The sequence below is a fragment of the Argentina silus genome, assembly GCF_951799395.1.
Source record: "Argentina silus genome assembly, chromosome: 13".
Lineage (NCBI taxonomy): Eukaryota > Metazoa > Chordata > Actinopteri > Argentiniformes > Argentinidae > Argentina > Argentina silus.
The window spans coordinates 17,540,047-17,684,225 of record NC_139667.1 but is presented as its reverse complement, the minus strand read 5'-3'; the positions used below and the strand labels follow the sequence as shown (position 1 = coordinate 17,684,225).

Here is a 144,179-nt window from a genome sequence, read left to right as displayed (position 1 = left end):
TTGGCTAAGGAGTTGCATTCACTAGTAGGCTATTAGTTAGCTTGCCATCTCTCACAAGTACAAAGTCAACCTTAGGCCGTTGTGTAACAATGGAGAAATGGCCAGTAGTCTGAAGCCTTGCTCAGTGGAAGATAGGGTTGAGTTTTAGCTATTTGCTATAGCCTGTGTTTGCCACGATCCAGTCTTCTACTGCACTGTAGACGCACGCACACACATGCACACGGTGTGCGTGTGTGTACTTACTCCCTTGACATTCTTCTTCCCCTCTGCCCGCTCTTCTCTTTTCTTCCCCCTCTTTGTTCTCAAATTAGGACTTGGGGGAAGGGGGGGGGGAAGAGAGAGGGGTGACGGACGGAGAGAGAGAATGTGAGGATGGAAGAGAGTGAGAGAAAAAGAAGAGAGAGAGAGATGGGTGAGAGATTTCTCTCACTCATCTCTCCCTCTTTCTCTCTCTCTCTTCCCCCATATTCCTGTGCTGCCTAATTAGTAGCCTGGCTGTGATGAATGACATTGCAGTCAGAACCCAAGCGCTGGTCTGACCTTGTCATCCTTACTGATGGGGTGGCTTGACTGTACACACCCTCTCGGCCCCCCATCCTCCTCGTCCCGTGTGTACCTACCCCCTACTGGGGAAGCAGCTGTTGCCCCGGTGTGTCTGTGTGTTTGTGTGTCTGTGTCTGTGTATGTGTCTGTGCGCGCCACTGTCTCCTCACCTTGTCCCCCAGTGTTTTCCCAACCTTTGGCAGCCACACACACACACACACACACACACACACACACCACTCTCTTACTTGACAATGCCGCCAGCCCTTGATGTCTTACTTTGGGGACCTTTGAATCCTGCCAAGAAAACACTGCCACACGTTCCTGTGTGTCTATATCACCTAGTCACCTTGTCTGTCTCTGTTGCTCTAGTGTGTGTGCGTGCGTGCGTGTGCGCGTGTGCGTTGCTCTAACGTGTGTGTATGTGTCCTCTCCCTCCTAGAGCACTAAGAACTGGCGAGCCGCGGTGGACCTGACAGGCAGGCTACTGACGGCCCATGGACAGGGTTACGGCAAGAGTGGGCAGCCTACCAGCCACACCACTGACTCACTACAGGTGTGTGTGTGTGTGTGCGTGTGTGTGCGGAATAGAGTGTCTCTAGTTTTACATGGCCCTCTATCTGGCAGGGTGTGCATGTGTAAAGGGGAGGTGGGGGAGGAAGCCAGGAGCTGCCCGCATGTATTAGACTCAGGATGACGGGAGTCTGCTGACATATATATATATATATATATATATATATATATATACACACACACAGACAGACAGGCTGAATGGCGGAAGCACACACACACACACACACACACACACACACTGTGGATGACAGGCAGAGGGCAGTGCTGCCTATGGTGAGCAACAGCTGTACCCACTGGAGTGGAAGAGGCAGACAGGCAATTTCTTTCTAATGCTGCAAGCTGGATGGGCAGGGTTTTGGGACATTGATTCTGCTAAATAAAACAAAGTATTTGAAATGGACAAATATTTCAACCCAGGTATTATTTTATGTATATGTTACAGTTGTGGTTTGTACGTCTGGCCCTGCTCACCAAGCTGAGCCTGTTCCAGAATGCTGAGATGGAGATGGAGCCATTCGGCAACCTGGACCAACCTGACCTCTACTACGAATACCACCCCACTGTCTACCCTGGGAGACGAGGTACACACACACCTCTACTACAAGTACTATCCTACTGTCTACCCAGAGATGAGGTAGATAGAAGAAGAGGCAGAGAGAGAGAGAGAGATCATGGTCATGATAAATTCAACAGCTGTAGCTGTAATATTCCAACAGCTGTAGAAAACTAACTCTACACGTTGATTTCAACTCCACTGGTGTTGTTATTTTTATTCTCCCTCTAACTCTGCATGAATAGTTTTCTGATGTAGTGCCATTGCTTTAGTCTGCCGTGCCCATGGGGGTTTACTACAGTAAAAGCAATAGCAGAGTCATGGCTGTGAACGCACACACACACACACACACACACACACACACACACACGGCTGAGGTGAATGCTCGAAGCTACACAATGGAGTCCAAGGGGAGAGCAGATTGAATTTCCATTCCTCCATATTAAATGCTTTGTGGCGCCCCAGGTGCCTACAGACACTGGCAACAGTTTCTAACTTGGCATCAAAGTTTTAAATCTGTCGGTCGGCTGCACCCATCGAATATCTATTATCCATGAAGACCTCGCTCTAAGAATGCAGAAAGACTGGGAAAGGAAGTTTATCTTTCCGAAGTATCCGGACCTACTGCGAAATACGGTGTTGACAATTTTCTTTATTTTTTGGCCCACCTCCAAACCACGGACGATAACTTTATTTGTTATTTAAAAAGACAGTTAGAAGGAAAGTAACAGTAACAATCAATAAAGAACAATTTTCTTTGGCAAGTTATTCATTTGTTTACAAAGTAAGAGAGAAAGAAGTTGAGCCTTTGAACGCAACTTGAATCTATCACATTTATTTGTCTAGTGCTTTTTTCAAAGACAACTGTCTCAAAGTGCTTTACAACAAAAGGGGGGTGAGGACCAGGATATACAGCGGAGTAGACTCAGCCAGGAATATTTAAGAAACTGGAATCTAGTTTTGAGCGCTCAGAGACCCTCAGAGACCCTCAGTGAGATGAGCACAAGATCAGAGGCTGTGGAAAACTGGTAATCGGATATATTAAACAGTAAGAGAGAATCAGCATAAAAGAAGCAACATCTCATTTTAACATCAGCACTTGTAAGGTTAAATGGCATCCAAATTGTTCGGGTCATACTTTGATTTTGCTGTCTTTGAGACCAGGCCGACAGGGTCATATCATGTTTCTTTAACTCAGGATGAAACAGGTTTGACTCCTTTTTGATGGTTCTCTCTGTGATGTCACCAGGTGTCATTGCAGAGTCGTTGAGGGAGCAAGAGAGAGCACCCGTTGGTGCTTTCATGGGCGAGCTGAGGGCTGATTATCAAAGAACCTTCGCCCCTGTGGTTGGACGGATAGGCAGGCAGGCAGGCAGGCAGGCAGGCAGGCAGGCAGACAGACAGACAGACAGACACTCAGATGGAGACACAGATGGACAGACTGTGTTCTCTGTAGCTACCAGAGACAGTCTTGTATCAAAGAGCCAGAGATCAAAGACTGGGGGCTCAGGCACATGTCTCTCTGCTCAACTGGATGTACACTACAGTACAGTACTGCCTTTGAGAGAGAGAGAGAGAGAGAGAGAGAGAAAATATTGGTAGAGACTGTGCCATCAGTACATCTTGTGTGTGTGTACTATATGTGTGTGTATTTTGATTCTCTCTCTCTCTCTCTCTCTCTGTTAGGTTCCATGGTTCCGTTCTCAATGCGGGTGCTGCACGCGGAGCTGCCTCAGTACCTGGGCAAACCCCAGGAGTCTCTGGACCGCCTACACAGCATGAAGACCGTCTGCCAGACTGTGAGGACGGACACGCACACAAACACACACACACACACACAGATGCACACATGCATATGTAGCGGAGGTCATTTGGAATCACACTTGTGATGAGGTAGCCCTGCATGAGAGATGTCAACGCAAGTGTCGCCCTCATACCTTGAGGATGTCTTCTTGGTTGGGAGATCCTGGCTCAAACCCTGCCTGTCACACACACACACACACACACACACACACATATGCACATGGATGAACACATGCATACAGACACACACATACACATACTGTACATAGGCATGCCAAGGTTTTACTCATCTCAGTCTCATTCTCTCCCTCACCTTTGTTCATCCCACTGAAGTTTGTACGGCATTAAATTGTAATCCCCATTTATTTCTGTTTTTAATACCTCTTTTCTCCTCTCCCCTCCTCTCCCACTCCCCTCCTCCCTCTCTACTCTCCTCTCCCACTCCCCTCCTCCTCCTTTCCTCTCCTCTCCTCTCCCGTCCCCTCCTCTCCTCCCCCACTCCTCTCCTGCCCCACTCCCCTCCTCTCCCTTCCTCTCTTCTCCTCCCCCCACTCCCCTCCACTCCTCTCCTCCCCCACTCCACCCTAACCCTCCTCCCCTATCCTAACAGATTCTAGACCACCTGGAGCAGGGTTCGGCTGAGGACGGGAGCATGATCAACCAGACCCTGGAGAACAGACAGGGTACGTACCATACGGCTCAGCACAGCACCGTACTGCTCAGCACACTGAACAGGCAAGATGCTTGGACACAGCACACCTAATGTTCTCTGTGTTAAGTGCAGACAGTTTTTGAAATACTCATTTGAAATACTCTCATATACTTTGGAGCATTTTTTTTAGCCTGAGCTAAAGAGCCAGCTTGGCAGGGTTTTTTGCATTTTTGGGAGTATTCCATTGTTTTCCGTTGTGCCAGGCAAACTCAATCAAGCACAGATAATTATTTGAAATACGATTTGAATCCAGGCTAAGAATGCTATGTACGGTAGTGGGCCTGGTGGAGTCCTAAACTGACCCCTAACCCCTACCTCTTACTTTAACACCTTGACTAATGTATTTGCTCCAGTGGAGGCTGGTGGGGGTTGAAATCAGAGGACGGGGCTCATTGTAATGCATAGAATGGAATGAGGAATGGTATCAAACACGAGTGAGCCTGTCCTCGGATTTCTGCCTCCCCTGGACCAATGTATTTCCTCCATCTTGCCCTCCGAGACGCATACCGTTTCACCAAGAAGACTTCTTGAGGTTCGAGGGCTACATTTGGGCTTACAAGGCAGGGCTACTGTACTCATTACAAGAGTGTGATTCCAAATCACCTTGGCGACAATAGGCCTAGGGGGGAATAGGAGCAAAGGGTGTAAGTTGGACTTTGGGCATTAGCCCTGATCACATCCTCGTTCTGCTATCTCGCCCTGGCTTTTTAACAAGGTCTCAAAGCAGAGACCAAAGTTTTTTTTTTTAAACTCATGGTTGTCACCAGTATTCGCAATTACATCTGGCGGGGAGGCAACTAATTTGCTGTCAGACCTCTTTAGAGGCCAATGTTTTGTTCTGCATTACAGCAATGCAGTAAAGGGGTCTAGAAGAACACAGTTGATTTGGGGTTGGGAGAAAGAAATCGATTCCTAAAGCATAGCTAAGTGTATTAAAACTTTTAATGCTATAATTGGATAAACTTACCAGTTTGTGTGTGTGTGTGTGTGTGTGTCTCATTTGTCATCTCTCTCTCTCTCTCTAACCACGTACTCGATACCAAAGCCTTGCTCATCTCAGCGGACCCCCACTGAGCGATTAGCCCTTCTTTCCAACTGAACATACACACACACACGCATGCACACGCACGTACACATGCATTAAACAATACAGACAGACATGCGCACCACACACGATCAGGTACTTCACACATTCACACATCACACAGATAAGAACACACACACACCCCAAGCCCAGGGCGAATATGAATATGATTGCAAACAAGGAGAGAGGGAGGGAGGGAAAAGAGAGGGGGAGGGGAGAGAGAGAGAAAGGGTGTCGCACTGTGTCTCCTCTCCCTTTTATCATTCCCTCTCTCAGACATAATTGATGGTTTACGAGGGTGAGAGGAATGGAGTGATGAGGGGAGGGGGTGGTTGGATGGATGGAGGGATGGGAAAGGAGAGGGAGGACGGAGGGTTTGCTGTAATTAAGACAGCCATGTATGTGCGTGTGCGCACGTGTTCGACCAGTGTAGCCAGTAAATACACTGGGTGGGTGAGGGGCAAATGTACTTTGAAAAATTGAACGATGACCCCCAACAACAGGGTTTTAAACTTGCCCCAGTATCATTCAACATAGCAATGTTATGAGTTTCATATTTTGACTCTCCGCTGCCTTCTAATCCATGCTTGAATAATCTTCAGTGTGTTGACTGTAAACAATGCAATCTGCTGTATTTTCTGCAGTGTAAAAAAAAAAAAAAAGAGTAAATGATTGCCCTCAAAACATAACGAAATGACCCTGAAAATAAAAACAAAGCAAATGTTTTTTTTTCCGTGTTGCAGCCTCTCTTCAGCTGTGGAGGTCTCGTCTGAGCCGGGTCATGTACGCCATGGCCAACTGTCTACTGTTGATGAAGGTATGTGTGTTAGTGTGTGTTACAAACCGGTCCACAGTCAGTCCTAGAACTACCACAGCTTTGTTGTCCAGGGGAAACGTAGGCAAGCATTCGCAACCTGACTGCATGAATGCAGTATTAATGTGTAAGTGACATATGTCAGCATGTGTGTCTGTCAAGCCCCGGAGTTACATGTGTTCACCGATAAACAAAGGTGAAGTGAGTGAAAGTGAGTGTGTATCCCAAGGGATCAATCGGCCGTCTGGCGGGCACGCCGCAAAACCTAGTGGTCACATGTACCATTGTAGGTCTCACTTGTAGTTCTGCCCAAAAAAGACAATTCCTAATGTGATTCATTGAGACGTTATTGTTCCTGGCAAAATGAGGTTGTTTCCAGCGTGACTCATGTTCTACAATTACCTTAAAATATACAAATTCATGCCTTGGCCATCATATTTGTATTTATAGCCCAGATCGGACAACGGAAGCATTTCTCTTACCTCTATAAAGTGCCTACGCCAGCCATGGGCATGCGCAGAGAATATGTACGAAAAGTGTTAGAAACAGCTGCAACTAGTAGGTTACAGTACATTATATGAGTTTCTGAAGTTCTGAGCAGCCTGCTCAGGTAGAGATGCAGGTCGGGGGAGGGCCAGACGTTCAACACTGTGCAGTATTGGCCCACTACATGTAGCCTCATTATTTTGTATGTTCTCAACAATGGTTCTAACTTGCTACTGCAATATCATGCAAGATGGTAATGTAGCCTAATAGCAATTCTGTGATGATTAAGGACTGATTGTAATATCATGATGTTCTAAAATAACAGCTTTGTGAAGATGAACCGAGTTGTCCAGTTATAATAGAACATTCAATATTTCTAACAACATGCACAGCTTCAGAATAGAAAGTGATAGGCTATTATCAGATTCATAACCAATGCTCAGAACTAAGAGATGTTTTTTATGAGACGACATCGACTGATCTAATAATCTTGTCAATTGATGGCTGATGAAAGCAGGCCTTGCTTGACCCCATTTGCAAAATGAAGGATATTTGGACCATTGAACTGTGGATTACTTTGCATGCTTCATACTTCAGGCTTTACAATATTTATGCAACTTTCTACCTAACTGTAGCCTAACTTTTACTGTTCTCTCGAAATCGATGCGTTGGATATATCAAACACTGTAGGCAATCTGAAGATATAAGTACAGTGCATTTGGAAAGTATTCAGACCCCTTAACTTTTTCCACATTTTGTTATGTTACAGCCTTATTCTAAGATGGATTCAATCAATTTTTTTCCTCATCAATCTACACACAATACTCCATAATGACAAAGCCGAAACAGGTTTTTAGAAATGTTTGCTAATTTATAAAAAATAAAAAAATAAAATATCACATTTCCATAAGTATTCAGACCATTTACTCAGTACTTTGTTGAAGCACCTTTGGCAGCGATTACAGCCTCAAGTCTTCTTGGGTATGACGCTACAAGCTTGGCACACCTGTATTTGGGGAGTTTCTCCCATTCTTCTCTGCAGATCCTCTCAAGCTCTGTCAGGTTGGATGGGGAGCGTCGGTGCACTATTTAGCATATGCTACTTACAATGTAACTATTTGAATTCTCTCGCGATTGACATTGGATCCAACTAATGAACGCTATAGGCCTATTGTTAGATCAAATCATTAGGCTACAGACTCAATTTATAATTAGGCTTCTGTATCAAAAGGAGGCTATTACTTTACTTGGAAACTTGTGTTATTTAAGCAATTAATTTTTAGACATCACAGATTCAGAATAGAAAAATTTAAAGTGTTATATCTTATTCATAACAAGGCTTGATAGAACGTGGGATGCTGTCATGAACAGACATCATGAGTTGAGATCAACAATCTTGTCAATCGTGGCTAGTGATTGAAGATATTATAATAAGGCCTATTTGTCTATTTCGAAAATCAGTGATATTTGGACCAAGTTTTCTGTGGGATGGGATTGACAATAAAGTTGATGATGAAATAACATGAAATATTGTGGCCAAATTAAAACTAATCACTTGGTATATTTTCAACGGTTAGGCAGATAAGGAGCTTCTCATAAATAATAATAAAAAAGGATTTGCACAGAATCAGAATAAATGACACTACGGGTATCCATGGGGCAATGATTAAACGTCAGAACAAAATAAATACAATCATAATTATGATGTAGGTTACTCATTAAGGTTTATCTATATGTGCTTTAGTCTAGGTCAAAGAAAACTTGTAAACAGGCATTTTATCAGCTGAATAATGTGCTTTGTCTGTCTCTGTGGCTGGCATTGATGGTTGCTGGATGAAGGCTGAGGAGCGTTCTCGTGTGCTTCTTGTCTTGGTAACCCAGTGCGCATACTCGATCGGCAAAGGCCTGCCCAGGAGCTGTTTTTGGGTCACGCATTGTTCTCATGTTGTTCTAGACGAGAGCGAATACCGAGCACGTTGTGTGGGCGGACAGACCAAAATGGCGATGAGGAAGTATGCATTTCGTTGGCGGATTAGCAACACAAGCTACTACTGTTGAAATGAATCAGGTGACGTCAGTCGACGACTTCAATGTGTCCATTCTTTTGCAGCCATTGGTGTGTGTGTGTGTGTGTGTGTGTGTGTGTGTGTGTGTGTGTGTGTGTGTGTGTGTGTGTGTGTGTGTGTGTGTGTGTGTGTGTGTGTGTGTGTGTGTGTGTGTGTGTGTGTGTGTGTGTGTGTGTGTGTGTGTGAGAGAGAGAGAGAGAGAGAGTTAGGCCTGTGATGGTCATGGAATTTTGAGTCACGCAAGATAACAATGTTCCCCGCTGTAGTAAAAACTCTCTGGGGCTGTGCTCGTTGTATGTATTTTCTTGCAAGTTTCGCCATCAAAGGAAAAGTGACCCTGGTTGTCATGCAACCATGCCAGGGGATCATCAGTGGAGTCCAGCGGCTCTTGTAAATAGCGCATCATGTCAGTGACAGCACGCACTCTCATCGGTAGAGGGGCAGTGCTTTCAGGCCTCCCCCAGGCCTACCTCAGGCCTCCTCCCTTCCCCCGCCTACCTCCTCCCTTCCCCCGCCTCTACTGTGCTAGCTAGCGGGAGCTTCAAAGGGATAGCACATTTCTTGAGGGAGAGAGCGTGCGCAACTATTTCTCCCTCAAAATACGAAACAGTTTGATTGAGAGACGGATTATGAAAAAATCCACATTTCTAAAATCAATGTATTTCAACGGTTATGACGGTCCGGGTTTTTTTTTCACAGTTGTCCTTGTGTAACCGCGTACCTGTCACAGCCCTAGTGAGAATGTGTGTGTGAGGCCTGCCTGTTGTTACTGCCCATTGTTAATGCAGTAAAGGTCTAAAGATGTTTTGGACAGTTTGTGTGTGTTTGTGTGCGCGTGTGTTTGTGTGCGCGTGCGTGTGTGTGCGAAGACACCACCGGCAGATATTGATATCCCCTATATTCCTCATAATTGGTTTCTTTGTTAGTGAGAGAATGAGTTTTCTGGTATTGTGGATGGAAGAAAGAGCTAGAGTGCCATCTGCTGGAGGTAGGTGCACACACACACACACACACACACACACACCAACCAAAAGTGTCCAAAACATCTTTAGACCTTTACTGCATTAACGATGGGCAGTAACAATAGGCAGGCACACACACACTCACACACATACACTGCACAAAAACAGTGACCTCTCCCACACCCTACAGCAGGTACAGCCTGCTCCACTCAGCAGTTCAGTCAAGATGTGAGCGATGTGTGGTCACGGTGGCACAGTGCCATTAGTGTAGTGTATGGTGGTGTGACCAGGGACATGTCTGGCTTTAAGGCTGGGCACTCTACTGAGACTGCTCTCCTTGCTGTCACGGAGGCCCTCCACTCTGCTCAAGCTTCCTCCCTCTCCTCTGTTCTCATTCTTCTGGACCTGTCCGCTGCATTCGACACAGTAAACCACCCGATCTTTCTCTCCACACCTCTCAGAACTGGGCATCTCTGGCTCTGCACTCTCCTGGTTTGCATCCTACCTGGCCGATCGCTCTTACCAAGTGACATGGAGAGGATCGCTGTCCGCTCCACAAGCCCTCACCACCGGGGTCCTCTAGGGCCCTTACTGTTCTCCCTCTATACCAAATCTCTTGGCTCTGTAATTTCCTCACACGGTTTCTCCTACCACTGCCACACAGATGACACTCAACTCTATCTCGCCCCCCCCCCCCCCCCCCCTTCTGACTTACAGGTGGCAACACGTGTCTCTGCATGTATTGCAGACATTTCTGCTTGGATGTCAGCCCACCACCTCAAGCTCAACCTTAACAAGACGGAGCTGCTCTTCCTCCCAGGGAAAGCCTGCCCTCACCAAGACTTCTCCATCTGCTGACAGGTGATCCTTGGTGATCCTTGACAAACACTTATCCTGTGCGGCGAACATCACAGCAACAGAACGCTCCTCTAGATTCTTCGTCTTCAACATCAGAAGGATACGTCCGTTCCTCACCAGAGAAGCAGCACAACTCTTGGTTCAGATCTCTCACCTTGACTACTGCAACGCACTCTCATCCAGAATGCTGCCGCCTGTCAGCGTTCTGGTGTTCAATTCTCCCATGTCACCCCACTCCTTTGCACCCTTCACTGGCTCCCGGTAGCAGCTCGCATCAGATTGAAGAACCTGGTGCTCGCCCTACCAGGCAGCAAAGGGAACAGCCCCTCCCTACTTGCAAGCAAAGGTCAGCCCCCAAACCCCTGCCCGATCACTCTGCTCTTCCACCTCGGCTGGCCGCCTGGCTCCGCCACCTCTACGTGGATGCAGCAGTCGTGCTACTCGATCACGGCTTTTCGCTGTCCTGGCGCCCCCGCTGGTGGAACGAGCTTCCCACTGCTATCAGGACTGCAGAGTCACTACCTATCTTCCGCCGTAGATTGAAGACTCTTCAGGCTACATCTTAACTGTCCCTCGTAAAGACCTCTTCATCCCCAGTACCCCCCTGTACAGTTTCTCTACTGTAAATAAATGACTGCTGACGGTCCCTGGTCCTAGGCTAGATGACTTTTTCTTATGATGACTGATGGATAGATGATTCACTTACTTAGACAAATGTATTTGTTGTAAGTCGCTTTGGATAAAGGCGTCTGCTAAATGCCAAAAATGTAAATGTCATGTAAATGTACATGTCGCCCTACTAATGTTCAACATGCTTGATTTAATATTTTCTCTGTCTACTCTCTCTCACCCTCTCCCATTTTTTTTCTCTCTCTTTCTTCTCTCTCTCTCTCTCTAGGACTACGTGCTGGCTGTAGAGACATATCAATCCATCATTCAGTATGAGCCCCAGCAGAGAGTGCAGCTGTTGAGTGGGATAGGACGCATATTCCTGCAGGTGAACACACACACACACCTTTCTCATAACTACTTTACACTGACCCTCTCAAACACACTCATATTGATAGATTCATCACCAGGAGTATGACAAAAAATGTGTTGATATTGTTGGTTTGGCCAGATTGGAGACATTAAAACGGCAGAGAAGTACTTCCAAGATGTGGAGCAATCCTGCCAGACCAAGGGAAGTGACCCGAATCAAGACACATTCGTCTTGATGAACAGGTATGTGCGTATGGTCATACCTGCGTGTGTGTGATGTGTCCACAGCTCTCTTTTAGTGTCTGAAATGGCACAGGTCACACCTCTGTATTTCTCATTTGTCAGCTAATTGTGGAAAAATAGTGTGATTCACACTGATAGTGTTGATGTTTATTCAGAGTAGGTGATTCATTGTCACATTTTCTCAGTTACTTAGGCGACTTGAAAACAACATGATTCTTCTCAGCATGAACGTGTGTGTGTGTGTGTGGGCATGTGTGCGTGTTTTACAGGGCATTTGTCTACCTCAGTCAGAACAACTACGCCGAAGCGCACACCTCCTTCTCAAAGGTGCTGAAAATCGACCCCAAAAACCCAGTGGTAGGTGATAATGTTATTCACTACAGATTGTTAGGGCCCACTTTTTCCCTGGTTAGGTGACATATGATCTAGAAAAACTATGTTTATGGTTGTGAATAAAATAAGTTTTCCTATATAGATTGAATTTCTTTTTAATGAGTCTTTGTTGATCACATCTAAAATGACTCTAGTTTGTGACACTGAGCTATCATCATCATGGCTGCAGGGCATTTACATACTTTGCAGGCGAAAAACTGCATCTTTCTATCCTCCTTCCTCAAGCAAAAAGTGCCTCTCTCCCTCCTTCCTTCCTTGGGTGAAAAACTTGCCTTTCTACCGCTCTCCTCCCCATAAGACCCTTCTCTTCTCTCCACAGGCATATAACTCTTCTCTACCCTCTTGGGTAAGATGAATAACCAATAAGCCATCCTCCTCCTCTGTCTCTCTCCTCAGGCCAACAACAACGCGGCGGTGTGCCTGCTCTACCTGGGCCGCCTGAAGGAATCCCTGGGCCAGCTGGAGGGCCTGGTGCAGCAGGACCCGGCCCTGTACCTGCATGAGAGCGTGCTCTTCAACCTCACCACTATGTATGAACTAGAGTCCTCCCGCAGCACCCAGAAGAAACAGGCCCTGCTGGAGTCGGTGGCCTGCCGCGAGGGAGACAGCTTCAACACGCAGTGCCTCAAACTGGTGTAAAGGGGGGGGGGGGGGTTGTTAGCTACGTTTGAGTGGGTTGTTTGGTAAGATGTTTTGGCTGGAGCAGGAACAGCCTAGGAAGCAGTAACCAAGGAGTCCTGTGTTTTTTGTACGGCTGGAGGTTTGCTTTGCTGTCGAAATAGAAAATCTGCTTCACTTAGGCTGAGAATTAAGCTTCACCCAAGCTAGGAGAAACCCCTATGAATGTAGATTGTTGTTCCGATTCTCTCTCAAAAACAATATATACAGTTATAGAAAAATAGCAATAACAACAATGATTGATCTAATAGCCTACTCATTAGCAAATCAAGTGAACAGACAACACAAGATCGGACCAATAACCTGCATGCACAGGGGTCTGCTGGAGAGACATGAGTGTATTGGCAGTCCCAAATGTAACACTCCACATAACACCATGGGCATTATCATGAGTATGAAAGCATGGAGAGGTACTGTAACTGTCCACCCAGTTCAGGCTAGAGTGCAACACAAATATAGACTGATGGAAATGATGATGAATGTGCAAGACTCTAATACTACAAGCTAATACTGATAAGATCTGTCAATACTTATCTGTTACCTTTTTAGTATTTTTTGTATTCTGATGTTCTGATTAAATAAGACCAAATCAAACCAACCAGAAGTTACTTCCCCCACCCCTGATCTGTTACTCATGTTCATATACTTCAACATTGTAAGAAACCTCCAGAACAGTCGCTTACTAACTCAAAAACAGACAGAGGCAGTATCCTTGACCATAGGCTCAGGATACACCAATCTCCACTATACAAAAGGAATGTAATATATATGTAACCCAAAACTGTACATATTATAGTAGGGAAATCTATGACTTGTAAAAAATGACTTATTATTGTATTAAATGATTTCTTAAAAATGACTTTTATTGAATTATTCTCATGATATCTTTCTAAGTATCACTGTTTACACTTGTGTTGACCTGCATTCAAGTAATTGTACTGTATTGCTCCGGATATGAGAAAAGGAATCTTGTTGATCCAAATAAACTGATCTTGGTGCAATGGAAACTTCTTTTGAGTCCTTTACTTAGACAAGTAGACCACATGCGGCACAGAAAACTGAATGATTGAAAATATAAATTTTATTTAATGTGAACAAATGTCTTATACATTGCTGAGGTACATACTGTATATGCTATCAACAACATTGCATTGACAGCCTCTCTTATGACTGACACCGACAGTGATTGAATTCCTAAAATGTAATAGCTTACTGGAATTTCATTAGCTTTCTGGCATTTATGCTTGAGTTAGCTACAATGATCCACTAATGTGTTGCAAAAAGTCTAAAATATCACAAGACAAATCATATTGACATGGTATCTACAATGCAGTGGTGTTTGTTAATATACTTCATTTGTGACAAAAATAAAGGCACTGTTTGTGGGTTAGTACCTGATTGTACTAAAAAAAAGCCCTAAGTGTCTTAGCTGATTGCACCCCTGAGGCCTTTATTGTCATAGTATTCATATATTCAGTATAGAAATCAACTCATGATCCAGCGAACTAATTTCAAGAAGGCTGGATCACATGCATCTATTCAGTGCCCTTTGCTGCTCTGTTTTAAGCACATTGTAGAGTGCTCACATACTTCTGGCGAATGGCAAAGTCATCGGCAGGACGATTGTAAGCTTTCCACACAGGCTCCCCAACGAACAACCTCATAGCCTTTGTGTAGTTCTGCAAAACAAAACAACAATGATCAAAACATTTTCTCTGAAATGCCTGCTTAGGACAAGTCTAATTGCAGTTATTCAAGTTACTTTTCGAGTGCCATTTTGTGCCACTACTTTTTGGTGCACACATTAGGCTCAAGTTGCATCCCAATGGTCTTTCCTCTAGTCGTCACTGCGTTCTCAAAATGATTTGGAGGATAATTCGATTTTCTCCCCAAAGGTGTTTTGAGGATACAGGATGCAAGCAATAGAGGACAGACAATAGGGACACACACCCAGTGTATATAAATAAATGACTACAGGGTCGTACAGTTTCATCCATAGTGAATCTGTGGTAGATCCCAGCAGGCAGAGTGATCAAGTCTCCCTTGGTCATGGCGATCCGTATCCAGCGCTCCTCTTTGTCCCTCACGTCAAAGTAGGCCCTCCCGTCCAGGATGTAGCGGATCTCATCATCCAGGTGCAGGTGCTCCTCAAAAAACATCTTCAGCTGGGAACAGAGTGACAGAGTTTTACAAACGAGTTACCAAAATAGGTTACAGCCAGGACATTGCATTTCATTCGAAAGTTGCAGTGAAAATGCAACAACTGTTGTGGGTGTGTCAATCTGTTGCTCCAGGTAAGTGATGTGCAATGTTATGTATCAAACTATTTTCTAAAAGGTTTTTACTAGTGTCAAGTAAAAACAGCATGCGTATCTACTCAAAAAGGTCACCATCCATGCACTCTCAAGATGGCTATGATACCTTTTCCTCATAGTTGGGTAGTTTATCTTTGTGGACGGTTATGATGTCCATGTAAGAGTAGCCCTGGTCTTTACGGATCTTCTCCAGCTCAGGGTCTGTCTCATATATATCAGCATTTAACTGGAAGACAGGGCAGTATAGTATAGTCAGGGTTAAACAGCAAGGTGAATACAGTAGTGTTGCAAAATTACAGTGTCCATTTGCAGTCCTCTAGCTACAGTCATTGCAATGCATATTTGTTTATGCAACATATTTAGGTGGCTGCAAGGCATGCATATTGTCCTTGTATTTACAATACTCAGGCATTGAACACATTTGAGCCATGCAATACACAGTTTACAGTTTATCTACAGTCATTGCACTAGTTAATGCATGTTTGTTTATAACATATGTTGGCTCGCTGGGAATGCATTTAAGTGTCCTTGTATTTACAATAATCAGGCATTGAACAAATCCATAAACAATACAGCACAAAGCTAGCAAAAATACATTAGCTACTTGCTAGCTTGTTGTCAAAGTTGATGTTAGTAGTTATGCTAGCTAGCTAGCAGGGCAAGCTACCTTCCAGGAAAAAACACCAAGCTTTTGTAACTCCTCCACAGACACGGGTTCGTTTGGGTTTAGTTTGTGCGGCATTCTCTGATCTTCATCAGACATGTCCATGTACCATGCTTCTAGCGCCATGGCATAAAATATGAAATCTCGACGCGACAGTGGGGTGGTCTTTACTCCACAGACTGAGGGATGTGATATAAACGGTCTTTGGAAAGAACATGCAAGTGATTGCAACAAAACTTCCGGTAATAATGTCCACGTGTTGTGAGGCTGCTCAGGGGTAACGGCATACTACTCGGATTTCTGAAGGGATGTACCAAAATATTGAAAAGGCGCTATGGAGATGCCACCATACACAGATGCCTCTATTACAACATTTCACAGGTATGTCATGAGCACATTTTTGATATGATCAACATCTCACGTTTGTCAAACTATTTACTGACAGTGACAACTCACAACTCTACACTCTTTCCTAAACATCTTGCTGAGTTTTTGAGTTATGTCATAAAACGTTATTACATTCTCTCACAGGTTGTACATGTAGGCCTATTCCCTTTGTGGTTGTGTTAGTTTGCCACTTGGTGGCAGTAAAGCTGAGACACAGCCACCACTACTGCATTGCTGTAAAATTTAGATTAGTTTAGATTACATTCAACTTTATTGTCATTGTGCAGAGTACAAGTACAGAGACAACGAAATGCAGTTAGCGCCTAACCAGAAGTGCAAAAAAAGCAGAAAAGTGCAGTGTGAACAATATATACAGGTAGTGCAGTATAAGCAGTATATGAGCAGTATAAATAGTGCAGTATATGTAGTAACAGTAACAGCAGAATAAATATAGAATGCAGTATGAACAGTATAGGCAGCATATGAGCTGTATAAGCAGTGCAGTATAAGCAGTATATATGTATTAACAGTAACATTAAAGCAGTAAATAAGCAGAATAAATATGGAATGCAGTATGAACAGTATCGACAGATATGTACAGAAGAGCAGTAGTATATAATATAAGAGCAGTGTGTACAAGTGAAGATACAGTATGTACAGTTTATAGGAATACTATAGGGTAAGAGTAGTACAATTGTCCGGGGGGGTCATTGGGATGTTATTTAGTCAGTGTTTGACCTGTGAACCTCTTGGCTTTCTCACATCACTGATAATTAAATTCCTGAGGTGTCATTATTCCAGACATATTAAGTGATATATCATTCAGAAACTATGAAACAGAGAACTAGGACTAGGAAGAACTGGGAAAGAAAACTCCTGTGTATAGATATGGCAAACCCAAAGTTTCTCTGTCTTTTTTCTTCCATGTGCCACCATTTTATTTTTTAGCTGTCGCCTACAGTAAATATTCTCCTCTAAGATTTGTGGCAGATGCCCAAGAACAACAGGTTGCCTGTTGTCCGTTCCATTGTGCTGCTAAAAGCTTGTTCTTTGGTTTTGGCCCAGCACACTGATAGCTCATTAAGATCTCTCAGCACGCCCGCATCGGAGAGGAACCCAAGAGGTCTGGACAGAGAACAAGGAAGTGAGCTGAGTGTTGCTAACGGTGACAGTAATGTTTTGATGACAGGGTTGTTGAATGGGGCCTCACTGTGTATTATCCTCTGTGTTGCTGTACTGACTGGGAGCATCTTAGGAGTGGGTTAAAGAATGTGTGTGAACATGGTGAATGTTTATTCCTCTCTCTATTTGTGACTCAGTGACTACATGGATGAGTGTATTAACAAGGATGTGGTGTCTGTGTGCGTGTGCGTGTGTGTGTGTACGTGCGTGCGTGTGTTTGTGTTTTACTCAGTAACTTAGGTTAAATATGTCCAAAGCCAGCTTAAAAACCTCTCATTCATATTATGTAACACATGGTACTCTGTTCCCAAGGAGAATTACTTTATGAGTTATTATGTTTTCTTACTTTTCTAAAGCCACTCTCAGTTGGTGGCATAATAATGAGACATTGATACTTTTCGTAGAAATATTTGGTCTGCCATCTTGCGTTCATTTTATGTGATTATTATTCATTCTGATTATCTCAGACATCATGTTAGTGTGGGAAATATATAGTAGGGCTACTTCAACAGACCCACATTAACAAGTGAATAATAACAACCACATTTGTGATTGGCTGAAATACGACCACCGTCCCAGGGGTATAAATACAGACTGCAAACATAACAAACCTCTTCCTTACTGGATCTGACCACATGACCTCATCTGGGTGTGGGAATTATGACATTCAATCAAAATATATACTTCTGATGACCTCAGTTTTGGATAGATCTTCCTCCGTGATACCACATGTAAGGGATGACATAATTTGCCGGGGAGGAAAGAGACTGTCAAACAATTGTGCTTTGTGTTTTACAGTGATTCACATTGAGTGGCACAGGAAGACAAAGAGGCGATGTGTCCTTAAGGCTGCTGGGTGAATTAACCCTTTGGTTACCTGGCTTTTCAGGTGTCAAATGAAGCTAGGGAAAAATGGATGACGGAAAGAGCATGAGCTACAAAGCAAGAGAACAGTGCGTATGTGTGTGTGCGCGTGCGTGTGTGTGTGTGTGTGTGTGTGTGTGTGTGTGTGTGTGCACGTGTGTGTGTGTGTGTGTGTGTGTGTGTACACACCCTTCCATTGCACAGAACATTACATCAGCACTCCACACCCACAAAATCCTCTCGTGGTTATGTGTGAACAGAACTGTTTTTGAGGCGGCTCAGTCCAGTGACGCAACACAGGAAAAGAGGAGTGGGTGACTAGGCTATTCCTGTGAGATGATGAATGCTGCTGTGAGTATACTTGTTTTTGATTTGTTTTCCTTTTGTTCCTTACTTAGTGATCAGATGACTTCCACACAACACAACAGTAGTCTCTCATCAGAACAAACATTCATGGTCTCTTTTGTAAAAGAGGTCTTCGACCCCAGTGGGACCCCTTCCTACATGAATGTTAAATAAAACGTTGTTTTTTAATGACAGCCTTGATTTTTTCAATGTACTCATGACTTTCGAAAGGTACTCACCTTTCGCTAATGCTGCTTATTGGACTGTTCATATGCACTGCGTCAGATACCACAACCCCTTCTCACATGACATGCCAAACAACAGTAGAATACCCACAATAACCTCCCAGCCCTGCCAACCCTCCCTATTGAAACTGGACACAATATACTGTACTTCTGAGTTAGCTCACCAGGCTAATTTTACCAAAATTTAAATGCCAAAGTCCTGGAGAGTCTGGCAGCCCCAGCCCCCAGCCCCTGGCCCCTCACTAGCTCAGCAACTGGCCGTTTCTTGGACTGCCTTTAGGGTTGGGTTGGGTGGCTCGGCTGCCGGACTTTCCCAACATGGGAGAATGGCATGGCTCAGCTGTCATGGGGGAATGGAGAGGGGAGCAAAGGGTCCAGCCAACCAGTGAGCCAGCCAGCTAGCCTCCAAACAGCCTCAGCTGCTAACTGCTCTGAGCGACTGAGTAGAGGAGTTAAATATAGACCCATGCGTTAGCTTTGGTCCTTGTAGTCACTCAAATACCAAGGCTGGATGGGGACAAAGGAGGAGTAAAGTGAATAGAACCTAGACTGGTGACAAAGGACATGGCGCAGCACCTCTCTCTCAATCCCGCTGAGCAACGGCTCTTTTCAGACACGTGTGAGTGGGAGTAGAACTGTGCCTCCCTTGCTTGCCTGCCTTCCTCCTCCGTCAATGCTTTCGGTCTATTACTTTTTCTCTCTCTAGTTTTCAACCCCCCCCCCTCTCTCTCTCTCTCTCTCTCTCTCTCTCTATCTCGTATTCTGGCATTGTGTCACAAACACTCTCCCACTGACTCCTCATAGAGTGCATCTCTTTGGCTGACTTGCAGAGAGAGAGAGAGAGAGAGAGAGAGAGAGAGAGAGAGAGAGAGAGAGAGAGAGAGAGAGAGAGAGAGAGAGAGAGAGAGAGAGAGAGAGAGAGAGAGAGAGAGAGAGAGAGAGAGAGAGAGAGAGAGAGAGAGAGATTGCTTGTTCCTCCTTCCTGACCTGGACTCCTGAAGAAGGAGAAGTGAAAGAGCAGACCTCTTCCCTAGTGATGGCACTCACTCAGTAGGTGGGCAAAACAAGTGGACTACAGAGGAGAAGAAAGAAGTATTTAGGGGACATACTATTATAGTTCACCCTCATCTTTAGGATTATCCTGAGTTCCACCCTTCACTTTACCCTGGGGACCAGAGAGAGCAGGTAAGCCAGTTTTTTTTCCTAGACAGCATGCAATGCAAAGCAGTGCAACCATGTGCCCAAGACAATTAGGAGAGAAGCTTATCAGCTGCAATGCTCTGGTCCTGTGAATTTGAAATGCAGAAACGGATATAGCCGTTGCAATTCGTTGTAATTCGTTTCTATGCTGATAAAGGATAGGTGGTGGCAAAAAAGGTACCCAAGGGGGCAAGTAACTGATCTAAAATGAAAGGAGGGAATCCTTGCAAATGAAAACAAATACATAAATAAATCACAAAGAAAACTTGAAAACTCACTTAACATGGATTGTTTTAGCATGGAGTCACTTCATATATAAACAACACAGACACAAATAATTGACTACAGCGCATATGACATATGGCACCATATAAGCATTTATATTTGCTTTAGTTTTTTTTGATTATGCTGATAAGGGATGAATGATAATAAAAACAGATAGAGAATTTGTGATGAAATACAATACCTTTCTCAGTGGACTGTTGTTGCCTGCTTATGCCTACAGTATGAATGAGTTAAAAATCCAATCTATTCACATGCATTACAATGCATTGAGGTAATGGCATGCATTAAGACAAGAAGACTTTTAGTTGGGTTAGTCCCAGGAGATAGGAGTAGTCATCATGAGATTCATTACTAAGAAGCTAGACATTGGCATCGCTACTGCACACTCAGGAAATAGAATAAATCGTGAATCTAGCCTATCCAATAAATCACATCTTAGATATCACTGTCTCTGTTATGTAAGAGCTGTGAGAGAACTGTTCTCTGGTGTTTTATGAGTGAGAAACAGAGCCCACAATTGTGTAAAGATTTAGAGCTGACAGCGTAATCCAGACAAACGACGCTCTCCTGAGATTATTTAGACTGGGGAGATAAGGAACACCTAATCCGAAGATTCGTCACCTTACATTTTGCAATGGATCTCTCTTTCCCCAAACTGGTCTTTGGAGCTTCAACCCTGTTCTACTTTTCTTGGATATTTATGAATTTCTGTGATATCAACTGATTTCATTAATCACTATGATCATAAATCATCGACGTATATATATTATGTGCATTTGGTTTTCATTAGCTCCGACATATTTGTCAAGGCATACATCACATATAGTCTAGCTGAGCCAAGACGCAAATGTGCAACATACTGTATCTCACTCTTTGAAGGGGGTGGTTTAGAACAGGCATAGTTTTAAGAAACTGTCATCGATCTCCTCACTACCTATTTGTCTCTGTCGTGAACTTAATGCAGAACAGCTCTATGGTAGAGCCTCCTACAACCAGCTGATTTGGTCTCTTTGCACTTAATGATATCACACTGCAGTAGATACAGGGGAGTGGACAGATATTCCGTCATTAACATTTTTGCACTTGTTCCAGTTCAGGATAAGCAGATCCTTTCCAAATGTTAGGTGGGAGTGATTCCCACCTGGGAGCGTTTTGCTTCTAGGGTCACAGTAGTTCATTCACATACCTGGGAATAACAGATATAGTGCTGTAATGTAACCAGTCTTACTTGTCAATTCAGACTTGTTGATTCTGTCAGAAAGGGATAGGTAAGTCAGTGGCTCATGGGCAGTGACGTGTCTGAATGATTAGAAATCAATATTATTTAGAGGCTCATAAAGTACCAAATGGCTCATACAGAATCAATTGCGTATGCAGTATACAGTACAATTGGCACAGGTGCGTAGTGGAGAGGGTATTTGAATCGTTTGAATTGACTACTGTATATGGCCACTTTGTATGGCCATGCTACAAAGTGAAAATGATCTATCGAAATTGATAGATCGAATTGAAATTTGCTATTCAGTCCAAATTCAGGGTTTGGGTAGGCGTAAGGTTAGGAGTGAGGTTAGGGTTAGGGTTAGTAAGTGTTAGGGATAGTGTTTGAAATCATATTTTGCAGCATGGCTAGATATATGACGACTGTATGTGTTGTGTACGTGTGTTATCTGCTAAACAAGTCGTGGCCTTAGAGACCCTCATGTCATAACATTACTATGCTCTTACATCACTCATTCTAGATGAGGGAAAAGATAAGGACATTGCTAAACAGTGAGGCAATTGCTGCTCTCCCAGGCAGTGGAATACGATTGGGACAGAGATAACACTCTACTGTGACTCTTAGCAGGCCTGCTGCTGCTCCATTCACAACATGTGTGGCACGGTGTGAATGGGTACCAGGTAATTGTCAAATGGCTTTTTATACAACTGCCATAGCTGATAATTGTGGTGTGATGTTTGCATACTGTGACTGTCAATTAATGCCCTGCACTCCATCCACTCCGGCTTTTGAAAGTCTTGAAAATGGGATAGAGAGTACTGTATGCATAAGAGAGGGGTAAATCAATATACCGTGCCCTGCATAAGTAATGGGACAGTGAAGCATGTTTTCTTCTTTTGGCTCTGTGCTCCAAAAGTATGTGTGTGTGTGTGTGTGTGTGTGTGTGTGTGTGTGTGTGTGTGTGTGTGTGTGTGTGTGTGTGTGTGTGTGTGTGTGTGTGTGTGTGTGTGTGTGTGTGTGTGTGCGCGCGCATGCTTCTGTTTATGCATGCTTGTGTTCCTGTGTGTGTGTGTGTGTGTGTGTGTGTGTGTGTGTGTGTGTGCATGCTTCTGTAAATGCATGCTTGTGTTCCTGCATGTGTGTGTGTGACCAGGGTGGAGGTCAGTGTGGGTGTGACACTAGCTCTCTCCCCTGTTTGGGGCCAGAGGAGGAGGTCCCAGTGGTACAGCCTATAGGCTTGGTGGCGGTGAAACTCAGCAACAGCTGCTTGCTACCGCACACCACACGTGACCCCCATCATACCCCCTTAGTCATGAATGTCAAATATGTGCTTTGAACCCTTTTTGGTTTTACATAGTGGCGCTGCTTACATCTCTTTTCTTGTCTTCACTCTAGACTAGACTTCCTTTAGACATAATGGCAATCTAACATTGTCATTCAATTTAGCCATGTGTAAGTAATTTGTATGATACAGGTGAAATGAGATGTCTATCCTAAGTCTGACTAACAGTTACAGTAGACTTAAGTCAAAGTATATGTTTATGCAACTGGCCCCCACAGAATAACAGTAGTATGTAGTAGTATATTACAGTAGTATGCTTATGAATTGAAACATAAACTATCTCATACTGTATGACCATCCAGCTCTCTCTCTCTCTCTCTTATCAAATTAATCATTAAACAGCTCAACGTTCTCCAATATTGTGATTAGAGAGCTCCTCTGTTTTTGTATGATATCCAATATGAATGTTTGGAATGGCACTATATGTCACAACTTTATATAGGCCTATCTAGTTCATCAGTAGCTTGGGTAAGCAGTGCTTTCCATTGCAAATGGCTCTGGCCCTGTTCCAACCGATGACATATTCCAACCAACCTTTGCTCCCTGTCCTCCTTCCCTACGAGGAAACAACAAATCATCATATAAGGCAGCAAAGGAACTGACTTCTGAAGGGAAAGTCAACTTTTCTCAGGCTCAGGTAGAGAGACTCTTTGAAACACAAAGAGGAAAGACTCAGCATTCAGTGATCTCAACCGCACTCCCTCCCTTGCTCGCTCTCGTGGAGGGGGATGTGACATCATGCCTGTGTTCCACATTGCCGGAGAGTTCCATCTATTCTGTGATGTCATCGATTTGGATGGTTTGGCGCATATTTGCTGACCACACTGCGGCTTGAGGAATGCCTAGCTGTCACTCTGTTTGGTTCCCATGTTCTTGACTCACTGACTGGCTGACTGGTTGACTGGCTGACTGGTTGGGCTGTACTGTCACTACTGTCATACAGCTGCAGTAAAGGTGAGATGATGGAAGCACCACCCGACAGACAGCTGTCTGTCATGTTCCAGAAAATTACTGTCATGTTCCAGAAAATGTTTGTCCTGTATGTTTAGTTGTTTTTTTTGTTTAGTTTTTATTTGCACAAATAGAAAGGTTAGAAAAAACAACAACAGTATATGCAGGAGGGGGGAAAAAGCCCTTTGACTATCATTGCAATACCAAGCAGTTTGGCCTTGCTGCAATACTGTATACTAACACCGACTGGAGATGTCGGATTCCAGATTCTGGCTGGAGACATTCAGAGAATTGAGTGACCTCATGCCTTAGTGTATACTGTATTTGAGTGTACTTCATCCTTGTGTCGCTGTGCGGCCTCTATTTATGGAACATCCTAATCTTGACCCCAGCCTTGTTCTCCGCCCCTCAGAATCTCCTTTTAAAGGCCATAGCCAATCACGTTACCTGACTCCATTTGGTTCTTGATTGGTCGGTGTCAGTTTACACATACTTCCATCATCCTGCTCTCCCAATAGATCAAATTAATGTGGTGTTGCCATAGCAGCCCAGTAGATTTGGATCACTAAAAATATGTTGGCACTTATAGAGGCATGGTTTGATGCATAGTACAAACTGTACTCTAGTCTAGGGCTGCATGGTGATCAATGTATCTAGAGAGATTGGCTTGCAGTTGTATATTCTCCATTGATAGTCCTGCATTACACCTACAGCATCAGATGGTGACTGGCTGATATTCTAGCTGTACCATCTTCAGTTTGGTGACAGTGTGTGTGTGTGTGTGTGTGTGTGTGTGTGTGTGTGTGTGTGTGTGTGTGTGTGTGTGTGTGTGTGTGTGTGTGTGTGTGTGTGTGTGTGTGTGTGTGTGTGTGTGTGTGACTGAATGTAACATGTAACACTGAATGCCACATAACGTTAAGGTCAAGTGCGTGTGGTCTCCTTAGGAACCTATAGAAAAGTAGTCTGAATGTGCTTGTTGAAGGAAACATTAGCTGCTTAACCCTACTGTAACCTGCAATCAGGGGATCATATTTATGGGACATGAAGAGGATACTATGAGGTGAAACCCAGTACGAAAACTGACATTCTACCCTAGCGGGAGATGTCAGCGTAAGAAATATTGATGCAGGGTATTAATAGAAGGGCATCAGTATACAGTAAAATCAACTATGGTAGCCACAAAATTAATCCAGTGTAAAAACGGGAGAAACAATTTCAAATTGGCTGATTGGCTGTTTAAAGTGTGTCATTTAGTGATGTCATACCGATCAAGTAGAAATGTGGTTCGGCTAAGAGGTCTAAGTTGGGTGAGTTGTCATAATTATCATTATTTTTCCTAGAACATGTTGAGTTATGTAAGACTTGATCCTGAAAGGTCATTGTTTTTGTCTAGATTGAATGCACCACCAGAAAGCTCTGAAATACCAATTTGTACCATTACTGCACATGGGAGAGAAGGACTTGCTTGCAACAACATTAATATCAGATTGATTGACGTCCGGTTCAAAGATCTCCATCACAGCACCATTTGATTGAGACATCCATTTATTGAAATTCTAATATTTCGGCGAGATCGTGTTTTTCTTGTCAGGGATCGGAAGAGTCTTTCAAGCCTGCTGCATTTTATCAGTGTCTTCTGGTGCTCAGTGCTGCCAAACTCCTTCATGCTGAGGCACATTTCCTAGCCCTTATTTAGTCACGTTGGAATCATAGCATGGCTATACCCCCCCCCCCCCCCAATTAAACCATTATTTTTCTTTCTGAAGCTTCTGAGGTCCCCTGGGATCTCTACTCAGCTGCTGGCACAAGCCAGTGTCTCAGTGAGTAGGAGTTATCGGTAGTACCAGAGCTGACATCACACACATGCCAAATCAGGACCTCACAGCAATGTAGGCTGGGATTTCATGGAGGTGCACTGGCAGGGTGTAGGATGGTTTCTCATACAAACAACAACCACAACAACAACAACAACAACAACAACAACAACAACACGAGAGGAGACAGGAGAAGTGACCATACCTCATGGCTATTTCAGGCCGACCAACAGATTTTAATTTTTACAGCACTGCAAGTTGCAACCCAAGTGTGTAACCCAGTCTATCCACACACCAAGGGGCTGCATTTACAGTAAATGATGTGGGTGGTGCTAGAACATTTCCCCCAAATAGTTGTTTGTCCGTTGTCATTTTAATCCAAATCTATCCAATATTAACTGTATCCTAACCTAGGGTGGTGGAACTACCTAACTACCTAACTAACTAACTAACCCCCTGCACAGACCACGTACAAATTCTATGTATTGACCATGAATGACACCTGTTCACTGGCTGATCACAGCTGAAATTATATGGCTTCTTTTTCCCCAGCATGGATAGAAGCATGTGTATGGGGACCCTATAAATACTGACTGACAGCTGGACTTGATGTCCATGGACTGGCCTCGTCTATCCATAACCTAGTTTGGAGGGGTGGAAATGTAAATGTACTTTTGGCCCAGGTTTTATTCATAGGCCTCACAAAGCATTAGAACCACCTTATCAAAAGTTCACCATTTAATGGCAGAGAGTAATGTACTGCAGATGGCTTGGATTCCATAAATGTATGGGCATTCTAGCCAGTCAGAGGCACATTGTCTGCCAGCTATCCCTCTCTCTCTCCCATAAGTTGAGGTTGAAGCCAAAGGGAGCCAGACATTGGAGTTAAGGTGTTTATCCAACGTTTAATAGATGACGAAGCCCAGAGAAATCGGGGGAGAAGTGATACGACAAAGCTGTTGAAGTGACATTGGAATGATGATGCTTTTACTTCACTTAGAACGTGAGTGATACATGAAATGTCCTCAAGTTCATGTCCGCTGCGAAAGTTCAGAACATTATTAAGTGTGTTTTTTTTTGTTTTGTTTTTTTATCTCTGAGAGAGTGAGGTTAGGTACTTTCAGGATATGGCCAGCAGGATTTGTGTGCAATTGCTCTCTGACTGCCAAAAAGTGGATTGTGGATTGGTCACCTTGTTGATTTAAATCCAGTGGTTCACTTACTGTAGATACTCAGTAAAGCCTCTTTTGTATACGAATCCAGCGCTGGTTGTATCTTACCTTGTTTAGTCATGCAACTCATGACGCAAACTACAGTGCTTACATACACTTGCCACCCGCTATGTAAAAGTGAAGATGACATACAGTTGTATCCATCTCTGTGTTTGGCGTCAGCCCAAAGGTTATTTATACACTGGGGGGTGGTTTGGCGTCTACGATTTGGCCGGCGGGTATCTACCCCCCCTGCTCGAGTCACGTACTGTACTGTAGATGTTTCATCACCGTGGCATGGTGGAGAAAGACCTTGTGGTGCCCCTGGCTGCCCCTTTCCCATTCAAACTCTTTGTGATGGGCTGCAGGGTGGCAAAGGAGTGGCCGTGGGCAGAAACAAGTGTAACAATTTGACTCAATTTCAATTTAAAATATAAAGCAAAACCTGAACCTATTTGTGTTTGCCCTGTTTGGGAATTTCAACCAATGCTCTTTTCTTCCGGTCTTCCAACCCTTTCTTGCACCTGGGCCTTTTTCCGGGAAACAATTGAGATTAAAAAAGATTGGTTTCAAGCACCATTAAAAGTCACTCAGATCTGAGCTCCTCTGACCACTACTAAAGAGGAAGACAGATAAGTCCCTTGAGCAGTGAGTTGAAACCTTTCAAAGCACTGCTGTCAAAAACTTGTATGTCTCACATAGTCATCACTGTAGGCCAGCGAGCTCTCTCTGTCAAATAATAGGGCTCATATATGGAACATCTTGTTTTCATCGGTATAGTACAAGTCTGGCTGTGTTATTGATGTTCACAGTCCCAGAGTTGTGCTGTTATGGCTCCAGAATGCATCGTTTTAAAGATCCCAGGGAGATCGTTGAGAAGCGAGCCTGAAGACAGTGTTGAACCTCTGTCTGATCTCAGACCAGTATTAGGGAGAGAGAGAGAGAGACTGAGAATGCGAGAGAGAATGCATGACATTTTTGTGAGCTCACTCAGCTTGTCTCAGGGGTCAGGGGTCAGAGGTTTTATGACATCAGCGGGGAGGTGTAGGGGATTTGAGCCTTATCTGTAAATAATTAAAAGTCCTGATGTCATACTTGAACACGACCACAAAGGAACACTCACTCACTGTGAGTCCTGTAGTTGGTTCATTAGTCAATAGGCCCTCAGAGGTGGAAATAGAGGCTCTAAGCTCAAAACATTGTGAGATTTCACACACACACGCACACGCACGCACGCACACACACACACACACACACACACACACACACACACACACACACACACACACACACACACACACACACACACACTGATGTGCTGTGATGTAACCCCTGACTAGTCCCCTGGTTCAATTCACAGAGCATTATAGAACAGAATACAATGGTTTGTTTTGTTTAAATGTTCATAATACTTTGTGTACAACATGGATTTTGTCTTTGTTATGTGTCTAGCTGGATCACAGGTTTTCTACAGATGTTCATCTCAAACAGGACAAACACCAATACACCCACACGTGCCTGACTCCTTACAAAATACCTAGCATAAGATATAACCCATTTGAAATGACAGCACATCAGCAACAAACACACACAGACACACAGACACACACACACACACACACACACACACCTGGACATGGGGCATAGAAGTGTTCCTACAGTGAGTCTTACACCTAGCGATAATGTTGTATACTTCCGCTTGTACTCCAGCTAGCTCAGCCTGTGTGTCTGTTATCAAATAGGACTGGGTCAGAAAGAGAATGAGTTTTCAAGGCCAAGGCCTAAAACAACTAGCCAACCAGAAATTATGGGTCTACAATCTGAGAGCAGTGTCCAGAAGGTTTATTTGTATTCTCCCTCTCTCCCTTGACTACTCACTACATATGTTTCATTGACTAATTGACATGAGCCAACTCCGGTTGGTTGACATATTTAAAGTGGATTTAGTAGAGAGAGAGTTTACAGTTGATTTTGTTATCTATTCAGTCGATATGAATCCATCTTACTTGTGCTCAGATGATTTCCTTACTGTTCATTTCTTCCCCCTGTACAGGTAGACGATGAGGTCCAAAAGTAGCGGGGTGGAGAGCCCAGCCAATGGGGTGCTCGGGGTTCCCCAGGCGACGCACAACATCACCCAGGAAGAGGAAGGGAACCTACCCATAAAGAGCTTGAAGGTCAAAGTTCAACTAGATGACAAGGAGGAGGAGGAGACGGTGACCTCTGACAAGAAGGTGACGTCAGGACATCAGGACAGCTCAGGGACGAGAAGTGACCAAAGAGTGTGTATTATGGACCTGTCCAAAGAGGACCTACTGAAACTGCTATGGATCATGGAAGTTGAGGTGCAGGTGAGTCTGGCACATAACAATTCAAATCATATTTAACTTTATTTGTGTAGCACATTTCACACAGCAATGCAATACAAAGCGGTAAAAACAAAGGAAAATGTTGAAAACAAAACAAGAAAAAAATAGTACTGTACTCAGTGTAATCTTGCCTCTGTTTTGGTTGTGTTAAGATTCATGAAGAATAGACATGCTTCTCTACACTACAGCTCTATCTAGTGGTTCATGTACGTAATAACACACACATCAGACATTTTCCACTGACAACTGATCGTGTGTGTGTGTGTGTGTGTGTGTGTGTGTGTGTGTGTGTGCGTGACTGACCCCAGGCGAGGGAGGATGTCATCCGCATGCTGAAGTCAGGGCAGACACAACCTGAGGTTCTAGAGTCCCACTACGGTTCTGCAGTTCCCACCCCTGCTCTCCAAGCCCTACAGAGAGACAGTCTTCTCACCACACAAACACACAATGACAATGTCTACCAGAGGCCTATGGCTGAGGTGAGTCACGTACTGTGTACAGTGTAAGAATTTACATAAGCAGTCTAATATCAACCTTATGTATCAATGTATCCATACATGAACTTTCAACATGAGCCATGGCATTTTAATTTAACTTTTAGCTTTTTAAACTATACTAGCGAACATTCATTGAAATATGGAGGGATAGTATTTATAGTCTTTTTTCAGACATAACATTAACCACTTAAGTATGATAATTCATGTCTCATTTGGTAACACTTGTCCATAGACTGCTCTCAGGGTAAGGGAACAAGTAAGTTCAGTATTTGGGTGAGTTTGAATAGTTAACCCAGCAGTCAGAGATACAGCTTTTATTTGACATACGTTGTATGTATGTGTGTGTGTGTGTCTCTCTCTCTCTCTCTCTCTCTCTCTCTCAGCTGGACCGTCTTCAGGAGAAGCATAAGGACACGTACCGCCGCATGCTGGAACAGCTGCTTTTGGCCGAGAAGTGCCACCGCCGCACCGTGCAAGAGCTGGACGGCGAGAAACACAAACACGCTGACTACATGAACAAGAGCGACGACTTCACCAACCTCCTGGAGCAGGAGAGAGAGAGGTGAGAAGGAGAGGGGTAGAACTGAATGAGAGGGAGATAGGTGTCTAGAACGATGAGGGGCGAGAGAGAGAGGTGAGAGGAGGAGGGAAGATGCAAGTTAGCCTTCTGGCTAAATGTGGCGCATTAACAGAAATCTTGATCAATGTGCACTGTCCCTGTTAGAATGAAAAAATGGGTAGAGAAGGAGAGGAGGAGGAAAGTGGGGAGAGAGAGAGAGAGAGCGAGATCAATGATCACATCGAGTGTGTGTAGGGGCACTGAGAGAAGAGAGACCATCAAAGAGATCAAACATGAATCGCAGAGAGAGAGAGAGAGGCCCCAGCACTCTACTACTCACACAGGGATTAATAAGGTCAGCTGACCAGCCTGCTGGTGTAACCTGGCTGTGCCCTCTGTCTCCCGGGAATTTAGGCTCTATACAGAACCCCCGACCAACCCTCAGATAACCGGTTATGGATCCTCAGCCTGAGGGGTCTTACCCTGTCAGATATCTGGTTGGTGTCGATTAGATTCACTCCGCTGTTAACGGTCTACATCCCATAGTTCCTCCCATATCTTCCTCTACCCACCTCAGCTGAACTGAAAAATCTCCCCAAACCTAAAAACTGTTCACAGAAGTGGGTAGTCTCTATGGTTAACGACCGCTCTAATCTTATATGAGTGCCAGTTGGTGTGGTTGCGGATAAAGGGATTATCGGTAAGGATAATTTACCCAAAGGAGGTAATAAGGGGCCAGATATAACCCTTCAGATCCTAAGATGTATTATGCACAGCAATCTATAATATTTTATGTTACCAGGAGGAGGTAAAAGGCTTATGAGGGATGGAATGACTAAAAATATTTTTAAAAAATTAAAAATAAAAATAATAGTAAAAAATAAAATAAAATAAAAATTAAGAATTAAAATTGAGAAAACTATTCCTTTAAATGCAGGTTAAATTCTTTAATGATGGCTTAAAACATTGCAGCATTACAGGCAGAGTGATTAAATGGTAAAATGCTAGTATTCAGTCTGTTGCTACTCTGCCTGTGAAATTTAGAGAAGTCCCAGTTTCACTTGTCCAGAGCGAAGCCGGTTCCTCTATCCGCCAGAGCTGTTGTTATACAAACAAAGGTCCGCCAAGGTCCTCCGTTGTGCTAGTGTGGCGAGGCCGACAGTCAGAATTCAATCAGAGTGTGAGCTCCGGACAAGGAGAATCTGCTAGAGTATGAAGGCTCCAGTTTCCACTTCGGAGTGGTTTTCAACACACTCAGTCCTGCTCCGGTCCTTCTGGTGTTACGCTCCGCAGCGGGGAATGACCGTTGTACTGCTCCAGGGAGCTCTTTTTATCATTTTCAATGGGGCTTTCCTTTACCCCCATCCTCTCTTATCTAATTCATTTCGTCAGGCATTGAATTCGATCTAGTTCTCAGTCAAGCATAGAATTCTATCTAATTCATTACATCACCCTGAGTTCGCACCCATGCTTAGTCATGGGCCTAAGGGCACCTGTTGTTATGTCTACTAGACATACTTATCACTCTCCTGCTCAAACTGCACTCAAGGCCACTTCTTATTGTGGACTTCTGCAATCCTACTCTATTTTTGTCCCATACTAATCTATGCCTTTCTCAAAGTTAACATTTAGTACATATGGTATACAATTATCATTAGCACACATGATTAGCCTACTTCAGTAATCATCCCTGAGTAAGAATTATACAGTAAAACATTAGTATGGTGGCCTACTTCAGCAATCATTTCTGAGTAGGAATTATACAGTCAAACATTAATGCATTTGGTTGCCTACTTCAGCATCAGTTAAACCGTTATCACTACGAGATCCAACCAGATATGTTGACCCGGAGTCATACACTACCCTTATAATTTCTCTTATTCAGTTTTGCCTTTTGCACATATTTGAACTCATTTATCAGTTACACACATTTGAATCAACTTATCATTAATCAGTTACACACATTCGAATCAACTTATCGTTAATCAGTTACATACATTTGAATCAACTTATCAGTTACAAGCAGTTATGCAGTTGCACCTATTTGAAGGATAGATCAAAGATAAAATGTGTTTCAGGACATCCGCAGCCGCGGTGTCCCTCGTCAGGTTGGGCCCCCAGCTGCTAAGCTTTTTCTCTTTCTAGCAGTGTCATGGTGATTCACCAAGGTTGCTCTCAAATCTCGGGCCAATCCTGCTGTGCTTAACTGGGTAACGTTGGGAATGGTGTTTAGGCCGGGAAAAGGCCATACTAATCTCGCCCTCGGCGACACCTCGAGACAAAGTTCGACAGTTATCCAACAGGACGGTGGAGGTATGGGCTCATAGTAATGCATGGAATGGTATCCACCAGCCTCCATTGTAAACTCCATTTGCTCCTGTTGTTGTATAAAGGGCCATTGCACATGTTAACCATTCTTTCACGTGCTGAGGGGTTATGGTGCAGCAGTGGCGCACAACACAGGCATTTTGGTCAGGCTGAGTGTGTGTGTGTGTGTGTGTGTGTGTGTGTGTGTGTGTGTGTGTGTGTGAGTGTGCGTGTGAGTGTGCGTGTGCGTGTGTGTGTGTGTGTGTGCGTCCACATGCACCTGTGTGTGTGTGTTCATGCATGTGTGTGTATGTTACCCACACTCAGTCATCTGTAGACCAGAGGCCAGAGTGGAGTCCCAGCTGGGTTTCATAAGCCATAAAACTTCAAACAGCCCTACCCAGACAGGCTCAATGTACTCTCACTCCTCCAGAGCCCTTTCCCTTCATTTTTTATTGGACAACTCAGGAGACAGACCATGAAGGCTAAATCACTGTCAGAGGAGCTGTCATGAGATATGGACAGTGGGGAGGGAGGGAGGTAAGCAGGGAGGGGGATATACTGTACATTGGTTGTGTGCTCCTACAGAATCAACTTGAACTTTGCCCAGTAGAGTTTGTTTGACTGATGTGTCACTGAGGTTGACCCCAAACATCTCTAACCTCGGGGGCAGGTTTCACGCTCGGTCGGGTGTGCCGGTGGGAGAGAGATAAGAGCCAGTGTGATCTCTCTTTAATTAATTTTCAGACATGTCAGAGAAATGTTGTACACATTAACACAGGCAACCTGGTACCACAAACTAGACCACTATGCAGATGTAGCAGAGGTGATTTGGAATCATGTTCTTGTGATGAGGTAGCTGTTCCTGAGACATATAATAAGCTCAAGTGTCGCCCATCCGACCTTGAGGACGTGTGTTTGATACCATTGTTCATTCTGTTCCATGCGTTACAATGAGCCCGTCCTCCAATGTTTCTACCTCCACCAGCCTCCCCCCCATGCAACCATAGGGTGCCAAAGGTCACCTCCTGCCCCTTTGCCAGGGTGTTTCCAGTGCAGTGCCCTGGTTGGCCAGTGTTCAGGCTGCCCTCTACAACCCCTCACCGTGCACCAATAGGGGTGTGTTCTAGGAACTGTCCTGCTCTCTCAGCACCAGCTGAGCCCACATTTGTCCTCTGCTAGTGTCGCAAAAAGGCCAGCCAGATTCACACACACACTCACACACGCACATGCATGAAGACACACACACACGCATGCATCAAGACACACACACACACACACACACACACACACACACACACACACACACAAAAACACACACATGAGGACACACACACACACTCACTGAGCCTACATGTACTGCACTTATACACACACACAAAACACGCACAAACAAGCATATACATACATACAGTACACACGCATGCACACACACACATGCAACCCACACGCACACACACGCACACAAACACACACACATTCCTGTGCCAGGTACACCACTGTTTTGATGTTTCTGTCTGTTAATATGTGGTGGGAGAAATCTATCAATCCATCAATGTCTCTTCATCTCACACCCATTCATTCAGATAGCCTACTGACGTGTGTGAAAAGAGAAAAGTGAAAACGCCTCGGGTCTTGTATCCCAACCACCGAAGGAATTTGGAGAGTGGGGACTAAGAACTGCTCATGACTTAGCCAACAGCATTTTTCACTCACTCAAACGGAGGGGGTAATTTTAATGTCAAAAGGCGAAAATGCTTATGTGGCACAGAAAAGTATGTGTGCAATTAAAGGAACATTTCACCGATTGTCACCACGACTCAACAGCAAGTTATTAATGGTCTTTGTTGTCTAAATAGCCAGGACATGTGCATAAATAAGCGAGAAAATAGCCTTTTATCGGACCAGGAAGTAATAGTCAGAATGATGAACTTCCTACAACGTCCATAGCGTGTTGCGCCTCCCAGCCAGCAATGGAGGTGCATCCAAAGTAAGTTACATGTTAGTAAACTCAAGTGATAGATGTATGTGATAGTGTGGTGCTTATGGAAGTAAACAAACCAGGCAGTAGCTACCTCGGAAACATCACTTCTCCCTAAAGCTCCTTGTAGATTTCAAAACCATGTGATTACCCCCAAATACGTCACTTGGGGGGGTAAAATCCTCAAACTAGCGATACCTAGCTTTCTACAGAACGCATTTGGAAGCTGTTTTCACATGCCCACACGTTCGTAAGGTGGTCTAGATGTCAAACATTGGTGAAGTGTGCTGTTAATGGAAGAAATATTTCACATTTTAATGTACCATCGTAGGTATACACAGTGGACTAAAATCATTATTCATATTCATCATTACGCTGTATGGAGAAAAGAAAGACAGAAGCTTCTGATTTTATGGGATAGGGACAGTGAAGAGAGTGTGTTAGTAGGTCAATGGGCCAGATTCAAACCTATGCCTACACAGGCATATGTGTGCACTGAAGGGCATAGCACTTGACCACTGGATCACCCCAGGCCACAGGTATTAAATGCTTTTAGAACTATTAAACCTTTGCCTTGCTTCCTCTAATGGCACATAAATTATATGAACTCTATGGACTGTCCTGTATTGAGCATTTTATGTTTTTTCTATCCTCAAGAGCAGCAATTACAGTACAGCCCTTTGTTTTGACAGGCATTGACTCGTCATGTCAGCTTCAATCCACAGCCTCTTGACACATACGATCTGCAGCGCCTCCAACTAAATTCCTCAGAAAACACTGAATGAGTGAAATGTTGTTCCATGATGAAAATGTTTTTCAGGGACACACTGTTGATTGCACCTGAACATGTGCTCAAGAAACAAAGTTCAGTGCTTAGGACACTAAAAAGTACAAATACACCTATCCCCAAATTTACAAAGCCCACACACCAGTCTGTGGTTGGTAATTCACCACTGGTGGACAAAATCAATAATGGCAGCTGTCCAATGCCAATCTTGTTTGAGACTCTAACTTCACCCAATATTTGAGCGGGCCAAGGTCTTTAGTAGCTGTTTGACTGGTCCTTCCCTTCTGTCTCTAGCCATACAGAGTAGACCTACCTTCAGCCTTGAAGGTCAGGTGTGACTCCAGACTATGTGAGCTCGCTCTGGACACCAAATAACGGTGACATCATGCCTCTGACCTTTGCGTGAGGGTAATTTTAGAGTGCTATGGGTAACTTACTAGGGCAACTAACTGAGATAAGTATGAAGATCAAGTGCAACATTCTCGAAGTTGAATGATACTCTGCACAGTACCCAGCGATAGTAATACGACTTGGCCCTGGAACTTGGCAATGGGATTTGAATAATCATCACCACTCAGTATTACACTTAGGATCTGCACTTAGAATCTAGAATGAAACACATCCTACGTTTTGTGGGAGACATTGGAGCAGCATGTTTTTTTAAAAGGGATAGTTCACCCAAATTACAAAATATAGAGGTTCCTTTGTTTGACTGTACAGTTTACGGTACTAATGCACAGTATGTGTTCTTCTAGTCCATACTGTTACTATCACTCTGCACCTCATAAAACCATTGTCAGAATTCCTGTCTCCCACTTCACCTCCAGGGAGTGTGCTACTAGCTCATCCCTATCTGTTTTCCCCATTAAACTTCAGTTTTACACAGTTCCACACTGCTCCACTTTCCCCATGGTAAAACTACAGTAGACAAACTCACTGCCCCTGATCTTGTAGTATACCACTGGGCATATAGTTTCCTGTCTGAGGATGTCATTTCCTGTCTGAGAGAAGATTGAGGAGAAAAATAACTTTACATTGTTTTCCCGAAACAGAATTTCACTCAGTTAATCTAGTGCTGATTCTATGGAAAGCACTTTTTTAGTAGCATCCGAGGGGACTTTAAAAGAGCACACATGAGTAATTGATTAAATGGATAAAAGGTATACAGTATAATATCACTTTTGTACAAACAAAAAAAAGGCTATTGTGAAAACCATATTCCCCCAGCCCCCTGTCATATGTTCGTGAAAACATGAAAAAAGAGGGCAACAAATTGAGTTGGAGTGAGTAGAGAACGCCCTCCCCTGGCCAGGGTCCCACCCTCTCTCAGAGTCCAAACTAGAGCTGCACACACATCTCTGCCATATATGGGCGAGGTGACATCATCAACTAGAGGTCCAGTGCTCCACAGTATTTATTCACCTTTCATTGTCCTGATGACGTTTGGAATGTGACGGTAGAATCCCAGTGGAGAAGGGGGCCCCCATGCCAACTCTGATACTGTACTTTCAGTGGATCCTTTACAATAGCAAAAATGACTTGCTGGTAGTGCATCCAGAATAGTGGGTAAGTTTTGAATGGCTCCATAGTTTTGAGTGTATTGAGAGTTGCTGGCACATGTGCTGAAATTAGAAAATTGGTTTTATCCTATTTGAACTATTTCTGTAAAATTTGCAATTCAACAAAAAAATGTGGGTTCCCAGGGCAACTATGCATTAATTCTATTTTGCATGTAACTTGTTGGAAGCTCTGTTGAGAATTCTGATGTGTACATGAACAGCATAAAAAGAAGGAGGGAAAAAGAGACCACTTGGTGGGGGCTCAGACAAACTTTCACTTACATTTTGTAGTCTCTGTCTCAATGCCAGGAGCAAGAATGGAAACGGTTGGCAGTTTTTCATATTTCACTGTAGATCTTTGCCAATCCTAGTTTGTGAGGCATGGTTAGCTCAAACTGGCAAAGTTGAGTGTCTGCCCTGACCTTTCCTTGTTCCCTGCGACACTGTATCAACCGTTTCTCATTTATCCTGCCACATCTTGACAGCCACCATTCTGTCATAAAGGTTGGTTTGGGATACTGTATCTGACCCAAATACAGTGACCATCAGATCAATGGGACAGGGTCATTTCAAGAAATCAACATCAATGCCAAAATTATTTCTGTTGTATCAGGTAAATAAATTGCCAGACAACTTGTCTAAACAGTAGTAATTCAATTCGCTCTCATCCTGCAACATGTCATGTGGTATATTTAGTCACAAACAATACTCAGGATGTTAAAATAATGTCTAAATTAATAAATAATGAGGAGAAAATAAATGATTTAATGTATGAAATATCACACTATACAAATATATTACCCTGTAACCTCAAAAATATAACATAAAATATATAGCATTTCACACAAGTTCTGAATTGTGCTGTCTTTTGTTTTTGTCTCTCTTTCTTTCTCTTTTTCATCAGACTGAAGAGGTTGCTGGAGACTGAGAAAGCCTACCAGGTGCGGAAGGAGAAGGCACATGGAAAACGATTAGAAAAGGTGCAGGAGGAGCTGGTCAAGCTGAAGTCCTTTGCCCTCATGCTGGTGGATGAGCGTCAAATACATCTGGAGCAGATGGACCAGCAGAGTCAGCGGGCCCAGGAGCTCAGCCAGCAGCTGCAGGAGAGGGAGCAGGCACTGAGGCAGGCCAGTGGAAGAGCCCAGGAGGACAGCCAGAAAGCACTGACCCTGGAGACCGAACTGAAAGAGAAGTCGGCCAAGTTCACCCTGGAGCATGAACAGATGACCGCTAAGCTGGCAGGCCAGGAGTCTCAGAACAAGCAGCTGGATGCAAAATTGTGTGGACTTGTTCACAAAGTGGAGGAGCTGGAGGAGAACAATGGAGCCCTCCAGAGGTCTGAGGAGGAGCTGCAGGAGCTGAGGGAGAAGATCGGCAATGGGGAGTGTGCAAACTCCAATGTAATCACAGAGCTGGTGAATCTCCGGAAAAGGATTTTGGAAATGGAGGGAAAGGACGATGAGATCACCAAGACAGAGGCCCAGTGCAGGGAGCTGAGGAAGAGGCTGCAGGAGGAGGAGAGTAGAGGCAATGAGCTGAGGCTGCAGGTGGAGAAGCTCCAGAGTAGCATGAGGGAACTAGAGAGGCTAGAGGGGTCTTTCAACATTAGCAAGGATGAGTGCACCCAGTCACACACCGCTCTGGAGAGAGAGAGGGGCTTGTCCAAAGAGCTTAGCGATGAGTTGGTAGCTGTTAAGATACGTATGAAAGAGCTAGAGTCGTCTGAACTGAAGCTTGAAAAAGCTGAGTTGGGACTTAAAGATGACCTGACTAAACTGAAGTCATTAACTGTGGTCATGGTAGATGAGAGAAAGAGCATGATGGAGAGAATGAAGTTAGAGGAGAGAAAGAGGGAGGATTTGAGTAAGATGTTCAAAGCAGAGCAAGGCAAAGTTATGGAGGTGACTGAGAGATTGATAGAGGAGAGCAAAAGACTCCTGAAGTTGAAATCAGAGATGGAGGTCAATGTAGGGACTCTGAGCAGAGAGAAGGGAGAGCTGAGCACAAAGCTGGCCTACGAAATGGAAAAAAGTAAGGATCTGAACTCCAAGGTGAACCAGATGAAGAAGAGGATGGATGGACTGGAAGAGGCAGAAAATATATCCTTGAGGAACATCACAAAGACGGAATTGGGAAGAATATCAGACGTAGGAGGGAAAGATGACAACCGAGTGAAGGAGCTAACGTTTGAAATTGAGCGGTTGAAGAACCGTCTCAAGCAGCTGGAGGTCATTGAGGGGGATTTGATAAAGACAGAAGATCAGTATGATCTGCTGGAGAAAAAGTTCATGACAGAACAAGACAAGGCCAACATTCTCTCCCTGCAGGTGGAGGAGATGAGGAGTCAGATAGCTTGGAACAAAGCCTTTGAGAAAGGCGAGGCGGAGAGCCAGGAGGTAGATCTTAGACAGCGTTGCAAGATGGAGGAGGCCAAAACCAGAGACCTGCAAGCTGACGTCGTAGCCCTCAAAGAGAAGATCCACGAGCTGATGCACAAAGAAGACCAGCTCTCTCAGCTCCAGGTGGACTACTCAGTCCTCCAGCAGAGGTTCCTCGAGGAAGAGGAGAAGAAGAAGAACATGAGCATGGAGGTCCTCAATCTCACCAAAGAGCTTGAGGTGACCAAGCGCCACAGCCGTGCTCTACGACCCAGCCTGAATGGCAGGAGGATGGTGGACGTCGCCATGGCATCAACCGCAGTGCAGACTGATGCGCTGGCCAATGAGATGGCAGAGGAGGACACACCAGCTGTGTTTATCAGGAAGTCAGTCCAGGAGGAGAATCACATCATGAACAACCTCCGACAGAAAGGTCTCAAGAAGTCCACGGACAAGACAGGTGTTCCTGAACAATTTCCACCTCCTACCACTGAGCTGGGCATGAAGAAATCCTGGATTCCCTGGATGCGGAAAAAGGAAAACAGTACTCATGGGAGTGGTCTGGACAAGCCTGTGCTCAATGGGGAGTCAATGCATTCTGAGCTGACCATGTCTCAGAAGCAAGGGCAGCCCTTGCACATCAGAGTGACCCCCGATCATCAGAACAGCACGGCCACCTTGGAGATCAGCAGTCCCATAGCTGAGGACTTCTACTCAAGCTCCAGCCTCAGTCTCAGCCCCACCCCGGGCCACCAGAAACCCAGAATCACCATCATTCCCACCCACACCACTGCCGCCCAAAAGAGCAGATCCAATGCTGGCCCAGGAGGGCCAGGGAGGGCCAAGTCCCCAGTCACCATCACCACCATCTCCAGGGCCAAGTCCCCAGAGAGTACCAGGATCTCCTCCATCTCCTCTTCCTCCTCCTCCTCCTCCTCCTCCACTTCAGGCAGGCCAATGTCACCAATTTCCATCATGACAGTCAGTACTTCCACATCCGCCTCTCCAGAGCCCTATGAGATGACCATGGGCCGGGCAGTGTTCAAGGTAACCCCAGAGAAACAGATGGTTCCCACGCCCATCAGGAAGTACAACTCCAATGCTAACATTATCACCACCACCGAGGACAACAGGATCCACATTCATCTGGGCTCTCACTTCAAGAGTTCTTCCTCGGAGAGCAGCATCAACAACAATGTCCCCAAAGTGGTGGTCAGGCCAGTAGCTGCGGTTACGGAGAGCAAGGAGATGACCCTATCCACCGGCACTGTGCTACGCTCCCCTCGTCATAGCTCCGCAGCCATCAGAACCACACAGAGTAAAGTGATGAGCAGCATCACTATCACTCCTGTCACATCCACTCCTGCCAGACCAACACAAGCTATGGTGAGTTTCCTCTGTACATAAATGTCCAAATCATGTCATACCTTTGTTTATGGAAAGCTTTGGTCTGTCAGCTTTATTAACCATATGAACACAAATATCATGAAAATAGGAAAATGATGGGGCAAATAGTTATTCTATGGAGTTATTCCTTCCTAGTTATTCTATGGAGTTATTCCTGCCACCATGTTACCATCACTCAGTCACTTATAGCTGTTGCACACTGTTTACATTCACACACAGCCACACACTCCACAAACCCTCTCACTGACACTAAACAGCCCTACTCTGGTACAGTACACTGAAACATAAGTAAACATAACCTGCATAAAAACACTCCCCCATTGAATTTGTCTTGACTAAATATTTACAACTTTCCTCAAACATATCATACCATAAATGTTTTCTCTCCTCTTCCTCAACTTTCCTTCTCTTCTTTTATTCTGTTGTCGTACAGCCTGGGCATGAGGCTCACCAGCCCCGGGCAGGGCTCACCCGCATTCCCATGTCCAAGAGCCTTAAGTCGGGGAAAGCCATGCTGGGAGCACTGGGGATCACTGGAGGAGTGAGGGTGGAGTCACGAGCAGAGAGTCAGTCCATGAGAATAGAGCTGAAGAAATCCACAGTCAACAGCACTGCCTTTCAAAATGGAGGAAAAGACTGATGGACCCAGAATAACTGACAAAGGACAACACTAATATTGATGGCAGGCTTTCACAGGTCTGAGGTGCTCAGTATTAGTGCCAATGAAGTGCCCTGAGAGAGAGGGATAAATCCAGACAATGGATTGTTTGCTGGAGTTGTTCACTATGTTCAAATTTCCAACTAAACACAAAATACTTCTATACATACTTAATATTATACAGTGACATGTTGTTATACTTGAAATCAGGAATATATTATATATTTTTGGAAAAACAAAGTATATTATGTTGTAAGTGTATGTAATATGGATGAAATAAACTAAACTACTATCTTAGGTATCCACAGGCATGTGTATTTGTAAGGGGAACAGAGGCAATGTATTCTGTCAGGCTATGTTGCTACTAACTGCTTCATGTATTAGTTAGTGATCTGTCTCACCTAGTGAGCATATGTTGAGGCAATTTTGTATTGCATTTAATACAACTGAGGCCACATTGTTTGCTTTGCTGCAATTAGAAATGTGTCATTTGTATGTTGTTTTTTTTTACATAGGGCCTATAGTATGTGTATAGAGTATTATGAGATTACATGTATCAGTGCACAACATAGAAATAAGCCAAAATCAACATGAATGCACTTTCTGTTCATGGGTGTGGATTGGAGGAGACCCATTAAATTCTTTAATCTTACATTAATTTGCCAAAATTCTCAGTCATCTCTCGATTGTGGAGCACTCACTTGGCTTGCCCTTTCAGCAATTAAAAATCGACTCAGTTAACAAGCTGCCTGTGTCTACAATCACCGACCATGTCCTTTTTCAATGAAAGAATAATATTGTTCCCAATCGAGCAGATGAGTTCAATTTGGTCAATCGACCGAGGGGAGACAATCAGACCAGTGTCATCAGATGTGATTGTGGCAAAGCAAAGGGGAACTGAACATAGGGGAGTAATGATGCTATATTCAAAACAAATCATTATTTTCTTTCTACACACCACACCATGTTATCATTGTTATTCCAAATTATCTCATTTTGATTTATTCTTTGCTCTCGTTGTATCACTGTCAATTAACATGTATTGAGAGGATGCCGACATTCATGACATAAGGCAGAGGAATAATTAATCTTGTTATTTCTAATGTAGCAAATGAAGGGGAACAGTGTTTATTGAAAGAAATACAGAATTGTCTTAAATAAAGAAATACATTTCCATCATTGAAAACTAATTTTCTCACTAAAATAGGAACAGGCCAGCAATAGCATTGAAGGTGCAACCTCTGTACTCTCTCAGTTTCTTTCAATATAGTGTCTCTAGTACTTTCTTTGGTAATATTGACCCTATTATTGTCATGTTGACCTCCTCAGGTGTTGGTGGATAACCTACCATGTGAGAAAGGGGCGTGCTTTTCAATCTTGATGACAACTACTACGTCCTACCACACCATTGGCTTAGAAACTTCCTGTTTCTCTTCATTTCCAGCTGTCGTTATTAGCTGCCCACTTTCGGACTGAAGTGAGGTCTTCTCTAAAGCAAATCAGCAATGTATGTATAGAAAAGTATATTTTTTTACTGCTTAACATCATTGTTAAAACGTCAGTAGTCTCTTAGCGTATCTGTACGCTTTTCTGTGTTTAAGCGATACAGTGCCAGCTGTCGCTGTTTAGAGGGGATTATTTTCCTCTTCGAGAATCGCAGCCATGATGGCGTCTAGCTACAACGCTAAGGAAGAGGACGGACACCCTGGTGCTGCTGGCCATGGTGCCGCAGGAACTGTCAAAAGCAAAAAGCCGGACAACACAGCGTTCAAACAACAGAGATTGCCGGCTTGGCAACCGATTTTGACAGCAGGTACAGTTCTCCCGGCTTTCTTCGTGATCGGACTCATCTTCATTCCCATCGGTATTGGCCTCTTCGTGACATCAAACAACATCAAAGAATTTGAGGTATGCTAGCTAGCTACCTTTATATAGTTCCTTACATTTTACAGCATTGTATTTACTGTATGAGGATGTTCAACTCAGCATAAAGTGTGTATTGATACCTACTATCTAAAACGTGTGTGTTTCCGGATTGTATTCCTCTCTGCATGGCTAGCTAACTAGTTCATCAATTCATTTATCTCATTTACAGATCGATTACACTGGTGTTGACGGGAAAGATCCCTGCTTCAACTGCTCTCAGAGCTTTATTTGGAATAGTTCACGGCCGTGCACTTGCACTGTTCCCTTCACCCTCGAACAACCATTCGAGGTTTGTAGAAACGTGTATGATGTGGCTACCAAACTTGTTTATAAGTCTACCAGTCATAGCCAGTATGACTCAATGGTCTTCAGTTGTATGATCACTTTTGCAGATTCTCACATTTACACACCCTACACAGTAAATACTGCAGTTGGAGGCATGTCTTCACAGATTGACTCCACATAGTGTCCATTATGGTGCAGCTACATGTACTCTTGACTTCCTGTATTTACAGACACACTTACTGTATGACTTGGCTCTGTTCTCAGTATTGAGTATTGCTATTTTTAAACATTGCCTTGAATGCCAGTAAGCTATTATTCCCACAAGTAGCTGTCTCAGAGGTATGTTATCGATTAATTCAAGAAACTCCAATATTACACTCAACCCTTCCCTCTCAGCTCAGGTTCTTCCTGTAACACTGTCTAGACTGAAGTAGCATTGGCAAACAACATGTCTTAGGCATTATCTGTTCATTAGAGGAACAATTGATTCAGTCATCCCTCTGCTGTTCCCTCATTCATCTCCTGTAGAGCAATGTCTTCATGTACTACGGATTGTCCAACTTCTATCAGAATCACAGACGATATGTCAAGTCCAGGGATGACAGTCAGTTGAACGGTGACAAGGGCTCTTTAAAGGTATGTGACACCATCACACTTGTACAACAGAGAGAGATGGACCTTTCATACTCTTTCACCTTTCATGTGATTGTTTAATTTCAACATCATCGCATGATTTATATCCTGCCATTGTGCTAAAACGCCTTTGAACTCTCTCCAGAGTCCCAGCAAGGAATGTGAGCCATACCGCACAAGTGACAACAAGCCTATCGCCCCATGTGGTGCTATCGCCAATAGTCTCTTCAATGGTAAGGGTACAACGGTTTTTTTCACTTTGCAAATAGTAGTGCAACTTTCTAGGCAGCAGTCTGAGGAAAATACAGTAACTACACACTGTTGCTCAACTAATTCTTAAATCATAATCTTCTGTACATACAATAATAGTTGGACAGTGTTTATAATAGGTAATAGATGTTAGTGTTTTAATTTGGTTTAGTGCTTGAGTATCCATGACTCATGAGTAGGTCACTTTTCCTCTAGCTACCTAGCCTATCACTGTTGACTCACAACTGAAAACATGATTGCATTAACTGCCATTGCGTGCTGCATTTTACATTTTTCATCACCAGACACCCTCGAGTTGTTCTACATTGATCCCAATGGCTCCAGAAACGCTATTCCTTTGGTTAAGAAGGGCATCGCATGGTGGACGGACAAACATGTGAAATTCAGGAACCCCGGCGGAAACAACAACAACCTCACTGCGGTTTTCCAAGGTAGCTTACATAACATGCAAATTACATGACTACCGTGTAATAATCAATTATCATCATGACTTGACAGTCTTTTTCCTCCCTTAGGCACAAGCAAACCTGTAAACTGGAGAAAGCCTGTCTATGAGCTGGACCCAATGGACCTGGATAACAATGGCTTCATCAACGAAGACTTCATCGTGTGGATGCGCACAGCGGCCCTCCCCACCTTCCGCAAGCTCTACAGCATCATCCAGAAGAAGCCCAACAACATGACCCCGACTCTGCCCCGTGGAGAGTACACCCTGGAGGTCACTTACAGTATCCTTTTGATTAAAAATAAAAGGTTAAGAGAGTACAAGTTTGTTTCCATAGTTTAAAGAGATTGTTCTGCATATTCTCATTAGGTGAAAATGCATCTTACCTGGAGTCGTCCTCTTAGGCTTGTAGTGAAAGCGTCTCTGCCAATCCGTTCTCTACTTGGCTACCGACGGCACAGGCTAACAGTTAGCAGTTCTCTCTCCAATAGACTATATTTCAATCAACCCGAGATTAACATCATCAGACTGAATTCCATACCAAAACTTCATCTTTAACAACTGTTCCTCTCTGTACTCGATCTGTGTTTTCTCATCATTTACCGTTCACATTCATGATGTTCATAGAAGTCGAGATGCTTCTGGTTTTTTCCCTTTAACCGTGTGAATTCAGATTACCCCGTGCGCAGCTTCGAGGGCCGAAAACGCATGATCCTGAGCACCATCTCCTGGATGGGAGGCAAGAACCCCTTCCTGGGCATCGCTTACATCACTGTGGGCTCTGTGTGTTTCTTCCTGGGCGTGGTCCTGCTCATCATCCACCACAAATACGGAAACCGCAACAACAGTGCAGAAATCACCAACTGAGAACATCCTGAAGTGGATCTCCTCCCCTCTGCATGCCTGGTTGGCCCTTTGGCCCCCAATCTGGAGTGCTTGCTGATTTAAGCCTGGATGCACTGGTCTTTGTAAAAATCTGTTATTATGTGTTGGTCTGTCATGTTAGCTCACGCGCCTCTCTCCTTCAATGGGGAAGGCAGCAGTCAAGTTGTATATTGCAGAGTTATGCCCTGTAAACAAATGGCACAAGGTGAAAGAAAGCTCCGGGAGCTTGGAATTCTATGTCTGTGTTTTCATATGACCTACAATGATGGCTGGAAATGTTATCTGTGGTCCTCAAGTACATAATGTTTGGTTGTTGTTTTTGTATTTATCCATATATTATTTCAGATAGAATGTGTATATTATTTGAGCAATGCTTGTTGTGAATGGCTTGATAGTGAAGGATGTCTATATTTTAAAAGTGAGTTCTACACACTTATTATATTATTATGTGTTGTGATGTCATTGGTGAATGTACTAATGTATTTCATTGAAATACCTCTGCAGCTATTTCAAAATGGCTTGAAGATGGAATAGGAAACACTTGTGGCCATATTGATCCTGCATTGTTCATAATTATGTAAGGCATAGATTTTTAGTAGGAAGTATTTTTACCCCTGGAATTTGTTGAGATTATACCAAAAATGAAACCTGTATCCTTTTATTGCTTCTAAGCACTACCATTGTGTAAAGATTTACAGGGTTGTCTGTTGGCATCTTTTCTTATTGATTCATATCAATGAATGCATTTTATCTGGACAAACATGCTTTTGTTGGCATCACCAGCCATGAGGTAGGATTTATTTAGATTAAGCAAGTTGTTTGGGTGGAGTCGACCAATGGTATTGGCATCGCTTCTACAATGAAAGTTATTTATTTTGACTACTCTGTCTTTTTTACCTGATTATATTTTTTTTTTTCAAAATTGTCAATCATATTTTCCATATCGACCAAATAATATACACTTTAAAAGTGTGTTTTGTTATGCAGTATTTTGTCCTTTGGTCTTTTTAAACTGATTCCGCCCTTTTTTCTTTAGTAGGCCTACTATGATAATATTCTCGGATGATGAATATTCTCCGATGATGAACTTTTATTTCAAGGTAAATAAAATGTTGAAACCTATGTCTGGAAGTAATTTGTTTCATCATTTTGACAATGTGCTCTAAAATGTTTTTTAAATGTAATTTATTTACAAAAATAAAGTAGAATAAATAGTAAAAAAAAAAAATAATAATAATAATTATATGTATATATATATATATACATTATGGATTGCAAACAAACTAAATATCATTGGTTGAGTTGTTTACACTTCAAAAGCACTGGAGAGCATTCATGTCAGAGTTATGACTTCGGCAACTGGGAGCTATGAGTTCCCCAGAACCAAACAAACACACCATTAGCATCTCTCCGCGTCCAGAGTCTGGGCTAGGATGAGGGCTACATAGTTTCAAGCTTACTGTACCTTGCCTTCTCCCGCGAGTGGTCAATCAATTACCCGCGAGTAGTCAATTGTGTGTCTCATCGTCTTTAATTTTCACCATTATATTGCCCATCTTGCCTAGCCAATCTTCAGGTATATTTTTCTTCACACCTCTGTACTTAATCCTTTATATTCACCACCCAGATCCCAGCGTTGGAAGCCTACCTCGACACCCTCTACCCTTTTTGTCTGCGTGCGCGGGTCATCCAACTGGGTCTGGTCGTGCTGCAGCATGACATGGATCTGTGCCTGGAGAGGCTCAGCGAAGGCCTGGACAGCAACAATTGGAGCAACCACACCGAGGACTGCCAGGAGGAGAGCAACCCAGGCAGGGCGGGCGGCTGTCTGAGAGGCCTGAGGAAGAAGCTCTTTGGAAAGAAGCGGGTGGAGATCCTGGTGGAGGAGGTGGGGATGGAGAGAGTGTAAGGGGGAGGAACCATGCAGAGGATGAGATGAAGGTGATCAACATGGAGGAGAGGCAGAGCGAGGTGCAGGAGTTGGAGTTGGCTTGCAAGAGGCTCAGAGAAGAGTTTGTGGGGAGGATCGCCAAGGCCTGGGACGCTATGGCTATGGAGAAACTGGCCAGGAAGAAACTCCTGATTTCCGAGAGGGAGAACGCTGCCCAGTTCTTTGTACGTTTAGTAAAATCTATAAATTAAAAGTTAGAATAGAGTTTGAATAGAGCAGATTGATAATACATACATGTAAAAGATAAAGATGGTGTGTTTTTAATAAGGGACAAGCATTACTACAGTATGTTTCAAATGGGTAAAGACAGCACAGACAGATATAATAGCTCAAGACTGGTATCACTAAGTCTTATCTGTTTGTGTCTTTTACCCCCACAGAGCTGAGCGTGCTGGAGACAAGATGGGCCTCGCGACAGGCTCTCCGAGACTAGCCAGTCTCCTATGGCCCCAGGGCCCTACGACACAGCTGTTGGAACCAATACAGCAGCCATTGTGATTCCGTTTACCGCTGACGATAAAGATGATGATTTTAGATCTTTCTACATAAACAGCCCTATGGCCCCACCTCCTGACGTAGAGTACTTCCCCTACCGCTGCAGCCCCCGCCTGGCGCCCATCATGAACCTGAGCGAGAGCAACAGGAAGCTCCTCACGGGAGGGGGGCGTCGTGGGCGTGGCCCCGGCCCCACAGGTGAGTGAAATTATGTGGGATCTAAGTGGGATCCTTGGGACGACCCTACCCTAAACCCTAAACCTAACCTTAACCCTTACTCTCAATTTAACCATAACCCTGACCTAACATTAACGGTTTTAAATCTCAACTTCAATGGGGTTACAGATTCGGACCGTCTCAAGCACTCAAGGAAGTGAAAGGCAAAAAGAAAAAGAAGACAGGGAAAAAACGAGTGAAGGAAGAGAAGGAACAGCAGCGGGGGACAACAAAGAATGAGGAGATTGAGAAAGAAGTTCAGAAACCAGGCAAAAAGAGTCTGAAGGAAAGGTGATGACTGAAATAAAAGTGGGGTAAATAGGGGTGGTAGCATAACAAGGAAGTAAGAGGTATTTATATTTATATTTAGGTATTTGTTGGTAACTACTGTATTTATTTCTGACAACAGGATTATCCAGTGGCTGCTGCTTAAATTGGAGTAATGGACACCTATCCACTCATCTACCTCCCTCCCAATCCCACCTACCTACCTTCTTTAAGCCTTACCAAAACAATAAGCACAATTATTACCAAACCGACACACACGTACACATAACTACCTACAGTACCACATACCCAGCTACCCACCTTCACACGCACACAGACAGAGACAGACAGACAGTCAGACACACACACACACCACCACTTACTTACTATATGTACCTCTTACCTTTCACATACAGTACATACCCACCTACCTAGCTTTCTTCCTACTTACACACACACACCTACCTATCACATGCAGTACCTACCTACCTACCTACCTACGTACCACATACCCACCTACCTCTATTCCTTCATACAAACGACATTTGCAGAATACAATATTTTGAATGAATTGTATCTTGTTGATTGCTGTATTATTGTTTTAGGCTCTAAACAAAACAGCAGTCACCCGGACCTCCACAAGGCCCGACTCTTGAGTATTTACTCCAATACATTTACAGAGGCGCCTAGAATAGTTTTTGCACTATAAGAGAATATATATTTCATATACAGTGATTTGCATTGGGTGCATTAATTTGACCTTGAAGCATGTTTCAAAACCCACATTTTATACAAATGTTACTTAAATAGCAACAAATATGAATCATTGTTAATGTTTATACAGTTATTTTTTCATAAATCATGACTAAATACAGATTTATCACAGTTTTTTATGTATTTATTTATTTATTTGGGACTTTTATTTTGAAAGATCTCGAAATTCCGCGACTCGGAAGTACTTCGTTAATGTGGCTGAAAAGACTAGATGCTGATAAGACGCAGATTGGCTGCATCGTAAACGGGTGCTGCTTCCACGATAGATCCAATGTGAACACCCTAATCTTTGCTAATCTTTTGGGAATATTATCCACAGCAAAACATTTCGAAGCAGTTGGTAGGTAATTGAAAATCTTAGGCATAATGTTTATTTCCATAGGCATAATGTTTGCCATTCAATGTCGAAGATGGTTTGCTATAACGAGCTGTCACTTGTGATGGTTTTACTCCAGATACTTGAATAAATCCCAATATTTACGTTTCCTCGTCCAGTTTGTGACTACCTTGAAGATGTCCCCCTCCGGACATTTGAAAGAAGATATAGATGAACGTCATACATGGCGTAAATAGTAGGGTTTTATTAAAGTATCTGGAGTAAAACCTGATCAAAGTTCAACTGTGATGGGTGAGTTCAGAAGGCCGTCCAACTCGCAACGCCAAGGCAAGTGACATGGTGTTGGACAATCCAGCTACTGTACCTACTGTTTATGTTGACAGGATATTATTAATGTCTTGACATTATGTGTTGTGTTGAAAACATAATCTTGTATATTTATTCGGCACAAATGATAGGTCATAATAATCTAAATCTTTACTTATTGTTAAGATTTTGGTGACCCTGCAGAAATCCCTGACAGCTGCTTTATCAGGGCAGTCAGAACAGATCATTTCCTACATACTTTCACATATTGACAGAGTAGTAATAATAATAATAATAATAATAATAATATATCTTCAGAAATGTTATACAGTGAGGTTGTGGCCAATAGATGGTTTTCATGTTAATAAATAATCGTGATGCATGTGCAGACACAGGGCGAAAAAGCAACCCAAGTGTCTGGATGAAAGGATAAACAGTCCCAAAATAACACAAATTTACAATTAATAATCAAACTTTGATCGGTCCTCTCATTTGTGACAACACCTATGTTGTGTACATGATGGGACAAGATGGTAGGTCAATATAACACATTTGTAACTTAAAATAATTCCAATTAAGCAGCAACACATTACAAAGCTGTTTATTGACACAATGAGAAATGTAAGAGAGTCCCCTTGAGAGGGTACACAAGGTAAAAGGTGGCAATGGATGGATACAGGAGACTGATGGGTGAGAGTAGAGACTGCAGCCTTAACACGTTGCACTATGATCCAGCTCATGCTTAACAGTTTTGAACAAATTGTCAATGGCCCTGTGGAAGAAGAATATTTCAGGATTTCATTAAGCTATAGCAAACAAAGATTGATGAAACTGTGGTGGACTTCTTAGCGAGGGATGTGAGGTAGATAAACCAAATCGTTTTGGGCACTGAAGTAACTCAAAAGGACGAAATGTGTCAGTGAAACCACCAAAATAACTTTGTCCTTACTCTCTCTCTTGACCTAGCCTTTGAGATGGGGACTTTGGCGGTGGAGGATGGTGAGGCCAGCACAGAATACCTGTACTGCTGTGGTGCTATCACTGAGGTTCTCAAATTTGGTAGCTTGTGCTCTGGCACCTCCAGGCAAACCCCCCCTGAAGTGCTGTTTCTCATCATTCCAGGTGAGTGTTAGAAGCATTTTTTACATCGTTGCACTCAGGTAAACTCTATTTGGTTAATCATTTTATTTAACATAAAATGGTAATGTCCACACATTGGGTTTTGGTGTTGTGGTTCCCCTTCATCATAACATATTCGTTCATATACAGTATGAACTAAGAAATATTACTAATATAACGGTTATTTCTGGGTAGATAATGAGCAGTAGAATTAAATATTATAAATATAGACAGCATATAGCAGCAGTTGTGTGTGTACGTGTGCGTGCGCGTGCGCGTGCATGTGTGTTCGTGTGCGCGTGTATATGTATGCAAAACCAAAGGGTCAACTTGAACTGATAATTTGGGTGGTTTTGTGTTGTATTGGCTACCATTTTGTGGTTCTTTTGGGTTGTGTTGGGTACTTTTGGGTACCCGTGTGGGGTACTTTTGGGTACCCATTTGGGGTTGTTTGTGGGTACCTGTTTGGGGTTGTTTGAGGGTACCTGTTTAGGGTTGTTTGTGGGTACTTTTGGGTACCTGTTTGTGGTTGTTTGGGGTGATTAGTAGGACCCACTGCCGAAGCCAGTATGGGGACAAGTGCCTCCTAAAATATGCTGACGATTCAGTCATTGTCAGTCTGCTTCAAAGTCCCAAAACTGAGAATGAGCCTGTGGTGGAGTTTGCTCAATGGTGTGATGATGTCTTCCTCCAACTAAATGTAACTAAGACCAAGGATATGGCTATTGATGTTAAGAGACAACCACTCCCACCATCTCAGACCTTCATCAAAGGGCTTGATATTGAATTTGTCGATCAAAATAAATACCTTGGTACAATAATTGATGACAAATTAAACTTGGATGCCAATACTGACTTTGTCTGTAAGAACCAATGTGTGTTTTTTCTGAGGAAGCTAAATGTTTTTAATTTAAATAGGACAATGATGTCGCTGTTTTAAGTCTTTTATTGAATCTGTTCTTGTCAAGGTGGCTGGCAAAGTTATGTGTCCAACAGACAGCTGATCTTTGACCAGCATGTTCTCCGTAAGGCTAGGTCTGTGTTGGACAGTAAAGACCACCCCCTTCACTCTCAATCTACGGCCTGAGGAGAGTGTTATATGGGAGGAGTAAACACTCTTTCATTCGCTGTGTAATAAACTTGCTTAATTGCAAAGACCACTAATAATAAAAGGCTGTGTTCTCACTTTTCTTGTTTCTGAGTCTTGGTGACAATCAGTGAAATTTCCCTGTAATGAATCCCACTTTCTTCCCCCTGTTTATTTTTTACCATGTCTGCTTTTTTTTTTTTTTTATCATAGGCCTACTTTTACAGAGCACCTTTTTGTGCCTGAACAGACATGTTTACAAGGGTTTTGTAAAATGAAAAAAAATTATTTGTTTATATTTCTGAGAAACCTTTGTGCGTATCTACAGGTAACCCAGGTGTGATCGGCTTCTACAAGACCTTAATGCAGACGCTTCATCAGAAGTTCAGCCGGCGCTTCCCTGTGTGGGCAGTGAGCCATGCTGGTCACTGTGTGCCCCCTGAAACCATGGACATGGTTGAAGGTAAAGTGCTCTATTTGAGAGTAACCAACATTCTATCCACTTCTTTTATTAACAGCCTAGATGTAATAAAAGGTAACCTTTTTTTGGTACAGTCTAATTATTTAAGTTGAAACTATGGTTCATATATAGCACCCTGCGTAAGTAACGGGAGAGTGAAGCATTTTTTCTTCTTTTGGCTCTACTCCAAAGGTTTGGATTTTTAATCAAACAATTACTATGAGGTTAAAGTATAAATTCTCAGCTTTTGTTTGATGGTATTTGTGTACATATTGGTTCCACCATTTAGAAATTACACTTTTTATACATAGTGACCCTATTTCAGGACACCATAAGTAATGGGACAGATTCATAAAATGTCCAAATTAAGCACTCAGGTTTAGTATTGTCGACAATCCTTTGCATGCGATAACTGCCTTAAGTCTGTGACCCATTGACCCCACCATACACTGGGTATCTTCTTTGGTGATTCTATGCCAGGCCTGTACTGCAGTCATCTTCAGTTGTTTGTTTTGAGGTCTTTTTGCCTAAAATCTTATCAGGAAATGAAATGCATGTTCAATTGGAATTAAATCTGAAGAACTTCCTAGTTACTATGGCAGTATGCTTTGGGTCATTGTCTTACTGTATGATGAAGCACCATCCAATGAATTACCAGCCTGTTTGCGATTGCCAAGCTCACCAAGTGCTTTTTTTTCTTTTGAATTATGATTTTGGTAGATTTAAGGTTTTGGCTATGGTTCGGATAGATTTTTTTTGATATTTCAGCCTCATAATGGCTTCCCTGACTTGATGTCTCTTTGGTCCTCATGTTGACAAACTACAATAGCAGACTCCAAAGGCAAACGCGAAGCCTAAAATCAATACTAGACATTAAGAGCTGTCTTATGACCACACAAATTATGTGATGGAACCCACCAGCCAATTGTCCCATCACTTATTTCAGGGCACAAGCCAATTGTACCCTGAAATAGGGGGACTATGCATAAGAAGTGTTGTAATTTCTCAATGGTGAAACCAATATATACAGAAATACCATCAATAAAAGCTGAGAATCTCTACTTTAACCCCATAGTAATTGTTTTGATTTCAAATCCAAAGAAGAAAAAGTGCTTCAATGTCCCATTACTGATGCAGGGCACTGAAATTTAGGCTATCAATCATTGAACCACTTGACTTTTTTTTTAAACTTTATATTAACTTTTTTTTTTTCTATCACTTTGAAATTCTGATTTGTTCTCAACTTTCTAAACTGAAACAAATAAAACAATGGCAATGAGGATCATATTAATTGTTTTTTGCAGATGCTTCTGTGATGGCAGCAGAAGATCTGTTTGGTCTGGATGGGCAGATTGAGCATAAGTTGGCTTTCCTCAGGGAGCACATACCCAGGGTCACTCGCCTGGTTTTGGTGGGCCATTCCATTGGCTGTTACATCATCCTGGAGATGATGAAGAGGGATCCTGAACTTCAGGTACGTCTGCAAATTTTCTGTGGGAATGAGCCTCAGACTTAAACCTTTTCAGTTAATGGCATAGATGTAGGACCATCCAGATCATTTTTAGGTGAATGTCTTTGTTATTTAGCAAGTACAGATGCCTTTGTCCAGGCTCAGCTCACTGTAATGGAAGGTAACAGGGCAAGTATACTCCGGCTCTATCAGGAAAAAATGATGCATTTTGTGAAATTCAAAGCTAAAAATTAAAGCAGTAACATATTTTTGGAGGTAGTATGTATCGATTGTTATGCATTTCCGCTGTCAAAGGCATTCATTTAGTCAGTGTTGGCATTCCTGTAGTACTTCCTGGTGGAACTCATCACTAAATAACTAGTAGTGTTGACATACAAGCCGCTGAGGGTATCCAAGCCGGATGAGGGTGGAAGAGTACGGCATGCTTTAGAAAATGGTAGTTCAGGGGGCCGCTAGGGGCGCAATGAGCAACTGACGTGTTTTCTGCTCACTCCTGCTGAAATATTCTCAAATATTATGTGAGTCTTGGTGCTTTATCGTATATATATGTTTTATCATTTGATTTGGTAATCTCTATGTAAAGTAACATATACACAAGACAAGCATTAGATGCAGAGGAAAGAAACCATCTCTAGCAGGCCCAGACTTAACACCGCCCTCGTCTGAGTCTATAAGCTCGAAAATGGTGCCCCTGCCTCAGGGGGCTAAAGCAAACATACTATGGTCCATTGGACTGCAACGCACAAATATGATCGTTATCATAATGGAACCGGGTGATACAATTGATGCCTGAATCAAGGCTGTTTCTCAGCCATTCCACTGTGAATAATTGAGTCTTAAAAATGAGATTTTTACCTGCAATTCAGTCACTGAAAACTAGCAGCGATGTACAGGGCAAGATAATCTAGGACCTAGAGAAGGCCTTTCATTTGATGGCACCAGCACATGGTTTGGTCGTACCAAAACGTTTTCACGCAATAGAAAAAATTAGGAGGCTTATCATCTTAGAAATGATCTTGCCATTGCATTCAGAGACAGCTTGTGATATGTGTGTGCTAAACATTCCTCTTCTCATTACAATGGTCTTACTATTTACAAATGCATACAGAAACGCATTGCATGCTACATGGCCTATTCTTTGATAATAAACAAATAAAATAACATTGTTTGATCATGCCATCGCAATTGCATGCGGGAGAAGGCACTTCCACAACTTGCAGGGTCCGAAATAAACACCTGCCAAGCACTAAATGTGGTTCGGCCTACATTTTCCTATGGCGGGTAAATGTTCCAGTGATTACCTGCCACTTTTGCGGGTGCTTGTGAATGGCAGTGCTTTATTCTGTATCATCAGAGTATGATACTATTTGGTGTCATAATTGAGGCCCAATCATTTTTGGACAGATGTGTTTCGCTTTGACACTGTGCGCAGTTCGAGGCGGAAAGCCTAACTTGCAGTGCGAGATTGGTCAGTCTGTAGTTTTCCTTTCTCAACATCAATGCAGCAAATAATGTATTGGCAGGTAATACTGTAGTTGTTTTCATGTAGCCTTTGGCTTTCACTTCAGCAGGCGAAAATGACCGCAGACTATTTGGAACAGCGGCGATTCTAAACTTGTCAAGGGAAATGCACAACCAATGTTTTGGCTGAGGTCTAGTATGCAGTTGAGAGTGGGGGGGGGGGGGGGGGGCATTCTAGTGTTGTAAGACCTCAACTATTCACTATTACCATGTATCACAGCGACCTCTCCGCTGCCCTTCTCATCTGTATTGTAGGGCAGGGTCTTCTAAATGCAACAGCCCTTTAGAGATTCTTGACTCTAAGCTCGTCAGCACCCATACAAGGCTAGAGGAACAGATTATTTCTCTTTGTGTTCTTGTCAGAGGTCCCAGCGGTTGATTATTGAGTACAGTAACAGATCGAGTGGTCTGCCGTTTGTTTCTCTCTACCTCTCTCTCTGTCATTTACCATGAGGGTAGAATTGAACATTTATCTATGAAGTATTTGCCTTGTAATAATTGTATATAAGCTTACAGTATTATTAAAGCCTCATTTGATTAATTCTAACTTGACTATTCTTGCATCTTGTCAACACAAACTCAACAATTTTCTGCACATAGTGTTAATTTAATTACTTGGTGTCAGATTATTAATATTAAGATATGCTTTGCTATTAACAATACATACAGCCAAATGTCCTTGCCATTCCTTCCTTGTATTGTAACTGCCAACCTATGCCAGCCCTACAAGACTAATGAACACCATCTTTAAGTTGTTGTTGTTTTTTTCTCTTGAATGCATTTGTCTGTAGGTGGTGAAGTCAGTGCTGCTCTTTCCCACCATCGAGCGCATGGCACAGACTCCACAGGGTAGGGTCATGACCCCTGTGCTATGTCACCTGCGATACATGGCCTACTTGCCCATCTTTTTCCTCTCCCTGTTGCCAGAGGGTCTCAAGGCCGCTATGGTGAAGCTGGTCTTCGGTGGGCTGCGCTCACTCGACCACTTTGCTGTCCCATCTACTGTTAGTCTTTTTAGTGTGGACTGTGCAGGTGAGTCTCTCATTCAGGCCTATTCTGTTCAGTTTGATTTTGAAAACGACGAAAAACTGCGCCAACCGCCTGTCCAGATTTTAGGGAAGATGCTTTTGTCATCCATCTACCCAGACCTGTCTGTGCAAAGACAATCACAGGACATGCTAAAAGCTGACTTGCTAAAAGCTAACATTTTTGTGGCTGCACAGGCACTTCTATTGAAAGAAATTGTTAGCATTCATAAAATGCTAGCCAGCTAGCATATTTGCTTCCATTGATATTTCATATCTATTTCATATCCAAATTGCCAATTTGTGTCATTTCCGACAAGTCCCAAGATTCCCCTCTCCCTCTCACGTCAGTTCCTTCTGTTGAACAGCACAAGAGCTAGAGCATGCTGCTCTCTGGGAATCACTGGCATAGTAGAGCAGGGTCAGAGTGCAAAAACTCTTGTTTAACGTTTTTTAACGTGGTATGACATGTTTTTTTAGGAAATAAACACAGACATTGTGTTTTGATACCTATGATAGACCAAAAATACACATGAAAATGGATTTCGGGTAAACTTCTCCTTAAATAATTAAACCCGCTTATTGTTCCGTCTAGTTTGAGCAGTTTGTGTAGGTCTGAGCAGACACAATAGGGTTCCAATTGCGTTCCAGTTCTTTACCCTTCATCCATAGGTGTGCACTCATGCACTTTCCCTCATGCATTGGATTGGTGGAACCAATAGAGAGTTTTCACCATATTCCTTATAAGAAATGGCCCCATATTTTTCCAAGTTTTAATCTTAATATTTATTATGAAATTATTGATATGTTAATCTCACACACACACACACACACACACACTCACTCACTCATAGGTATACTACAATCAGTACCATAACTGCTGCTATATACTGTATACATGTATACTATTTAATTGTACTGCTCATTATCTACCCGGAACTAACCATCGTACATTGACACAGCACATTTATTAGTTCATACTGTATATCCTATTGTGTATATTTCCCAATATCCTAAATGCCCTAGTGACACAAGTTGAAATTGCAATGAAACAAATAATAAAAAAAAACATCAATAACTTGTCTGGAGTTGTTTGGTTGTTAATTTTGGGTAGTTGTTTGGGGTTGTCAAACAATTACGTACAGATTCTTAGCAAAGTTTACATTTACATTTACATTTATGGCATTTAGCAGACGCCTTTATCCAAAGCGACTTACAACAAATACATTTGTTTAAGTAAGTGAATCATCTATCCATCAGTCATCATAAGGAGCTCTTATGTGTGGCAAATTATCCAATTAGTTTTTAGCCAAGGACATTTCTCATTTTCAATGCAAGTCAGCACACCACTAAAATGGTCTCAAAATATGTTTTGCAACAGAGCCTAATAGCAAGCTATTTACATCTTAGAATAGTCTCATGATGGTGGGGTTTGACACAAAACACATTACTGTGTTTTGGGTTAGGGTTACACACTACTACTACAGGAAGTAAATCTGAGCTTTCTACTTTGATATCTGAGCTTTGTATGAACAAAGTAATGATATTTTGGGACCATATTAATGGTAGACTGACGAAATATACCCCAAAATTATCTTTGTGTGAAATTCTGCTTTAAACATAATTGTATACCAGAGTAAAGCCTAAAATTATTTCTTTGCATCATGTATGTATTCTTTGTATGATGTCTTCCATAAGGGGAACTTTGACACACAATACAAGGTTCCTCTGAACATGATATAACTTTTTCTTTATTCTTTTGTTGAAGCCAATTCTATGTACATGGGGGGTCAAGAGATGAGGCAAGTTCTGGAGAGAGACAACTTTACCATCAATCAAAACCTGGATAAGGTAACAAATGTTTTACATCTTCTTAAAGGTGCAGAATGTAAGATTTTAGCTTTTAAAGCGCTTAATGTCCATGACAAACCAATAGCATTCAGAGTAAGAGATAAGGTGGGAGAATTGGAACATTGAACACAATAAAATAGCTGTGACTTCTTACATCACAAATTACAACCATGACATGTTCTCCAATCATGGTAAGGTACTGGTGAAGTGTACCCATCTTGACTGTAAACAAAGCTGCATGACTTACAGCAATGTTATCTTTCCAATAATCTAGTTCACCAGCTAAACTAGCGACTGTTAGCATACAATTAATCCCCCTACTGCTAGATGTCGGCAGATTTTGACCCGGGAGTGTCTCATCTGAATATTATTATTCATTTATTACAAAATGACCTCTGCCATGTGGAAGTTAATGATCAAGTATTGTAATATGCTACTGTATTGGTAATGATTGGTAGGTCCACATTAATCGAGAATAGAACAATTGGTAGGTCCACGTTACGATTGGTAGGTCCACGTTAATCGAGTTAACCAGATTAAGGTAAAGAATTGACAAAGACGCCACAGCAATTTAGATTTGGGTTAGAGTCCCAAACACCCGGGGAACAGGTATTCTAAGGTAAAGAAAACTAAACTGCTGCTAATAATTTCACTATGTCTTTTATGCTTTTTAATTTTTTTTATTTTTTTATGCTCTTTAAACTAAATTGCTGCTAATGATTGCACTCTGACCCTAAAATGCACTGTGACTTATTATTTTATATATCTTTTATGCTTTTTAATAATGTTTGTATCTTTCCTTTTTATCTATTTTATGTAAAGCACATTGAATTGCCTCTGTGTATGAAATGTGCTATATAAATAAACTTGCCTTGCCTTGTATGTATGATAATGCAACCAACTGCAAATGTAATTCACCTTTTCCAGAACAAATTAATTTCATTCCTGATATTTACATCAATACTCCAATTTTACTAAGCTTGAATTTATTATAGCAACAGTATTAACTATCAGCCATAAGTCACTGCTCCATTGTACCGTTTTTTTTAAATAAAGAAGACCTGTTATTAGTGGTTGAACTGATGTTTTAATAATCTATGCTGTTGTTCTTCTCTTCAGCTTGTGTTTTACTATGGAGCCAATGACCACTGGTGCCCCAGACAGTACTACCATGAAATCAAAAGGGATTTCCCAGATGGGGATATCAGACTCTGTGAAAGAGGGATTCGACATGCCTTTGTCCTAGATGCTGGAAAAGAAGTGGCTGATATGATCGTTGAATGGATCCATGCTGATTTGCCGACATGACAGCTGTAGTGTCCACATGTGAACTTCAGCAAAGTGGCATAACAACAGTATGATGATTGTTTGGTTTAATTCAATTTTAAATGTCAATAACAGGTATATACGGGTGCTTAAAAATATTGAAAATTAATTGTAATGGACCATTTCAAGGTTGTGGAAGTGCTCAGATTTTCAACATAGTGCTTGAAAGTGCTGGATTTTCAGTTTGTCAGCAGGCTCAATCAACAAAACACTTTGCCTTTGTACACAAATGAATAGTTTTGAATACTTTATTAACACATTCATAAACATTACTGTAACCTGGGCAGGTGTTTAAAAACATTTAAAATTCAAGTTCAAACAAACATAAAACGCATAAAAGCCAGACAAGAACGAAGTTTAGAGCTGGGCTGCCGGTGTGACGATGTCTCAACAGCACTGGAGGTTTTTTTTCAGGTCATTCACCTCATCAAAACCACCACCAGGAGGCATCGTTGAGCATGATGGATATGTTTGAACACCTCACATTTGGAAAAGGACAAATTATTGTCTGGTCAGAGAAATTTGAAATTAGGTCCTTGGATAAACCTTAATTTAGAATAAATTATGTCTTCCTGGACACTTCATAAAATTATGTCAGACATGGAATATTTGTGTCTGTGAAATTGCAGAGTGAAATAATAACTCATAGTGAAATAATGTTTCTTAGTTGATTTCCGTTGATTGAAATGAGAGCTTTCATGAATCAATCACATGTCTACATGCCATGTGCAATGACGAGAATAAAACAAACTATATTTTCACTGTTCACTTCATAAAATTATGTCAGACATGGAATACGTGTGTCCGCGAAATTGTTTTTCAATTGATTTCCGAGCTTTCATTAATCAATCTATCTCGCATTACGCTCCCTCTCACTATACAGTATTTGATATGCAACACCCCCCTCACAACATTTTAGACACCTCCCCCACTCATAGCAACTTGTGCTTACAACAAGCGCAAATCGATTCCCATTAACAAACAAAAGCGTGCCACTGGAGAAATCCAATCGAATGATGATCCCACTCCTCCCCTAGAACAGTACTTCAGTTCTTCATTTAACGAATTCCGCTAGCTCATAGAAGATTGACATGCAAACACTGTCTGGATGTTGAAAAACGTTGAATTCATGGCGACTGTATGAATTTTCAGACAGATCGACTGCATAAACTCCTAGCTGATTTAGCCTCATTTGTCACTGATATCAGCTTTGGATTTGTCAGAGCCAATAACAACCTATATAGGACAGCACTAGCTGGCTGAACTGAATATGAATGATAGTCATCCAATATGCTGTAATAGCGCCATGCTCTTAACAAAAATAATCATCCTCCCTAATCTTGAACGACACCTCCCAAATAGACAGTGGCATTATGATAAAAAATGTGTACACAAAACAAGATTACATTTTTTATTTGTTGTTTTAACGAAAATCGAGAGTTAGCCTACTGGTGACAGTTGTTCTCAACTGTATCAAACAGACCTGTGTCATTACAACAGAGATCCCAGTGAAACAAATCTCACTTTTGCATTACAATGAGTGTGAGAGAATGGGTGGGGGATGCAAGAGTGTCCAGGACGTTATTGGGTCACTGTCACCTTGATTAATTCAATATTACTCTCCTCCTGTGCACTTCTGTAATCAACTTTTATTTGTTGGCTAGGTTGTAGCAACCTCATGATGGGTATAGGGTGGGTAAATTTGAGTGTCATGCCCAGGGTGTGTATGTAAATAGCCTAAACCTATCAATGTTACATTGAGAGGGTTAATGGAATATGAATGACAGTCATCCATTATGCTGTTATAGAAATAACGCCATGCTTGTTGCCTTTTGGAGAAAAAACATGGCTGCAGTCAGATGGACCCTGTAACATATATTGATAAGTTGTGTAAATCACATTTGTATTAAAAAATGTTTTAGTTTTGAGAGCCTCAGGTATTCAGTAGTCATTGGAAGTCCAAAATGCTGTTTGTATTTGCAGCAATATGGAATTGGCAAACAAAAAAAACAAATAAAAACATTCCAGTCGGCTATACAGGGGAAAAAAGACACGCCTCGGATGTAGAAGACATTGAAGAGAGACGTGGCCAAATTAGTTGGTAATAATGCTTGTCATTTTTACCAACACGGCCTCTCAATAGTGTCCTATTCTTCACCGAAAATATCTGACTGCCTCTCTTGCCAGGAGTTAAACGTTTAATCTTAGGATATACTTATGGAGGAGGGTAATCTTTTTCTTGATCGTTTCCAGTTAACAAAAAAAGGCGTTCAGTATGCTCTCCCCCTTCAAACAATCCCTCAAAAGCGCTATACAAAATAAATGGCTCATTAATATGAATACATTGTGTGAAAGAGAGAAGGCTGCCCTTGCTGAAAATGTGGATGTTCGCACCCTATAACTGTAGGCTACTACTGAATCTGAACACAGCTAAAATTGTGACACTGTCCTTTATTCTTTAGTTCCCCAAGCTACTTTTTGCTGTCAATTCATCACTGATTGAGATTAATTCAAACATTTGTCACATAAGAGTTATTTTAGTGGTTTAGTGCAGTCAAAGATTTACTTATTTCAACAGACTTATTCAAAAGGCAACCTTTGGAGTGGTCAGATGTGAGAGATTATATTGCTTTGTCTTGGATTCAATGTTTAACAAATGGGGATGAGAGTATGATTGCTGTGCTGTCAAGTGGAAGACAAAAATGAAGTTTGAAGACTTACTCTTGGATATTAATGGATTTGGAAGGTTCCAGATTATGATCATTTCTATCAGCTTCCTAGGTCGGTTCACACTGCCTTGTCACTTCATGCTAAATAACTTCATTGCGTTTGTGCCCTCTCACCACTGTGACTTCAGTGCTCTGGATGATGGGGGCATCTTTTGGAATCTGACACAGGAGCAGAGACTGACTGTTAGTATTCCAGTACAGGACGATGGGACTCCAAGCTCCTGTAAAATGTTTTCAAAGCTGGAGTATCACCTGTTGTCCAATTCCTCCAACATTACTGACCTACCTACAATACAGTGTCAGAATGGATGGCTGTATGACAACAGCACTTTCACCTCCACTCTGGCTACACAGGTAAAATGGATGTTCACACTTTACATTTACATGTTTGTATTGAAAATCCTAACTTCATTCTGTAATCAATACGTTGCATTATTAAAGCTGACTCGTGCTTATTCATGTCAGACTGCGCTTAAAGACAATTCCCCCGTTTCTCTGCGCTGTGAGAGAATGCGTGATGACAGTATGAGAGTAGATAGGAGCCAGTCTTATTGATTGGTCTGCGTTAAAATAACCTGATATTTAAACCATTTCCATGGTTCATGGCCTTCATTTCTGCAATTTAAGAGCTGCTATAATAAACTTGATTTTGCCAATCTATCTGAAACGGTAAGCTGATGAGGCAAACCATTCTCTTTTCAAAAATCCTTCACTGCTCTTGTCACCACCTTGTGGTAGCTTTCAGCAGCACTTCACACCTTATGTCTGCTGTAGCAGCGTCATGAAGGTATACCACCACTGCGATGTTGGTATGCACCTATTAACCACTGGCCCACTGTATAACATATAAATGTCTCACAAGCTTCCCTTAACTGTTCCAACTGGCCAATTGCTACCAACTTTGACAGTGGATGATCCCGGGATGATCACTTGTTAAACTAGGGTTGTGTTTTGATTCTCCACCCTTCTCCTAAAGTGTTAACTCACACCCCTTCATGGATTTAAAAGTAATTGCCTGGTGTAAGCAATATTGTGGAAAATCTCTCCAACCATGCTTGCACCAATCCAGTGCTTTTAAATGAATTAGGGGCAGTGCACGAGTGCATACTTCTTTTGGGTGAAGGGTAGAGAATTGGAACACACCCTTATTATTACCCCATTGTTTACAAATACAAGAATGTCAATAAACAATATATAGTAACATAGAATTAAGCATATCATGTGAATGCCATGGACTGTATGTACTTGAGGAGGGATGAGGCTGGGGGAGGTTACATTTCTCCTCCTCCACTGTATATAAAAACAAGTGGAGGGCTGCCATTTTGCTGTAAAACAAATCCCAGATTGTGTCTAAAACTAGGGTGAATTCATTCAGTTTCCATGAGATTAATCGTTACAGTCCTGTTTTTACTTCTCTCTTAAGTGGGACCTGGTGTGTGACAGAAAAGGGAGAAACAAAGCAACAGCCACTATCTTCTTTGTTGGTGTGATGTTTGGAGCGATGACATTTGGAAGTCTTAGTGACAGGTAATGATCTTACTCTAGATAATATATGGACGTATGCCATTTTTTGATTAAGGGTCTTTGAAAACCTCCATTATGTATTACAGTATGTATTTACAGTGGCCAAAATGAAACTATTTGACAGAATATTTATGCTTTAAAATGTATTTTTTAACTTATAGTATAAGTTATTTTCATGTTTATTTCTTATTCCCAAAAGACTTCCTCATTCACTTTCAGTAAATTGTATTATATTTTACCATTGAACACAACATTGAATATTGAACGGACAATAAGTCACTGCCTTTTTAGCATAATGAATGGAAAATTCAAAAGATTAACGATGGAGAGGATCTGATGATTCCGCCAGTGATTTTTCCACTTCTTAAATTGATAGGTTTGAATCCACCCATTGCATTTCTATTATTAGGCTACTGTAAGCCCTATTTAATTATCTGTCAGTGGATTTGGAGGACCATGTTACCATAATCAGAGTAAATTAGTTCATTACAACGTACTAGACAATAAAAGCTCAGACATACTCAGCATTCTCTGATTGGCTGGCTAAATTCCCAATCTCATGCTATCATGACCATTCATCACCTCTCCTCTCCCCTGCAACTCTTCAACGAGGTCGTCGCTGCAAAAGACAATATATTTTTAGTCAGTTTACCTGGTAATATAAGGGTTAAATAAATAAATTGGTATGCGAGTGGTATGCGATTTATTTATCTAAACTAGCTTATTTTTTATACCCTCAGTCATAAAGCCATTGCAGTGAAACTTGCAAAATGATTTCACAAAGACCCCTGAATGACATTGCATGTCCTATAGCTATTAGATTAACCATTGTGTTTAAATTGTTAAAATAGAGCTCACAGTCTTATTATAAATAAAAAATCATTGTTATTATTCTCTTCAAATGTTGTACTCATTCCATAGGTATGGGAGGAGGACCATGCTTCTGGTGTCTTATGTCTCTGGAATGGTGTTTGCTGTTGCCAGTGCTTTCTCCACATCTTTCAACATGTTTGCAGTGCTGAGGTTCTTCACTGGATTTGGCATCACTGGCATCGTCATTGTCTCAACAGTCCTCAGTGATTATGCATACCTCCTTGCATTGTTAATATGATCAATACCATGTTATGGTTACTACAAAAATGAAGCATATTTATCTTCAAGATTTGCCGGCCCAGGCCAGGGCATAATGCCATTTAGTTGGTTCTGCTAAACTGAGCATGTAGGTGGTTGGGTTGCATTGGGGTGTGCTCTTCCCTCAGCCCGATGTTAGCTTAAGTTGCTGGTAGGTTAGCTTAAGTTGCATGTAAAACAACCAGTTAGGGGGTGAGACATGAACAAATGAGTAGGTTAAGGTAGGGATTAAGATGAGGTAAAGCTTAGCTATGTTAGCTGAGGGAACAAAAGGGCTGAGGGGAACATAGACATGTCTAGTGCGTTGAACTAAGTCAGGATTCAACCCAGACTTTCTACTGCAAATACCTCACCTCACACATTTTCTCAGAAGGGCATAACGTGCATAAAATCTGGGGAGCAATACTCTTGGCCGCCTGCCTGGTTTTCTTCTTCTTAACTGTGACCACTGATTTGGGGACCGGTTTAGTAATGGGAAGGCACCCAGGTTGAAAAGCTCCTCTACAGCAAGAATCACACCGTTCATAAAACCACCATGGACAGTATACACAGCAAGCCAGAGCCCGACCATAGACTTGAACCCAGCCAGCACTAGGTCCAAAACACAATTCTCACCAGCAGAAGAAACAGCAACAAGAGAGCAGAGACTTAATCAATGCGATTTAACTGCTAGGGCCCATCAGACAGTAAGGCAGTGAAGGCTGAATTACCACCTTCAGGAGGTTTCAGGCTTGCCTTCAAAAAAGAAAAACAGTGTTGAAGCAATTGTTGATGGGTTACTAGGCTATTTCAAATAATAGAAATTGCAGGTTAGTTGTTGAGGTTTCAAGAATATAGTCTCCCGTTATAAAGTGTAGCCGAAATTATTTTCAGATAGTTTCCCTTTATGAAATATAGCCTATTTGGTCATCAGATCAACGTTTCTGGCAGCGCATTTCGTCTCGCTCTTGGTGCCAGGGTGCGTAACTATGACGGTACACTCTCATTTTGGTGTTGGTATAGTTTGATACAGTAAGAGTGTAGATTCTCTAGTACATCCTCTGTTTCAAAATGTTTTCTCTCTTTTGCACCTATTGAACAATTGTGGTGCATAGACAACATAAGTGGTGCTACAGAAATTATCCTTATCTGCGCTTGTGTTTCTCCCATCATCACAGGTGTGGAGTGGGTGGACATTAAGCACAGGAAGCTGGTCGGAGTGATTGACAGCCTGTCATGGACATTTGGGAACACAGTGCTGCCAGTCATTGCCTATTGTGTGACTGACTGGAGGTGGCTGACCGTAATTGTCACCTCTCCTCTCGTCCTGGCTATCATTTCCTGGAGGTCAGACCTATAGTAACAGTTGTTGGTGCTGTACAGTCAGTAACTGAAAGGGTAGAATAGGTATATTCCTATATGGCTGTATAGGTTTATTTGTTTTATTTATCAGTATCCCCATTAGCTGCCGCACATGCAGCCACTACTCTTCCTGGTGTCCACATAAAACACATCACAGTGTACTGAACAGCTATAGGCTCTACGTATAGGTGCCCGATTAAAGGGTAAATGTTAATCTAGAATGTTATTGTTGTCTGCCATTGTTCAAATACAGGTGCTGCACAATTAGAATGTAATCGCATTGAAACAAGCATGACAGCAGAAGTTCTACTCCTCCAGCAGTATGATATACTGTCTCAGTATTTCAAGCAACCATAAAGCCAGACAGACACTCAAACACGATTTTCACAAACACAAGTTAAACACAATAACAAGTTATTCTTCAATTTCATGGTTTCTAAACCGAGAACCAGAATGTATTATGTAGCTATTATTATTCATAATGATAAGTATTCTACGTTTGTAATTACGTAAGTATGGTCCCAAACACAACTCGCACGTTGCCACTGTTAACAGCATCCTAAATGCCCATTGGTTGACTTTCTTATCGACCCGTAGAACGAGTAGAAAAGAGACGCAACCAAGTAGAGGCTTCAAGTTCACCACAGATGACCCACGTTTATAGCCGATATGTTTCTAACATTTTGACATGAGAATGTAGCTCGTGGCTGAAATCGCAGTGTCTGCCGGGCTATACACATAAAAAGGGGTGTACAAGGAAATGAGAATAGACCCCATTATGAATGACATCATAAACTTCTCCAATAGGTGGGTTCCTGAGTCAGCCAGGTGGCTAATAGCCAATGGGAAACTGGAGAAAGCTCACTATTACTTGCAACAATGTGCCAAGATGAACCAGCGGGAGGGACTTGCGTCAACTTTGAAACCAGAGGTGAGCTAATGCCAGGACAAAGGTTGTGGATGACTCTGTAGCTTTTTAAACAGTCAGCAACCACAGATACACGTCAAATGACATTGTACAATTAATAATCCACAACAGACTGCAGTTGTTTCTGTTGAAAATAAACCATAGGATGTAGGGTTGTACATTTAGTTTTTTTGACTAACCAACCCTCATTAACCGGTTAAAAACCGACTAAAGAGTTCCAAAATGTAAGACATGAAATTAATAACTTCCCGAAAGCCCTCGCCGTCGACCACAGGACAGGGCAGTTAACATTGCAGTCATCAGATTCACCAGAAATACACAACATAGGATTCCTCATGTCTTAGTCATTACTATGTAAGACTATGGTCTAAATCGGATTCAGGGTTTGAATTGTATTGAATAATATATGAATCCTACGAAATGAACAAAATGTGAGTACGGTCAATTAGTTTATTTCTCAGAGATTAAACTATTTTTTCACAAAATAATGTTGCAGGAATGCTTATCTTATGTTTCTAACTACATAAACAATTTCAGAACAATCTGAGATGGTGGGTGTCGAAATCCTCTTTTTTCCTTTAATTTGACATCCAAATGAGAATATTTCATGCCTCCCTCCCACTTTTGTTTCTCTCCTCAGGCTCTTTCCAATGTTGTTGTGACAGAGAGAAGAGACAGAACCTACTCCTACCTGGATCTGGTGAGGACCCCAAAAATGCGGAAACTGACTCTACTCACTGGCATATTGTGGTGTGTATACACTCTCTCATATTGGCCATGTTCCAGGCCGAAGACATTGCAGTTGCAGATCTTACTATGCCCTAAAATCATCATATCATGTAAATAACGCATTATTGTGGATGCTCTCACAAATGGCATGTACTGTAAAGACATCTGTAGGTAAGAGGAATTACAACTAAATATGAAAAACAGATGGACTAACGACAGCACTGTGCCCATCTGGTTTATCCTTAGGTATGGCGTGGCATCAACATACTATGGCATTAGTTTCAACATTACTGGATTTGGGCTCAATATCTACTTAACTCAGTTTACATATGGTGCAATTGAGCTACCAGCTAAACTAGCAGTTTACTACTTGCTGGATAAGATTGGCAGGAGAAGCACTGAAGTCGGAGCTCTGCTTCTGGTTGGAATCTGTCTTGCAATCAACATTTTCATACCAAGAGGTGCGTACATTTATGTTATTGTTATTTCAATGAATGACTTTAACCCTTAGATATCCGGACCCAGTTTTCCTTGCATGAAAATTAAGCAGTGATTATGACTGCCCAAGGAGACCCCAAATAACACATTTCTGGGGGGAAATGTCAACACTCATAGTTTTGCAATGTTGAATTTATTCATGTCTCTATAGCTTTTTAATGCAATGTTTTTTTTTTGTTTTGTTTTTTTACAAATATAGGCAGTTAACACTCATATGTGTGATAAAGAGAACCATACTCTCACAGAAATATTATTTTACATGAAAGCCTAGGCAAGGCATAAAAGTGTGATTACAGTTTAACGCAGCATTCATCAAGTGACTATACCTTCACCAAAAATGAACATTTGTATTCGAAAATCTACATTTACACATCTCTGGACATCTTATAAGCATTTTGCATCCATTCAATTTTATACACTTACCCTTTTGGCCTTTTGGAAATTTTCAGAGGAGCAGAATTTCTGTGTTTACAGACTTGTGATTTCAGCCATTTTTCAGAATAAACGTTATGGTGGTGTAATTACAACAATCAGCGCATGTAAACTTGTTAAGATCTCTTGTTCAAGACAGTACTTTCATTTTGTGAATTGATCGCATACATACATTTTACAATGGTGGTGGAGAGGGGCTTTAACCTACATACACTGAACCAATGATAGGCAATCTGCAGAGGTGAGACCATCCATTCTTTTGGGGGGGTTTGTGGGAAGGGGGGGGACTGGAAACTTGTCACTGAGTTTCACTACAGCCCGACTGATCACTTTTCAAGAAATCAATTCAGAAATGGACTCCTCATAACCCTCACTCGTCTGTAGGTTGATAGGTTGAGTGGAGGGGACAGGCTTCCACTTCCCCATCTTGTCCACTGAGATGTCATGAGGGGGAAGACCTGTGAGGGTCACAGGTTATCCACCAGCTCAACGATCTCCACAAAGCTGGCTCTTGTTACAGATTTAACAATTGGGAGTTAATGAACCAAATGAAGGATAGAGAAAGTTGTCCTCACGTGTATAACATTGAGGCAAGTGGGACACACAAGATGAAAGGGGCTGCAGGATAACAGTTAGCTAGCCAAGCAATGCTACAACCAAGTGTTAACTAGTGTGGAAAACATAAGGGAGCTCTTTCTTTTACTTGGTGCAGTAATAGAGGTCTTTCACCTAGTGTAATAAAAAGGGGAAGCACTTCAGTGGTGGTGTACACAACGAAAGCTCACACACCAGCTAGCAACAAAACTCACATGGCTCCCGAAGGGGCACGAGTGGAAGCAGCGAGGCTAGTGACTACTAATTCAATCTTTTGTTGGCGAACCAAACTAGAGAGAACTTTTTATAAAGTAAGTTGGACTTAAAGGGTTAGTTCATGTTTTTGATGTCACAGTGCCCTGCATAAGTAATGGGACAGTGAAGCACTGACTTTCATTGACACCTCTTTGGTCCTCATGTTGACAGATACCAATAGCAGACTCCAAAGGCAAATGCAAAGCCTAGAATCAATACTAGACATTGACAGCTCTCTTATGGTTGCACAAATTATGTGACGGAACACACTTGACTTACCAGAAACACTTCCCGAAATAGGGAATTTAAGTATAAAAAGTGTTCCAAATAGTGAAACCAATATGTACACAAATACACTCAAATAAAATCTGATAATCTCTACTTTAACATCATAGTAATTCTATAATTAATAGGGGAATATGTATAAAAACGTTATTATTTCTAAATGATGAAACCAATATGTACACAGATACTATCAAATAAAATCCAAACCTTTGGAGTATCAAGCCAAAAGAAGAAAGAATGCATTACTTCCCAGTTACTTGCACAGGGCACTGTATAAAAAAGTGATACTTTTTGTAATCTTCAAATGACCATACTTAGTAGTACTAGACCACAATTGTGCGTAAGCTAATGAAAGAAATATTGCATTTGAATGTGTTAAGGTATTTCATCAAATCTAAAGTGTTACTAAATCAAACATTCCCAAACTCTAAGCCTCATAAACCTATATTGAGAAAATGACATCAATATATAACATAACAAATGAAATGTCTTTTTCATCATATTTGTATGTACTTTTAATGCTAACATTAGGGACAGGCGGTGATATTGGTTGTAATGAAACTGACTTTGCTCTTTGTTGCAGCTTCCTGCATTACCTTAATGGAGCTATCAGTGTTCATCTCTCTTGCCTTTCAGCACATCATGTGAACGAGTATGCAGCAGTTTTTTAGACGTGAAACTGGCTGGAAATAGTAAATGAAAATATTGGTATTTATCAACATGTAGAGCTGGGCAGCTTCTTCATAACAGGATGAGCAGGGCTGCCTACTACAGTCATGAGAAAAAATTAGGACACCCTATGAAAACCTTTGTCTTCTTCAACATATTCAAACATATGGACATTTGATATTCATTTGAACAATATTGAATTGAGGTAATATAACTAAACAAATACAACTGAAACAAATTATTTAAAAAATTATTGGTAAAATGTAATTAATAGAAATGCAATCTTCTTGTGAGGAAAAAGTTAGGACACCCCTACATTTAGTTCCACTTAAAATGCCTAAAATTATAATAAAGAGCACCACATCAGGTGCAAATGATTAGAACATCGTTACAGAGGATTTTGGAGGAGCCTCTCCTATTTAAACCTCAGATATTTAGTTTGGTTTGCTCTTGATTGTTGAAGTGAGTTGCATCACCATGGCGAGATCAAAAGAGCTCTCTGAGGCCTTCAGAAGAAAAATTGTAGATGCATATGAGTCTGGGAAGGGATATAAAAAGATCTCCAAACTATTCGAAATTGGCCATTCCACTGTCCGGAAAATAATTTACAAGTGGAGAACATTTAAAACCACCACCAACATGGCCAGGTCAGGCCGCCCAAGCAAGTTCAGCCTAAGAGCTGACCGAAAGATGCTTAAAGAAGTCTCCAACAATCCCAGAATGTCATCACGAGACCTACAGGTATCTCTTGCCACAATTGATGTCAAAGTACATGCATCCACCATAAGAAAGAGACTGAACAAGTTTGCATTACATGGGAGGTGTGCAAGGAGGAAACCCCTGCTGTCAAAAAAAAACATCAGGGCAAGACTAAAGTTTGCCAGAGAACACCTAGAGAAAGACCAGAACTTCTGGAACAATGTGCTTTGGACAGATGAATCCAAAGTTGAACTATTTGGGCACAGTAAGAGTAGACATGTTTGGCGCAAAACCAAGACAGCATTTGAGAACAAGAACCTCATACCAACTGTGAAGCATGGGGGTGGAAATGTTATGGTTTGGGGCTGCTTTTCTGCAGCAGGGCCTGGTCAGCTCACCATCATAGAATCCACTATGAATTTTGTATTGTATCAGAGGGTGCTTGAGGAAAATGTGAGACCATCTGTTCGAAAGTTGAAGCTGAAGCAGATGTGGACCATGCAACATGACAATGACCCAAAACATTCCAGTAAATCTACCAAGGAATGACTCAAGAAAAATAAATTGAGAGTTCTGGAATGGTCAAGTCAAAGCCCGGATCTTAATCTTATTGAGATGCTGTGGATTGATTTGAAACTGGCTGTGCATGCAAGACACCCCTCGAACATCACACAGCTGAAAGAATTCTGCAAGGAGGAGTGGGAAAAACTTTCTCCCAATTGATGTCAGAGACCTGTAGACAGTTATAAGAAACGTCTAATTGAGGTTATTTCAGCCAAGGGGGGCAATACTAGCTATTAGGGCATAGGGTGTCCTAACTTTTTCCTCAGTAGGAATTGGCATTATTGTTAATTTTTCGTTAAATAAATGATTACAAAGTTACATTTTCATAGTTTTTTGTTCAATTACATCCCCTTTATCTATAGACATTGTTAGAAAGAAGATAACATATTGATATGTCCATATTTTTAAGAGAATAACTTAATATTTTGGGGGGTGTCCTAACTTTTTCTCATGACTGTATACTGTATAAATAGAGTATTACTGCTGGGTTATGTACCGGTCTCCAATATTTGCTAAAGCAATTTTGCAGTTCAAGCGTATATGTTTTGGATCTGGGCTGGAACATAATTCATAATATGAAGTCATCCTATCTTTTTCATATAATAGATAACTGTTACATAAAAGTCTTTCTCTCTTACAGACATGTCGGTTTTCAGGACAGTCATCGCAGTGCTTGGGAAAGGCTTCTCGGCAGCATCCTTCACGACTGTTGTGTTGTATAGCGCTGAGTTGTACCCTACTGTCATAAGGTAAATGAGACTTGCCTCCTTCTCTCTTTAAAAAAGTGACAGAAGCTTGCGACAGCATTGTATGTTGTCCTACTTTACATTTGCAATAAATTCCCTACTTTAATTGTTTTTATAGACACCGCGCTGTCATGTTGGTCGAATTATCTCAAAGTATTTCAGGGCGACATTTAATGCTGTTTCACTAGCCACTATACAAAGCACTTGTTAATGAATTAACTGAAATTTCAAAAACTGTCTTTTCACTTTGTCATTCTGGGGTATTGTGTGTGGATTGATGGCAAATTCCTTTAATTTAATCCATTTTAAATTTAGTCTATAACACAACAAAATGTGGAAAAATGTAAGGGGTCTGAATACTGAAGTCACTGTATATAGTATTATGTTACTGTTGATAATTCAACCATATAAAAGAGCAAAACACACATCCCAAAGGTAGTGCTGGTGATAAATATTTGGTGAAATATATAGGCAATATATAAAGACAGGTAGTGTCTCATTGGCAATTTTGCGGGCAGCAATATCAGAAACTTGGTGCTGACGGATTATAACTAACCATCTAAAATGTGTGCATTTCTCAGGCAGAATGGCATGGGCTACACCTCATTCATGGCTCGGTTGGGTGTGTCACTGGCTCCCCTGATCCTTCTACTCAGTGAGGTGTGGCAGCATCTCCCCCAAGTCATCCTGTGCTCCGTGGCCCTTCTCACTGGAATAGTGGCCAGGATGCTCCCAGAAACACGGGATAGGTATCTTCCAGAGACCATTGAGGACATTGAGCAAGCAGGGTAAGGGTACAGTATGGATTCGCTCAACACCACTTACAGGTGTAATCTGTAATGGGTGGACAGAGAGATTACAGAGTGCATTTTCAGGGCCCAATTCATAGTTGAGTTCTGTTTAGAGTAGCATTTTGCATTGCATAATGGACAGTTATGGATCTTTACAAGATTCTCAGTTCAAACCTCTGATACTTGACTTTTTAGAAACCAATCAGATTTGTTCTGCATTTAGAACAACGTTGACAACACTTTGTCAACCTGCTAACCAAGGCAAAGTTAACACCAATGTAATGCACTGCTACCTAATTAATTAAGCAATAATACATGAGGCCATGTGTTGTGACATTTTTGTCATGGCTGTGATGTGGTCGTAGCCACAAGGCTCAAATCGTTCTACCACAGGTTTAGCTGAAAAAATATGAGGTAAACAATTAGCAATAAAACTTCTGAATTGTATCATTAATGTGGTTCTTTTTAATGTTACATTCTAGGAAACAGCTAGCTGGAGCACCAAATGCAGAAAAGACATTTCACCTTATAGCAAAGACCGACGATGACATGGAACCCTAACCCTGAAAATAGATGCTGAAATGGTTAAACTGGTGCCTTGTGGGTTTATATTTATTATGCCCAATGCGTATTGAAACTGTTTTAGGGAAGAGCTTTTCATCTCTTCATTTGTAAACCAGAGTGTTTATTATGATGTATCTTCACTCTCCACAACATCAAAAACAATGAATTACTGTGTAGCATTGAAAGTATGAAATAACACAAGAAATGTGAAGCATCAATCATTATGGATAGCATAACTGTCCATCCCTGTTTCTTTGTTCATATAGATTATTGACCTTAACATTTAAATAAAGCAAATGTTAGCTGACTGTACTTATATCTGACACCTAGCTAGCTCTATTTCTTAATTCAACATGAGTAGCTAAGTGGTTAGTTAGCTAGCGTGCTATGATTAGCTTAGCATGTCTCTGCTAGCTTGCTACATTTTACTCTGTTCGTCAAGTCAGCAGACCAGTTGTATCTATGAGATATTGTCTCATTTGTCTGACTACTGTAACACAATAATTATTATAATAATTCGTTACAGCGTGCAACTCAAAGTTTTATTTACAAGATTCTCAGTTCAAACCTCTGATACTTGACTTTTTAGAAACCAATCAGATTTGTTCTGCATTTAGAACAACGTTGACAACACTTTGTCAACCTGCTAACCAAGGCAAAGTTAACACCAATGTAATGCACTGCTACCTAATTAATTAAGCAATAATACATGAGGCCATGTGTTGTGACATTTTTGTCATGGCTGTGATGTGGTCGTAGCCACAAGGCTCAAATCGTTCTACCACAGGTTTAGCTGAAAAAATATGAGGTAAACAATTAGCAATAAAACTTCTGAATTGTATCATTAATGTGGTTCTTTTTAATGTTACATTCTAGGAAACAGCTAGCTGGAGCACCAAATGCAGAAAAGACATTTCACCTTATAGCAAAGACCGACGATGACATGGAACCCTAACCCTGAAAATAGATGCTGAAATGGTTAAACTGGTGCCTTGTGGGTTTATATTTATTATGCCCAATGCATATTGAAACTGTTTTAGGGAAGAGCTTTTCATCTCTTCATTTGTAAACCAGAGTGTTTATTATGATGTATCTTCACTCTCCACAACATCAAAAACAATGAATTACTGTGTAGCATTGAAAGTATGAAATAACACAAGAAATGTGAAGCATCAATCATCAGCATAAAAAAAATTACAATTACAATACTACTACTTAATCTAGGGAGGCAGGAGATTGCGGGGAGAACAACAGGTGATAATCATTACCTGTGTGCGAAATTTAATCTTGATTGCAACCGAAAAGCAGCCTAAATTTTGCTACAAACCAGTTGGTATCAAGAGAATCGCCTGCAAATTTGCTTTGATAGCAGACGGCGGTAAACGTCATGTCTGAGGTTCTCTACCCCCCGCCCAGTTCATGAACGTTAACTTCTCTGATAATAAAATAATCCACATTGTAATTGTTTGTCACTTATTAAATAATTAACAAGGACAAAATAAGATGAATAAATGAATAACCCATCATTGGTCAACCTCAGGGTGTTGATCAAATAGGCTACAATACAACTTTTATTGTCCATTAATTGCCCAGCGGTCGCAGGGGGATACTTGACGCAATCGGGATCATCTCTTCCACACCTTCATCTGATTTAACAATAGACAAGCATATGTTCATCCTATTATTAATTTTGGTTGCAATCGAGCCCTTGCTTTTATCCGATCATTTTATTTGTGTTGCCTTTTGTCTACGAAATTTGCTATAAATAGTCTGATTGTTTGGTCAACTTGATCAAAATGTAACTGGATCAAATGCAATGAAATTGATGTTACTGAATGTGTCCATAAATACATGGTAAAAAAAACTGAATAAAGTCTATCAGTTTTCAAATGTGACTTATATAAGTCCTGAACTCAGCATTTGCACATGTTTTAAGCCATGTATTCCATTAATCAATGATTGTAAAATATTCACTAGCAATGGCATTCCTGGCACCAGTGATATCCTTCTCAGTTGGTTTCAAATATATCTCCAGTGTGTGGCCTATGCTCTCTCTCTCAGCTTGACAATATCTTATCAGTATCTTGTCTGGCCTGGACACCAACAAGGCTGGCTTGGCAATAGCCGAAGAATCGAAACTAGTAGTACTCTCTGAACTAGACAGTCAAGAGCCTGTAACACTTTTAGGGATGATGCCAACGGGCTGAATAAAATCACTAAGGGTGATACCATTGGCATAGGCACCCACTTAGACAATCTGGAGTCCATTGTGGATAAGAGGTTCCTCAAGAAGTGCAACAACATTGAGACTTACACTAGACTTACACTAGACTTACACCCTCTCCACAGTATCTGCCTAGAGATTCTAGTGCAAGGGCAGACATATTTACAGTGTACAGTGTAATTATATATTCCAATATTATTCCAATCACAGTGAGATCCTTAATCCTCAATTATCCCCATCCACTCATTGCTGGACACTTGGCCTCCGCCTCTGCAACTGAAACTTTGCTGAACGAAATGACCAATGAGGAGTCCAAAACAGCTAAACTTAATGGTGCACAGGGCACCGCTTAGTGGAAGGAAATTGGAGGAGCGTTATCAAGAACAACAGCACACTTTATTTATTTTTTTGCAACAAAACTATTTGGATTGTTTTTTAATGCAATAATACGCTCTAGCATGTTACGTCATTGGATAACTAAACATTTCTAGGTTAAAAGTCACTTCCAAATTCTATATGATAGGCTTGTCCTATTACAGACATATTTTAAAGTCATTATCAGGTTATGGTGGTGCCAATCAATGATTAATTTATTTTTGTCCAGATGAAACTTCCACTTCATCCTCAGATGCCATGTCTGCCATACTGTAATCACAGGTTTTTGTCCGTTGGGGCCACCTCTAGGAGAAGCTGCAGGAACACAGTGGCTTTCTCCAACAATCCAGGGCAGAGTTTGAAGTGAATAAGGGGAACATAGACCAAAGCACCACTGAAGATGAATAAGGTGACATAGAGGTATTCTATCTGGGGGTCATCTATGATGGGTGCCAGCACTAGGCAAATCGCTATGATAACGACCAAGATTGGGATAAGAATGGGAACCTGAGTAAACAAAGAACAAGACGTGGGTCAAGGAAATAAAAGTGTCACAAGAAGAGATAAGACATGCATTACATATGTATTGTATTTTAGGAGCATTACAGGTATGTTGGAAAATGCAACTGGCTTTCGGCAGGCGTACATACATAACTGTGGCATCCAATCACTATCAACACATTAGCTACACTCATAGATATAATTATCAACACATATCCTCTCAAAACCATTTTCCTACTATTTTGAGAAAAAACAGGATATAAGCACTCTTGCTTTAATTCTCACACATCTTCTTCACTTTCACTGAATTGTCAATGCTGAAGGTGAACAAAAATGTTCCTGGACCTTTAGCAATCAAAGATTAATGAAACTGTTGTGGACTAAGAGCAGCCGCCAATCCTAACTGGGCTAGACAATTATTACTCACGTTATTGGATTTCAGCTTTGCTGAATTTCTCTGCAGATGATTATCAACATAAATTGTGCAGAATATGTTGAATTAAAGGTGCATGTGCGTTAAAGGTGACGTTGACTTTTTTGACTTGAAAATGTGCTCGACAACTTTTTTGTTCGCCTCTCAAACCACATGAAAAGAAATGCATATTTTGCTGGTACCTCCCATATACTGAGATAAGCGGTTGCATAGTGGGTAGTGAGCTTGACTTAAGCAGGGGCAAGTTAGAATTTCAGCCTATGAGACTCACCTTATATGGCCTGGGAAGTTCAGGTTTCTTGATCTTGAGGTAGATGAGCCCAGACAGAGTAATTCCATAGAAGAACCAGGCAGTAAAACTGACAATATATGGATAAGATAACAGGTCAGACACACTCACATACAATTTGAGGACACTATCAGCTCTATCAGGAAAGCTTATTTGGTTGACCTTTTATGGACTTAATGTTTGTCAATAGGTTATCATTAAGTGTTACAATAGGCTGTGCAAATGTTTGATTTGTCAGCTGAGGGGAAAGCTGCCCTCCAGCTGATAGAAACCAACTGAAAATGGTATGGATGTTTTGTGGCAGTCAGAACAGTTTTCCCACATACTCACATTTTGATCGACAATAGTGGCATCAGCCAAAGCACACTCTGTACACATACACTCACTGAACAGTTTATTAGGAACACTACTAATACTGGGTAGGGCCTCCCTTTGCTCTCAAAACAGCCTCAATTCTTCATGGCATTAATTCCACAAGATGTTGGAAACATTCCTTTGAGATTCTGGTCCATGACATGGTTACATCACGCAATTCCTGCAGATTTTTCAGGTGCACTTTCAAACTGTGAATCTCCCGTTCTATCACATCCCAAAGGTGTTTTATTGGATTCTGATCCGGTGACTGGGAAGCCCACTGAAGAACACTGAACTCATTGTCATGTTTATGAAACCAGTTTGAGACGACTTTTGCTTTGTGATATGGTGCATTATCATGCTGGAAGTACACATTAGAAGATGGGTAAATTGTGGCCATGAAGGGATGCACATGGTCAGCAACAATACTCAAATAGGCTGTGGCATTCAAGTGATGATTACACCACCTCCACCATGAGAAGGTGTACAGGTGTTCCTAATAATGTGTTTGGTGAGTGTACATTCAACTAGAAAAAGGGCATGCTCCTCATCATGGCAATTTTAATCATTATTTATAGACATGCTTTACAGCGACATTGTGGCCAATTTCATTTAGCTAACGAAATGTTTTATTAAAAGTTGGGTTTAGCCATTGAATCCATGCACACTTTCCTGGAAAGCTGACCGCTGACTATTTATAAACAATAAGGAGGGAATCCTAAGTCATGTTGCACACACTTAACTCTGATTTATCTCATGATTTGTGCACTTCTCTCTCCAAGCAGATCCAAATGTTAGATAGCTTAATTCATGATCGGGCAGATGCGCGATTGGGGTGGAGTTGCACAAAAACAGACGTGTGTCACCTTGATAAGTCAGAAAAGCTTAACTCTGGTTTTACACACTGTTTCTCTCGCCACCCTAGTTCATGTGAGAAGGTAGAATATGTCTAGCAAACCTGCAGATGTCAAAACCGCTAAGTATAGAAACATAGATTTATGTATAGATTTATTGAAGTTTCTACAGAAATAGATATTTTCCCAGTCTTTTCTCGGTGTAAAAAAGGCCTGTAAAATGTAGTTGAATGTAATGACCACTAAAAACAGCAAAATGTCTCAAAAATTCAAAATGTTGTGATTTGTAACCTGAACTAGGTTTCTATAATAATCTGGATGCCACTAGTTTCGGACCAGAAAACATACAAGTACTTCAGGCCTACATGTTGCACACTTAAATGAAAAATTAATGGGAATTTTCGTCTTGAACCCTAAATTGAAAGTAAGTTCCTGGGTAGATTAAGTAGGTCAGAGTTCAACAGGTTCATGTTTGAGCAACAGTAGTGCGGCTGCACCGCCATGGCATTCATATGTTTTATTTTAGGTATTTCACCTCAGCAAAACAATAACCAGGGGCATCGTTGAGCAATTCTAATAGACAATGCTTACAATGTTCTTTCAGTGTTTACAAACATTACCGCCTGTGGGCTGTAGTACAAACAAAATGAACTATAGGCTATCCTGGCAGAAAACTCCACATGTATGTATGGATACGTTACTTAAAAAGGAATCTATTGTTACTCAATACGGTGAAGCATTTTTTGTTGGTGTTATTTCATTCTTGTCGCTAAGAGAAATACATTGAACTGACCCTGTCATTGTGGCCATTGTCACGGTTAGCAGTGCAAAAATAGTAGTGCATATTTTACAGTATCGCCTTTCATTCTTTTAAAACGTTGTTATTTGATAGTATTATTTGAAAGCATTCCAAGTATTTAAGGGTTAGTTTGGGATTAATGGGACAATTGAGAGCAGGCCAATCGGACGTTTGTTGGATTTCAAGGTGCATTCTATCTTACACTGTTGTCAGACTACCTTATATTTCATACAGTAATGTTAACGTTCAAATGATTATGTTTTTAATGATAACAACTTATACATTCCAATAGGTCATTATTATCCAAAATAAAGGGAGGATTAACTATTTTGACACATTTGTTTTTAGATTTATCTCCCATGTTGTTGATTGATCCAGATGGTTTTAGGTACTTATCTTTATTTAGCTAGGTCCAGCAGCCAGCTAGCTCAATTCCTAACATCCCTAGTGTAAACTATTCCATACCTGAAGAAGTTGACAATGCTCTGGAAGTCCCCAGGGATCAGCACTATGAGAGAAACAGCTGTAGTGAAGATCAGGGCTGGAGAGGGTGTTAATCGATGTACATGTGCCATGGCCAGAATATCCGGCTGTAGAAAATACGTCAAACAAGAATCTCTACTTTAACCTCAGTAATTATTTGGTTTCAAATCCCTGTTGGAGTATAGAGCTAAAAGAAGACAAAATGCTTCCTCTTTCCAATACTTATTGGAGGGCACTATATGCCTGATAAAAGATTTCCACAATGTTGGTTGAAATCAGTTATTTTTCTAATCGAGGTACATGATTATGCAACTAAATCATACAGTTACGTTTAATTTAAAAAAAGTGCAATTGAGATGCAATTGAAATATTGTCTAGAAATACATTTGTATCTGTATGTGTCGATGTGGTTCTCACCATGTGTCCTTCCCTTGCAGCCACATAGCACACACGGCCACCACTAAAGAATGTTCCATTCAGGGAGCCAAAGGCAGACAATGCTGCCCCCACAGACATCACCCAGCCCCAGCTCCCTAGCACCTTATTTCTGTTGTAAACAACAACAACAAAAATCAGTTCACCACACATACAAAAACATGGACATGATCACAGTGATGGGGTTACCGAGCAACTTAAAGGGATGGTTCAGCCTATTTTCATGTTTAGGTGAAATATCATCTTACCCTGAGTCCTCATAGGCCAGTAGTAAAAGCTTCTCCTGTTCTCTGTTCTCTACTTTGCTACTATTTCACCTAACGTGAAAATAGGCTGAAACCATCCCTTTAGATGAGATGAACTTTTTCAGCAGAAAGACTGTAATATAATATATGCTTTAAATAGAAATATATAATCATATAAATATATACACTTAGTAGACAATTTTATCCAAAGTGACTTACAGTACAGTAGGTGTATACATATTGTGTATATGTGGTCCCAGCTGCGATTGAACCTACAACCTAGCGTGCCTAGCACCATGCTTTACAAACTGTGCTACACAGGACAAGTACAATTCTGAAATCACTTATGATAATTTACTGTGCCGAAAAAAAAAGTATAGACCCCCTTTCAAAATGTTCACGTTGCCCCAGAGCTTGGAATCAACTTAAAGGGGCATTTGACCAACTCCTACAATTGATCTAAATTTTGTTAGCTAATGTTAATAAAAGGCCCTTTAAAGTTGACCATCATCAGAACCCAAATATATGCTTGTTTTACATCATTGTAAACAAATACTGTATAGCTTCAAAACATGGTTAAAACTATAATTTATGGTCAGTCCTTGCATCCATAGTTCCGTCTATAAATTTGAGAGAGGTTACATTTCTCCAGCCCCATCCCTCAGATGTTTACCCATAAATGTGGCGGTATAAAAAGCATATAAATTGAATCTATCTCTGCCTGGTATGGCAATACAAATGCACACGACCACAAATGTCTGGAGGGCAGAGGCGTCATGCCCTTTAGGGGCACAAAGGCACGTAGACCCAACCCACAGGTATGGTAGCGGTGTTGTTCTGAGTTCCACAACGTGTCCTATGAATATTGTCTGATAATGGAAAACTAGCCATCAAATAAAATACATTTTAAAAATTGGATGAGATAGCACAGCTAGTATTGATCAATGGGTAACACTTTACAAAAGATGAAAATCTCATCCTGCATGAAAGAACAGTCGATCCCAAGCATCAATCAATGTTTATTTTTGTAAACCTCTCCATCCCGCAGGGTCTGGCGCCTTTCCTGACTCAATTAACCCACATTACGCCCACTATAAAGCTTTGATGATTTACATGATTAATTATTTAATTTGTGTGGATGTAGTGAATTAACCTTGCTTTATTTAATAGCATTATTTGAAATCAGCCTACAGATTTGGGTGTGATGGGAGTCATAATGAGAGCACAGTTTGTGCGAGGCAGGTTAGGCCTACTATATTGGTAGCTCAAATTGTGGTAGCGCATAGCCTGTTTAATTTAGTATCAACCTTGCTTTACTTTAACATTTGGCCTACATTCATAGACAGTCTGTAGCAGCACAGCGCTCTGTCATTACCAGTTCTACATACAGTCATGAGAAAAAATTAGGACACCCTATGAAAACCTTTGTCTTCTTCAACATATTCAAACATATGGACATTTGATATTCATTTGAACAATATTGAAAAATTGAGGTAATATAACTAAACAAATACAACTGAAACAAATTATTTAAAAAATGATTGGTAAAATGTAATTAATAGAAATGCAATCTTCTTGTGAGGAAAAAGTTAGGACACCCCCACATTTAGTTCCACTTAAAATGCCTAAAATTATAATCAAGAGCACCACATCAGGTGCAAATGAATAGAACATCGTTACAGAGGATATTGGAGGAGCCTGTCCTATTTAAACCTCAGACATTTAGTTTGGTTTGCTCTTGATTGTTGAAGTGAGTTGCATCATCATGGCGAGATCAAAAGAGCTCTCTGAGGCCTTCAGAAGAAAAATTGTAGATGCATATGAGTCTGGGAAGGGATATAAAAAGATCTCCAAACAATTCGAAATTAGCCATTCCACTGTCCGGAAAATAATTTACAAGTGGAGAACATTTAAAACCACCACCAACATGGCCAGGTCAGGCCGCCCAAGCAAGTTCAGCCTAAGAGCTGACCGAAAGATGCTTAAAGAAGTCTCCAACAATCCCAGAATGTCATCACGAGACCTACAGGTATCTCTTGCCACAATTGATGTCAAAGTACATGCATCCACCATAAGAAAGAGACTGAACAAGTTTGCATTACATGGGAGGTGTGCAAGGAGGAAACCCCTGCTGTCAAAAAAAAACATCAGGGCAAGACTAAAGTTTGCCAGAGAACACCTAGAGAAAGACCAGAACTTCTGGAACAATGTGCTTTGGACAGATGAATCCAAAGTTGAACTATTTGGGCACAGTAAGAGTAGACATGTTTGGCGCAAAACCAAGACAGCATTTGAGAACAAGAACCTCATACCAACTGTGAAGCATGGGGGTGGAAATGTCATGGTTTGGGGCTGCTTTTCTGCAGCAGGGCCTGGTCAGCTCACCATCATAGAATCCACTATGAATTTTGTATTGTATCAGAGGGTGCTTGAGGAAAATGTGAGACCATCTGTTCGAAAGTTGAAGCTGAAGCAGATGTGGACCATGCAACATGACAATGACCCAAAACATTCCAGTAAATCTACCAAGGAATGGCTCAAGAAAAATAAATTGAGAGTTCTGGAATGGTCAAGTCAAAGCCCGGATCTTAATCTTATTGAGATGCTGTGGATTGATTTGAAACTGGCTGTGCATGCAAGACACCCCTCGAACATCACACAGCTGAAAGAATTCTGCAAGGAGGAGTGGGAAAAACTTTCTCCCAATTGATGTCAGAGACCTGTAGACAGTTATAAGAAACGTCTAATTGAGGTTATTTCAGCCAAGGGGGGCAATACTAGCTATTAGGGCATAGGGTGTCCTAACTTTTTCCTCAGTAGGAATTGGCATTATTGTTAATTTTTCGTTAAATAAATGATTACAAAGTTACATTTTCATAGTTTTTTGTTCAATTACATCCCCTTTATCTATAGACATTGTTAGAAAGAAGATAACATATTGATATGTCCATATTTTTAAGAGAATAACTTAATATTTTGGGGGGTGTCCTAACTTTTTCTCATGACTGTATGTTGCAAACACAATGAAAGAAATGAGAGGGGATTATGGTCAAACTCTTTCTCACCCCCAGGTGACAGCCACTGCATTGGAGGACATCAGTTCTCTGGGCGTCATGGCAGCTAGGTAGCTCACATTGACCAGTAGATAAAGAATGGTTACCATTGGGATGGCAATCATAACTGCCCTGGGTAGATTAACCTGAGAAAACATAGGCAAAGATTAAAATACAATATTCTGGGAATGTCCAATCATCACTTCTGAAGGGAGAAACATCAATTCTGCCACCCTTCCTTAAGATCCCTTCCCTCAATGGGCCAAATCACTTTGATCTCTGTGACAATGTGTTGAAGCTGAGGTGTCATATGACTAGGACGGAGGTCTGATTGGTTCCCTTGCAAAAGCTCTTAATTGAAATACTGTGGTATAAAGTCAGGGTATAAAACATACAACATGTTTAGAGACAGATTCTGACTCCTCCCTCACAGCCTGGCTCGCCGTTAAATTCTGATTGAGTTATGCCGTGGGGCTCAAATCGAATGCAAACTCCATCCCCTCGGTTTGAAACTCCACTCATCCGTGCGAAAACGGTGTTCACTTCGCACAGACCCGTTTTTATGGAGCCACACATTTATGTTATAGAGAAAAAAAATAAAAATAATAATAATAATAATTTCCAATACTATCCACTGGTGATACCAATCATTAACATTTTACATTAATGGCATTTAGCAGACGCCTTTATCCAAAGCGACTTACAACAAATACATTTGTTTAAGTAAGTGAATCATCTATCCAACAGTCATCATAAGACAAAGTAATCACTGCTCACACCATTAACAAATCAGAAGTTAAACTCACTAATCACAGAAGCGAATGATGGCTTTAATGAGCGAATGAGTAGTTTGAATTGAACCAGTTGTGATTGAATGTCAAATTGTATGTACTAAGAAGAACCAAAAATACTGCAGTCAATATTAACAGGAACGGAATTACTCAGGTATATTGGTGGACGGAAAATTGTGTTAAAAGTTGTATGTGTATATGAAACCTGTTGATATAAAATCAATAAATTATAGTATGGGTAGGTTATGTGCAGTCTAACAGCCTCCCTACATTTTTAAGTATCTTCCTCTGGTTCCTGTTTCTTTATTTTCATAGATTCATAGCTCTGTTAAATTATATATGATTATAACAAGTGATATATCATTTGAATTGTCCTCTTATCCTCTTATATTTTACATTTTTTACAACGTATCTGTCTTCCTTCCTGGGAGCCTGTCATGTCAGATATGAAGAATAACAGTGCGTTCTCACCTCAGGTCTCTTCAACTCCTCAGTCACATAGTTCAAGTTGTACCAGCCAGCATAGGACCAGAGGCCTTGGTAAAAAGCCATCCCTACTGAGCTCAAACTCAAGTGTGTGTCTTCAAATGCAAAATGATCTGCAATTCCAACATTAATCTGAGCAAGCTTCACTATTCCTCCAATAACAATAACTATGAGCGCCAACAGCTTGGCCACCAAGAAAACCACTTGAACTGTAATGGCGAAGCGCACATTCAAGATGTTGACCATAGCTACTACCATGATGCTCACAACAGCAGCACACTTCACCATTATCTGGGGAGGAGGACAGTCCAGGTAGAAGGGTGCCACTGCGTACTCTGCAAAGCTGAGAGATATTGCTGCAATGCTTGCTGGCCTCACCACAAGTATGAAGGTGAAGGCTACGAAGAATGCTGGACATTGTCCGTAGATTCGAAGGATGTAGATAAAGTCCCCACCTGATTCTTTAATGATAGTTCCTAGCTCAGCATAAGAGAGAGCCCCTAGCATGGCCACTAGGCCAGACAGGGCCCAGATTACCAGGCTTGCCCCTGGACTTCCTATGTTGGACAGCACAAACTGAGGAGACATGAATATACCAGATCCTATCATAGTTCCTGCAACCATTGACACAGCACTGACTAAACCCACTTCACGCTTCAATCTTATCCCTTCCGATTTATTTTTTGTTATTGCCATGTCGCTTTCTTATTCAGACACAGAGTTATGAGAGACACCCTTTCTTAAATAGACAAAAGAGGTGAAGAAATATTTTATGCTAGGTGCAAAGTGCTAAGTTAATATTAACTTCTCTGTTTCTGTTTATGGTTGAATAAAGATTCTCACAAAGATAATTCCTACCTCTGTTGCATTTGAAAAAGTCTGACATAGCACCCATTTGGAGATGATTGAAAATGCTCAGAAGTTAGCAAACGCCTCAGACCACTCCTACAACAGGTGAAATCCATCGTAAGGTTTATTTTTTTCCCTCCAGAGTCACTTTACACCCACAACATGCCTGTCAATAATTCAAAGGTTCATTCAGCTCCCTGGTACCTCTAACACCTATCAAGGCAACTTTCAAAAGGTTTGCAGATGTATTTGCAAACAAGCATATTAAAAGGGATGGTTCAGCCATTTTTATGTTTAGATGAAATCTCATCTTACTCCTAATTGTCCTCATAGGCCAGTAGTGAAAGCTTCTCCTGTTCTCTGTTTTCTACTTTGCTACCGCAGCACAAGCTAACAGTTAGCAGCGCTGTTGGGATCATGTCTATGATCCCTCAGCCCCATGTGGAGAGAGTTAATAGCTTCAAGTTCCTTGGTGTGCACATCACTAGGGATTTACATGGTCAGTGTTTATCCTCAGGCGGGATTTTTTACCCAATAGCAAATTCTCATAATAATAAGTTTGAGCCTACAAGAGTTATAGCCTACAAGACAAGACTAGCAGTTGCCATTACTGACTTGTCCTGCACGCAGTAGACCTACAGTATAGTGAAAGTTCCATCCCAACAAATTATGTGATTCCTTTCAGCAAAGAGAATGGGGACTTCCCTAACCCTCTCTACTGGCCATTACGTTCAAGTTTTTTTTAATGGTGAGATGAGACTGACAAAACTTGTAATGTAATATTGTACTTCAGAGTTGTAAAACAAGATGTGTACAGTAGGCCAGTGTTTAAAAGGTTCATACTGCCGTCACAATGGTGCCGCTGCTGTGACAGACACGAGTTGTGAAGTTGTGTAAAGTATTGCCGAAAGCAGTGGTGACAAGAGCTGTGGATGTTTGAAAAGAGAATGGTTTGCCTTATCAGCTTGCCTTATCAGATAGATTGGCAAAATCAAGTTTATTATAGCAGCTGATTAATTATAGAGATAAAGAGTGGAAATGGTTTAAATATCAGGTTATTTTAACAAGGACACTACTCCTCAGATTTCTTTCAAGTGACTCTGAAACATTCTATTTTTTAAGGACTATCTTTTTGAGAACTTTCATATTAATAAATATTGTACCTGTAAACTCTACTCCGGTCTCTGCCTCCTCCTGGGTATTTGAGACACTGCTCTCCCCTCCCCCCAAGCAAGAACCTGAGTTGCCTTTTATATTTTGAGAACTGGGTCCTATAAAATGTCATAATAAAATATTAAGTGCAATACTTCTGGAATGACATTAATTACAATATAGATTTTTGGTGTATAAACACTGTAATGGTTCAGATTTTGGAAAAACTGAAATTTTTTAGTCTATTCAAAAAGGTGAATATGCATTTTGTAAGGGAGTAACATGTTTATTTTTTACCTCAGGACGTTTCAGCTCTTCTGTCACATAATTCAAATTGTTCCAGCCATCATAGGACCACAGACCCTGGTAGAAAGCAATACCTATAGGATTGATGCCCAAGTTTGTGTTTTCAAAGGAATTTTCAAAGCTCCCGGTTTGCCCTCTGATGAGTAGTATCACACCTCCAATCACGATCACTGTCAGAGCCAGCACCTTAGTTACCATGAAGAACACTTGAATTTGCATGGAGATCCGTACATTCAGGCAGTTAACAGTGGCTAGTACAACAATCCCAGATGCAGCCATACACTTAACCACCAACTGTGGTGGGGAGCAGTCCTCATAAAAAGGTGCCACAGCATATTCAGCAAAGCTGAGTGCTATCCCTGCGACACCAGCAGGTCTCACAAATGTGACAGAGCTGAAAATTAACAGGAATGCGACTGCTGGGCCTGTGTTTCGAAGGATATAGATGTACTCTCCCCCTGATTCTCTGATTACTGTGCCCAGCTCAGCATAGCAGAGAGATCCAAGCACAGCCAGCAGTCCACAGCATGCCCAGACCACCAGGCTGGCCCCTGGGCTACCTATGTTTAACAGCACTAACTGAGGGGACATAAAGATTCCAGATCCAATCATGGTTCCAGCAATGAGAGACACTGCGCCAATGAGCCCCAATTCCCGTTTCAGACTCAGCTTCTGTGTTTTGCCATCCATAACTGTAGCGAAACATTCCTCAGCTTCCTCAGTCATGTTATTTAATGTTTTTACTGAGCAGAAGAACACTGTTGAAGAAAAGCTCTAATCCTTCTGTGTCCAAAGTCACTGTTGCTGCAATTGAGTAAGTTAATAATTACATAACTGGGAGTGAGATTCTTGATCTACATCCATGTGCTAGTCTCAAGTAAAACTTTTTAGAGGAGATAGGGCTTCCTTCTTTCTTTGATGGGGAAAGGAGGGGGGAATATATTCTAGGTATAGAAAGCATTACACACACATCTTCTATGAATAAGGCACACTATCATGCAAGGTGCCTTTGAAGTCACACAATGTCGGTGAATATAATAATATAATCCAGAGTTTGTGCAAAGTCTAAGAAGTCAGGCTGCTTTCAAGTTCCTTGGTGTGCACATCACTAGGGATTTACCTTTCCGCTCTGTATTTATTATTTAAGAGACCCTGGAACCTATGAGATATGTTAGTAAAATTCAATTATTTTAGGGAACACCTCCCCCTGCAGATGACAATATAATACTTATGTTTGGACTTGTTTCACAATAGGAGTTTGTCACAATATATATCATGTAATAGCTTCATGACATAACTCTAAAGTTGAACTCTGTTTGTTGTTTGATTACATCTGATCATGACGCTCATTATAGCCTAAACTCCAAAGGATAATCGCTAGGGCAGTGAATGAATTGTAATAAATACGCCTAAATATGTTTGTGCACCCAAATTGGATTGGTGACTTTGTCGGCAGATACAGTCATGAGAAAAAGTTAGGACACCCCCGAAAATATTAAGTTATTCTCTTAAAAATATGGACATATCAATATGTTATCTTCTTTCTAACAATGTCTATAGATAAAGGGGATGTAATTGAACAAAAAACTATGAAAATGTAACTTTGTAATCATTTATTTAACGAAAAACTAACAATAATGCCAATTCCTACTGAGGAAAAAGTTAGGACACCCTATGCCCTAATAGCTAGTATTGCCCCCCTTGGCTGAAATAACCTCAATTAGACGTTTCTTATAACTGTCTACAGGTCTCTGACATCAATTGGGAGAAAGTTTTTCCCACTCCTCCTTGCAGAATTCTTTCAGCTGTGTGATGTTCGAGGGGTGTCTTGCATGCACAGCCAGTTTCAAATCAATCCACAGCATCTCAATAAGATTAAGATCCGGGCTTTGACTTGACCATTCCAGAACTCTCAATTTATTTTTCTTGAGTCATTCCTTGGTAGATTTACTGGAATGTTTTGGGTCATTGTCATGTTGCATGGTCCACATCTGCTTCAGCTTCAACTTTCGAACAGATGGTCTCACATTTTCCTCAAGCACCCTCTGATACAATACAAAATTCATAGTGGATTCTATGATGGTGAGCTGACCAGGCCCTGCTGCAGAAAAGCAGCCCCAAACCATGACATTTCCACCCCCATGCTTCACAGTTGGTATGAGGTTCTTGTTCTCAAATGCTGTCTTGGTTTTGCGCCAAACATGTCTACTCTTACTGTGCCCAAATAGTTCAACTTTGGATTCATCTGTCCAAAGCACATTGTTCCAGAAGTTCTGGTCTTTCTCTAGGTGTTCTCTGGCAAACTTTAGTCTTGCCCTGATGTTTTTTTTTGACAGCAGGGGTTTCCTCCTTGCACACCTCCCATGTAATGCAAACTTGTTCAGTCTCTTTCTTATGGTGGATGCATGTACTTTGACATCAATTGTGGCAAGAGATACCTGTAGGTCTCGTGATGACATTCTGGGATTGTTGGAGACTTCTTTAAGCATCTTTCGGTCAGCTCTTAGGCTGAACTTGCTTGGGCGGCCTGACCTGGCCATGTTGGTGGTGGTTTTAAATGTTCTCCACTTGTAAATTATTTTCCGGACAGTGGAATGGCCAATTTCGAATAGTTTGGAGATCTTTTTATATCCCTTCCCAGACTCATATGCATCTACAATTTTTCTTCTGAAGGCCTCAGAGAGCTCTTTTGATCTCGCCATGGTGATGCAACTCACTTCAACAATCAAGAGCAAACCAAACTAAATATCTGAGGTTTAAATAGGACAGGCTCCTCCAAAATCCTCTGTAACGATGTTCTAATCATTTGCACCTGATGTGGTGCTCTTTATTATAATTTTAGGCATTTTAAGTGGAACTAAATGTAGGGGTGTCCTAACTTTTTCCTCACAAGAAGATTGCATTTCTATTAATTACATTTTACCAATAATTTTTTAAATAATTTGTTTCAGTTGTATTTGTTTAGTTATATTACCTCAATTTTTCAATATTGTTCAAATGAATATCAAATGTCCATATGTTTGAATATGTTGAAGAAGACAAAGGTTTTCATAGGGTGTCCTAATTTTTTCTCATGACTGTATGTTGTCAAACATAGAACACTGTAGTTGCTCTAGTTGCTCTATCAACATTGTATTATGGTTTATTGTCATGGTGTATAACATTGACAGCTACGAGCTGAATTGCAGTGTACAGTCCATACCTAAATAAATAAGCACATATTTAAATACATATCAAGTGATAAATGTTCGAGGGAGGGGGCATCACGGTCATTGCCAGGGGAAAGCTTCGGGAGCCTCAGTCAGGTTCAGACAGGTCCCGTCTTGGTGCAATGAGCAAAGCCCAAAGCAGCCCCGTGGTCTTCCATTTTTACATCACTACATAAATCATGTGAGGTGTACTTCAGAAATTCCACCACAAGGTGGTAACATATTCACACAAGATACAAATGTGCCTAAATGCCTACATATACAGTAATTCATAGAGGAAACCTACAGTCCCAAATTACATCAGTGACTCTCCATGGACTGTATTGTTTTGATATTGTACTTATACTGATCGGTCCTTTCTTGTGTTTTCACAGTTTGTAGCATCAGTAGGCTACGTTACACTACTCAACACTATTCCTCGCAATCCACTGTAGCCTTTTAATATCACACATTCACCTGTGATATAAAGTTCAGTTCTGGGCATTTATTGTCCTTCACCAATGAAATTGGACAATTTTGGTAAATTACGACTTGCGTGGCGGTTAGGCAGTATTAGGCATTATATTAGTATTAGGAAGTTTCTTAACTTCGACTGGTTAAGGTTAGGAATTAACTTCGACTGGTTAAGATTAGGGTAAATTGTCTGGGGATGGCATTAGCAAATATTAGCATATGCAACAAAAATTGGCAATAATTAGCCAGCATGATTCAAACCAGCAACTTTCAGGTTACAACAAATTTGGGAAGAATATTTTGTGAGTGAAGTCTGTTGAGTTGTGTAACCTAGGTTCATAGCCAGTTGCACTTGTAAACAAAACATTTGTCTGTGCATATATTTTGTCTTAGCCTATTGGTGAAATTTGTGTTTGAAGTAAAGGTGTCTTATATGAATAAAGTTGATATAGAGTGTGATCGTAGCCTAATGGCACCCAAATATTTATTTTCTTCGTCTTTGGTCACAGAAGGTGCACCAAGAGAAAAGCCCTCCCTGTGCGCAATGAGGACACAGCACTGTAAAACAGAGACAACCAGAGTGTCTTAGTAAAAAGTATATGAATAAGCGTCTTGCTTCAGTCACAGGCTTCATTCCATTACTGTCTTTTTATAGAGGGGCGCTACATCATTTGTGGGGTACAACATGTTTACTGTACACTTGTTTCATTTAGTTTGTTCACCTTTGTTGTCCCCTCTCTGCTGATGTGGTTGTTACTACATGTTCAATTATATTTAAATCTGGAGTTTGACTTGGCCAATGATGAAGCGTTGTCCAATGAGACATCTTGTCGTCATCTGTACACTTCAGAATTCATTCTGCTGCTGCCATCAGCAGTTACATCATTAATGAAGACAAGTGAGCCAGTTCCAGTGGCAGCCATACATGCCCAAACCATAACACCCCCTCCACCATATTGCACAGATGAGGTGGTATGCCAGGGATTTTGGGCAGCTCCTTTTTTTCTCCACACATTACAATTGGCATCACTCTGGTACATGTTAATCTTTGTCTCATCTGCCCACAAGACCTTTTTCTAGGACTCTTTTAGGTACTTTTTAGACAACTGTAATCTGGCCATCCGGTTTCTATTGCTAACTTGTGGTTTACACCTTGCAGTGTAGCCTCTGTAGTTCTGCTGGTAAAGTCTTCTGCAGATGTTAGTGTCTGACACATTCACTCTCCTACCTCCTGGAGAGTGTTCCTGATCTGTGGCACAGTCATTTTGTTTTGTTTTTTAATTGTGGTGAGCATTCTTCGGTCATCTACTGTAGAAATCTTCCTTGGCCTACCAGACTGTTTGAGATTGCTGAGCTCACCAGTGTTTTTCTTCTAACACTAACCCTAACTGTTCTTGTTGGCAAGCCTAAGATTTTGGATATGTTCATGATCATTTCTTTCTGATTTATCAGCCCAATAATGGCTTCCTTGACTTGAAGTGACAGCTCTTTGGTCTTCATGTTGACAGACACCAATAGCAGACTCCAAAGGAAAATGTAAAGGCTAGAATCAATACTAGACATTGACGACTCTCTTATGCCTGCACAATCATTAGTAATTGTTTGATTTCAGTTACAAACTGTTGGAGTATAGTGCTAAAAGAAGATAATATGCTTCCTTTTTGCAATACTTAGGAGGGCACTGCAAGACGCCTTACTTCAAACACAAATTTCACCAATAGGCTAAGGCAAAATATTTCCACAGCCAAATTATTTGGTTACAAATGGAACAAACTCAGTTTTCGTATTGATATAGGCCCAAGTGTCGTATCTGTTAAAAACAGACTTCACTCACAAAATATTATTCCCAAATTCGTTAGGCTATAGGCCTACTTAATTAAGCTGCACTCCTAAAGCTGCATTCGTAGCCAGACTGAAAAGTCACAGGAACCTGTAGTGCTTATTTTATATGATTTGCAAATTCGTAAGGCTATATGCCTACTGCATTACGCTACACTTCTAGTTCTCCACTTTGCACCCTATTATGACATGTTTAATGATGGACCTCGAAACTCCTAAACAATCAAAGAAGACGTATACAAAATTGGGCCAATCATTGTAATTTCGTATATCATTGGTGGGGGACAACTAAAGTTTACAAATGTAACCCAGGTTCTCTGAAGGAGATGAGCTTGTGAAGCGGTTCGCCGGATGAAATGGCGCGCTTGCAGCATCTCTTTATTGGGACAGATGATAGGCAGGGCTGTCACTTGCAACTGTATCAGGCGTGATTAAATAGCGGTCTTCAGCGAAATGTACACAACTCCCTTAGTGAGGGGTCTCCCTCATCTCCTTTAGAGAACCTGGATTTATTTCCCATTTATTTGCGTTGCCTTGCCATTTCATTATTGATTCTGCCACCAGAGTGCAGCCTGAGAGACAGACTGCTTGTTTCTCGTTGTTGGCAGGTATCGGGGGTCGATTTTCGCGTTAAATTCTCGTGGTTCTGGCATCACCGTGCCCTGATGGCGGGTTGCGGTTCTGCTTGTGTTAGAATTGTTGCGGGTCGGGTCAAGTGCGGGTTGTGAAAAAATTGACCTGCGTGGAGGGAGGGTGGAATGCGTCTCATTGTTGTGGCTAGCTGCCTGCCACATATATAGGCTTTAAAAAAAGAAAATCCCCAAAATGGTGGCAATCCGAATTTCTTCCGCAATCTTATATTCCATAATGCATAGGACAACAGCGCCATCACTTTGTTACCTCTCGTAACAATTTCTTGAGGAAGGTAATGTGTAGATTAGTGATTCTGAGCAGCGCCTTGCTCAAACCGACCCTCAAATGCGGAGGCTGTCTCGCAGGGACAAGGTCACAGACCTTTGCAAGCTGTGCGCGGTTTATTTTATTTAAATGTATTTATTTAAGAGCTACAGAGACTTTTATCACACCTGGCAGAATTGTTATTGGCTGAGAAGATGCTAAAGAAAACATCTGACGCATATTATTTTGTGTTTTCTCCACTTTATATGACATATGCAACCTAATGTAGAGGGTTACTTTGTGATTAATCACTGCAAATCATGCGATTAACTTGATTAAAACATGTTATAGTTTGACAGACCTATATTGTGTATAGATTGCTACTGTAGTCTATAATTTTGATACAGAACATGGATGTCGAGTTAGGATTCCACCCGAGGGTTTGCGCTTTCATTTGATGTGGAATACAATCGTGTGTTATACAGAGGCGCTATGTAATTTGGGAAAGAGTTAACTAAATCTGTTTTCTAACCCTAACCCTAACCCTGGTTAAAATGATTTGTGTTTCCAACAGGCTTGGTTGAAGTAGGAGCCAATGAGAGGAAAGAAAGGAATGCACTCCTCATTCAGATCATATGCTATTGGGCTCTCATCATAATTTCTCTGCACATCTCTTTTTGGATTGGACAACTTTTTCCCACGTGCTTTGGCCGGTGATGCTTAAATATGGCCTGAGAGATGGTGCTGTAGTGAGATTTCAGACACGGACCAGTTTAGGCCACAGGATGACATCGTTAATTAAGGGGCTCCTCTGTTGCATCACCATACTTGCCATGGAGGTGCAAGGAACATACCGCCTTTATGGATACCAACCTCAGTATCATGCGGACAGTCCTAGACAGTTTCAGCGGAATGTCCAACAGCAGCCAGCCCAGAGTGTCCAACAACCAGCTCAGTTTTCACAAAGAACTCTTGATTTGGGAGGTTGGTAAATGTTTCGTGCCGTATGAAATATGTTTGACTATAATCATAATTAATATATTGAATAATATAAATTATAATTAATAACACATATATTATATTTTATAATAAATATTGGACACGAACGCTCGTGCGGTTTCGAATAAGGTGAGAGTTGCCCGTTTTAATTCAACTCATTTCAATATTCAGGCATATATGCATTGTTGTCGTCATTAAGAGTTTCAAACGTTTGGGTGTTATATATTAAAATTCACTCAACTCACTCAACTCCAAATTGATCAAACTCGCAATTGCAGCGGTCTGCGTTGTGATTAAAAGCCAAAGGTTCTTAATACACCAAGGTAGTTCAGTGAAGGGTTGGGTACTGGAGAGACATGAACAAAGTCACTTGTTTAGTGAATACAAAAGGGAAGAATATAGGCATATAACCAACATTCTGCTCTTAAGCCTTTCTGGTATTTCTTTTCAACTACGCGTTTCAATGGCAGTTCTTTCAGTTACAGTTCTTGTGCTTGCAATACACACGTAATATATGTTACTCAACTGAAATATCTAAATTGATATTATTGGATGGAACTGCCCCCTGGTTTTTCCTTTTGGTGTGCCTAGGATAATCATCAGGGGTATATGACAGTTGCCGAATGCTGCCCTAGCCTATTGCTCAAGTTGGCTACAACCTCATGAATGGAAATGTCCAATCCCGATAACTAAAGGTAACCACTTCCACTTTGTAAAATGATCTTCATTATGAATGCTCGTGCGTTTTTATTGTAGCCAGTGCGTGAAGTTGGTGTGCGCTCAGCCCGGTTAATTCACAAATGAGGTGAAGTTAGTTAGTTTAATTCATTAGTGCGCAGCTTAAACAGATAACAGGATAGAGAATATAGAAAGTCATCAAATTAATTTCAAATAAAACAAAGTGCGTGTCGCTGTGGTGTGTTGCAGTGGTTGCAGCCTACCTGCTTGAAGTGACCACTCTTTAAAAATATAGATATTAATAGATAGATATATATCTTCAAGGGTGCCTGGGCCGCAAGCGTTCAGATAGATAGACAATTGGTTTCAGCAGGCGCAAATCTGATCTAGTTGCGGGCATAACTGTGGCCTTAGATAAATCTACCCTATTGTAAGGAATTTGTCAACAAGGTAATTATTGTAATCCAAGACCTGTTGTTAATTGTAGAACAAAGACTAGTCTATTACATCGTTTTTGACAAACAATGTAGCAATGTGTTGGCATCCCTTTACCTATTCAAAGTCTAAGCAGTCTCTAGAGCGACCCAATTTTAGGAATTGTATAATCATGTCGGCCTATTTGTATTTCCACTTGAATATTTCAAACGTTATGGAATCGTAATGGACTCCGAGAAACTAAACTGTGATCGTCATGTTTTCATGAATTGTTTAAGCATGCTACACCAGAAGCATAACAATTGAAAAGAGAGAGGCACTTGTGAACGCGATTAAACATGGTTGAAATAAATAGTATCCTGTCTGATTGACTATATGATCCGTTTCAGCTGAGGTGAGATACAGTAAACTGACACGCTCGTGTGCGTGGGTCTCTCAGTTAGAGGTGCGGTGGGTGATTTATCCACGTGTTGTCCCTTTATTTCCTGTGTCCAACCAAGAACTGAAGATATATGGCTGTATAATATAAATGATCCAAGAGTTCAGAGCATGTGTCGGCCTTATTACCTATAAACATAATACTCCCGACAAATCCACAACGTTTACAAATAGTTGAAATCATACTTACATTGACATCAAACTTCTGATCTAATCAGACATTAATGCCAATGTGTCAAATATGTATATACACAATATTGACACATATTAACAATTGTTGTAGATGACGCCCCTCCTTGTCTGAATTAGTGACAATTATTCAAACTTATGACTGAAAAGTTAGCGGAACGTGTAGTGCTTATTTGATTCATTATCAGTCTTGCTTCTTGCAGTTTTGCGCTTATTTGAAGGCAATCCACGGATATAAGGTAGGCTGAAATGTTACCCAAGTTTGCAGTGCTTATTTGAATAATTTCGGAGGATTATTTCAAAACATCAATTGGCCAAAAGGTGCGCTCTGAGGTGCGCTCTCCTCTTTGAATCATATTATGTTATCACATGCAAACCGACAGATACCGATCCCTAGTCCCCTCCTCGATTTCATCGTGGGGGACAATAACATGTATTACTTAAAGCACACTAGTACAATGTGTTATTACTGATAATAGGCATGCTGTATGCCATAAGTCTTTATATTATATTATATAATATGTTATGTCTGTTTATGACGCATTTCTTTCAACAGAAAGTTCAGATAACACCTCAGGACCATTAGATGATATAAGACGTTATAATGACATTCATGCTAACAGTGCTTTATGAACACATTATAATGCATTGCATAACTGTGCACTAGGGATGGTTCACTATTTTGACACTGTGATATTGATACGAATTACATTCGTTTTTAGATAGGCTATATCTACCGTGTTTACGATCGACCCGATGTTTTTTAAATGCTCGCATTTGTTATTTAGTTATGTCGCGATCACTCAACTTGGGGTACGAATGGGAGTGAGTATAGGACCAATTGAATTGCTTTTTTCTCCATTAAGCGCCAAAACTAACTTAGATATTCAGAGATCAAACTTTTGTCAACAAAGCTAAGACTTGCGAGAGAACACTACAAATGCGATCGTTTATATGTGCACCATCTCCGACGTCATTCTAATTGTCACAACGCGCAGTCTACGTTTAATCGTTAGATTTAAACGCTGATTAAATATTTACCATCTTCTCACTAATGCTTTGGCTAATAAACGTTTTTTGTACCTCATATTTCCATGTAAGCCATGCCTGCATCTCATAAGCTTGTAGGGGCAAACAAAATAATGATTGCTTTACTGCTTCTCCACCCCCTCTCCCCTTCCCTCCTCCTTGTGGCCCAAAGTATATGGCAATAATTACAGGTTTTATGGCTATCACTACTATCACCAGCCACCAAGGAAATGGCCAGTGCAGTACCTCCAGCCCACAGCACAACCAACAAACAAACAGCCGGTCAGTACCTCCGGCCCACAGCACAACCTCCAAACAAACAGCTGGTCAGTACATCCGGCCCACATCACCACCTCCAAACAAACAGCTGGTCAGTACCCCCAGCGACAAGCCCACCGCCACCAGTGCTGGCACACGTATTTGATTGAATCCCTCAAAAACCAATTGCTGAGTAGAACTCTCAAGTTGTATTTATGTATCTGTATTGCTTTCCTTTTTTCTCCTCTTCTTGTCCTATTCAGATGATTTAGCTTTGTGACTGGTTGACTTCAGTGGTATTACACTCTGCAGGATATTCTTGAAAGAAGTAAGGCTTTAGCAGGTGTATGTTTGATGTTCTTGTTGCAGCTGTCCTGCATATTGAATATTGATACATGTCTGTAACTTATCTTTCAAGTATCCATATATGTGTACTTGTCCCAGAAATTCATCCCTCAAAGCTTTGCTTCCTTATACTCACATATAATTGTGTTAACATTGCTTAAGTATTGATCCACTCTCCTTGCATTAATTTCAGACTTTTTCAGAATGTGTCCTTTATTCAGAAACTTCTTTGATTTCTAACATATCGGTCTCATATATTTGGTGCATGTATGACTTAAGCAGTTACTCTATACAACATGTCAAACATGATTATTTGCACTCAAAAACTAATTTTCATACTCTCCCAGTGTATACAAACAGCAGTGTCTTCTTGATTGGTCCTTGCTCTTGGAAGTTAAAATGTATTAAATATTTCACATGCCTGTGAATCATAAGGTAATAAAGTAGTAGTGCCATTTCAGATTTTCTAAATTGTGTAATTCAAAACCAAGGGAGGTCAACATTATCGTTAAAATGTTGCATAATGCACCTTGAGTAGTGAAATGTTGTCCTGTGAAATGTTGACAAATACTTGATCTGGAAACATACACATTAATAACATGTTCTATTTGTATTGGCCAATATGTCAATGCACTTAAAATAAATGTAACAAATACACTTGCAATTAACTAAAGATTATCTAAAAAGGCATTGCAAAGCATGTACTCTGTAAAAATGTATTAAATTTAAATTTGAATCTTGATTATCATTTGAATTTATCCTTTGCATGCAATAACTGCCTGATGTCTGCAACCCATCTTCCCTGGTGATGCTCTGCCAGGCCTGTACTGCAGCCATCTTCAGTTGTTGTTTGTTTTGAAGTCCTTTTGCCTTAAGTCTCATCTTCAGCAAATTAAATGTTCAATTAGATTTAAATTTGGAGATTGACTTGGCCAGTCATGAATTTTCCACCTTTTGACCCTGAACAATGTGTTGTACAGTAGGTTTGTGCAGTAGGTTTGGGGTCATTGTCTTGCTGTATGATGAAGTGCTGTCCAATGAGTTTGGAGGCATTTCATTGTAACCGAGCAGACAAGATGTTTCTGTACACTTCAGAATTCATTCTGCTATTGCTGTCAGCAGTTACATCATCAATGAAAGACAAGTGAGACAGTTCCAGTGGTAGCCATACATGTCCAAGCCATAACATCCCCTCCACCATGTTTCACAGATGAGGTGGTATGCTGTGGATCTTAGGCAGTTCCTTTTTTTCTCCACACCTTCCTCTTGACATCACTCTGGTACATGTTAATCTTCATCTCATCTGTCCACAATACCTTTTTCCAGAACTCTGCATCTTCTTTTAGGTACTTTTTTGCAGTACCTAACTGTAACCTGGCCACACTGTTTTTGAAGCTAACTTGTGGTTTGCACCTTGCAGTGTGGCCTATGTAGTTCTGCTGGTGAAGTCTTCTGTGGATGGTAGTCTCTGACACATCCACACCTACTTCCTGAAGAGTGTTCCTGATCTGTCGGACAGTTGTTTTTTTTATAATGTTTTATTATGGTGAACATTCTTCGGTAATCCACTGTAGAGGTCTTACTTGGAATGGCAAACCATTCTTTACATTTGATAATACCTTTATCATAGATTTATATAATGGTTATTAGTTTTGATATACAACATCTAAATATGATAGCTTGTTTTTTAAAGGTCACATTTCAAATCTGTAATATCAAGGTTTTGAAAAATCAGGGCCTTTAAGTTGATATTGAGTCCGGTTCTCCAGATATCAAAGGGCCCCAATTTGCTTCCACAATTTAGTTGACATGGGCATTGACTATTGTCTATTGTCTATAAAGTCTGTTGACATTGACATTACGTTGGTAATTTCGTTCAGTAAAGTGTCAGTTAGCGCAGAGACGTAGGGCAGATCTTTGGCAATGAGTGGGTGTTGATGATTGAAAATGATCTATATATATTGTATATGAAAATAGTAAATATCACGTTCATTAAACCAGATATCGATTTACATATTTGCAAAAATATATATGATATAAAAACGAATACATGTCACACGTCAAAATCTAAATATGCTGATATCAAACTCAAAATACTTGGATATTGACCATAACACCATACATTTACATTGATTTGCTCCTATTTGTCTCTAATTTAAGTCTTACATACTGTGTGTCTGAAATACTGTAAAACAGTATATTTTGGAATTAAATGTAGTAGAATGTAGTTCTACTACAATTTGAAGTAATTAAATTACTAGTAGTTGTTTTGGGCTGTTTATTTTTGAAAGATCAAAAATTCTATTTGGATTGCAATGGGTACTACAAATACTTAAATAGAAAAGTATTTAGACCCAGGTCTGATTGCAACACATTTCTCATACAATAAATGCATTTTCACCAAGTTAGTGTTATGCAATGTACTTGTAGTTAAAGGTCCATTATGTAGATTTGAGCTTTAAAATAGTGCTAATTGACCATGGTAAATCGGTAGTGACCAAGGAATGAGATTAAATGATAAAGAACGTAAGGGGGCTGTTATTGTCGAAACAAAGCGCTTTCTAAAATCTGGTCTCATGGTCTAGCACTGGCCTTTACATACCTATATTACGTTTTGTTTGATTATAAGAATATGCACACAATTTCTGCTAGTAGAGAATGCAGTATATGTATGTATTAAAATGTTTCAGTCTGGCCAGAGATGTCAGCAAAGTGTGAGACTACATGCTTTTAATTTTAACTTTTAATTGCAAGTTTATCGAATAGTTTTAGGTGTATTGACATGATCTCTTGGCCAAGATGTTAATCTTGTGCAAAATGTTCACTAGGGTGTATCTATACTCCAGTGTGTGTAGTTTAAACCATTCCATGCTCAGATAAACATTATGATACATGTTTTTGCACATAGGGCCTGTAATGAACTGTAAAAGCCGGCCCCTAGACCTGGTCTTCATCATCGACAGCTCCCGCAGTGTGCGACCTGCTGAATTTGAGAAGGTAAAAATCTTCCTGGCTGACATGGTGAACACATTGGAGATCGGTTCGGACGCCACGCGAGTAGCGGTTGTCAACTATGCCAGCACAGTGAAGATCGAATTCCTGCTGAAGACATACTTCGACAAACCCAACCTGAAGCAGGCCTTAGTCCGCATCGACCCCCTTTCCACTGGTACTATGACAGGCCTTGCTATCAAGACAGCCATGGAGGAAGCCTTCACTGAGGAGTCAGGGGCCCGTCCCAGCTCAAGGAATATTGCCAAAGTAGGTATCATCGTTACGGATGGGCGGCCCCAAGACAAAGTGGAGGCAGTGGCTGCTGCAGCCCGGGCCTCTGGGATTGAGATCTATGCTGTGGGTGTAGACAGAGCAGACATGCAGTCCCTTCGCCTCATGGCCAGCCTTCCATTGGATGACCACGTCTTCTATGTGGAGACTTACGGGGTCATCGAGAAGCTCACCTCCAAGTTCAGGGAAACCTTGTGTGGTAAGAAAGTGAACATAATTCTGGATAGTAACTGATGACAGATTAATTAAAAAAATATGTTATTAACAATTATCAAAACAATACTTTGAATCTAAGGTTGATTATTTTACCATACTAAGCCAATCAACTGTGAGAGTGTTTGTTTACAGGTTTGGATGCCTGTTCCCTTGGACATGACTGCCAGCACATATGTGTCAACAACAACGCCATGTACTACTGCAAGTGTCAAGAGGGCTATGTATTGAATGACGACAAAAAAACATGCTCACGTAACAACGTCAAGCCATTAAAAGGTATTCATTTTGAGGTTACCGTATTTACTGTGTTTGAGTGTAACAGAGGAACCAGAAAGTTTGGGCTTGAAATCTGGCGAGTATGTGGTGAGGTTGTGACACAGCCTGACTTAAGCATTTACATCAATGTAGCTGCAGAGCGAAAGGGATACATTGAATCATTTTTTTGTGCAGCAATGCTAAATTCTGACTTACCCTTGTCCTGTCCTGCATTCCAGCAGGTGTAATACATGATGTGGATAAAGCAGTGGAGAGAGACCCCGGAGATCACCTCAGAGCCTTTCAATGGGCATTACTTTCAGTCAGCCAATTTTAGGACCTTGGACTCCATACTGTTGCTCAGACCTTATAGAGCAAGCTTCGGTTTTTTATTTTTAATAAATTAGCAAACATTTCTAAAAAATATAAAATGTGGAAAAAGTGTGTCTGAATACTTTCCGAATGCACTGTATGTGTACATATTGGTTTTACCATTTGGAAATGACAACACATTTTATACATACATATAACGTTTGCATATTTGCCATCTACCTGAGGTAAAAACAGAAAATATGGTGTTTCGCTTCAGTAAAAGTACTAATTATAGGGAAATGGCAGCATAAGGTTACCTGTGCGGTGCATCTGTCTTACTGCTCAGATCAGTCCAAGAGTATGTTTGTAAACAAATCATAAACATAATAGGTAACATAGTGGTGGTGGGCCAACATTTTGTAGTTTCAGAGATTCCGGATGGTGCCTTTAAAGTTTTAAAATGATTGTCTAGGCTTTGCATGGACCTGCTGATTTGCCACTGACCCCTCAATCATTGATGCACACTGTTACTTTGAATTGAACATCAAGTTGCCCCAGTTCATTGTAGTTATTTGGTAGCAATTTTGGTGAAACGTATAAGTTACTAAAACATTAAAAGGTCAAGATCAAGTTAATATGCTCTTATTTACAAGTCTTGTATCAAAATGGTAAGAGGAGTACTTGGAACTCGTAACTTGGTTACTTAAAGGGTAACAATATGAAGTGTGGGCTTTTACCTCTTTTTGCAACTCTTTACTTTCAGAAGAAGAGGAAGAGGAACAGGAACAGGACCCAGACCCAGAACCAGAACCAGGAACAGGAAGGGAGGTGACAGGGGAACTGAGAGAAGACCCTTGCATGTGCGAGGCTCAGATTGCCTTCCAGAAGAAGGTTCAGTCTACCATACAGGAGCTCACCAGCAAACATATCCTTTCACCTCACAGATTGGCTCACATGTATGGCTCCTTTTCCTCCCTCGCCAGGTTTAGCAGTCAGATACAGGACCAATTTGGTTTATGCATTCTTTTAAATGCTTTGTCAAGAGCATACCTCATAACTCATAGCGCTTTATAAGACATGTATGGCTGCATTATAATGTACTTTATCATTCTATAATCATCCTGAGTTATCATTAGTAATTTCATTGTCTGTTCAAAAAAGTCTTATGGACAGACAAAACATATTATTAAGACATTATAAGGCATCATACATGCCTATAAAGTGTTATATGTGTGTTCCTCAAAGAAAGCCATGACACCGGCATACACAATGCACTTTCAATACATTTCTCATCATAGGCATTTTGTCTTGGTATTAGCAATTTCCTCTACTGTAATCACCTTTTAAAATTTAATGATGACTCTGCTACTCTTTCTATGGCTGAGGTAACAGATAATAAACAGATATTTTATGCTGTATTGAAGTATAAATACAATTCCCTTAACAGTGTGTCCACTAGATGACATATCAAGGAAGGTTCACCAGATTGAAGACCAGCGTTGATTCTAAAGAGTGGGCAACACCAAGAAGACAATTCAGAGCTTATCCAGTTCACCTCCATCGAAAATGTCTGTTTAGTGTCCTATTTTAGCATTAAAATCCTCCATTAAAAGTCAGCCAAAAATAAGACTCCTGTATGTTTACTCAACATAGGAGTTGAAGAGGTACTACCCCATCGATGCACTGCACCCCTGTGTTGACAATCCCACAGTCACTTCATACTTTTTCAGTATAGCTAAAGTTGTCCTATGTCAGTGGGGTACTTTCATAGCATTTGAGAGCTAATTGTTTTTCATAAAAATGACCTTAAATGCATCCTCTACCAAGATCTGGAACTTCATATAATAAATCAAATAATAATAATTTACTTACATACTCCCAAGCCTGTGTGAGTATTAACTGAGCTATTCTGCCAATTTTAAACCAGATTATACGTCCAGATTATATGTTATATCATCTTTAAATAATTGTAGGACATTAATTCAGACTTCAAACTCAATTGCTACCACACATTTTTATTTTACAGTGGTAGAAAATGTATTGTGATGAATGTGTGACAGATCTAGATTATTCAGTAAATGCCTTTTTACATTTTTTGATAGATTTTTTTAATTTGTATTGTCATATTCTCAATATACATACATACATACATTAGATTAGATTAGATTAGATTCAACTTTATTGTCATTGTGCAGAGTACAAGTACAGAGACAACGAAATGCAGTTAGCGTCTAACCAGAAGTGCAAAATAGCAGAAAGTGCAATGAACAGTATTTACAGGTAGTGCAATATATGAGCAGTAAGTAGTGCAGTATAATATAAGTAGTGCAGTGTGAGCAGTATATGAGTAGCAGTAGCATTATAGCAGAATAAATAGTTACAGTATGAACAGTGTAGCAGCATAAGAGCTGTATAGGTAATGCAGTCTAGCAGTATATATGTATTAACAGTAACATGAGGTAGATAGCAGAATAAATATAAATATGGAATGCCGTATGAACAGTATAAACAGGTATGTACAGTATGTGCAGAGTATTAACAGTAGTATTAAGAAAATATATGGATATGTGCATTATGAACAGTATGAACAGTATGGACAGATATGTACAGAAGAGCAGTGGTATTGAGTAAGAGCAGGGGAGGGGAGTAATAGTGCAATTGTCCGGGTGGGGGGGGGGTTGCAGGGGTTGCAGGGGTTGGTAGGTTGTCAGGTAGGTGCAGTGTTCGAGTTCAGTAGGGTGACAGCCGCAGGGAAGAAGCTGCCTCTGAACCTGCTGGTTCGGGTGTGGAGAGACCTGTAGCGCCTCCCGGAGGGGAGTGGGGTGAAAAGTCTATGGTTGGGGTGAGAAATGTCCTTGACAATGCTGCGTGCCTTACGCAAGCATTGTTTGCCCTGGACAGCCTCGATGGAGGGGAGTGAGGAACCGGTGATGCGTTGGGCAGTTTTCACCACCCTCTGCAGTGCTTTCCGGTCAGATGCCGAGCAGTTGCCATACCATACTGTGACACAGTTGGTAAGGATACTCTCGATGGTGCAGCGGTAGAAGTTCACCAGGATCTGAGGAGACAGATGGACCTTCTTTAGTCTCCTCAGGAAGAAGAGACGCTGGTGAGCCTTCTTTATCAGGGTGGAGGTGTTGAGGGTCCAGGAGAGGTCCTCAGAGATGTGGACACCCAGAAACTTGAAGCTGGTGACTCGCTCCACCTCAGTCCCGTTGATGAGGATGGGGGTGTGTGCGCCAGCTTTAGACTTCCTGAAGTCCACAATGAGCTCTTTGGTCTTCCTGGTGTTGAGCCAGGTTATTGTCGTTGCACCACACTGTTAGGTGCTGGACCTCCTCCCTGTAGGCCGACTCATCGTTGTTGCTGATGAGACATATGTACATACATACATACATACATACATACATACATACATACATACATACATAGTGTAGCCACTGTAACCCCAATAAACTAAATAAACAAAAACCAAGAAATGTCAATGTTCCAAGACTGATATTATACACTAGAAAATACTCAGTGACTTAAAAAAAAATACTCAGTTGAGTCATGGCAAGTAAGACTAACCATTAAAATGTTCCATCTACTTACAACAATGGCAACAGATGCCTATTTCATCTCATTGAAAGCTGTGTGAGGACCAAAGTTTGATATTGCATAGCCATAGTGCTCTCCAGATGCATGTTGACAACATCACTGTTGGGGCAGCATCTCTGTGTTGAAATTCAATCTCGACATGCTCCATTTTAATTGTGCAAAAGCACCAGATGCACATATGAATACTCACAATACATGAATTAGGATGTACATAAACTTAATTAGAAAATGGCCTTTATTTAAGCATATTTTAAGTGAACAAAAATCTGTTGCTAGCGGTGCAACACTATAGTGCTACGCGTATCCAGTCTGTTTAAGATAATTTCAAACAGGGAATGTCCATCATGTGTGTCCGTTTGTGTTTGTTTATAAACAAGTGTACAGTAACCATGTTGTCCCCCACAAATGATGTGGTTGTGGTTGATCATAGGTGGGTGTGTGTGCTGCTGGAAGCATGTAGGTGTACGCTTCGGAAGCATGTTAGGCTGTGCTACAAATAAAAAATATATCAAATAGGGTGAAATGGGGCAGGCACACAAATATCAAATATATAAAGTACTTATTGATACTTAGAATTTGAGGAATTTTTTACACTTTGATTTTGCCGTGACCCATTACATGAAGATACTGTGAGCCATTATTGATCATTTTTATGCAATGTGACTAACAATGCACATTACTCCCAAGCAGCATCAATACATGTTATAAAAGAATCAGCATATGTGTATTGTGCATCATCTCTTAAAGTAGCCTACTGAGTTGGATGAACATGTGTCCATGAGGAATGTCTTGAACACACTCATACAAGTGTTTTTTGTTCTGTTTGAATGTGGACTCTAGATATTCCAAGGATTCTTCTAAATAGGCTGAACCCCGCCCCCAACAGGCACAAATGTTCACTATTTGAAGTCCACAAATAATGTATTTTTTGTCTAAAATGTATAGAATGACCGGGCTATACAGACTACACAATGAATTACTGGATGACATTTTTACATTTACATTTTAGACATTTAGCAGATGCCTTTATCCAAAGCGACTTACAACAAGTACATTTGTCTAAAGTAAGTGAATCATCTTTCATCATCAGAAAAACAAATCTATGCTAGGACCAGGGGCCACTGGTAGTCACAATGCTAGAAGAAGGAAGGATTACTTTTTTCTCTTTACAGTAGAGAAACTGTACAGGGGGGTAGTGGGGATGAAGAGGTCTTTAGGAGGGACAGTCAAGATCTACTTGAGGCTACTTGACAACTGAACAGTATTTAGTGGAATCAATTACGTTTCAATTATCTAATCTAGCCAATCTAGATTTACTGAAGTGTATTCTATGGAGAACTTTATATTGAATGTCACAATCAGACACAGGAAGGAAGGAAGAAGAGGTGTTCACTCTATCTATTGCTCCATCTACTACTCGCCCCCAAACATTGTACCCAGCTCAACCTCCCTTCTACTTCTAGTCCAAATAAGGTATGAGCAGTCAAGGCCACTTACATCTCGGTACAGACAAACTTGCTTTGGACACAGTGCCTAATCTGAAAATTGAGAGATTATAAAGAGGTTGTATTTAGAGTTGAGAATCTCAAGGTTACTGAAGGCAATGGAAAGGGGCTCGATCACAAGAGCAAACAGGAGGGGAGATAAAGGACAACCCTGGTGGGTAACACATGCCAAGGGGAAGTAAGCAGATCTGAAGTTATTGGTACAGACACATATTTGGGGAGAGGTGTATAGTAAATGGATCCAGGAAATACATTTGTCGCCAAATCCAAATTTCTCCAAAACTGAAAATAAGTAGTTTCACTCTCTTCTGTTTATGCTTTTTCAGTTATGCAGGGGCATAACACAGCAACCACAGCCTCTGGGGAGTTAGTTGTTGCTGGGGAATAGATACAGCAATGATACCCAGTAGAATCTTCTCTAAACGAGCAGAGAGGGTCTTAGCTAGAAGTTTATTATCTACACAGAGGAGGGAGATAGGTCTATAAGATGAGCAGTCTACAGGGTCTTTCCCTTTTTTAAGTGGAGAGGGAGATTGCAGCCTGTGTAAGTGTGAGAGGTAGGGAATAATTTGCCAAAGACATCCAAAAGAAAGGGGGCTAATTTAGCACAACATTTCTTATAAAATTCTGTTGGGTAGCCATCAGGGCCAGGAGCCTTGCCACTTTCTCAGCATCAGTTGGAGAGTAGTGGGAGTGACTAAACCAGCCAGGAAATTTGGCTTCTGACATGTAAAAGGATGAGTAAAAGGACCCAAATGCTTCATTAATATCTGCTGGAGTAGAATGCAAAGCACTAGAAACATCCCTTAACTATAGAATGACGCGGGTAGCAGCCTGTCCTTTAAATTGATGGGCTAATAACTGGACCTGCCACCATATTCATAGTAGGAGCCCTTTGCCATTAAAGATAGATATTCAGCTTTACAAGTAGTCTCTAGGCTTGCATTTTGATATAGTTGTCTCTTCTGATATGATAGAATCTCTGTGCCTCGTCAGCCTGGGCAAACTTGTGCGTCTCGGCATCAAAGTCCAACGTCAGAGTAGCAGTCTGAACTTGATTCTTGTCTTGAACAGGAGGGATTTCACTTCGGCAAATTCGGCTCGTTTCTTGGACACATTTACGCTGTAATCCGGCATCGGACTTGGTAGCTGAGCTAGCAGTTCTCGCACACTTCCATGACAAGGACACAGCCCTTGTCATGGAAGTAGTGGAACTGAATAATCATTGGCCTGGGCTTGCCATTTTGCTCAGCGGATTCCTTGCCCAGTCCAGAATTGCGGGTGTGGGAAAGACATCGCCAAGCACCTCCGGAAAAAACATATCCATGAATCCCACAGCATTGGCTCCTTCGGTCTTCTCTGGGATGCCGATGATGCGTGCATTGCAGCGCTGAGAGCGGTTCTCCAGATCGACAGTTTTTGCTGTGAGACGTTCATTTTCAGTCAGGAGTGTGATGCAAGCGGTTTCCAAGTCGACAATCCTGTCGCTTGTAATCAGATAGAGCCTCCTCCAATTTGGTTATTGGTTTGCCATGGTCCTCAGTAGTACTGCAGACTGCACTCAGTTTGATTGCAAGTGAAGCCAGCTCACTCTCAAACGTGTTCTTCAACTCGGAGACTAGCATGGAGTGGAGTTTGTCCAGGTCTGCAGGTAAGTGTGAGGAATCCACCATCTTAGCATCTGGTCGTTGCGTTAGCGGCGTTGCTATTGGAAGTCGAGAAATTGTACCACTTGGTACTTTTTGATTGCGCAAATTATGGGCCATTCAAACTTCAAGTCAGGAATAGAGCTTTTAGTTAAACTTAAGGGTTGAAAAAATCGGAATAAGAATTAATTTGACCGAAAGTAGCGAGAGCCACCCACAGGCACGTCTGCCATCTCTCACATTCGACCGGAAGCCCAATAACTCATCTTTTAATTGTCTGTCTGCTCAGGCATTTTCGTCTTGGTACTTGGTCCAATCAGAACTTCAGCACTTTACACAATGAAAAAGGCAGCCAACAGCATGCCCCAAACCAGAACGAAGAAGTAAGCAATGTTCAACATGGTAGCATAATGCGCATGGTGTTGCCGGTAGTCGTTTGGTAGATGATGAATCTGTTTTTGGGTGCATTTGAATTATAAAATGTCATCATCGCGGTGTAAGTGGCTTTGTTCAAGCCTGTTTATATTGTCAAACATTGTAATGATCAGAGAAATTGGCTAACAGAGAACCTGTGCGCTATATGGTTGTGGCTATAGTTTCTAAATGACGTGCATAATCTTGACTGTTCAACTTCACCTGTTTATTTGTGTCCCTTATCTGTCTTGATTTACTAAACTACTTGGTTTACTAAACTACTTAAACCACACAATGTGCATGCCACTTCATTTTCATCTTTAACGATAAAATCAGTGATTTTAATGCAGTGCATCCAAGGAAACTCTGTTTATCCACCTTTTTATTTTGGTGAATAATGTTTACCCACCTTTTATCCTTGGTCTGTTATGTGCATTAGGGTTTTCCAACCTATTCAATCCATGGTGTTCAGGGTTTGACCACATGTTTTCTTTTTACCACTACATCCCTAGATAGGATTATATGTCTATCGCAACACTTTATCCTTTCAAGTACAGTAGCAGTTTGAATGGTAGGAGCAATAACTTCGATTCATAATCACTCTCAGCTGGGCCCATCTAACCAACTGATGCCCCTAAAATGGATGGGCTTGTAGTGTGGGAAGGGCCAGAGGGGGCGACGACACCTAACAGTTAACCTTCTTTAACCGTTTGCTAGATAGCTAGCTATCTTGTTCGTCAATATATATATATATTTTTAAAACATAGCATAACATACATAATTTCTGAAATTGTGCATACAAATTATTTCGAACAATTACCTTAAAATACCAAATTAAAAAATGTTTGTCACTTAAATGTGTACACATGCCGTAGTTTATGGGAAGAATCTATCTTCTACCTCCCGTATGCAAATCGCAATAATCACTGTGAACCACTGTGGCCACCATGCTTCGTTATTCAGACCTCCCAAGTACGCCAGCAGAACTCAGTATGTACTTGACATTTAACGGACTCGAGTTTGGAACTGCACTTGATCACATGCGCATATACGTACCTGGTATACGGTATTTTGGAATATAGCCACAGCCTAAAATACAGGGCATGCCATCCAAGTAGAAGACTACAACTACCACAAGAGAGAGGAAGCATTTTGTGACTCAACTTCCGGTTTACGGTTACCCTGGGTTACCAAGGAAAGCGTGCAAAACTACTTAACCAGCTAATAATGTAGCTATACTATTGCAGGAGGAAAACAGAATTGTTTGATGCCAGACATGTTTTTGGTTATGCATTAACTATACATATATAGTCAATTGGTAATCTACTGCTATTCCAGAGAATTGTGTACATAAACCAGCTAAAGCGAGCTATCTAGCTACCTGCTCTAGCTAGCCAGCTAGCTATAAGCGCTCCAGTTCCTACGAACGTGCGTTGAGTTAACGTTACTGGTCAGAAACGATGTTTATTTATCTCAGTAAAAAGGTAAGACTTCCTCCCTCTGACATTTACACAATATCTGATGGTATACCTTAAATGGCTTGCTAGTGTGCACAGCTTCACAGTTGTTGTTGAGATGGGCAAGTTAGGCGTTGCAAACGCAGTTTTTGTACTCTATGTCTGTCGCTGATTGTTATTTTCTCCCCCTTTATGATCATCATGCATGCACCATCAGTATATACTAACCAACTAGTTAGCTTTTTAGCCATGCTATGTAAAACGTTGATACCCATTAAAGACGGGGTTGGGTTGATACCCATTAAAGTGCAGTGATTCCTGATAACGCATATAGCCTACAATTAAATATCCATAAATTGTCCTGAGCAAAGTATCCAGTTACAAAGTAATTGAGATGCCTTGATTCAGTGAGTTATCAACATGCCCAACCCTCTCTCTATCACAGATTGCCATTCCCAACAACATACGGCTGAAGTGTGTCTCTTGGAACAAGGATCAAGGCTTCATTGCCTGTGGAGGTGAAGAGGGTCTTCTGAAAGTACTGAAGCTGGAGACACAAACAGGTGAAATAGGTTTCCAAGTCACTAGTTACCTCACAGATGTGCTGTTGATTATTTATGCAGTTATGCAATGTTTTAAGACCATGTGATTCAGATTCCACATTTATGAAACAGCTATTGGAATTGTTTGTGAAAAGAATGAGCTTGGCTACTGTTGGCAAAATCTGCCATCTCAGTATGAAGCCATGCCAATCAGAGGCAGTGAAATGGGACTCACTAAAAACATGGAATCGGCTGGTGGGTGTGACATAAATTAGACAGCAGAGCAAGTGTGCGAGAACTGTCAGGTTCCAGGATTTCAACATTCCAAAGGCGCTTAGCTCCAGCAAGGTGTACTGTATAGATGGCTCTGAGTAGGGTTGGGTGGTACACATTTTTTCACACCGTTATACCAATGCTTCGGTACCGTCTGCCCAATGGAAGCAGAGACAATAGGGTGTGACTGGGATGGCTGTTGTTCTTGATGATCTTCCTGGCCTTCCTCTTACATCTTTTAGAGTAGATGGCTGGGCCGTTTTCACCACTCTCTGCAGGGCTTTAAGCTCGTGAGCAGTGCAGCTGCCATACCAGACGGTGATGCAGCCAGACAGGATGCTCTCAATAGTGCATCAGTAAAAGTTTGTGAGGATCTGGGGGGACGTGCTGAATTTCCTCAGCCGCCTGAGGAAAAACAGACACTGGCATGCTGTCTTGATAACTGTGTGGGTGTGGTGTGATCATGTTAGATCCTTAGTGATGTGGACACCAAAGAACCTGAAGCTGTTGACTCTCCACCTCAGCCCCTCCGATGTGGATGGGGGCGTGCTCCTCCCCTGTTTCTTCCTGAAGTCCACGATCAGCTCCTTGGTTTTGCTGACATTAATAGAGAGATTATTATCTCGGGAACAGTCAGCCAGGACATTTATCTGACTCATTGTTGTTGAAGATCAGGCCAACCATGGTGGTGTCATCAGCAAACCACTGTTGCTACCATGTAGTCAGTGTAAACTCTCACCTACTGTATGTGGCATATAAATTGTGGTAATTGTAGTAACCCTAGACAGGGTCATATTGTCATCTTTCTATGTAGCCTATATGTCTAGTACATTCAATTAACATTTTTGTTCCATTTTCACATTATATTATCCTCTTTTTCTTTGTATTTGTAACTTTCAACAGATGATGCTAAACTCAAGGGACTTGCAGCACCCAGCAATCTGTCAATGAACCAGACCCTTGAAGGACACAGTGGTAAGTAAGGGTGTTTTCGAATGACAGATGTGTCATTTTTTTACCCCAAAGTGCGGGCGCATTCTTGGTCTCTAAATGTTACGAGCACATACATTTTCCCCGATATATTGATTTTGATGTCTGCTAAGAGGTTAAAGCATTATTGCAAAATTCTGAGATTGACATGAAGAAAAAGAGAGGAAAAAGTACAGAAAGAACAATTGTCTGTAAATGCTCTGTTTTTGTTCCTGATTACAGGTGCAGTGCAGGTTGTGACTTGGAATGAACAGTACCAGAAGCTAACCACAAGTGACCAGAATGGACTTATTATTGTGTGGATGCTCTACAAAGGTATCTTTAAAGTTCTATGGTTTGTCCAGAGAAAATGTATAGGGGGTTGGTGAAACACAGGATTCCTCAGGATCCCCAAGGTCAATTCTGTCTGTATAATTTGTCACTCTAGTTTTTCAATGTCTCTCCTACTCGTCACATCAGTTTTAATAACTGTCATGAATAAACGTTTTAGATAAGTAGTGCATGTACTATTTATAGATAAGTATTTCTGCATTGAGAGACATTAACAAGCATTACAAATTGTAAGTATTAGAGTAATGAATAAGCATTTCTAAAGCACTTATAAACACATTCATTCAAAGTGGTTACATAGTGTTACTATAACAAGACATGCATGGCAGGGTTGGAGTCAGTGGCATTTCAATTTAGTCAATTCAGGAAGTACATAAAATTACAATTCAATGATTTCAAATAGGGCATTTATTTTAAAGTATTTGAAAACAGAAATGAGAATTTGCAGAGGAAGCCCCTATGTGCATGGACACCTCTACACTTGCCATTTACACTAACAACACAGGAGCTAAATAAAATAATTGATCTGTCATTTAAGCATTTGCATTACATCTTTCAATGTGGCAGTATTGTACCGGATAGTACTAAGAAAATGTCTTACTTTGCTTTTCCTTTTCATTTTGGAAGGCATTATGCATACTCAATCATGAAAATGATAATGCAGTACAGAGTTTTAAATTTAAATGTTCATTGTGTCACAAACAATGCATACAAACAATGCAAAAGTCTATTTCAAGCAAGAGAGACATTCTAGCTGACTTGACAAAGTGCTGTTAATTCCTGTTGATTGTTCTCTGTATGTTCTCTTATTTTGTCCAAAAAGGCTCATGGTATGAAGAGATGATCAACAACAGGAACAAGTCTGTAGTGAGGAGCATGAGTTGGAACGCAGATGGCCAGAAGATTTGTATTGTGTATGAGGATGGAGCAGTCATTGTTGGATCTGTGGATGGTAAGTCTGCCTTCTTTGATTCTGCTCTTCTTTTTTGCTTTTGAAGAGTTGCTCCAATCAATCTACCACATAAAGACTGATTTGAGTTTATTTTAAACTAAAGTTTAATAATAATGAGGAGAAATAACTGTTGGTGGGCCAGCCAATCACTGTTTCACCAATTATGGATGGCAGCTTTAATGTAAAGTGTTTCAAGTTATGGAAATGATTTGCTCTTCCTTGAGTGTTGCTAGTTGTTTTCTTACACCCATGAATTACATAATTGGTAAGAAGAAAACCGTCAGGAAGAAAAGGGGCATGGTTGATATAGTTGTTGATTTTGTATTTTGTTAGGTAATCGGATCTGGGGAAAGGAGCTAAAGGGCATTCAGCTTGCTTATGTGGCCTGGTCACCAGACAGCAAGATCCTCCTTTTCGGAATGGCCAATGGGGAAATCCACATCTACGACAATCTAGGGAACTTCATCGTAAGTGCATGATAATGTCCTTCGACATTTGCCACTGCAATTAGTAGCCAATTTGTACCGATCGAAGGCGTTTATGAAAGACAGGTAGGAAGTCATTTAAATACTGTAATATTTTGAGCTCACTGGATTATAGTTGACTAGTTGATGATAGTTGACGCTCAGATCAGTCTTCCTGGTTGAACCTACGCTATCAGCTTTATATTCTGTGGCCCATAAGTATTGATCTCGTAACTGCAAGTTGTTCTCTGTGCACCATGCTGTTAAAAGCTGCACTTCGTGCCTGTAGGCAGATTACGTTTTATTTTTTACATTTTTTTTTTACAACCATTGTGTCATCTGCAATTGTAATAATGTAATTGTTGACAAAAATGTAATTGCTTATTTTTTGTCATAAGCCTACAACATACTCAACAGCATGCTGTATGAGATGCTGGCATTTTCCCAAACATTTGATATGCACATAAACCAGTGGCGTTTCGTCATTCAGGGCCAGTGGGAATTGGCCTGTTGCACAAATTAAGCATCACCCTGTCATATAATTGTATCTTCATATCCTACCATTAGTAAATCTAATACTTTTTATCTTTCGGTAATGAAACATTCACGGCTGTGCTTTAGTTTATTTTCCTTTCTCTGACTGCAGCACATTTTTGAACCACTAGGGACATACTTTGAGCATGCGCACAACCACTTTCCCCACTCATAGCGTTTTATTAACAGAGAGGGGCCAGTCCTGTTCTGGACAACACAACCACGAATATCACCGGCCATCATGTATGAGGTGGACTATTTACTCACCATTCACTTCAGCACTTTGACTTTGGAGGAAAAAGTTTAAGTGTCTAGGGAGCACACAAGCCTATGGATTTAATTATTTAATTATTCAATTATAACTGCAAAAGACAGAAATTGCTGTTTCAACCCTGAGTGGTTTCAGAGGAAAACATGGCTAACATCTTTTTCATACCATTTATATTTTTGTAGCTGTACTCGAATTTGCCTGAAATCCTATTAATTTCTATGGCCATTTGCTCTGAATGGGAACATTTTAAAATATTAAGAAGAAGAAGAAGAAGAAGACTCTTTATTTGGCCATGCAATCAATTCTCATCAATTGTAGGAATTTGACACGTGCACACCCCTCCCGAGACAACACACACACACACCACACCCCCAAGGGAGAACAGAGCTCTGGGCACAGGGCAGCCATATTCGGCGCCGCTGGAGCAGTTAGGGGTTAAGTGCCTTGCTCAAGGGCACAACGGCAGTGGTAGGAGCCTTAGATATGATGCCAGTAACCTTCCAGTTACCAGCTCACATCCAGCTCCCTCCTAGGGTGGGGATCGAACCACCAGCCTCCCGATTGCTGGCTGGCCTCTCTAACCTCTAGGCCACCTCTAGGCCAATTTCGCATGTTTTTTGAGATCAGCATTTTGACAATTCTGCAGTGTGTATAAGAGACCTCCTGCTATGCAGACATTGAGACCATTGTTATGTTGCAGATGAAGATGGCCCTCAGCTGTCTTCACAACGTGACTGGTGCCATCAGCATTGCAGGGATCCATTGGTATGCAGGGACAGAGGGCTACGTCGAGCCAGACTGCCCTTGCTTGGCAATCTGCTTTGATAACGGAAGATGCCAGGTCATGCGTCACGAGAATGATGAAAGTGAGTAAATTGGTGTTATGATTACATGGAGGTGACACAATACTTGACTGTATAATATATTCTGCTGCTGTATCTAATGCACATCTGCCAAACAATACCACAATCATGGTCTTTATATGAGGGATATTCGTTTGACGCTTCTTGCCTTTTCCATGTCTCATGAAATAAACTGTCCTCTGTTTCAATTGCATTTCATTCTATAAATGAAATGCAATTTTATATAAATATAAAATTACATTAAAATAGAATTTAAATGTAATTTTTTTTTAAATAATTGAGAAACAGTTACATGACCAAAAGCTAGTCAATCAGAGAAGAAAACATACAAATGTTACAGCCTACATGTTAGACAACACTTATATTAGCTATTTGAAAAAAAATGAATGGGGATTTTCAGCTTGAACCGGAAGTAGGTTCAACAAACTCAAACAAAACTACATTCTGACGCTTCTAGTACAAATACGAGTACACCCCCGCACACCCCTAGAAATAATGACGCTACAAATAAGGATAATGGTGAAACAACCGACGTCACCTCCAACCCCCTTCCCTACTAACCCTTTCTCTTACCCCCTCTTCAGACCCAGTCTTCATAGACACGCTCATGAACGTGGCCAGTATCCAGTGGAACCAGTGTGGCAGTGTGCTGGCCGTGGCTGGTTCCCTTAGAGCCACGACCTCGGAGAAGGAGGTCAATGTGGTGCAGTTCTACACCCCATTTGGAGAGGTGAGAAAATCTGTCCATTGTGCAGAGCTGTCAGATGTTTAACAGGGTTCTCTCCAAAGAATGTTAGAGGGCGCTATGCAAACTTGTCGACTTGGCTCCACCACTATGTAAACATTTCAGAGCAAATGAAACAGATATTTAGTGATGATAGAGTAACTATTACTGATTGCCAATGACATTGTTGTTAAAAGCGAAAGTGAAAGTTCCTCAGTTAATTCAGTGTTTTAGTTGTATTCTTAGCGCATTTTGACATGAATAAATGCAAGTCGGTTTTGATAATGCAATCCAGGGCCACCTTGTTCAAAAATCCTGGGGAGAACCCTGTTTAATATAGACTAAGAAGAAGATTACAGATAAATTAAACATGGTCAATGTGTAATTGGGCAGACTCGACTATAGAAATCAGCAACACATGAAACATGTTCCTCTATGAACTCAGTTACTCCTCAACTCCACTCTGACCTCAACTTTTGTTACTAGCTGCCTTTACTAGCTAGTAGCCAATCAGCCAATTTTGTGCATCTCTCTTTGATAGCTTTATAGCCTAGAGTTCACAGAAATGTAGCTGTAGCAACAGGACTTTTGGTACAATGTAGCACTTTTCACAAATGTGGCTGTGGCAGCGAGACCTTTGATACAGTGCTGCAAATGACTCATGCGCACAATAGCCCAAAAGGCTGGTCTCGGTCCCCTTCCATTCAAACCGTGGTGTGGTCTTTTACTAGTATGAACACAATTTGGGAAAGGACTGGATCAATCACAAGAAATAAACTAAGGTTAGTTGCTTATAATGTTCTCAAGCAACTTACCTGGTAAAATGTAGGTGAATGAATAAATTCTTAATTCCTTCTTTTTTTTATAGCACCAGCGGACCTTGAAGGTGCCTGGGAAGCAGATGACAGCGGTAGCATGGGAAGGAGGAGGACTACGAATTGGACTGGCAGTGGACTCCTACATTTACTTTGCCAACATAAGGCCAGATTATAAGGTAAGCGTCAGTTTGTGTATTGGCTTAGTCATAATGCACCACTGAAGGTCCCAGGTTAGCTGCCCAGGTCCGGCAATCTGCCCTGTCATCACTCTCCTCTATTTCCCTCTCGAATAAATGACTTTGTCGTTTTGATGGAATTTATTGCAATGGTAAGGAAACAAAATATTTCTATGATCTTGAAAAGGAGATGGCTTAGAATTAGGCTTGGGCCGGTATCATAATTCTCAAACTGGTATATCTTCCGCTAAAATTAAAATTAAACGTAAAAAAAACATTTCTATCAAGTGTAATGTTTGTGTCGTGCAGTGCAGCGGCACACGTGTCATCGTCAAACTAGTGCACCAGGTGACAGCAGATGTTTTCTCTTGGTATTTTACTGCATGTTCACAAGCAAAATCTATGGGGGGGTGAGGTGTTGTCAGTTGAGCAGTCGTATGGCCTGTGGTAGAAGCTGTCCCAGAAACTGTTGGTCCGGGTCTGCATACTCCAGTTCTGTTTGCCAGACAGTAACCGAGAGAACAGGACATGGCGGGGTGGCTGCTGTCCCTGATGATCTTCCCGGCCTTCCTCTTCGTTGTAGGAGTTCTTCGTAGGAATGTTGTATTGGCGAGACCAGGGGCCAATTGCATGAACATAGACCTAGACTTTGACTTAAGTCTAACTATTAGTCAGACTTTGGATAGATGTCTAATTTCACCTGTTGCATAAAAGTGACTTACACTTGGCCTAAGTCTTACTGAAGTAGTACTTACTCACTGAACAAAAAAAAAAACATGGTGATGAGTGAATTAGTGTTAGCAATTGAACATTTCCTAATCATGCAACAACAAGCATTGGAGCTTGCAAATCAGAAAAGTATAAAGATATGACATATAAGGTTAGCTAGCTATTGTTTTCCAAACTAAATAAGCCTCATTTAGATTTGGAAAAGCAAACTTGCTAGCTATTTAGGCGAGTTTACTAGCTTCCCAGTTATCTGTTCCCTATATAGCTAGTCAGCTAGCTTGTTGCTAAGGTTGCCAATAAATGAAATACTTGAAGTTAAATGAAGAGTCATCATAAATTACTCTTTCTTTTTTAACAGTGGGGCTACTGCTCTAACACGGTGGTGTATGCCTACACGAAGCCAGACCGGCAGGAGTATTGTGTTGTGTTCTGGGACACAAAGAACAATGAAAAATTTGTCAAGTATGTTAAGAGCCTCCTGTCCATCACGACCTCGGGAGACTTCTGCATCCTGGCCACCAAGGCAGATGACACACACCCACAGGTACGGTATGCACAGGCAGAAACTTTGGCAATCTCACAGGTTGCTCTACCTTGCCTATATGGGAGATGGAATGAAAAAGTTGATGAAGAAGAGGGCAGAAGCCAAGCACTTTACTCAATCCCTCATAAAGCCTACAGTACATAGCACCATGATTCATGTGACACGGTACTGACAGTATGACAGTATAATACATCAACAAATATAGTAATTACAGCCAAATAAACGTTATTTTGCACTAATAAAATGCATTTTCTTGTTTTCTAATTTGTTGCCACAAAGGAGGATGCTGAGCTAGAGTCTGGGAATGCAATGGTAATGGACAGTCAAAACATGACATCTGCAGTGTTTAATTGTTTGTTGAATTTCAGTTGATCACCTCTAATAATTGGTATATGAATGAAATGAACCCAACGTTGTCGTGGTTAATGTCAGTTGAGCAAAGGACTTACACTTTCTTGTTTTGCAGTATGTGCTGGTTCTCTGTAACTCTATTGGGACTCCACTGGATTCAAAGTACATTGACATTGGTGAGTGAGATTAAAAATGATTTATAGTAGATCATAATAAACTGTAACTGTCATTTTGAATGTGTTAAATATTAGTTATTTGTATTCTTTATTTTGCCTTCATTTAGTTCAGTATTTGAAAGTTTAACTTTTTTCCAAAGAGCCTCTGCTCATTTTCTATAGACTTGGAATCTGTTTGGCTAGAGTCAGTAAGTTCTGTACTTGGCAACTATTTTAACAAACTAAACTCAATGCTTAATCTAATCGTGTGCACCACTGTCGCTCCAGGGACGTGTCACAAATACGGCACCCTGAGCACTACTTGCTTAGGGACCTGCTCAGGGAGAGCCTCCATCTACTTTATCTACATTTGCTATTACGACTTGGAAGCTCACGTGAACAGTTATTTAATGTCAGAAAATCTTATTTACAATCTCTTGGACAACACTGGAAGTCAGTGTTACATTTTTGCACAACTCCATTAAAGCTACACCTCCCATCTAGATGCAAACAGAACAGGATATATATATATATATACTACTGCGTTCGACAAAACTACCAAAACAATTTTGACAAAAGTGTTTGACAATACCATTGCTTTGCAACCAGTCAAAGGTATAGAGCCTTGTAGTGTATCCCTTTTTTTAACCATAAATCCTGGCCACACTTGTTTTGAGTATAACTGCCCTTATAGCTCCTCATCACATAAAGGCTGACATTTCCTTCCTAGCACGGCCAATGTCTGTCTGTGCATTACTGGGTTTCAAATGGCCTGTTGTCGGTGCTCATACTGCCAACAATCATGCTTTTCATGGACTCATGGCACAAAGACACAGAGAAGTGGGCATATTTATGTCTCATAGACATTCTGCGAAATTCCGTTTCTAAATGGTATGCCAGGTCTGTGCTACTGGCGAAATGTTTACCTAAGACCACAGGCACAGGAACTTCAAAGGCAATGGACCTGAATGAGTTTGTATGAGATCCAAATATTACAGCATGTTAAATCAATAAAGACAGAAAAATGTTAACTTCCTCTTTGTGGTTACTTTTCTTGTATGGCCTGAACAGACCTTTTTGGACTGTCCATTAGACCATTAAGAGAATGCATCTCCCTTATGCTTTAAGTTTGAACTAATGTTGACATGCTTGCAGCACAGCAAAAAATAAAAAATAAGACCAGACATTACAGGCTGAAATGGCAATTTTGCATCTCCCTATTACTTCTAGATGTCATGGACATTTTGCTCCTATAACATTAGTACTTTCATAAATTGGATATAAAATGTGAAAAAATATACAAATGATGTATTTCATGTGATTAATCATACTCCTACCTAAGCGTAATAGAGCCAAACGAGAAGATTTTTGTCATCATTGTGTGGAATGTCGTTTGACAAAATAAAGTCAATAGTAATAAAATGTTGAGAATAAAGTCAACATTATTTAGATAGACTAAGGGTAAGGGTTAGATAAATTAACTTGATCAGCCTGATCTGTCATAGGGTAGGCCTGTGTGTCTTGGGCATACAATATACAGTGCCCTGTGTTAGTAAGGCAAAAAGAAATTCTCAGCTTTTATTTGAGGATATTTGTGTACATATTGGTTTCGCCTTTTAGAAATGACAACACTTTTTTATACATGGTCCCCCTATTTCAGGGCACCAAAAGTAATGGGACAATTGGCTTGACAGGTGTTTCTGGTAAGTCAGGTGTGTTCCGTCACATCATTTGTGCAGACATAAGAGAGCTGTCAATGTCTAGTATGGGTTCTAGGCTTTGGGTTTGTCTTTTGAGCCTGATATTGGTGTCTGCCAACATGAGGACCAAAGAGGTGTCAATGAAAGCCATTATTTAGCAAAACTCAGAAACATAGCCAAATAGCCAAACAAATCTAAAATATAGCCAAAACCTTAGGTTTGCCAAAAAGTTGAGTTGATCATAACAAGGTGATGTATGAAAATATGATGTGGATGAACAATCTGTGTCTGCCTATAAACATCTGGACCATTTTGTAACTAATGTCTGACCTTTATCTTTGGCTTGTGCTGTGGGCTTGATCTTAACAGATCCACTGTTTGTAACCATGACGAAAACGCATGTGATTGCTGCATCCAAAGAAGCCTTCTACTGCTGGCAGTATCGTGTAGCAAAGAAACTGACAGCTCTGGAGATCAACCAGGTGGCCAGGACCAGGAAAGAAGGCAGAGAAAGGTGAGCAATGGTATCAGTGTTGGTTTGATTCCTCTTGATTAACCAGGAGCTCCTGTTATTTTGTCTCCTGTTATTTTGTTTGTATTATCTAAGACATTTTGTCGTGTCAATTACTTACTTGTAGCACTTATGAACATCACAAAGTTGAAGTTAGACGAATAAGGGTGCAATCCAGTGGAAAGATTTCAACAAGATTTATTAACATTTTACATGAGGTGCCCTTTATAAAGAGTTTCTAGATGTTGTGCTGTATAACTAATTTATTAAATATATATGTCTTGATATCCTTTGTAAACCATTGACAATCAGTTATTAAATAACTGTGCCTAAGTGTAAGATCACTACAGTATGTATGTAGATATATTTACATATATAAAACTTTGCAAGGTTACACAATATTCACAATATGAAAATATTCCATTGGAACCTGTAGACGGTGACCAGTGACATTGACCCTAGATATAGGGCAGAACCCAGTATTGTCCTTGTCTTGGTGTCAAGAGGTCAGCTCTAAAGATGTTAAATGCTCTCTCTCTCTCTCTCCACACATACATACTCACACACACAAACATGTACACATACTCTTTGTCCCTCCCTCATACACACACACACACACACACACACACACACACACACACACACACACACACACACTAGGGTCTATCATATTGATGATACTCCATCTGGGACCACTGAGGGTGCTCTGGATTTTGCCAAGGCTTTTACTGTGAGTACCATTTATAGAAACACACAATGCTGTGATTTCACAAGTTTTTAGCTTCTCTTAGAATCCCTGTTCAATCTGAAAGAGCAGTTGAGGAAATTCGAGTGATAAACTCCACTGTTAAAGTGAAACTACAGTATATGCAAAAACTACCAGTTGAGTGCAAATGGCAAGCTGATGACTCATTTCTATATGTATTGCCCTGTTATATTTTAGGCAACACGAGACCCTATCTGTTGCATTACAGCAACAGAAAAGACATTGATTGTGGTATGTATTTTTTTCAGTATTTCTTACAGAATCAGTCTATCAAAAGTTCAAATGGAAAAATCGGTGCATGTAATTGTGTGTGTGTGTGTGTGTGTGTGTGTGTGTGTGTGTGTGTGTGTGTGTGTATGTACATAGGGCCGTGAGTCTGGCACCATCAACAGATACAGCCTCCCAAACATCGGTCTGGTGCAGAAATACTCCCTATACTACCGGGCCTACCAGATCTCACTTAACTGCAACTCCAGGTAGCAAATAACTGTAGATTTTGCTTTATTGCAGCATGTTGAACATGGTGAAAGGTGATCTCAGGTAGAGGTCTTTGCAGCTCCACCCAAACCTGAAAACCAGGGACCCGAGCGGGTCTGGGATTGTGTATTGTTCGATTGCCACAATCTCTTTTATTTAGATTTTCCCCGGGCAAATTACACAACAGTTGATTTACCCGTCCGGACCTGATAAACAGCTCTGATCACATGAGCGTCGTATAGATGTCAGTATATCAGTCCCAACTCATCAAAACCTGCGCTACAGTCCAGTAGGTGCCTCTGACCGTGCAGACCATAACACAAACTGAATACAGAGAGAGAGAGAGCAATGTAATGTGATATTGAGATGGAGTAGGGTGAACACCTCACCACATTTTGACTATTTGGTCCGATTCTCACAATGACAGAAGATGTCACACCTCATAACATCACACATTTCAAAACCATCACATGATAATATTACATTTTCGCAGTCATGATCATCATGGCACATTCAATCCAACTTTATGGGTATGTGCATAAATTGCCTCTCCAAACATCAGAGCGTGCTCTGGCACACTGTAGACCGTGCATAACTTCCTTCAAAGTGTATGAATATTAATAATATTATTAATTCAAAACGCCTCCTTTATGGAGGCCTTCTTTACCGAGGTAGGCCAAAATAGAAAGTTACAGTAAATGAAAATGATTAGCCTACTGACATGCACAACTGGGAAGGCTATAGGCTACCTCATCAGAGCTCATGTTATTAGGAGAGGGAGAAAGTCTGTTTCACAAAATGTAGGCTACAGTCAGTTTGTAAGGTTTTTAACACACTTCTTGCTAAATCAGCCTATTTTTTTTTTTATCAGTTGAGTCTAATCAGATCAGGGCTAGAACAGGATCCGTCAGGTTTCGAGTCTCTTTGTTGATGGTCTGTTGGGGTTCGGGTCTGACTGTCCACAGGTCTGTTTGGGTTATGGTCTCTGGATTTGAAAAGAAGAACGGGTCCGTTTGGGTTTGGGTAGGAAATCCACAGGTCCATTTCGGAAAGGGTCCACAGTTTTGGACCCATGAAGACCTCTAGTCTCAGGTCATGACTGGTGAGATGATTAACCCTCTGTTCAACTTTTTCTTTAGCCGTCTGGCAATAATCGACATCTCTGGAGTGCTGACCTTTTTAGACCTGGAGGTGCGTGTATCTTCTTCAGACAGCTCTGGGAACCGGCCAACCATGGGTGACCTGTCAAAGTTTGAGCGCAAGGACGTTTGGGACATGCAGTGGGCCAATGACAACCCTGATCTGTTTTCAATGATGGAAAAGACCAGGATGTATGTATTCAGGAACCTCGACCCCGAGGTGAGAAACCAGTGATCATCTGACAGTGTAAGAGAGAGAGAGAGAATCCCACTGTCCAAATGGCAATAACTGGGTGAATCGCAATGACAGGCTACAAGACAGAATACAGTATAATGTTCCTTGGTTGGTTTTAGCTCCAGTGGTGTTCAATGCTAGCCTCGTGGCCTTTTAATACCTTAAATATAGCCTGCTCAATCAGCGTACTCTAAAAAACTCTGGGGGTGGCTAAGGTAAGTTGTTAACTACCTGTCCAGGGACAACAGAAATGCTAAATCTGAGTCACCTTGAGTCCTTTTCCAAATGTGAGGTATTCAAACATATCCATCATGCTCAACGATGCCTCCTGGTGGCGGTTTTGATGAGGTGAATGACCTGGAAAAAAAACTCACCAGTGCCGTTGAGACATCGTCATACCGGCAGCCCAGCTCTAAACTTCTGCCAACTGTAAGTGTTGGTCAATAGAAAATAGACCCCTTCATTGGCACCACTCTTCCTGATAGAACACTCTGGGTCTACTTGTCCTGTTGGAGCAGAAACCCAGGACGCTGTGTTGGGCGGTGGGGTTGTCAACCATTACTTCATACAGCTGGGCCAATTTACAAGTTGTATTGATCGGATTGGAGAGGGTCATACTATATTTTTCATTTATATAGTCGAGGAGACTCATGTAAAAATGCCAAGTTAAGTACTATTTGCATGTGAAATTGCACTTGACTTTTTGTTGGTGTCCCACTCTTTGATGATACACTTCATCAAAGAGTGAAAAATAGGTTTTTAAGCTGTCCCTGTCGCAGAGCCCTTCAAGGTTCCATGTAGAACCCTTCTGGGTTCCATGTAAAACCCTCTGTGGAAAGTCTCCCACAGGAGATTGCCAAAGAACCCTTTTTGATTTTGGTGAAACCGTTTTTTTTTTTGTTGCAAGAACTAATCAGAACAGTGGAGGTGTTTGAATCTACTCAGCAGACAGAGTGAGAGAAAAAGTCACAACTATTCATCTTGTTCCTCCACTGCTTGTTCTCTCAACCCTACGAGGTTGACATGGTTTATGTGAGGGCAACACATTGCACAGTGCCTAACACATTGATCCCTTATAGTAAAATGCACAGTTCATGTATTTACACTACCAATGCCTTCTTTCTCTGTAATCAGGAACCCATCCAAACGTCTGGATACATTTGTAACTTTGAGGACCTGGAAATCAAATCCGTCCTGCTGGATGAAATAATGAAGGTAACCCTCCTTTTCTTCATATAAATCTAACATTCAGTCATTCTGGTATTTTGACCACAAGAAAGAAAGACAATGCTGTATATATATGATGGAAACAAAACCTACTATTTGCATATAGGATACAGTAACAGCTTTATTAAACATTAAAATAAAAGGCAACAGACAACAACAGCAAAGGCACGGCCCTATCCTTTTCAACTTCAGTAACTTCAGGCATGTGTCTTCTATGTTGTGTATTATCCTATTAGTCTGTGGCGAAATTGCAACTCTCCATGTTAATTCACTCCAGGATCCTGAGAGGCCTAACAAGGATTACCTCATTAACTTTGAGATACGCTCCCTCCGAGACAGTCGCTCGCTGATCGAGAAAGTGGGGATCGATGACGCCTCCCAGTTCATTGAAGATAATCCTCACCCTAGACTCTGGTAAATATAGAGAACGTGACCCTGCATTCTTAAATGGGACTTCAAGCCGTCCAAAAATGTATGTTCTTGATCATCCTTTGTACCTATGTTTGTGATTTGGCAGACCTCTAACTTAAGTGAAAACACTAAATTCTCACATGTTGCAATTAGTAATGCTAAATTTCAAGGGTAAGATGTTACTGCCTGTTTTTTTATCATACAAGCATGCAGAAAGTGCAGCAAAAATATATATTTGTGAACGTGATCATCCTTTCACCTATAATGACTTCAGTGTAAAGCCTATGAGTTCAGCCTTACGGAACAAGGCTCCACTACTACACAGTTGAAATGGGCTGCTGTATTGACTTGAATCTAGTCTAGACTGAGGCTGTTCGGCCTCTATTGTAGCTGTCACGCTCAAAAAGCATCAACTCACCTAGGAAACGTGCCACACAAAAGTGATGGTTGGGGTCAAATATACTGGTATGACCCCAGATGACATGAGAAAGAGAGAAGTCAATGGCTGCTACATGTTTATGATCTCTTTGATGATGTTCTTCTCAAAGAAACACTAAGGCCCCCAGGTGATAGATCGTCTTGGTATGTCATGTCATACAGCCCAACCTAAAGGCATGAAAGCGTCTGGTAGCACTGTTTATACAAGCAGCAAAGAATGTGACGTGTGGAATCTTACAACACAGAGATCCAATGTTAATATTTCAGTCATATTCATATGTAGCCATATTGAAGAACAATGAAAGAAAAGGTGAACGACATTAAAGCATTGATTTAAACTTTTTATAGAAGGTTACCATCCAGTCATGTGGGAGAATCCTCAAGCTAGTGTGACAAAGTTGCAAAAATGTATGAGGGTGTTTTGGTAGCGTTCGTCTGATTGATGCTGGTTGAAAAAGGACTTCAGCTCTACAGCCCTATGTCAATTCTCACAGCATTGCTTGGAATTTGGGAACCTCTTAAAAAAAAGTCCTTTTCTATCCTCTGTGCAAATCCTGTGAGGGAAGAAAAAGTGTGGTGAGGTCTGGTAGAGCCCTGACATCACACTTACTTTGAAGCGCCTGTTTTGTATGCAAATAATCCACTCCTTCTGTACATCATGTTCAAGATTTAAACCAAAGATAGTAGTAATACGATTAAGCCAACAGCTTTGTCAAAAGCGACTTACAAGTACAGTGAGTGTATATTTTTTGTATACAGTGCCCTGCATAAGATTTTTTAACAAGGTGGTGCTGGATTGCATTATCAAAACCGACTCACATATATTAAAGTCAACAGTAAGCTACTGCTGTCAGCAGTTATATCATCCACCTAATATTAATTGTTTGCAAATCCAAACTTCCCTTCACTGTCCCATTACTTACACAGGGGACTGTATATGGCCACAGCAGGAAACATGAAACTTAGTGATGCTAGTGCCATGCTCTAGTGCCATCAGCTGAACCACACAGGACCAGATAATTTTAGATGAAAGGACTAAAACATTTACAATTATGGCATTTAGCAGACACCTTTATCCAAAGCGACTTACAACAAATACATTTGACTAAGTATGTGAATCATCTATCCATCAGTCATCATAAATCATAAATTATTCTATGCTAGGACCAGGGGCTATTGGCATTCACAATGCTAGAAGAAAGGAAGATTTTTATTTATTTATTTATTTTAAATGTATTTACAGGAGAGAAACGTACAGAGGGGGGTAGTGGGGATGAAGAGGTCTTTAGGAGGGACAGTTAGGATGTAGCCTGAAGAGATGGGTCTTCAATCTACGGGGGAAGATAGGTAGTGACTCTGCAGTCATGACAGCAGTGGGAAGCTCGTTCCACCAGCGGTGGACAGTGAAAAGCCGTGACCGAGTAGCGCGGCTGCTGTATCCACGTAGAGGCAGCGGTGCCAGGCCAGCCGAGGTGGAAGAGCAGAGTGATCGGGCAGGGGTTTGGGGGCTGACCAAAATGTAGACGATTAAGCCAACACCTTTGTCAAAAGCGAAAAGTGTAGCAAAAGGTCCAAGTACATTCATTTGCTGTAATTCACTAAAAGAAAACTTTTAGACAATTTCCTAAATAATGTGCATACGGAATTATCTGGATCAATGCCAAAATCATTAACTAATTTAACTTTTGCCTCCTACAGCTCAAATGTCTTCTGTCTTTTATCCGAATTTGGGTTAGGGTTAGGGTCTGTTTTTATTTGATTTGATCTTTTTAATGTAAAACTCTTTGAAACAACTGTCAAGAAAAGTGCTAAAGTTATTATTATTATCATTACTATTATAGCTGTTGTTATTGTTTACAAATTAAAGGGGTGGGTCATCTTGGTGAATGTAACTGTTTGCTTATCTTGACAAATGCGCTGTTTGTTTATTCATGTCAAAATGTGCTAAATACAGCTCAAACGCTGAATTAAAAGGATAAAATAGGAAATTATAACACTTTCACTTTCGCCTTTAACAATGATGTCATTGGTGATCAAAAACAGTTACTCTATCATTACTAAATGTATAAAAACACATTTCACTTACATTCTTTGGGTAGAATCCTGGTTTAAGCTCTCTCCGAACTTTAGTTTCCTTTTTCTCAACCTGCTCTCTGCTGCCCCAGGCGTCTTTTGGCCGAGGCAGCTCTCCAGAAACTGGACTTGAAGACAGCTGAGCAGGCCTTTGTCCGCTGTAAGGACTACCAGGGTATCGAGTTTGTGAAGTGCCTGGGAAATCTGCAGAGCGAGGCCATGAAACAGGCAGAGGTGGCAGCCTACTTCAGCAGGTTTGAGGAGGCTGAGAGAATGTATCTGGACATGGACCGCAGGTAAATACAATACATATTTGTATATAGGATAGATAGGGTCACAAATCCTGGTAGTTTGTTGTTGGGTATCATTCCCTGATAACAATTAACATTATTTTCAAACAATACCACCCACAATACTCAATGAAAAAACAAATATAGAATTGATTAGCACAGAGTACAAATGTAACTCAGATTTCAAATTCAGTTCAAAATCAAATTTGATGAGATACGATGGCTTGCACTCATGCTAGAAATTCATACTTTTGAGTGTCTCTACTCTACCCCCACATAGCCAAACACACCTTGATTGCCCGTACCCAGGTCTCTGGAAGATGTATGTGTAGTTGTGATGGCCATTTCAAGTCTTTTCAGTGAGCGGGATCATTCGGCTCTGTTCACCTAGAGCAGGGGTACCCAATTAGAATTCAAAGAGGTCCAGTCACTCAAATTACAAAGTGCTTTGATTTTTGAACAAATATGAACATTATAACACAGGTTTAATGTCCATCTTTCCCACTCTCTCCCACTTCTCCATCTCACATATATTTAGTGAGAGAAATGGGCCCTTGCTTGCCCTGCCAGTAACTTGAACCTTGGCTGGAATGGAGTCAGTGTCATTCTCATGCACATATGTTGGTGCTCATTGGTGATTCTATAACGGTACTTATGTTTTATGATAGTTCATAGTGGAGAAAGCTGTCTCACAGCTATACGTGGAGCCAAACATGGTGAGTGCAACATTTGCTTGCAGATCAATCAGTTCCATCTGGAGAGATCCAGCATGTGCCTGCTTGAAGGTATGTGTCACCTTCTTTGAAAATCCTCTGACATCTGTGATGAGGAATGTATTCTGAATGAGCAGGAGGAGCTGCTGTCCCAGGCTGAAGCGTTTTCTGAAGTTTCCAATCAGCTTCTCTATGAAGTCAACATGAGGAGAAACTTCTCTCTCCCTGAATCTGTTCTTGCACATTTGGGAAGTGTTCACAGTCTCCTTGAAGATCTTCCTTGAACTCTTCCAGTTTCCTCTGGAAGGAGTGGACAGCTGTCATCAAATCACAAACAGAGTTCTTCTTGCCCTGTCGCTTTAAATTTAGTTCAGGTGTGATGTGATGTCTACCAAAAAAGTAACAATATCCATTTTTCTCTCATCTTGCAAAAAAGAAAACTGTGTTGCCTTCTGACTCTTGAGCTGCACGAAAAAAGCTGCCATTTCCTTACGAATGGACCAAACCGTTCCAACACCTTGCCTTTGCTGAGCCATCTTACGTTGTTGTGCAGTAGTAAGTCGTTGGCATGTGCATCAACTTCTTTTAGGAATTCTCTCAGCAGGTGATGTTGATGGGATGAGAATGCTCTGAGGAAGTTGATGAGTTTCATCATTGTATTCATCATTTCAGCATTCTCTTCTGTCAGATTGGCGCACAGAGCAGACTGTTGGATGATACAGTGGTACGCTGTGAGATCAGGGTTGTTCTCTTTCATCCGTGCCACAGCTCCTCTCTCTCTTCCTACCGTGGCAGGGGCTCCATCTGTGGTGATTGAGACCGTTTGTTTCAGATCTATCCCCCTCTTTCTCAGTATCTCTTTTATGGTCTCGTATATGTCCTCTCCTCTTGTATGTGTCTCAAGTGCTGGTCCTGGTCCTTGTGCACATCTGTTGCTTAAATGTGTTTTGTGGAATCCAATAACCTTATTTTTAATACAGTAGGTCAGAGTTTAGGTTCAAATCAAATCAAATCAAATCAAAGTGTATTTATCAGAGTGTGTGCGTGTGTGCGTGTGTGCGTGTGTGCGTGTGTGCGTGTGTGTGTGTGTGTGTGTGAGAGAGAAAGAGAGAGAGAGAGAGTGCAAATGTGCAATGTTGCTGAACCGGGGGAGGGGGGGGGGGCTGAGGTAGTGTCAGTTTAGCAGGGGGTGGGGGGAGGGGCAGAGGTAGTGTCAGACATGGAATATACAGTGCCCTGCGTAAGTAATTGGACAGTGATAGTAATGGGACAGAGTTTTAAAGTATTGCTCTAGTGTTTTTCACTTCCAATTCCATTTGACATCATGAAAAAATAAAATAATAATAACATGGTTGTGTTAATTCATGCATTTCAAATAGTTTTAGCCGGAAATTGGAAAGAACTAGTGCGAAAATTCTAAATTTGCTTGAGACAGTTGTTTATTTCACCTTCATTTAAGCAGACTTTAGCGGCAGAACACAGGAATGAGTGACGGCCGAGAAGTCCAGGCTTTAGGCTAACCAGTGCGATATCTGCCAGAGCACAGGTTGCTATTGGTAGGGGAGATATTAAGGAGTGAGCTTAGATAAGACAGAGAGACTTGTAAATAAATGGGTAGCCTACCCATGACACCGACCCCATTCCTTGACTTTGGCCAAATAATGGATCGATGCATATGCAAAACTTGATAAGACAAACGTACAGTATGATGTATATGAGAATTTAGTTGTACTGTTCACTTCTTTTTGTAAAGCGTGTTTGGGTCTTAGAAAAGCACCAACCTATATAGCCTACTGTACATTTGATATTATTATGATTATTATTATGATTATTATTATGAGTTAATTATAGTCATACACTCAAACAATAATAATAGTAGCCTATTGCAACTAATTGCTAACTAATCCAGTCTTGGCATCTTACCCAACAAATGATAGCCCAGACATGACTTGAGCACAAATCACTATAAGCCAGAATATTGCAGAAAAACTAACTGACAAAATAGGAAATACAGTGTCTTCTCTGTTATGTCCTAGGCTGCCTAAATAAGAACTGACTGTTCACATTGAATTTCATGAATTTCTCAAACTTAATCATTGCATTAGTTTTAGAAACTAAAACTACGACTTACGAGCATCATCTAGCAACCGAGGTCATATTGGTCACATTGGTTTTATGAACAACACAAGGGAAGTAAATGAGTTATGGCACAACGTTGAGTCAACGTACTAACATCCCTTTCTTCAGGGACCTGGCCATAAGCCTGAGGATCAAGCTGGGTGACTGGTTCCGAGTACTTCAGCTGCTGAAGACTGGCTCGGGGGACTGTGACGACACACTGCTGGAGCAGGCATACAACGCTATCGGGGACTACTTTGCAGACAGACAGAAGTGGTATGGGCCTCTCTGTGTATTTTGCATTGTAATGCTTTGGAAAGTATTCAGACCCCTTTACTTTTTCCACATTTTGTTGTCTTATAGACTCAATTTAAAAATATATATATTTTGCCATCAATCCACACACGATACCCCATAATGACAAAGCAAAAACACATTTTTAGAAATGTCTGCACATTTATTCAAATTGAAATGCAGAAATACCTCATTTACATAAGTATTCAGACCCTTTGCTCTTACACTAAAATTTGCTCAAATGCACAAATATCATCAACAAGTCACTCAATAGATTTAATTGAATCCATCTTAATGCAAGGATAGTATATAGTTCATGTGATTTTGGAATTTGATAGGGTTTTTATTGGATTACAATAAAATTACAAACTGAACAAATGGAGAGGAACAGAATTGCTCAGGAAGGCTACCCTGAGGCTTGGGGAGACAAAATGGCGGAGAGGAAAAATCATAGTCTCAAAGACAATGGTCTTTTGAGTCTCAAAAAAACATAATCTCAAAGACAATGGTTATAGACAAAAATTGGTCTATAACCAAGTGGCCAAAACAAATCCCTTAATGGAAAATAATCTGTCTCACATCCATAAGTGAGTACAAGTGATACAACAAGTGGCTGATAATGTGTTTATTTGGTTTTATGTTTAGTGCAAATCCAGCACATGCAATGCACTATTCCTTGTGTAAAGAATAGTGGTAGCTGCATCATGTTGGGTATGTTTGTCACCGGCAGGGACTGGGGAGTTTGTCAGGATCAAGAGAAAATTGTTGGGAGTGACAGCCTAATCCACAGTGTGTAATTGATTCCTATGCAAACCAGAGACTTTAAAACAAAAGATATTCATTACGAAAACATATGAACTATTATCAGATGGACTCAATTCAACTTTTTGAGTGACTTGTTGAAGACATTTTTGCAGTATGTCATAGCAAAGGGTCGGAATACTTATGTAAATGAGGTATTTCTGTATTTCAATTTTAATACATTTGCAGACATTTCTCAAAACGTGTTTTTGCTTTGTCATTATGGTGTATTGTGTGTGGATTGATGGTATAATTTTTTTTTAGTAACACAACAAAATGTGGGAAAAGTGAAGGGGTCTGAATACTTTTCGAAGCTACTGTATTTGTGCATGGTGGAATACAGTGCATGTTGATTGTTAGCAAAAGGAGTCATGTTTTCAGAAGCAGTTCTTTTGCTCAGAATTGTGTGGCCTAAATGGATGGATCACTATTTTTAGACTGGTGTTGGCACAGAATTATCCAGATGGGGGTTTGGGGGTCAATTCCATCTACACTCTAGTCTACATATGCTGAGGTTCTAAATGTTAATTTCTCCAGGGTAAATGCGGTCCAATACTACCTACAAGGGCGGAACCAGGAAAGGCTGGCAGAGTGCTATTACATGCTGGAGGATTATGATGGCCTGGAGAGGCTTGCTAATTCCCTTCCAGAGAACCATAAACTGCTACCGGTAAGGGGGACCAGCATGATCTGGGCATGAGATTTACTTTTTGACAGCAGCCAGGTAAACAGAACCAACGTGTGGATTGAACTCTGTCCTAATCCATGGACTCCCTCCAGGGTAATGTCAGACATGCGCAGACATTACACAATTTCTAAAATCTGAACACTGGAGAAACTCTTACATTATGCGCCAATATCACCATTGCCAAAATGTTTGCGTCTTGCTGTCACTCTCTCTAAGATGTGGGTTCTCACACTACATAATTGAATATAAATTGATATGTACGATGTGATCAAGATCTCTGTCATCATTGGTTGTGATTGTATTTCCAGTACAGGGAGATAACAGACAGAAAAATGGGATTTAAAGGCAGTTGTATGTAGAGGAAATAGCTGTAGAGGATTGAGGACTGAGAGAGGATCAATAGAGGATTGAGAGATCTTACTGGTAAACATGTTTTTACTGGTAAGGCATGTTGTTATAGTTTTCTTATGTTGTGTAGACACTAAAATGATTATTTGCTTATGATTTGCCCTCGTTTCTCTATTAAGCAGACGATCCCTTCTTCTGGTATTTTGTCACCAGTTTAACCACTGACCATGTTAGAAATGTGATCTTTTGCTGATCACAATGATTTGATTCATTGCAACATTTTACATTTCACAAATCTAAAACTAAATAATGACTTAATTATTCAGTCCAACTGTGCTATCCCAAGACTCCATTGCTTGACAAATGTATTTTTTAACGACTTTTAAATGGATTGAAAGTTGCATCAAACTTTTGCATTACTAGGTAAGATTTCACCACACCTACCAATGAAAGTGGTCAAATAAATGAAGTGTGTTCATCATAAAGTGTGCACCTGTCATTCCTAGCAACCAGTTCAACCTTGCCAATTGTCGTACCTGAGAGTTTCTCTTAATTGCTTGCTCAAGGTTTCTCTGAGCATCTTTGAGACTTGATTCTTATTTGTATCTTGTTCAGAGTTTTTAGCGTGATTTCTGAATAACTAAGGATTTTCTCTAAATCTCTGTGAATACAGATTTACAGATTTAGTTGAATTTTCAAGTGAGTTACTGATTTTATGGAATGCCAATCTGTTTTTTTTATCCTGCATTTTATTGCCTAGCCTTTTACACAGCAAAAATAAGCCTTTTTCCCTGTCCTTCTTTTTTGTTTGCATTTCATAGGACATTGGCCAGATGTTTGTCACCGTAGGCATGTGTGAGCAGACCGTGAATGCCTACCTCAAATGCAACCAGCCCAAGACTGCGGTTGATGCCTGCGTTCATCTGAACCAGGTGAGAGACCGCCTGGAGTGTAATGGGTCTGTGCTTTGGACAGATTATCCATTCAGTCTGATTCCTATGGCCAACGATCAGTCCCCGCTATTGACACCACTGTACCATGTCTCAATGGCATTTTTGTCCTGAATTCTTGCACTTAAATGTGAATGTGTTTAATGTTCACCCTAACCCTGACACTTTTCTGATGTGAACCAAGTGTATTTTTCTGATGTAAAAGCTCTTAATGGGAATAGCAAAGTGATTTGAGTTTGAGTGTCATAATATCTGTGAAAACAATGTAAAATGTAAAAAAAATAAAAAAAATAATGAAATCCTCGAGCTTAAACATTTAAAGATTGGGCTGTGTAGCTTAAAAGATGAGAGAGGAATATAGAAAGAAAGTTACAGGGGATGAGCCTGGGGTAATACAGTAGAATGGGACGGTTATAGTGTGGGATTGGTAGGCTAAAGAGCGCATTGTTGTAATCATTCTCAGAATGTGTTCCACAACTCTCCTGGACCCCGTTCACATTACATAACTCTAGGTGCCCCAATTTGCTTTCGCTAAACAGTGGTGGACAACACTAAAACTAGGTGCAAAAATTGGGAGTGGGCAAATTCCACATTTAAATTACATGACCATAAAAATAGGAGATCCTAGGTGATCATAACGGCCACAGCAGTGGCCGGAGATAATCCCTTATACCACCAGTATATCCTCTACAAATATGTGGAAGTAGGCCTAGTATATCCTTCTCCCATTACTAAATTCTGCATACTCTAAAACATTGAATGCTCAATGTTGCTAGCATACTGCATTTCGTTGTCTCTGTACTTGTACTCTGCACAATGACAATAAAGTTGAATCTAATCTAATCTAATACATTGATCACCTACACCCTCTGTGCCAATCGCTTTCTCAGAATAATGAAATCATGCAACCGTGAATGTCTTTGATAGGGTATAAAATAACATAGGAGTATATATACACCAGTCATTTGCTAAAGTTAAAAAAGTAAAAGTGGACACAATCGCTTCTTCTTTCAGTGGCTATGCTCCTTTATGCAAATGCTTCAGTAAAGTCCACAAACAAATCCGTCGGCTGTTATGTTCCACCATGCAAACCAGATTAAAAAAAAACATTGATGTTGTCTATTGGCTTATAACAAGCAATCAGAGATACAGGCTACTGTAGCCCTACGTACACACAGAGGTGGATAAACAGTTCTAATAGAGTTTTAATAGACAGAGCAAAACTGTGGCTTGAGTAAAACAAATGTAATAAGCCTACGTTTTGGTTGTTATGGATATGATGAAAGGGGCGTGTCTGTTCTTCATTCATCTAAACATCAAAGTGAGAGAACAAGATTTTTTAAGATTTGATGATCAAATCGTATTTCTCTTCCCATCAGAGAAATTGTCTCAGCATGAATAACTGTCAAGATAGTGTTGTGTCTATTGTCATATAACATTAATAGTTGTGAGGCATACTTTTTTATTAATGTTTTTTTTTTTTTTTTTTTGGGGGGGGTTCACAGTGGAACAAAGCTGTAGAGCTGGCCAAAAACCACAACATGAAAGAGATCAAATCCCTTCTTGCCAAATATGCTTCTCATCTGCTGGAGAAGAACAAGACATTGGAGGCCCTGGAGTTGTACCGCAAGGCCCACCATTTCCTAGAGGCAGCCAAACTCATGTTTAAGGTACTTTGAGTGATTGTTTTAGCACGCATGCAGAGAAAGAGATGATTATCTTTGAAGGGCCCATTTTGGACTGGTACATCCATTTTTGGACTTTTAAATTATTGATGTATAGCCATTGATTCTTGAAGAATATAATTTATAGCTTAGCTCACCCAATTAACTAATTTGACCCAATGAGAACCCAAAATATAAGCTTTTAAACAATGTAATTGTAAAAAAAAAAAACTTTATAGCTTCAAAACATGGTTAAAACTATTACAGCTGCAACTAACAATTATTTTGGTAATCGATTATTCTGTCAACAACACCTTCGATTGGCAAACAAATAAAAAATATTTTAAAACTGTTATGAAACTGTTTACTTGAGGATTATCATGACTGTATTGATAAAATGCTTCTTTTTTTTTTTAAATGTATTTATATCAATTAATGACACATAATAAATACATCAGCTCTTATACATGCTACCATTTGTTGACAATATGACAGTAACAATAGTCAGATATGAATAATCAAGTAAACTCAATTCATGAAATCTGCAGCATTCCTCAACATTTGAACTCTTGAATGTTACATGAACCTGTCACACTGGCCAGTAGCTCACAAGTAATTGTTAATCTTTAATATTTAGAAGAATGTTTCCATAACATAATAAAGAGATTGCACTTTTTTGATAATAAGTTAGCTTATGCTCGACAACACAACCTTGCTTTACCGTCCTCATCGTCAGTATTTGCTCTGGGGTGTTTTCCACATCCCAGATCCACATTCAAGAAGTGTTGTTGTGTAGATTGGTACTAGAGATGAGTTTATATAATAAAAACATAGCTCTGTACAGTCCATTTTAGGTGCTCTATGCAGTCCAGATAGGGAACTGTGAGCTGGTTGGCCACAGTAAAAGGCTAGCAGCATTTGGTGAGACACTACCTTATACTCAACCTCATCTCTTCTCATCTAAAGATGAGTTGATATATTTAAAAAATATCTCTGTACAGACCAGTTTATACAAAAATATGTAATTGTAATGTAATATGTAATTTCTAATTATCAAAATTACTTTTTTGAAATTGTATGTACTTTCTGTTAGATAATTTGTCTATATTTGTCTAAAAAAAGCAGAAGAAGATATTGTGATCCCATCACTTTCCATTCATCTCTTACCTTGCGCTTTCATTTTGAAACTCGAAACCAGAAGAGGAAGCATTTTGTCTTCTTTTAGCTCTATACTCCAACAGTTTGAAATCAACTATGGGGTCAAAGTAGAGATTCTCAGCTTTAATTAATGTTTTTTTTTTTTTTTTTAATTGGGTTCACCATTTAGAAAGTCCAACATTTTAACATTTAAACACACTCCACCCTTTCACGGCTCCAAAAGTATTGGAACAAATCATATAATGTACAAATAAGGTACTCATGTTTAGTATTTGGTCGACAATCCTTTGCATGCAATAACTGCCTAAAGTCTGGGTATATTCTTTGGTGATGCTATGCCAGGCCTGTACTGCAGCCAACTTCAATTGTAAAATGATATCATAAGGAAATTAAATGCAATTGGATTTAAATCTGAAGATTGACATGGCCAGTCAAGAACTTTCTGCTTTTTGGCCCTGAAAATCTCACTAGTTGCTATGATAGTATGTTTGGGGTCATTATCTTACTCTATGATGAAGCCCCATCCAATGCATTTGGAGGCATTCTGCTGCTGCTGTCAGCAATGACATCATCAATTAAGTCAAGGTAGCCAGTTCTTGTCGTAGTTATACATGCAATACAGTTATACATACAATGACTACAACAAAACAGTATGAGAGTAGATAAGGATATTTGAAAAACACAAGTTGTTCCCCATTAAGATAACTTAACTTAAACAATTTCAACCCTTCATCTCCCTGTAATTCATAAGCTGATCTGTTATTCAACTTGTTTGGCCAAATGTAGGAGATATTCTCACATTTTTTTTTTTTAGGAGTTTATCTATCTAGCAAGTTGATTAAGCGAGGCTCTGCAATCGAAATATAACTTGTTGATAACTGGGGCACCTCATATCCCTCTCTGATTTCCCATGTGTGCTTCAATGCGAGCGTGCACATTAATCTCTTCTTATTTCTTGTCTGTCAATCTCACCATTCTCTCTCACCATTTTTTATATGCTCTATCTCACAACCGATATATAGAATGTATTCCAAAATATATACCATGATGATGGAATGTTAATTTTGACCGCATGTGTGCATTAAGAATAACAAAAAGACACCCTCTGTGTTGTCAGATAGCCGACGAGGAGGCTAAGAAGAGGACCAGGCCACTTAGGGTGAAAAAGCTATACGTGCTAGCAGCGCTGCTGGTGGAGAACTACCACGGGCAAGTGAAGAACTCGCAGCAGAGCAAGGGCAAAGGAAAGAAATCAGAGGTATTTCCCCACATAAAAACTACATAAAAGAAAATAAATAAATGATGCTAGGTCACAGATAAAGCAAACATTGCACTGGCACTAATGCACCGAAAATCAGCCCGTTTACTGTATGTTTGGATTTACAATAATAAAATGACTTGTTGACACCTGTTTGGTACTCCATGCACTTTCCATTCAGGCTACATCTGCGCTGGCTGGGCTGCTTGAAGAAGATGCCACCTCTTCAGATAACCGCATTGTAGACAATGCCTGGCGCGGAGCCGAGGCCTACCACTTTTTCTTGCTTGCTCAGAGGCAGCTGTATGAAGGCTACATGGAGAATGCAATGAAGACAGGTACACATCTGACAGTGTGTCTGACATCACATGACATATTTTACAACCAGGATTACATTTTGCATTGTATTTAACTGTTTTGAACACCCTCATGACTACATATTGGGAAAACCACATATCTGCACTTTACAAACATTGGCCTAACCACAGTTATGTAGTGTTTCAGGTAATCTACACACCGACCATTGATAATGTTACTATCAGCAAAACGTAGGAGAGTGTTTTCCATGTTCTACCAACTCCAGAAAGTAATGCTGCACTGATGGAATGTCATTCCTTGAGCAGTACAAACATGTCATAGAAATCATGTGCTATTTGCTTGTGAAGATGTACTGTAATTGCTCGTATTTCTTGCGTATGTTGGTAACCCAGTATGCAGAAATCACTAAGTTGGACGTAACTGTTGATATAAACAACATTAGAGGGGCTCTAATATGAAAACACCTTGATGTTTCTAGTAAAAGAAAAATCCTGATTTCAGTGTGTGGCATTTGAAATTGAACACGATAGCAGAGTACCACTATTATTGTACGTTCCAAGACTAAAGTAAATGGACTGAATACAAATGGACTGAATCGTGTTCAATAACTTTTCCCATCTCCGTGCTGTTACAGCTCTCCATCTGCGCGATTATGAGGACATCATTCCGGCAGTTGAGATCTACTCCCTGCTGGCCATCTGCTCCTCAGCCAACCGGGCTTTCAGCACCTGCTCACGGGCCTTCATCAAACTGGAGTCCCTGGAGAGCCTGAGCCCTGAGCAGCGGCAGGTTTACGAGGACCTGGCCCTGGAAATCTTCACCAAGCACAGCCCCAAGGACAACCGCAAGTTGGAGCTGGACAGCGCACCCGAGGGGTGAGGGCATGACTTGAGATGAGTTGAAAGTGAAACTGATGGCATGGCTGGATTCCCAACCTGACCACTCATACTTCTTCTATGGCCACCTTGTCATCCTCAGCTTTTCATATGCTATGGGTGTAGAATCAAAACATAACTGGAGACAGGCAGCTACTTAAAGGGATGGTTCAGCCTATTTTCATGTTTAGGTGAAATAGCATCTTACTCTGAGTTGTCCTCATTGGCCAGTAGTGAAAGCTTCTACGGTTCTCCTTTTGGTGATGACTGATGGCACTAATGTCACTACTCAAACTAATGTTTTGTATTTTAATCTGAATTGTATCTGATTTGAATTCATTCTCTTGGCAGGACGGAGGGGAAGTTGCCCACCTGCATTGTGACAGGCCGGATCATCTCAGAGTACCAGTTCTGGATGTGCAGTGTGTGCAAGCACTGTGCCCTCGAGCAGGAGATTGGCAACCACAACTTTTGCCCACTCTGCCACAGCTCCCTGGCTTAAAGCCTAAGGACCCTAGTCAATATTGTAAAAACTTTGTGGTTTTGGGACAGCAATAATCATATTAATTTCTTGCTTTTTGTTATGCACCAAAATACTCCTCTCTTCGATGCTCTAGATCTGAGTTCTTTAAAGAACTCAATCAATAGTCATTTATAAGTGCACAACTAATGTGTTAATTACTTAGACATGGGGTGTCAACATCACAGAGTTCTGTCTATTGTGGTAATGCTTGAACAAACAATTATTTGATGACCTTTAATAGATCAATTACTTAGTTACTTACAGTAGTTACTGTTGAGCTTGACCACCTTTTGAGGATATATTCCAGCACTACATAATTCATTTATGATGTCTTTTCATGAACCTATCACTTATTTTGTGCATCACATATATTACTTTTTTTTATTTATTTTTAATTTTTTTACTGTTACTGATATTAGTCAACTCAATGCAGTGATATTCCTGTATTTGAAGACAAATTGAATAGTTCTGACATGTTATTGTTTGCTGCATTTGAACTGAGCAAAAGAAAGAAAAGGTTAATTGTCATAAGAAATATAGATATTGGGAAATGATTTACATGATTACATGGAATTCCTCTAATATTGAAGAAATTGTATTAAATGAAATAACACATGGAACAAGTCATGGGGCTCTATTTTTGACTGGGGCAACGTAACAGTATTGTCAAACATGCCTATATAACAATATATCGGTTGTAAAAGTCAAAATCATCGTTTGCGGTGCTGGTGCGAGTCGCGCCGTTAATTGAGGTGTTATTGGTCCGTGTACCTCATAGCGATTCGATTTTCGTGTTCAAAACGGAAACGCTTGTAATTTAGAGTTGGAAAACGAGAATTGGCTCATTTTCCAATTTCTGCCTTTGTTCGGGAAATAAGAGAAATTACAAGAAATGTATATATTTTTTCATTTCTAATATTAACACAGGTTGGATACAGGTGTGGGCGGTGTTAAAGCTGTCATTCGCCAAAAGCAGAGCCAGCATTTCCCGTCATAAAGTTCCCCTCATTTCTCAACAGAGAGGGAGGACATGAACATGGTTGCAAAGTTAGGCTTTTGATTAACATTTGGCTAAGGTTGGAAAAATGCTACAATATACTTATTTATTTATTATTATATACTAACATAATAATTTACATTAAAGGGTCTGGCAAGTCGACATTAAATGGTTCCAATTGTGTTTTGTGTCAAGTTGAGTATCATTTTAAACAGTCACCAAAATGTTATCCTAAAAAAACGTCAATAAGTATGATAAAACACAGCTTCTTGTTAGGCTCAACTTTCTGTTCAGACTGTTCTGAGGGCTGTATGGGCGTGGACTTTGCACGCTTGATTGACAGCTCCATTTCAAAGTCTTCTATGCTACGTCGCACAAATAAACAAACTCACGTATGCTAGCTACAGACGGCGCTAACACAATTAGTCTTATTCAGCTATATATGCATGAACCTTCTGACTCTGATTTCGAATAAGAAGCAGAGGTTCCACCACAACGAAACTTCTGTTCTGCACAAATTGTTACCAAATGGTGAGTTTAGCCTGTTTACCAGATCCACCATAGCCTAGTCGCAGAGGGGGTTGTAATGTTATGATTAGCTTAATAATGTTAGCTAGTGCAGTAGTATGATGTTTGATTAAAAATGTTTTGAATGTAGCTAGCTGTGTTATCATACTTGACATTTATCTATTAGATATGCTTATAGTTCTGTCTTTTAATTACCAATTGTTTAGCTACTGTTGAAATGTGTAAATACTGAGCTAATTCATTGATTTGGCTAAGATGCTCATACTTATGCACCTATCAGTGTAATTTATCATATCAATTCAATGACCACCTTTAGCATACTGTACACGTAGCACCATATGGTGAATTATTTAACACAATACTTAGGACAGTATTCACAGCTATATTTCTCTATATCCTGTGTACAGGTGCACATAAGAGAGTGCCAGATAATGCCACCTTTGCTGCCGAGAGGTCACACCGGTGTGTATATCATATGAAGCAGTTTTCTTCACCACTGGTTCATGTCCATCTTGTACAACTTCAATAGGTAATGAATAGGTGCGGAGAGCTTTCTGAAGGTCCCAGGTGCATGACCTTACATCCTGGCCTGGAGCCTGTGTGCCTGAACCCCTATTCCCTTCAAAATGCACTCACTCAGGAATAGCACACAATGTGTATTGAACATTATTGAATGTTTACGGCAGAGCTATTTCTATCGACCTGCACAGCATTCCAAGGTAGGAGAACGCAACATTATTGGGTGCAAACCGTAGGATAACACTGTGGAAGCCCTCCAGGCAGTCTTAGAGAAGGCGCTTGTTGGTCAGCACTTTCTCAAGCCTGTAGAAAGGCTTGGTTGCTAGAAAAAATAAACAAGACACACATACAAAGAAAATATAGCTGTAACCCCGCCCCATCCCGTGTTAATATTAGTGTTGTTTCTCATATTTTCCCGAACTGTTATTAGATTCCCCAACAAAGGCAGAAATCGGAAAGTTAGCCAATTCTCGTTTTCCATTTTCTAACTCCAAAAACCAAATTACAAGCGGAAAATCTAATGGCCGTAAGGTACACAGACCGTCCTTAAAAACATGCTCCAAAGTGCCCATTTCAGGCAGCGCAGACAGTAACACCAAAAACAACTTAATGTGCATCTTTATAAGAACATGGAAACACTGGTATAATAGCACCATCTACTGGGTGGTTGTTTATCGGAATTTCAATGTACTACAATGCATTTCAATGAACCCAACGGGTTAATTGCAGGCAACATTCTGAATGGGGATGACCGTAAACTGGTCTCTTGTTAAATCAGATACAGGTGTGAAAGAGATTAACCTAATTACAACCAAGATTTCCCCTGCAACTAGAGCATCAATTAGTACACCTGGGGCTCATCTCTTTATTAGATAATCCAGTTGCTACCAAGCATTTGCCAGCGACATGCCCCCTTCAGTGGACGCTCTAACAGACCTAAACGTTAAACGTG

The 144,179-nt window shown here is 40.9% G+C and overlaps 9 protein-coding genes across 12 annotated transcripts in view; 7 read left to right on the top strand and 2 right to left on the bottom strand.

Moving 5' to 3' along the window:
• The window catches only part of trappc12 (trafficking protein particle complex subunit 12), a 25,590-nt gene extending 11,921 nt beyond the window's left edge, over window positions 1–13,669 (top strand). Inside the window, exons 4-12 of the mRNA XM_083682771.1 lie at window positions 986–1,099; window positions 1,559–1,697; window positions 3,356–3,468; window positions 4,083–4,155; window positions 6,012–6,085; window positions 11,353–11,451; window positions 11,575–11,678; window positions 11,948–12,035; window positions 12,468–13,669. Coding sequence (XP_083538897.1) covers window positions 986–1,099; window positions 1,559–1,697; window positions 3,356–3,468; window positions 4,083–4,155; window positions 6,012–6,085; window positions 11,353–11,451; window positions 11,575–11,678; window positions 11,948–12,035; window positions 12,468–12,710 — 1,047 coding nt within the window. The 3' untranslated portion in view covers window positions 12,711–13,669. The remainder of the gene's footprint in view (window positions 1–985; window positions 1,100–1,558; window positions 1,698–3,355; window positions 3,469–4,082; window positions 4,156–6,011; window positions 6,086–11,352; window positions 11,452–11,574; window positions 11,679–11,947; window positions 12,036–12,467) is intronic.
• Window positions 13,670–13,808: 139 nt separating this feature from the next.
• On the bottom strand, window positions 13,809–15,913 carry adi1 (acireductone dioxygenase 1). Its single transcript, XM_083682777.1, has 4 exons — window positions 15,732–15,913; window positions 15,171–15,290; window positions 14,735–14,914; window positions 13,809–14,428 (listed from the first exon to the last, which is right to left on the bottom strand). The coding sequence occupies exons 1-4, from the start codon at window positions 15,852–15,854 to the stop codon at window positions 14,312–14,314; spliced, it is 540 nt and encodes a 179-aa protein (XP_083538903.1). The 5' UTR covers window positions 15,855–15,913; the 3' UTR covers window positions 13,809–14,311.
• Window positions 15,914–19,761: 3,848 nt separating this feature from the next.
• On the top strand, window positions 19,762–41,927 carry LOC310813685 (filamin-A-interacting protein 1-like). Its single transcript, XM_083682769.1, has 6 exons — window positions 19,762–19,936; window positions 28,827–29,124; window positions 29,451–29,621; window positions 30,023–30,201; window positions 37,737–40,596; window positions 41,051–41,927. Exons 2-6 carry the CDS (start codon window positions 28,834–28,836, stop codon window positions 41,255–41,257), a joined length of 3,708 nt encoding a protein of 1,235 aa, XP_083538895.1. The 5' UTR covers window positions 19,762–19,936; window positions 28,827–28,833; the 3' UTR covers window positions 41,258–41,927.
• An 808-nt stretch (window positions 41,928–42,735) lies between these two features.
• On the top strand, window positions 42,736–49,543 carry tmem30aa (transmembrane protein 30Aa). 3 transcript variants are annotated; one of them, XR_014554576.1, is made up of 11 exons: window positions 42,736–43,183; window positions 43,371–43,490; window positions 44,015–44,122; window positions 44,265–44,352; window positions 44,674–44,820; window positions 44,905–45,117; window positions 45,508–46,819; window positions 47,347–47,834; window positions 48,051–48,363; window positions 48,511–48,672; window positions 48,791–49,543. XR_014554576.1 is itself a non-coding variant. In XM_083683957.1 (7 exons), exons 1-7 carry the CDS (start codon window positions 42,938–42,940, stop codon window positions 45,699–45,701), a joined length of 1,116 nt encoding a protein of 371 aa, XP_083540083.1. In that variant the 5' UTR covers window positions 42,736–42,937; the 3' UTR covers window positions 45,702–46,841. The 3 variants fall into 3 exon arrangements, 1 of the variants encoding a protein (XP_083540083.1); XR_014554577.1 differs by lacking the exons at window positions 47,347–47,834; window positions 48,051–48,363; window positions 48,511–48,672; window positions 48,791–49,543 and adding an exon at window positions 47,050–47,064 and having other exon boundaries at window positions 45,508–46,830; XM_083683957.1 differs by lacking the exons at window positions 47,347–47,834; window positions 48,051–48,363; window positions 48,511–48,672; window positions 48,791–49,543 and having other exon boundaries at window positions 45,508–46,841.
• Window positions 49,544–49,566: 23 nt separating this feature from the next.
• Window positions 49,567–61,818, top strand: ldah (lipid droplet associated hydrolase). 2 transcript variants are annotated; one of them, XM_083683955.1, is made up of 7 exons: window positions 49,567–49,762; window positions 51,032–51,187; window positions 52,600–52,734; window positions 54,036–54,205; window positions 56,515–56,755; window positions 58,517–58,599; window positions 59,719–61,818. In XM_083683955.1, exons 1-7 carry the CDS (start codon window positions 49,615–49,617, stop codon window positions 59,905–59,907), a joined length of 1,122 nt encoding a protein of 373 aa, XP_083540081.1. In that variant the 5' UTR covers window positions 49,567–49,614; the 3' UTR covers window positions 59,908–61,818. The 2 variants fall into 2 exon arrangements, with proteins under 2 accessions (XP_083540081.1, XP_083540082.1); XM_083683956.1 differs by having other exon boundaries at window positions 49,724–49,766.
• An 809-nt stretch (window positions 61,819–62,627) lies between these two features.
• Window positions 62,628–74,722, top strand: LOC310814252 (solute carrier family 22 member 7-like; the record flags this gene model as incomplete). Its single annotated transcript, XM_083683550.1, has 10 exons — window positions 62,628–63,008; window positions 64,078–64,181; window positions 65,100–65,254; window positions 66,467–66,635; window positions 67,458–67,581; window positions 68,219–68,328; window positions 68,554–68,768; window positions 72,944–73,052; window positions 73,631–73,837; window positions 74,323–74,722. The coding sequence occupies 10 exons, from the start codon at window positions 62,628–62,630 to the stop codon at window positions 74,399–74,401; spliced, it is 1,653 nt and encodes a 550-aa protein (XP_083539676.1). The 3' UTR covers window positions 74,402–74,722.
• Window positions 74,723–77,279: 2,557 nt separating this feature from the next.
• On the bottom strand, window positions 77,280–88,723 carry LOC310813825 (b(0,+)-type amino acid transporter 1; the record flags this gene model as incomplete). Its single annotated transcript, XM_083682959.1, has 6 exons — window positions 77,280–77,510; window positions 78,209–78,296; window positions 80,699–80,823; window positions 81,134–81,263; window positions 84,462–84,595; window positions 88,025–88,723. The coding sequence occupies 6 exons, from the start codon at window positions 88,721–88,723 to the stop codon at window positions 77,280–77,282; spliced, it is 1,407 nt and encodes a 468-aa protein (XP_083539085.1).
• A 6,493-nt stretch (window positions 88,724–95,216) lies between these two features.
• matn3b (matrilin 3b) lies at window positions 95,217–109,104 on the top strand (the record flags this gene model as incomplete). Its single annotated transcript, XM_083684120.1, has 5 exons — window positions 95,217–95,415; window positions 101,711–102,286; window positions 102,436–102,555; window positions 103,691–103,826; window positions 108,972–109,104. 5 exons carry the CDS (start codon window positions 95,217–95,219, stop codon window positions 109,102–109,104), a joined length of 1,164 nt encoding a protein of 387 aa, XP_083540246.1.
• Window positions 109,105–111,440: 2,336 nt separating this feature from the next.
• Window positions 111,441–141,796, top strand: wdr35 (WD repeat domain 35). The gene is made up of 28 exons (XM_083683421.1): window positions 111,441–111,519; window positions 111,938–112,055; window positions 113,211–113,282; window positions 113,520–113,612; window positions 114,451–114,579; window positions 114,913–115,046; window positions 116,549–116,714; window positions 117,296–117,441; window positions 118,304–118,429; window positions 119,517–119,702; window positions 119,982–120,014; window positions 120,169–120,229; window positions 122,278–122,422; window positions 123,080–123,149; window positions 123,363–123,416; window positions 123,552–123,661; window positions 124,802–125,021; window positions 126,171–126,251; window positions 126,541–126,677; window positions 129,278–129,481; window positions 132,436–132,582; window positions 133,939–134,071; window positions 135,259–135,369; window positions 136,893–137,057; window positions 139,327–139,467; window positions 139,649–139,805; window positions 140,420–140,660; window positions 141,012–141,796. The coding sequence occupies exons 1-28, from the start codon at window positions 111,496–111,498 to the stop codon at window positions 141,160–141,162; spliced, it is 3,555 nt and encodes a 1,184-aa protein (XP_083539547.1). The 5' UTR covers window positions 111,441–111,495; the 3' UTR covers window positions 141,163–141,796.
• Window positions 141,797–144,179: the final 2,383 nt, after the last annotated feature.

Coding starts and splice junctions, on each gene's coding strand:
- adi1 (XM_083682777.1), bottom strand. CDS start 15,854: ATGGCGCTAGAAGCATGGTACATGGACATGTCTGATGAAGATCAGAGA. Junction 15,291..15,731: donor TTGGTGTTTTTTCCTGGAAG/GTAGCTTGCCCT, acceptor CCTGTCTTCCAG/TTAAATGCTGATATATATGA. Junction 14,915..15,170: donor TACCCAACTATGAGGAAAAG/GTATCATAGCCA, acceptor CTCTGTTCCCAG/CTGAAGATGTTTTTTGAGGA.
- LOC310813685 (XM_083682769.1), top strand. CDS start 28,834: ATGAGGTCCAAAAGTAGCGGGGTGGAGAGCCCAGCCAATGGGGTGCTC. Junction 29,622..30,022: donor ACCAGAGGCCTATGGCTGAG/GTGAGTCACGTA, acceptor TCTCTCTCTCAG/CTGGACCGTCTTCAGGAGAA. Junction 40,597..41,050: donor CCAGACCAACACAAGCTATG/GTGAGTTTCCTC, acceptor GTTGTCGTACAG/CCTGGGCATGAGGCTCACCA.
- tmem30aa (XM_083683957.1), top strand. CDS start 42,938: ATGATGGCGTCTAGCTACAACGCTAAGGAAGAGGACGGACACCCTGGT. Junction 43,184..43,370: donor ACAACATCAAAGAATTTGAG/GTATGCTAGCTA, acceptor TCTCATTTACAG/ATCGATTACACTGGTGTTGA. Junction 44,353..44,673: donor CGCCAATAGTCTCTTCAATG/GTAAGGGTACAA, acceptor TTTCATCACCAG/ACACCCTCGAGTTGTTCTAC.
- ldah (XM_083683955.1), top strand. CDS start 49,615: ATGTGGCTGAAAAGACTAGATGCTGATAAGACGCAGATTGGCTGCATC. Junction 54,206..56,514: donor AGAGGGATCCTGAACTTCAG/GTACGTCTGCAA, acceptor ATTTGTCTGTAG/GTGGTGAAGTCAGTGCTGCT. Junction 58,600..59,718: donor TCAATCAAAACCTGGATAAG/GTAACAAATGTT, acceptor TCTTCTCTTCAG/CTTGTGTTTTACTATGGAGC.
- wdr35 (XM_083683421.1), top strand. CDS start 111,496: ATGTTTATTTATCTCAGTAAAAAG. Junction 112,056..113,210: donor GAAGCTGGAGACACAAACAG/GTGAAATAGGTT, acceptor AACTTTCAACAG/ATGATGCTAAACTCAAGGGA. Junction 135,370..136,892: donor CCTGCGTTCATCTGAACCAG/GTGAGAGACCGC, acceptor GGGGGTTCACAG/TGGAACAAAGCTGTAGAGCT.